The sequence below is a fragment of the Prosopis cineraria genome, unplaced genomic scaffold, assembly GCF_029017545.1.
Source record: "Prosopis cineraria cultivar Desert tree isolate PC_DT_omini unplaced genomic scaffold, ASM2901754v1 PC14, whole genome shotgun sequence".
NCBI classification, from domain to species: Eukaryota; Viridiplantae; Streptophyta; class Magnoliopsida; order Fabales; family Fabaceae; genus Prosopis; species Prosopis cineraria.
Window position 1 is genome coordinate 24,359,342 of NW_026555345.1, and position 143,558 is coordinate 24,502,899.

Consider the following 143,558-nt stretch of genomic DNA (forward strand, 5'->3'; position numbering starts at 1 on the left):
GAGAAGAAGATGATGATAGGAATAGCATTTGCGAGAAGCCGACAATATAGTTCTGCTTTTGAGGCCAACCCCTGTATTACTCATCATTCATTGTTATCTTTGTTGCTATTATTAGTATTGGCATTAGTGGTGTGAAGCATATAAAAATATATATATATATATATTAAATATAAAGTATTTTTTAAAAAATTCAATGTTAAAAAATATTTTTTTATTTTTAAAGTTTAATTATTTTTAAAATGTTCAATGAATTATTTTATATTTATTTTAAAATATTAATAAAATAAATATAAATAATTATTTTATTAAAAAATAAAATTTAATTAAAAATAATTTATAGTACTTTCAGAAGTGAGTGTGCGTTGCGTTCTCATTTCTCAGTCAATGGATGCGTGTTGACTCCGCAACCCTCACCATTCCCTTTTTTCACCCTTTCCTTTTTTAACCTATCTATCTCACCATGTGTTTCTCTTTTCTCCATTTCCCATATTTTATTATTTTATTTTTATATATTCTTTCCATTTAAAAATATAACAAATTTTAATTAAATATTATATATTTTTAAATTAATAATAATTTTTATATTTATTTTTATTAAATACTTTATAATAAATATAAAATTATTAATTAATAAAATATTTTAAAAAATAATAATTACATCTTAAAAAATTAAAAATATCTTACATTTTAACATTTAATTTTTTAAAAATTATCGAAATATTTCCTTAATTCTATTCATACATTTATTGAAATATTTTTCACGTCCTCTAGAAATATTATCATACCGTTCGATACTGTTCTCATTAACTTTTGTCATAACATTTTAATTATATTCTTATTATAAAATAGGAGGAAAATTGTGCATTAACCGTGAATTGGAAAGATTATTCTATTTTTTTGTTCAAAACATTGTAATACGGACAATTTTTTTTTTTAGCTTGCAAAACACCATATTAACGTAGAATTGGAGGGAGTAGTTTCGTTGAAAATGTTGGGAGAAGAAAAACGTGCATTGCTTTCGGTATTTTCAAATGATAACACCCTCGTTTAATATTATAAGCTATTTTTAATCAAATTATACATTCAATAAATTAGTTAAATTTCTTTAAAATTACATAATTTTTTTATAATTATTTTTATTTACTAGAGTGTCTCAATTAATTAACCTAATTAATTAATTACAGCTATAATCAAGTATATTTTTGGAAAAACATTACTTTCTCTGTCAAAAAATATAAAACATTTTTTATGAATTATATTTTAAAAAACATAAGGTATTTTTAATATTTTCAGATGTAATCATTATCTTTTTTTAAAGTATCATTAATAAATAAATTGTTTTATATTTATTTTAAAATGAAACATTTTATTAACTAAGGGTATATATGAAAATTGTAAAGTTAATTTGAAGATAGGTAACTACTTTATTAGAAAAAAAGATTTAATTAAAAATTTCTTACATTTTTAAATAAAAAAATTATTAATTATACTTTAAAAAAATTAAAATACTTCATATTTTTTTAATGGAGGGGGTAATGTTTTATGACCCCTTTGAACTTTGTATAAGATATAATCTCATATTTTAGACATCCTTAAACTTTGAGTTATCTTCAAAAATCTATATAATCTTTAAATTATGTCAAGCAAAATTTTATCAGGTGTTGTGTACTGTGAGGGAAACGACATATACAGATCAAACCCAATGCAAATTATCTACATAAATTTAAAAGTTGGGGGGATTCATGATCAAATTTAAAAAGTCAAATATCGCATAACCATTCATAAAACTCCAACAAGATTTGTGTAATTGAACTTGAAAAAACTGTAGGATGGGCTACAGGGAGAGAGAAGCTGGGAGAGCCCCCACTTGTTTGATTAGTGTCACATTAATGGTAACCTTGGAGAGATTCTAAGGTTGAAAGCCATAATTGAGAAGAAACAATGATCAAAGGGAATATAATTGCAACACTAATTACTAGCACATGCTTGCATGAAAGAGTTTTGATGAGCCATTTTCAAAGTGATTTTGTTTACCAAATCCATATCATTAATTTCTCTTTATAAATCAATGGTCAAGCAGGATTTGATATTGCTGGTAGACCTCAAACACCGAATAATGGAAATATTAACACATGGAACAATGCTAACCACTTTATTTGCTTCTGTAAAAAGGATTAGTTTCACACCAAACTATGCAAGTATCTATCACTCGGTCGGTGCTTTATTTCAGATTTCAAATCTAATTACACCTAATTATTATTTAACGGGTTTCCTTCTATTTTCCAACAATCATGATTTGAAAGTTTATAGGGCACACCATAATTAATATTTAAAATTGCAGTTCAGTTGGATAAATGCATCTCACAAATGCATAGCACTAACTTGCATGAATTATGAAATTAATTTGATACATGCATTTTCGGGTTGAATTTCTAAAATATAATTCTTGCAATAAAACATTTTAATTAATATAACTCCTGCCACAATAACATCTTTTCACCTCTTGTAATGGTTGCAAGTTTAAATCCCAAAATGGATATGAAGAGTGTGCATGTTTTCATTCTATAAGAAAGATACATATCACAAGACTTGTAGGCTTCCATGGCATGTCTATATATTTTTTTGAAGTGTGAATTTCAGCTGTGATTATGGTTTGTGGTTGAAATTCAAGGATTAATTTAGCCAACAAACGGTTTGATTTGATTCAATAAAAGAAGAATTGAAGAAGATCGAACCCTAGATATGTACTATATATATACATAATAAAGTATGTTGGCCCAAATGAAATAAGCCCTTTATACCCAAAAAGAGAAAAAAACTAACGAGAGACTTACGGTCTTATACTGAGTTGACTGAGCCGATGCATGGAGGCCTGGTGCGAAGGAGGGTTATTCTATTCCCCCATTTACATTATATTAACTTTTTTGTATTTTCCAAGTGAGGGTAAAATTGCTGGTTAAAAAAGAAAGTGAGGGTAAAACCAATGAACCCTGTAAAAATTATAAATATTTAAAAAGTTTGATGTCGAAATAAAGAGAATTTGACTTAGTGTGCTTTTTATTTTTCTTGTTTGAATTTGTCAACAAGTTGTTTCTGATCAAAGCCACACGTTTATGATTCATGTATAAATAAAAGCCTTGCATTTATGCATGGAATTTTTAATATAGAATACAAAATCTTTTGGTAGTTTTACTATTTTTATGTGTTTCTTTTTATATTCCTTCAACATTTTTCACACTTTTCAATATAATTTAAAGATTAAATAAATAAGCGTTACCTTTGAAAAAAAAACTAATTTAACCCCCTATTACTTTATTTTATAAAGATATCTAATTATGTTTAGTTTAAAGATCTGATGAATATGTTCAAAGAAGAACTGGACTGTGTCCGCATTTGGACTCCCTTCTGACGTGTTATGGGCTTTGGTGTTATGATCAGAAGTAACAGATATACTTGTTAACTATTTATATGGGCCGAGGCCCATACATGCTAACCCACATAACGTCCGCATATTTCTTTGTATTGGCCCACTTAAGCCCATTATCAAGTCCATTTCCATTAAACATCATTTTGCAATATTAATCAAAATAGTATATCTTACCCAAAAAAAAAAAAAGTAGATAATTGTATCATAAGTATCATTGCAAGGTTTGATTCCTGAAAATGTATATGAAAAGACATTATTTGAGATTCTAAAGACTCCCCTTTAATGCCGCTATGGGGGGATACTTTAGACCAAAAAAAAAAAAAAAGCTGCTCTCTAAAGACTCCACTTTGATGCAGGTCAACTAACAGGAAGTTTTTAACTCCAGAAAAACTAATATATCACTGTTTATTCATTATTTAGTTACTATTCATGTATTTCACTTTAATCCAAATTCAAATTATTTTTATTGTACATTCACTACTCATTTAAGTAAATATTTTTTCTCTTTCTTTTTTTTTTCCCCTCAAATGCATGACATTTTTCGAATTATTTTACTTTGCAATATATATATATATATATATATATATCTTGAGCATCTCCTTCGATAAACTTGAAATGGTTTTTCGTTAATAGGAAAATGGGGGTCGTTACAGCCAAACTGTACGAGGGAGGAAAAAACAAACGAAAGAAAACTAATAAATTTCACAAACCACCCTTCCTTCAAGAAAGAGGGGTTGATAATGAAAGCACCAACAAATATTTAATATAATTGCATATTTGAGATTTGAACTTGAGATTACTGATTAAATTGGTACAATCCTTTATCAATTGAGTTACTTGTTTATTGGTAAACATAAAATGTTATTAAATGTAACTATCATGCTTAAAAAATACAATTGAAAATAAAATTTTTTATAATCACAAGTTTAAAGGAAGAGTTCATTCAAAATAGTACATGTTTATCTTATAAAGCACATGCTTATCATGCAAAGCTCTTTGATGTGGAGCTTATAATAATGTACTACCATTGAAAAGTCAATATCTCGACAACTCATTCTATCCCACTTCATTCAAGTTTTGATTAGTTAAAATCTTTTGCAGGTAACTTTTTTTATAATACTTATCTCTCAATAAAAGACCTAATGTTATAAATAGAAATTTTAATAAAAAAAATTTATCCTAAAAGATTAACTTTTTAGGAGTTAAAACACCTCACACTTACCTTATGAGATTTCTGGATAACAAATTTTATATCAACCTATATATTTTGTCGCTTTTAAAGATAAAACACATGAGGATAAATTGTCTAATTTTCTGTAGCCATGGGGTTTCGCTGCCAAATTGAATTTCCTTCCGTCGACTACGATATCCAGAACCAAAGTCAGAGTTTTAAGCCCAACAAAAAATTGCATTCTTGACAGAAAAATTTAATTAAAAGTAATAAAATTAAATTTTAATAATTCACCTAAATCTAATTGCACCTAATTTAAATTGAATAATGAGAGAGCAGTAAATGATTTTTGCTTGGCGTTGAGGGTCCCAAGAACATGATAATCTTGAATGTACCAATTGGAGAGAAGTAATAGATATGAGCAATGAGTGGCACATGGAGTGGGAAATTGAAATCTGAAATGTAAACCACAGGAATCAGATTCTGAGGAATCCAGGTCAGCCTATGAAGTGGCAGAGAGGCGGCTTCATATCCGATTCTGCATGCCACGTGGCACCCCTCCCGTCCAATTACTACTTCCCAATCCTATCTTTCAAGATAAGACGAACCACCAGGCTTCACCTCCTCAACAAATTTACACTTCTTCCTCCCACATTCATCCCATCACATTCATCAACCATCGTTGTCCGGCAATCATGGCTTCCGCTTGTGCTTCCTCCGCCATCGCCTCTGCCGCAATCTCTACCCCGAGGCAAGTTCTCTTGTACCTCTTTTCTTGAAGATGCCGTCTCTGTCATGGACATTACTTTTCTCAAACATGTGGTACGCGTGTTTGGTTATGAGAATCATGTGAATGAATGATCTGTTGAATGCAGTTCCCAGAGGAATGGAAGCATCTTGGGAACGAGGACTTCGTTTCTGAGTGGGAGGAAGTTGAAGGTGAGCAAGTTTACAGTAGGAGGACGATCCGTGAGTAGTAGAGTGTGCGCTGCGGCGGCTGATCCTGACAGGCCTCTCTGGTTCCCAGGAAGCACCCCTCCTCCATGGCTCGACGGCAGCCTCCCCGGAGACTTTGGCTTTGATCCTCTCGGTCTTGGTAAGCCCTCTTTCAAATCGATTTCATGTCACTTATATCTCACATACATGTTGCTTTGCTTGAGGTTGCAAGATATAGTAGATATGCTATAGCACCAAGCACAGCATGTTGCCTAAAATTTAAGTCATTATGACCTAAATGATAGTATATCTATACCAAATCTCTTTGTTTTTATTTATCATCCCGTTGAGCCAAAGTGATTCTTGAATCCTGACTATTACTGTTATTGGACTTTCATATGGCTTGTTCAACAAGATCATGATAAAATCATATACGAAATTCTTTTCAACAAATTTTATACCATGTTTGGTAGGTAGAAAAATTTTTGCTAGGAAGAAAATAGGACATGCATCCATTTTCTTTCTAGTTACATCTCCTTTTTTCTTTATGGAAAAGTCAAGAGTGTACTGGATTGATTGTCATTGAATCAGTTTTATGTAGTAGTATGGCAATATTTACTTGTTTGGAAAGGAATTGACAGAAAGTGGATTTGGGTTGATGTGATAGGATCTGATCCAGAGAGCCTGAGATGGAACGTTCAAGCAGAGCTGGTGCATTGCAGATGGGCAATGCTGGGTGCTGCTGGGATTTTCATCCCAGAGTTCCTAACAAAGATTGGCATTCTCAACACTCCTTCTTGGTACTCTGCTGGAGAGCTGGAATACTTCACAGACACCACCACACTCTTCATCATTGAGCTTATTTTCATCGGATGGGCTGAGGGAAGAAGATGGGCGGACATCATCAAGCCTGGGAGCGTCAACACCGACCCTATCTTCCCCAACAACAAGCTCACAGGAACTGATGTTGGGTACCCGGGTGGGCTTTGGTTCGACCCACTGGGCTGGGGGAGTGGCTCACCTGAGAAAATAAAAGAGTTGAGAACAAAAGAGATTAAGAATGGAAGATTGGCCATGTTGGCTGTGATGGGTGCTTGGTTCCAGCACATTTACACTGGTACTGGTCCTATTGACAACCTCTTTGCCCACTTAGCAGACCCTGGCCATGCCACCGTTTTTGCTGTAAGTTCAACCAAACTGTTCTACATCTGACTTGTTCATAATTAATCTCTTCAAATTACTCTTTATGACCTGTTTAGAAAAAGCTCTGAGTTTTTGTTTGTTTGGCTGACATTATGTTTGGCTTTTGGCTGTGACAGGCTTTTTCGCCCAAGTGAGGAGGCTGGGAATATCTCAGGGGGGAGAAATACCGGTGAATGTGTGTTTTCATTGTAAAAGGGTTAATATGTTTGAAGTGAAGAGATTGTAATGTGTCTTTTTCTATGTGGTGCGCATAGTGATAGTCCAATCAATGTACAAATACTTATTTGGAGTTAGATGCCATGAATGTGAAAGTTCACGTAGCATTCACATTGATTTGCACAGTATAATACTATAAACCTTTTCACATTAGTTTTTCTTCCGTGGAAGAATCCTGGAAAAGTTATGGAAAGTGAGCACAATGGATGACGTTTATGCTTCAAATTCATAATATAAAACAACGGTTGGTGGTTGTAGGAGTCAAGGGCACTAGAATAACTGAATTTTAACCTAAAAATTAAAGAAAAATGCAGTGATCTTGAATATGTGAGGATAACTCATTCACATTAACCAGTCAACAATGGAGATGTTGGGGAGGAAGAGGAAAAGTCTCGAAAGAGACATTTTAAAATATTTTAAAATTTTGTTGAACATTTAAAACGTGCACAACATGGCTGTTTGAATTTTATGCAGAAGGGTCTGTCCTTTTCCTTTTTCGTGGGGAACAATCTAAAAAAGCAGCCACACAGAACTATGATTGAAATTTCATTATGTTAAATAGTTACTAGCAAGTATTTTTAATATTGGCCAAATATTGTTGTAAGTTTCAGAGAATTTTAGATATTGGAGAGATTCATAACTACGTAAATAACTGTTTAAACTTTGACGAGCTCTTGAAGAATTATAGAATTAGTAAGCACTGGCATGAAATTTAGCTAATCATGATTGAAAGGTTCCACAGTTGAAGGAATTTAGATTCATGTTTTATAATGAAATGTCATATTCCAATGAGATAAGCAACCTTTAAATAATAAAACATCTCCTTCATGAGACCGAATCGTGTAACGATATAATCATATCCTATAATGCACTGATGTTAACAGCTTTTTATTAGATCTGTTCGGTGGCAAGAAAATGTTGACCTTATTTTTATAAATCACAACTATTATTGAAAGGTAAAATCTTCACAGAAGTACTGAATGGCTAAAAGACACTTACTAATCTTAAAATTCATTCTTTTTCTTTCTAGCTGTAAATGTGAGGAATTCATTGGTGAATGATCTATAAATATTTAGACAAGTGTTCTTAAAGTTTATAAATATGTTTTGACTTTGGTGAACCTTGGGATTTAACTCACAAACTTTTGTTTTTATAAAAAATTGAAACGTTTAGTTTTGGTCAAAATAAATAATATGAAGTTACTTTGTCTTGAAGAAGAATATAAAAAAACCCATTTTTAAATGGTTCAAACGGCTTTGGTTCTATATTTCAAATTTTAGGGGGAAATATGCAGAATTGGATTTTGACGATACTTGAATTTGAGTTAAAAAAAATAATGTTTTACCTTTTAATAATTAGATCAAGTTAGATTGTTCAACTAGTTCAACCATCACGTGCTCTAGCAATGGCTTGGGTTCATGCTTTGAATTGTTTTATGATTGAATTGTTTTGAATAATTTTAAAATGGATATTGAATTAGAAACCAAAATAGAGCTTGAAACCATACCATACTTTTGAAAATTAAACTAAAATTATCTTCCCCAAAATACCTTGCTATATGAGTTTGGAGTTTACATATAGCTTGGATTTTACTTTCAATGTTTGAGTTGTTGTTATTTGAGCTCATTAAGTCATTGCAAAATTAGACTTTTTTATTATACATAAATTATTGATTAAGTTGTGAGATATTAATTAATTTATTTTCTGATAGATACATTATTGTATTGTTTTTAATTTAATTAGTGACATTTTCAATTCAATGTGGGTTCAATTCTTAAAATATTGTTAAATAGTGGTATAAGAAAAATAAAACCCTTTAAACTAAATAAATGTTAAAGCATACATACTCCACTCCTTAATATTACCTCATTTTCAAGTATAAGAGAAACAACCATATATTTCTTTGTTAAGCAAACTTACAAATTTCAAGAAACATTAATTACATTTTCCCCAGATTATCACTCATAAATAGATATAGATAATATCATAAAATTAGAGGAAAAAATAAACATTAATTATAAAAATATTTTAATTCAAATATTTCAATTTTATATATAATTATTAAGATTAACCAATTTTTTTTAAAATTGTGAGTTAATTGAAATTCTTTCACATTAAGAAACAAAAGGAGTATAAGATATAGTTAACAAACTTCCCATTTATTAAGAAATGCTAATTATAACTTTGCAATTGTAAAACAATTTGTAACTTTCAAATTTTATCCTCATTTATAATTAATAACAATAATAAATTATTATTTAGAAATTCAAATGATAAAAAATAAATAAGGAATAAAGTTGAAAAAATATTAATTACACTAATTTCACCTTACATTTAGGACCAAAAAAAGAAACACTTTTAAACTTGGCGTCATATTAAGGATTAGATAGTACATAAAATGGCACTTCCAAGCGTGCATTTGGAAGCCAGCTGATGACAGGCACAAGATTACATCACCAAAAGGGGAAAATTGAGTAAGAGAGCCATCCATTCACCCAATTTGCTTATTGTGGTTAACAGTACAAATCCACTCTCTATTCCTCCAATCCTTCATTTGGTCATTGCCCCAACTAATTATTAATTAAACAAAGTTAGCGTCCTCCAACATTCAAACAACACATGATTAATTTCTATCTATATTCCAATTTTCACCACTCAGGCTAACACTCACTTGATTAGCTTGCCGCATGAGAAACAGATAATATTATAATATTGAAAAACAGGTTAACTCAACTTGTTGAACCAAAAAATCAAAATGTTGTGTCTAATCATTCTTCAAGGTTTTGATCGTTAATACTTAAATTAGGACATTCAATGATCGATTTTCAGTGGTTTGGATGGTTTGGATAATATGTGCTTGGAAACAGGTTAAAACTTGTACCCAAAACCCAAGTTCCAAACCATGGTTATGCCTTTTCACAGCCCTGCCTTCAAACACGTCACAAATCAAACACAGCATTGATTCAAAAACCATGTTCTGAAATTGAAAAATTGAAAACCATTCGTTTCTTCAATTTCATCAGTTCCATAAAGAATCCCAAATCTTTGTCAGTGAAGTGAACAATTGATTACTTCCCGAAATAAACTCCACTAGAAGTTTTCTTAACCACGAATCTCCTTATAATAACCTAAACTAGAATGCTAACATAAAATCCCCAAAATCTATTTCAAATGCCATTTACTTTCTATAAAGTAATATTCTTCAACCATTTGGGGATTCCCAGCAAAAATTTTAAAAATACAAGAAAAAAACTATGATTTCAATCTATATATATATATATACCTAGAGAAAAGAGGGTGTGAGATTGATCTATCTAGGAATAATTACGGATCTGCCACGGCGAAATTTGGAATCGGACCGGCGAATCAGTGGGTGCCGCGGTTTGGCGGGCGAACGATGAGCTTTGAGGGTAAGGGCCGTCCGGTTCCGGAGCCGCCACAACTGCTGCACATCATGCGACCCGAACCGGAACAAGTGCGGCAGCCGACGTCGCCGTCGGACCAGCGAGAGCAGAGGCAGGAGACTTGGCCGGTCCCGTTGCAGGACGGGCAGCGCGTGAAGGGTCCGGCCATGGGCTTCTGGTCCATCACCGATTTGACCAGGACGGCTCCAGCCAGCACTCCCAGGCCCGTCACCAATTGGGTCGCTACCATCGGACCCATCTGCCCTGAAACACAGACTCTGGAGTTTGGAGAACACAGAAGATGAAGATGAATAAGAGAGTAATTGGGAACAAGATGATGAAGAAGAAGAAAGGTCTTGGGACTGCTGGGGTTAATATTGGTATTGGATTGTGATATTTAAAAGAGAAAATTAAAAAATAATAAAATAAAAGTGGTGGTGGAATTGTACACGTTGACGTGTTTCACTTTGATGGCTAATGCTAACAGGACTTGTTTGTTTGGAGCTTTGTGGGGGGAGAGAGATATATATATATATATGTTTGTTTGTTTGTTTTCCGTTTTTTTTTTTTCATATCTTACTCATCTCGTATATTCGGGATTTTTTTTATTTGAATTAAGTCTAAATGTGGTAGTTATTATCATATAAAAAAAATATGATTTGCATGATTATTTAAAAATTAATATTTTTGTTGCTAAATTATCTTAATATTTGAAAATGGAATAATCTTGCTAGGATTTTCATAATTTATTTTTGCCTTGGTCATGATAATGATAATTGATAGGGATAATGCATTCTTTGCTTGGAAGGCTGGATTTCTTTTAACCGTTGGAGATACTTCAAAGAGAAAGAAACCAAATCCCTAAAAAATATCTCATATTTGGAGATAAAGAGGTTATTTTGATAAATATGATATGGTCATGAAGTCATGATCCGATTTTTTCGTTTTCGCATAAAATTACAAATTTATCCTCCTCGTCTTGATTGTTGAGCCAAGGCCAAGGGTTATGTTTAGTTCTTTTGTTGAGATCTATAGTAAAAAATTATCGGAAAAATTGCGTCTAGATTCCACTCTACGAATAAATTTAAATGTTCCCTTCCCACGGCAAATTAAAAGCTTTCTAGAGCATTATTGTTTTTGGTCATTTTTAATAAAAAATGTTGACTTTACGTTCCATTCACACGAACCTTTTTGTATGATTAAATTAATTAATACTAATGAGTGAAAATAATGTTTCCAGTTTCCCACCCAATCTGCAGCTGTGCACCGATTCAATGAGATTAGATTAAATAAAAGCTATATTGCTGCCGAATTAACAGGCATCTTGGAAGGAATTAAATTTTGTTGCAACGTTAAGCTATTTACAGTTAATATCTATTCAGACAAAAAAAAAAAATCTGCTTGATTTCCTAAAAACTTTGGGAATGTTTGATTTCTATTCTCATTTTTTATTTTTAAAATTTGTTTTGCAATATACTTTTTAAAATTATTTTTTAAAATAAAATAAAATGAAAATTTTTTTGGTTATATTAATTTAAAATCTGTTTTAAAATTAAAAATTAAATTAATAATGACTGTTATAAACAGTTAATAATGGTGATTTATGATAAAAAATTTTAAAATAATTATAATTTTTAATAATAAAAATGAGAAAATTATAAGAATAAAATAAAAGCAACTTGAGGTTGTTTTTATTTTATTATTTTTAAAAATAAAAAATGAAAGCAGTTTTAAAAATAATTAAATCAAAAACATTTAACCAGACAAGTTTTAAAATTTTTCTGTTTTAAAAAATAAAAAATAATTTTAAAAAGTGGAAAACAAGCAAACCCAAATTTGTCGTTGATCCAACATGATTTCTCCTGGACTCACTCTTTCTTAGAATCTATTAAGAAGATTAGAAAATTCACCATGGAAGATTGGATTATCAATTTTGATCATATATTTAAATTTTGAAAAAATATATCGTTCTACTTACTAACTACATATTTATCAATAATATTAACTTAATGATCTTTGCTGAACCACCCATTAAGTGTAAAAATATTATGTGCTCTAATATAATATGATTGGATAATTTCTTCATTTCCTGCGGATTCCTTATGGTCATGTATTCAAAAAATAATAATAAAAGCTATATTATGTGATTTCTCCCCTCCTTCCATTTTGGTGAACAATAATGTTAATGAGACACATTTTTATGCATTTATTTTTTTAAGATTATTAGACGTATTATTTGTTAATGTCGGTAAATATTCTGGCAGTAGCCTGGACTCAAAGAACAAGATGTTTACACAATTTTGTCTTTTTTTTTTATTTGTTTTTGTTGATTTCTTAGGGCTCTAACTGGTCAAAAGAAAGACATTTTATCCATGACCAGTGAATATTATATGTTAATGTAAGTTTAATATGATCATAAATTAATTCCTTCAAGTTATGTTCATTATTTATTAGGCAATACTAAATCAAAATTAGAAGCTTTTCGTTTTGGTGGTTTCATGGTCATATGGACAAAAAATAGTTGGCGTCAAAGCAAGACCGTGGAAGCCACAAGGCAAGGCAAGTGAGGCAATTGCCTTATCTATATATTGTTATATATTTAATTGTACATAAAAAAAATAAAAAGTATTAATTGTTCTTTCTATTAAAAAATTCCAAACATTTTTTATATAACATTAATTATTGAGCTAAGTTCATTATCTACGTAACGAAAGAATTGTTAAATTCATAATACATTAGTTTATACTACATTAGTTTGCTTTAAAGTCCTCTCATAATCTCACTTTTCATTTTCTCCTTTTCTTATTTTAAAGCTTAAAAAATTGACAGATATTAGTATCAAGATCTTGTATAGTTTTAGACCATCAATACAGCACTTTTAAACCTTATTAAAATCTTGTTCATAATTTATATAATTATTATTAGTTTTTCACACTAATCATTCATATTATTAGTCTTAATTATATTTTTTTTGTTAAAAATGTATTGCCATCTCATATTAGTGTTAATATTCTATCTTAATAAATAAGATGGGGTAGAAGCACTTTACCAATATTAATTTTTATTTAACTATTAAATTAATTTAGTAATTTATTAGAATCTCTATATTACATAATTTTAATAAATAATTTTATAAAAAATGATGAGTGAATTTTTTTTTGAAGGGACAGTTACAGATGTTAGATTTTATAAATAATTTTATCTTAGATCTCAAAATATCTTCACACGGCCCTGCGTCAAAGGGATGTGGACAGGTAACTACAATGGCTCAAATCTTCGTGATGCGTAAAGAGAAAACGGGCAGAAAAGAAATGTGAGGACTGAGGAGTAGATTTCTTTTTTGACCGGAGAGAAAATCGAAGGTTTGAAAAGTTCACAAATGCGAATCGGACTTGAGTCAAATTGCCCCGGAAGATTCTACTTAATTTCAAAGCAATTGTTCACGCAGAAGAGTTGAACTCGTCTCACAACTAAATTGAGATCCTATCTCTTCCTATTTTTTTGCCCGTGGTAATTGAAGAGGTTATTGCCAGTGTAATAATATGTGTAATATTAGGGAGATCAAATATAGAATTAGAAAACCATTTCATCGGCAGTGGAGATGGCCGAGTTGGTCTAAGGCGCCAGATTAAGGTTCTGGTCCGAAAGGGCGTGGGTTCAAATCCCACTCTCCACATTCCTACAATTTTTATTTCCTCTTTGGTCCCTGTGTTTGAGTTTAGTTGGCACTTTGCACCCCGTGGACACAAATTGGGCATGAAATCGAAGGCCCATATATGCTTTAGGCCCAATTATATTGCAACGAAACGCTGGGAATGGTCATTTTGGGCCAAGCATGTGCGACCCGTCCTAATATTGTTCCCAGGAAAAATTGCTGCCTTTTATTGTAAGATATTTCAACCAAGTTAACACACAATAACCAATAACTACATGAATTTTCAATCAAAACTACGTATTTCTCATATTGTAATTTATAAAATTGCATATGTATTTCTTCTAATAAGAAATCTGATGTATATCTTAAAATGAAAAAACTACTGGAAATAGATAGCAATCAATATATATATATATATATATATCATGTAATTATAAATAAAATTGGAAAATTTATAAGCCTTGAAGCATGTGGTTCACCTCAAACTAAATGTTAATAGTATAAAGGGGGACCCAATTTAGTTTTGTTTGTTTAATTAGGAGAGTTGGGTTCTGATGGCTTGCTTGGACGAGGGCATGCCTCCAAATTTAAAAAGCACATATAGAAATACTTTTAAATTGCCACCAATAAGTTCTTGACATTGACAACGGGATTTGAATTAATGATCTTGTAAATTATTGGCCAAATCATTTGCAATTGACAAACACCATTTGAGAATTTAGTCATTTGCACATCTAATTGCCATGCAATGTGAATGAAAGAGAGTGAAATGTTTGATATAAATAAGTGAACTTCTGCAAAGGAACTTGTGCCAAAACCTTTCCTTCATGTATAAGGAAAATAGCAAATAAATATAATACTCAAATCCTTGTTCTTGTTGAAACTAGAGCTAGCCGTACTAGAGTAGATAACATGGTCAAGAAGCTTGGTTTTTCAAATTGGATTCACATTGAAGCCACTAGTTATGCTGGTGGTATTTGGATGCTTTGGAATAATGATGTGGAGAATGTTGATTATATCTACTCCACTATCCAACTTCTTCACTATAAAGTTTATCACCTTTTGAAGAAAACCTCTTATCTTCTTTCTTGTATCTATGGTGACCCTAATCCTTACTATAGTGAGCAATTATGGAATTCTATAAATGATCTTGCTAGTACTATTTCTGATCCTTAGCTTATTGTTGGTGACTTTAACTCATATCTCTCTTGTGGTGATAAGTGTGGAGGAAGTGGGTATAATTGGAGGTCTATGAAACTTTTTAAATAATGCATAAATTCCTCTAATCTCCTTGAACTCAACTTTACCAAAGATAGATTCACTTAAGGAGAGACTTGACTGGTCCTTCTATAACATTGAATGGAGACTTAAATTCAACCAAGCTAACACCTTTCATCTCCTTAAATATCACTCCAATCATCACCCAATCAGAATTCAACTTGAGAATACGGTTAACTTTAAAGTTCACAAAATACCTTTTAAATGCCATACTGCTTGGAGGATTGAAGAATCCTTTCAATCTATAGTTAAAGATTTTTGGATTGAGAAAGATAGGAAAGAAGGTGCCTCAAAGTTTGCTACCTCTGCTACTTCATTGAATAAAAAAATATAGGTAGTATTATAGCAAACAAGAAAAGGATTTTAAGAAGGCTTGAAGGAATTGATTGCAATAGAAACATTAAAGACAGGTATTTTTTAGAAAAATTGAAAAATCTCTTTGGGAAGATTATAATAAAATTCTTCTCTAAGTGGAGCTTCTTTGGTTCTAAAAATAAGTATGCAAATGGCTGAAATGGGGAGATAGGAATTCTAAGTTCTTTCATGTAATTGCTATCATCAGGAGGAAAAGAAACCAAATATTAACTCTTCGAGATGAAGATGGTACTTGGATTCAGGATCACTCTACTCTCAAGAATCAAGCTGCTTCCTATTTGAAAACCTATTTAGAGAGGATGCTCAGTCCAAACCTAAATTGACTACTGTAAGGAGTTTTTCTCCCTTAAACTCTTCTCAATTGCAGATAATTCATAGAGATGTTACTAAAGAAGAAACAAAAAATGGTATGTTTGATATTAGGGCTTTTCAAAGTTCTTGGTCCTGATAAAATAAATGTTGGCTTCATTCAATGTTATTGGAATGATCTTAAAGATAGTATTATTCAACTTGTTAAGAAGGTCTTTATAGATCCACTGTCATTAGTAAGATCAATGACACATTCATTACCCTTGTCTCAAAAAATGAAAGTCCGACTTGTATGAAGGACTTTCATTTGATATCTCTTTGCGATGTTAGTTATAAAATAATCAAAGATTATCTCCAACAGGTTGTGACAATGTATGAATCATTTGATTAGGGACAATCAGTGTAACTTCCTACAAGGATGATAAAGTAGTGGTAACATGATCATTGCTTAAGAGATCATTCGCTTTGTGAGAAATAAAGTTAGGAAAAAGGGGCTCTTGGATCTTAAAATTGATCTTGAAAAATCCTTTAATAGACTCTCTTAGGAATTTATTGACGATACTGTTCATATTATTAGGTTCAACAAGAAATTTAGGAAGCTTATCATGGCGACTATCTCAACCATTCATATTAGAGTTCTTTGAAATGATGAACCAACTAATGAATTCACTCCAACACATGGCATCAGATAAGGGGATCCTCTTTCACCTTATCTTTTTGTTCTTTGTATCAAAAGATTGAGTCATATTATACTTAATAGCATTGATAAAAAAAGATTAGAAGCCCATTAGCCTAACAACTAATGGACCTCTTATCTTACATCTATTTTTTATTAATGACTTATTTCTTTTTGCAGAAGCATCCCTCAAACAAGTAAGGATGATCTAACAGTGCCTTTTCAATTTTTACAAAGCTTCAGGGCAAAAAGTCAACAACACTAAATCTAAGCTTTTTTATTCCAAGAATGTTAATATCAATAGAGTCATTTAGATTAGCGAAGAATTAGGAATCCCCTTGACTAAAAACCTTGGAAAATACTTAAGGATTCTTATTATTCATGAAAGAGTTTCTAAATTCACCGTTGCTCCTCTTCTTGATAGAATTAACTCATGCCTTTCCAATTGGAAGAGTCGCTACTTTAACACCATTAAGAAATTTGTTCTTATAAAATTGGTTCTATCTTCTATTCCTAGCTATGCTATGCAAGCTATGCACTTACCTGATAATGTTTTGTTTGAAATAGAAGCACACTCTTGTAATTTCCTTTATGATTCTACTAATGATTCTAAAAAACCTCATCTCGTATCTTGGGACTATATCACTAAGGACATTAAACATGGAGGCCTTGGTTCTAAAAGGCTAAAAAATCAAAATAGGGCCTATATTATGAAACTCTGCTGGGGAATTATTACGAAGCTTAATTGTCGCTAGGTTCATGTTTTGCGTGATATATATAAATGCAATAAACTTATCATTCCCATGGTGTCTAAAACCAACTCTTATTCTATACGTGGTCTAGTATATATAAAGTTTATGATCAATTTATAACTCACATGGGTTGGAATGTTAGCAAGGGGGATCAAATATCATTTTGGTATGATAAATGTTGCCTCCTTCTAGAACTTCTTGTTAAGTATGCATCTCCTAATGCAAATTATTCCTCATGTGCTCTAATTTTTGCTTTGTGACATGTAGATAAAAGGTTACTCAATTATGTAAATATCTGCACCAGGATGTCATCAACCATATCACTATCGCTTAACCTCTAAATCCCAATGCAGATGATGATATTATATGTTGGAGGCCTTCTAATGATAGTAACTTCACCATTAAATTTGTTTACAAGACTATTGGTAACAATTGCAACAACAACGCTCTAAGATCTAGAAATGGCCAACTTATAAAAAAATTAAATCCTTCCTCTAAAAAGCAGCTTGGGATCATATGCAACCTAAATTCACATGCTCTTGTATCAGAACATGCCACTTTATGTGTAACTCTTTAGATTTAATCGTTCATATATTGAGAGATTACAGGAAATCTAAAGAGGTTTGGATAAAACAAGTTAAACAATATAAATTTAACACTTTCTTTTCTCTCCCTTTACAGGAATGGATAATTTAGAATATGGAGAATGATGCCGACAATGCATGTGCAAGGATGACTCGTTGATAGAGACTCTTTGCTCACGTGTGTTTGAACATATGAAAAGAAAGATGCAAAAATATATATTCTGAAGAAGACATTCATGACAAAGACATCACTTTCACTAGCATCCAGGATATACTCAATGATCAATACCTTCAATCCAAAATCACCTTCTTATCTTAGAAGGGTAATAGAACAAAAGTTAAATGGTCCTCCCCTGAAGAAGGATGGGTTATATTGGATACAGTTGGCTCTATCAACATTCATGGTGCAATTACTTGTGGCGGTCTCATCTGAAACAACCAAGGCAATCGGATTAAAGGCTTCTCCAAATACCTAGGATACCACCCAAGTATAGCACCTAAACTTAAGGGCATCTTAGAAGAATGTCTACTTTGACTCTAAAGAAGCTTTCTCGTTAATTCACAATGAGTTCTTTACTAACTACCCACTTTTTGCAACTATGAACAAAATCAGATATCTTATTATACGAGATTGAACAATCATGTTTGACTATGTCTTCAGGGAAGCAAATAATTGTGTGGATTGATTATCTCATCAAGCCCCTACTAACAATCTTCATATTCATATTTTTTATACCCTACCGCTTAATTGTAGTAATCTTTTGCACGCTAGTGTGATCATCTTGTTGGTTAGCACAATTTACCTATAGCCTTTGATTACAAAAGAGTGAAATTAAGCACAATAAAGAGGGTGTCGTGCCAAGTTAAAGAAGTGGATCCCAAAAACAAAACACAAGAAAAGTGAGAATATAAAGAGAGCAATGAAGAGTACATACATTATATAAGAGAAAGATGGCTACCCACATAATTGGAGTCTTCGGTAAGAGGAAGCTAGTACGAGGTGCACTCCCTACACGCACAAGGCCTCTCACTTGTCCTCTATTACTATTTACTTTGTTATTAAATTCATGAATGCAGCTGCAGCAAGAAGCCGGCCTTAGACTTCGGACATGAAATTGCAAGGCCAAGCTGGCGCCACACTGTTCACATGCCTCCCTCCCCTCTCAGGTGCTTCATTCTTTCTCATTACTATTCCCTCTTCCCTTCATTTTCCTTTCATGTCTGATTATCTCATCATTCACTTGCTCCCCTAATTACTTACTTAGGCTACTACTAGGACTGTGTTGAAGGAGTTTTGAAGCTTAAAGCAAAATTTCAGCCAAGCCTAGCATGTATATGCCTTCACAAAAAAAAAAAAAATCTATCCTCATATTACTTTTTAAGAAATCATATATTTCAGTTATGAAATATAATAATTCTAATAAAAGGTTAAATAATTTGATAGAAAGCGGTGAGAATTGTTGTTGATGAAGTGATTCCTCTCCATCTTATATATTGACATAGTATGTGAATACTAACACTAATATGGGATGACACTGTATGTTTTTAATAAAAAAATATATAATTAATAAGGACGATATCAATGGTTAATGAGAAGACTAATAATGATTATATAAATTATATAAATAAGCAAGATTGCAGAAGAAAGCTAGAGCAAGGTGATATGCAAATTAATACATCATGAATCTTGTTATTCTTTTTTTATGTCGATAATGGATCAACCCAATAATTAAAGTTATATTAAAAATGATTGAGTTTTTTTTATTAGAAAAACAATCAAAATTTTTCATTCTCTTTGATCTACAACAATGCAAGTATCAACGACACTACACATATATAGTAGAGGAGTATTAAGGAGTTTTCTTTTCTTTTTTTTTTTTTTTTGCGGTTGGCTTCTTGGCCTTGTGGTTTACATGGCCATGGCTACTACCTAGACAAAATGCCCCTCAATGCTCTATATTACTCTATATATATTGTCATTGAATTTCAAAAGAATGTATGTAATATGAAATTATTTCTTTGAAGGCTTTGAGTTTGTCAATTTTACTAAATTTTCAACATTATGTATCAATTCATGTAATATTTGGGATCCATGGAATTTGGATTTTGGATCTCAAAAGTATGTTATCTATAATGTTGCGTTTGGATATGTTGAAGTCTTTGGAAATATATGTTTTTATTATGATTTCTACTCCTTCTATTTAAAAATATATAAAATATTTTTTTAAAAATTAAATATTAAAAATATAAAGTATTTTTAATCTTTCGAGCTATAATCATTTTTTTTAAAAGTGCCCACATTAATAATAACTTTATATTTATTGTAGAGTATCTAAAGGGATAAATATAAAAAGATAAAGTTAGTTTAAAAGTAAGTAACTACTTTATTAGGAGTGAAATTCAGTTAAAAATATCTTATATTTTTTAACGAAAGAGGAAATATATAATTTCAATATATATATATATATATCTATTTATTTGAAATTCCACCAACTTCAACTCTTTCATTTTTTTTATATTCTTATTATTCATGCCTTTGTTATTTTCACCAATCCTTTCATCCCTCATTCTTCTTTTGATCTCACCAATTAAAAAATAGATGTAAGCTTGTCATTTCTAATATTTCATTTCTATTTCAAATTTCAACTCATCTTTTTTTTTATTTTTAAATTTTTTTACACCATCTGATAAAAAATTTTAAATATATGAATTTTAAATGTGAGATTTTATATATATAATTTTAAATCTAAAATTTAAAATTAAATCCATCCATCTAAACATTATTCAAAAGAAATGTAAAATACTTCTATTTTATTTTTATTTAAAAAACTCCATCCAAACCGCAATGGAAGTCATGCTTAATCTAAAATATAATACATTGTATAACTTTTATATATATTTTAATTATACCTCTAATTCATGTATTATTTTTTTCAAAAAAATAATATATTAAAATTTTAATTATTATTATCAAGACAACTTTTTAAAAATTTTTAATTATATAAAATATTTAATAAAAATATAATTGAGAAGATGTAATTTTTAAAAAAAATTAAAAATTTTAATAATATTTTTTAGAATCATGAATTAATTACTAATACCTTAAATTTCGGTGCGAATTCACTTTTTCAAGTACAAATGTTAGCACCACATGTTAGTTAAATCTTGAAATTTGCCAATAAATATATGTAAGCAAGCATTCACACGCTTTCACGAACGCCTGCCAAATTTCATGCCAATTCTAACTCCATGTCACAGCTACCACTCTCCTGTATATAAAGCTCTCATCAGTAATCTCCCAAACTTCTTTTTTTATTCAATACACATCATTTGCAATTTACTCAATTAACTGCACAAATTAAATAATAATTAATATTTACTTGTAAAATTATATTTGAAAATTTACTAAAAACTCACACTTCCACAGAATAAGGAATTCTCCCCTTGTTTCCTCTTCTTTTCCCTCCTTTTCTTAATCCTTACCCTTCATTAAATTTGTAAATAAAATGAATTCATTTGATAAAACAAAATTAATGATGGAGATTGAGAAAATGAGGGATAGGAGAGAAAAGAAAGAGACCCTTCTCCAGTGGCGATGGCCTTCAATGTATTATTTCTTTAAATATTTTGTAATATTATACATTTTCTCTCTCTAAAAATTTATATAAATTTTGTATTATGAATGTGTGTTTTTTTTTTTAAATTTTGGCTTATCTTATAATTAAATTCTACCTTTGCCTCTACGAGGTCATTCTTTATGCAAGCTAATGGTTTTCAAATTATTGATATACATGTAACAGCAACACACAGTGTTAAATAAATCTATTTTTAATTGTTTTTTAATTTTTTAATTTTTTATAAAATATCACACATAAAATGATTACTCTTACTAGATTTTTTTTAAATCTAGTAAGAGTAATCATTTTATAGACTTGACTTTAACATGAGTCTTGCACTATAATGATAGATTGATTAGCACTTTAGAAAAAAAAATCTTATATTTAATTATAATCACGTCATTATTGCAACTCATGATGAAATTATGACTGATAAAATTACACTGTTATCACCCATTATATCATTTGGGTTCTTTTTTTTTTTAGATTAATCTTTTTAATTATATAAGAATAAGATAAAATTCAATCATCACACAAAACAATGATTAAATTATTTAATTCATCGGGTGAAAAAATTATTAAAATTCAATGGTACACCTAAATGAATCACATCATCACTCAAATCGAAATTAAATTAGGTTAAGTCTAGGTCCTGGAATCAAACCCCAAAAAAAAAAAGTCTAAAGTCATGGGAGATAAATATTTATTAGAGGAAAACATATCAACATGTCCCTACATTTCGATTGCCTTTTTTTTTTCTTTATAATTTTATTCTGTTGTTTTTATACTCTTTAGTTTGATTCATCCACAATATTAATTCCTATAATTTTAATACAGTTAAGGTAAATCAAAAGTCTCAATCACTGAAAGATAAAAGGATTAATGGAATTAAAATTAACTCCTTCAGTTTCAATTCATGATCTTTGCATATATTTTTAAAACTATAACAATTACCGTTGTAGACAAATTAAATTAAAAGGACTGTGAACAGTAAAATAAAACTATTAAAACTAAAAATATAATATAATATAAATATAGGTAACTGCTGTTATATTTCTCATTCTAATAGTCATAGATAATGTTAGCAAAAGTGGGCCCAACACACGATGAAAGCATCGGGGGGATTAAGGGGCCACGTGTCAGGATGAAAAAAATCTGAGGAAGTGATGCTTTGGATCTGAGTAAAGGACAGGAGAAGTTCCCACCTCCCAGAGTGTGTCCAATCGGATCATAAATTAATTAATTATTAATATTAAAAATAACAGGTGGATATTTATTCATTATTATTTAATTTAATCCCACGAGAGTACTCCTAGTCCTAAATATTAAGACATTGAAACATTACAGGCCCTTGCAGCGAGACTGTCAAATCTGCCATATTCCCCCCCCCCCCCCTTCACTTTTCTCCCTCTCCCTTTCCCGGAAAATTCACATCAGATTCGATTCAATCGTCGATCTTTACTAATTCTCCTCGGGAATCCCTCGCCCTCCTCCTTTCAATCCGTGTCTTCTCATTGTAATGTTCCAGATTTTCAAGGTACGACTTTCCAATTTAGATAACTTATGTATCTTTTATCTTTTAAACATGGCTCTTCATGATTTCTGTTCCTCTGTCCCTCGATGTTTTCCTTCATCATAAGAAGATCTCTACTCTTGAATGGGTCTGTGTCTTTTGCTGCTGCTTCTTCTTCATGTAATTTCTGGTTTACTGATGAACTGCTGCAAAGTGGAAGCTTTTTTTTTTTTTTTTCCTGTCTCAGTACGGTCTGAATCATTGTTTTCAGAATTCCCAATATGGTAATTCCATTTCAGATTCCCCTGAACTCAGAGTAATGCTAATTTGGGATTTTTCCTAAAATGGATCCTGGTTTTATTCAATGTCTGTTTCAGAATTTTGGGGTTTTCCTAATTTCCTGGGGGAAAAAAAGCCTTCCTTGACTGGTAGTATTTCAGATTCTTCTTTTCAACTCTGAGCCGTAGGGAGGTATTTTCTCATTACATTTAAGGGGGGGAAAAGTCACCTTTTTAGGGAAATGGGCTGCATCATCTTTTCCTATTTATAAAAAAATAATAATTTATTATCAAACAGCAATAATAATAATAATAATAGTGTTATTATTACTAAAAATTGCTGCATTCTGCAAAAGAAGCTCGTGGAGGGTAATGATTCCTCCTACTATTTTCTGCAGAACTTGTCTCATGTGCCAAACATATCTTGAACAGCTCAAAAACTGTTCATGTTTTTGTCTTTCTGTTATGTGTGGTTAGTGCATGGACAAGAAGATATTTTTTTGTTTCTAGAACCACTGACTGATCCAAACTTTGTTGTTGTTGTTGATTTTGCAGTACTGGGACTGAGTCTGATTAATTAAGCTTCTTGCTTGATTCATAAAACAATGGAGGGAGACATGTTTTCTGGGATGAACAATAATGGGACACAGATGGATGGGAAGGTGCTGCAGACATTCAAGAAGAACTTTGTTCAAGTGCAGAACATCTTGGATCAGAACAGGCTTCTGATAAACGAGATAAACCAGAATCATGAGTCCAAGGTAGCAGACAACCTCAGCAGAAACGTGAGTCTGATCAAAGAGCTCAATAATAACATCAGGAAAGTGGTGGATCTGTATTCCGATCTCTCAACCTCTTTCTCCAAATCCATGGAAGTTTCTTCAGAGGGAGATTCAAGTGGTGCTGTAAAATCAGATGGCAAAGAAGTTGGCCACAAGAGGCTCAGGCCTACTTAGAGAATTAATATCAGAGCTTGTTATTGTGTTCTTAAATTTTGTAATTTTTTTCCCCAAGATATAGAACAAGATTAATTAGAATTAATTTGTAGTTGAAGCTGTGTTTTAGCTTGATTAATAGCTCATTACTGACTCAGATCTTAGATTTCAAATAAGAATGGCTTTTGCAGAATCCCTTTGTGTCACCGTAAGTTTCTATCACTGTGAATTTAATAGAAATGGATCACTTTTCTGCTGTAATAATTTCTGGTACTGTTACCTTGTTCAAAAGGAGTTAAGGAATGAATGGAATAATGTTTTCTTTTTTGTTTTTTTGCCTGGCTTTCATCATGTAAATATGTTATTGAATATACTACATTTTAATTTAATATTCAACTCCATGTGTTACTCAAAATTCTTACTTTAGGCAGGAAGTAAGAATGAGAAATTTTTGGATTCTTTTTTAGGAACATCGCACCTAGCATCTTAAAATAGAAAAAATTGCACTTAAAGCCTCATGTATTCTGAAATTATTTTACAAATTCAAAGGCCTTTTTTGTAAATATATTTCAAAAAGAAAAGATATAAGTGCCCTTAGTAAAAAAGAAAGAGCTTTAGATTTACTATTAATGGACAATTACTTGTTAAAATGTGAATATAATATTATGAATTTATGAACATATAGTTGTAGAAAACTGAACTTGCTATCAAGATAAAGCTTAATTCTAAATATATGAAGTTATAAATTATGGAATTTAACTCGTGTATAGATGAACATATACTTGAGAATATTTAAACTTTAAAATGTAAATTTATGAAGTTGGCTAAGATGTATTTATCAACTCTAAACAAAATTTTTACTACCAATTGTTAATATGTGAATATAAAGTTGCGAATATGTGAATATGTGATTGTAAAAATTTAAACTTGATATTATGATAAATCTTAGTTTTAAACATATATAAAGTCATAAATTATGAACTTTGACTTATGAATAGATGAACCTATACTTATAAATATTCAAACTTTAAGTTATAAATTTATGATTTGTGACTTGTCAACTTTAAATAAGAATTTCACCACTAATGAACAATTATTTATTAATATTTAATCCTAAAATTGTGAATATCTAAACATCTGATTATAAAAATATGAACTTTTATTTGTTCTATTTTCTCACGAAGGATAATTATATCTTTTCTCTCTAAAATATATTTGCAAAGAAAAAAAAAGCATTTGAGTCTGTAGAATAATTTCCGAATACATTAGACTATAAATGCAATTATTTCTCCTCTAAAGGTCCTAGGTGTGATTTTCCTTTCTTTTTTTTAGGATTTGGATTTTCAAGTTGGAAAATCTTGAATATTTTTTAAGCAGAAAGAGAGATAAAGAAAATATATCAACCAAAAATTTTATTCTTTGCATGACTTTTTTCCCCAAAAAATTGTTTAAAAATCAGTTGGAATTTGTGGATGAAAATAAATCGAAAATCAGTCTCAAACTCATCCTCTCAAATATCAATAACCAACAAATGTTGAGGATTTGATTAGCACGAGAGATTAATCTTGAGACAAAGGACCTGTTTTGGGAACACATTTATTAATGTTTTGTAACTTTTCAATTCTAATAATATTGGCTTGTTGAGAATATATATATATATATATATATAGTTAGATAGAAAGAGAGAGAAACACATGGACTTACAAACTGTATGCAACTTTATGGGGATGCCACTTTTCTGTTTTCACTCAAAACAGAAGATGCAGAAGACGGATTTATCCTTTAAAAATAAATTAAAAAAAGGAAAAAAAGATGCGCAAAACGACAATTAGAAGAAGCAAGTAGGGAAGCATCACCGAGGGACAAATCAAACATGATGAAGTAAAAGAAACGTGTGAAGTGGGAATCTACTTTATCCTTTCTTCCTTTTACTTTGTTCCTTTCATTTCCAGCAATTTATTGATTTCCTATCTTGAAAAGTTGCTCATCCTGTGGGGTGGACCCACAATTTGAGATTGATTAAAACATATATAAATTATAAAACTTCATCAATATTAGAAGGTTGGAAATAGAACATCTACATGATATTAAAAAAAAATTAAAAACTCGGGACGGTGATCGTTGCTAGTCGTAAGAGGATTTAAAGGTTAATTTGATTCGATTTTGAGAAAAACTAAACTGAACCAAACTAATTATTCACTGTAATTTAGAATCCATTTAATTTTTGGATAGTTTGATTTAGATTTGCATCAGGTTTAAATTTTTTTTAGATATTCTTCATAAACATTAATATATATTCATATTTATTGATAATTTTTTACTATTAATTAATTATTATTTGCAATGAAAACATCTCTTGAGTACAAAAGAATATTTTTTAACAATTAATTAACATATTTAACTATTAAAAATCAATATATTATATTTAAAACACTTGTTTATAAAATTTAAAAATTATTATAAATAATTATAAATAACATTTAGCTAATTGTAACATATTTTTACTTATGATTTATAAATAACTAAACTAGCCAAAGAGAAAAAATCTTAGAAAAATTTATAAAAATATATATAATAAATATAATAAAACTTGTTTTAGGTTAATTCAATTTTTATGAGCAAAAACTTAAATCAAACCAAACTAATTAGTTGTGCCCAAAAAAAAAAACCAAATCAAACCTCAATAATGATTGGTTTTGATTAGTTTATATCGATTTGATTCAGTTGGATATGATGCAATTAGTTTGTATTAGTTTTAAATATCCTTAGCTGGTCCCCCTTCCTTAACCCCTGATCCGGTCAGTGGTTAGTTGATTTATTAACAATGTTACCTTTTCATGAGTGAGATTTAGAATTTGAACTCGACATGTGACGTTAGTTGTAAATATTAAATTGATAATTACTTTTTTTTTAATAAAAATAGCTCATCCATCCACTCGCAACATAGTAATCCAACTTCTCTTCATTTTATTAATCTCAACACACTGCTCTCATCCCCTCCAATTCTGCCCAATCTCTTGAACCCATTATCATGACAGTCGCCAAACGTTTCTAATTAAGAAAAAGTCCATTAATCCAAGCATTGTCAAAAAAATTCACAATTGGCATCGCATTAATTTCCTTGTTTTCAAGCTGAGATGAATTTAGTACTCAGTAATCATTCCAATCACTTATTTTCTCCACTGTAACCATCTCCACTTACCTTAAAGATGTTGAATTTGTTCTGTTAGGTGACCCGTGAACACTGAAGACAGTGTCCTATTTTTCTTTCATTGAACGGTTTGGTCCCCAGATTTTTGTCTCTTTAATTATAAGTGTTATAGTGAAACTGAACTGCGTTTTGACAAAGTTATTTGGCCATCATTTGATTTTATTTTTTGAAATTGGTTAAGAGAATATAGGAATATAAAAATGATCAGAAGAATTATAACAATCGCGATTTTTTTGACAACTAATCCCTATCCACAGATATTAGAAAAATGATCCTTTGCTATAAGCGTGATGCATTAATTGCTAGGGCTTCAATATTGAGTAGAAGTTGGAATATTTGGATTTTGTCAAACTTGGGGCCTGAATTGGCATACATTGAATCAAACTTAATGCTGAAATACGTAGATGTCATCAGGAGGGCCTACAATGCCTCAAGGTTTTGGAGAGGGATATTGACATATTGTGAATGTGATGCTGCTGAGTTACAATTCAGCAGTAGAAGATCTCACTACTTATGCTGCAAGGGATGGATTTTACGTTACATACTTATCAAGCAATCATCTAATAATGTGACTTTACAGAGTAACTTGTGGGCTGATTTATGGAAGCTCACTCTAAAATGGGTTTTGGTTACACGCCCGTAGACTAGGGCGGTTTGGTTGATTAATCTCCTTCAGGAAATCATCAATTGGTAACAAAGATCATCATTCTGATTAACTTAATCTGGTGGAAGCCGAATCAAGCCATTCATGACAGGGAAGATGGTGGATACTCGTGAGCCGAGACATAACTAAACATCTCAAATCGATCTTGATACAGAAACGTACCTGGGTGAAGCAAAGCACAATATATCAAAACCCAAATTTTGCTTGTGCGTGTTTGAGACAAGCCTTGCTCGGGCCGTCAAATTTTCGTTCTTCAAAATGAGGGATTAATTGTTGTAATCTTTTTATTTATATATATAGTTTTATTTCAACCTTAAAAAAAGAAAAAACTCCACTAGGGGCACCATTTCCGCACTGGTCAACTTCTTCAACACCACACATTTAACTTAGCTTTGATTTGAAGTGTAAACTAAACAGATAACCCTCCTTATAATAAGATCATTCGCCCAAAACAACTCAACCATGAACACCACTTCCCAGTGTTGATTGTCCTGATATTTGAATCCAACATCCAAATTTATTTGTCCGACCAATCTTCTAGCATCAAATTACATCAATCCTTCCCACATCGATGACCATTTTGTAATGCAAATGCGAATAGAAGCTACTCAAGAATCCGAAGCAGGGGATTTAATTTTTTTTTTTTAAAATAGAAAACTCGGGACAAAAATAAACATTCATTGAAGAATGAAAAAGCTTGAAAAAATCACAGCACATGCTGGTAAAGAAAAGGAACAGAACCAGGTTATTCTGCTTAAAATCTAGCCACTATAGTATAACAAATTTCTCGATAGTTTAGAAAAACTCGAATGCGGACATCTATCTATAGAAACGGGAAACGAAGAGAAAATGACTAACTCAACAACTACAAAACTTGAATCAAGCGCTACACCAAAACAGTTCAAGCCACAGGCACGACAGGGACGTCCATATCGGCTGGCACAATAGTTGCCACAATATCAGCAGGCCGGATGTATTCTTCTTCATCCTTTGGTGGATGGATTGTGACAATATCAGGAAGAGGAGTTTTAGGACCATGCTTTCCCTTAGGGTCCCAATCAAGCATGATCTTGACCTTGATACCAAGAACCCCCTAAGAAACATTCAGCAAGTGTATAATTAGAAGAGCCAAGTTGAAGTAAAAGAAAACTACAAGGACATAGCCCAGAAACTAACCTGTCTGAGGAGCACATGTCTCACTGCAGAATCAATATAGTCCTTGACTGGCTGACCAGATGAAATCATATATCCATCCTTGAACTTCATGGATTTGGCACGCTGAGCCCGTAGTTTTCCACTTACAATGACCTGCTCACAAGTCAAATAGCAATTAGAAATTAAACCACTGGATAAAGTAAAACAGTGATGAGGGAAGGGTTCAAAGATGATACCTCACATCCCTTAGCTCCACTTTCCATAACAAATCTTAAAACACCATAGCATGCCCTGAAAGAAATCTTAAAACATTTAGAAGCCAACTTATGTAAATTCCGATGCTTCAGAAGCACAGTATTAGATCATCCAACATGAGCATGCACATTGCAAAATGCAATACAGGCTATAACAGAATTCGCCAGCACAATTAACAGCCAAAAGCAAGAGAGCACATTTTCAGATTAGCAGTGGTAGACAAATGTTCTTATTTGTGTAAGCGAAAAACATAAACTGAATAAAACAAGTGGGTCGTAAGACACCAATCTTGAAAGAACTCAAAGAACAAGGCCCCATGTTAGAACAATAAATAAAACCACATGATGCAACAAAAGATAATTATACTGAAAAACACAGCCAGGAAGGTACTAACAAAGAGAAGCAAGACAGAACATGTATCCTCCAATGTCACTACATGAACAATATACGACATCATGAGTTTTGATGGCATGGAGGACAAACTATGATTTAGTCATCTTCCGACACAAACTTGGAACAGAAGCACCAGCCTGCTTTATAGATGACCAAAGAAAACAAAATGCCAGAGCATGTCCATTAAGGGTGTTTTGTTTGGAGAGAACTGAAGGGTGTGACCGGTAGGTTGGTTCCCCTCCCCTCCAAAAGTGGGGGGATTTGGAAGGATAGGGTGCAACCAAAAATTATGACTAAATTAATCTTAGTAATTTTGTTCCTCCCAAGTTGCCCCTTCTCGCTTTAAAAAGAGAAAAGTAAAGATAATGCCTCGCCCCCACCCCAGATTCGACCTCCATGTTTTTACAGGTAATCTAATAAACATAACATAGAAGGTTTGGTCAGTGAATGTCTTCAAGCATAGGTCGAACCAAGAGAAATATCTTGTTGCATTTTATAACTTCTGCACAGACAATGGCCAGTCAGAATTATATTGAAAAACAGGCAAGGCTGGCAGGCACTAACCAAGACTAGCAAGATGGAAGAACATGTATCCCCCAAAGTTACAACATGAATAATATATGATGTCACGAGTTTTGATGGAATGGAGGACAACCTATAATTTCGTCATCTTCCGACACAAGCGTGGTACAGAAGCACCAGCCTGCTTTATAGATGACCAAACTTGTCCATTAAAGCATAAACGAATTATGTACGGATTGAGAAAAATAATGTACTTCAGAATATACGGTAGGCCTTACCAATTGGCTCACACTAAACTAGAAATTATGTACAAATATCTATAATTAATATACGGAGAAACAAAATGCTACGCAGTCATTTGATGGAAACAATCCAAAAACGTCATGCTTCGTATTCATTAATCCAATTACATTGATTGAAGCAAGAATGTACCTCCGTACAGCGAGACCACCAAGAAGCTTGTAGCGAAGAGACTCAGCCTGAGCAATAGCACAAAGACCCCTGTTGTTCACCTTCTCAGCATATAGCTCCACGCTGTTCTCCGGAAACTTAAATCTCTTCTGTACCACTGAGGTCAGTTCCCTGATTCTCCTCCCCTTCTCACCTGTATTTCCAGAACCAAATCATAAATCCTCCTTAAATATAAGCATTAATAATAATCATTAATAATTAATAAATTACACCAAAACCTCAAATAACACAATGCTGGAATAATATAACAACAGACCGAGCACATTCTGGGTTCGAGTGGCTCTGATAATGATCTCAGTGCGCATCGGAGTAACTCTAACTTCAACACCGGAGTATCCATCCTCAGCAAGCTCTCGGGTCAAAACCTCGTTCAGCTCGGCGAAGAAGACGCCATCGGCAACAAACTGCAAATCGACAATAAATAAGAAGAGTTGAACGGAAGCAGGAGTCATAGATTGAGGTTGAAACAAGCCTTTGGTACTGCAGTAGAGACCTTTCTCTTCTTGCTCATCTGAGTCGCCATTGTCGCAAGCGGAGGGTAGATGCAGAGCAAAGGATCTCGACGCCGCCCGAGGCTGGGGGTGTATTGAGTCTCTACGCAAAGTGCAAACCCTAATTCCGGGGAGAGGTTCCACGGGAAAATGATAGTCTTATATGTTTGAAGCGATCATCAATCCAACGGTGGAGGCGAGTTAAGGTTCAGTATTCAACGGATGATATTAACTGTAATATAATATAGTATTTAATTGGCTTCTGTGCTCTTAAGATTATTCATGGAATAGAAAGTAAAATGAAATTAAAAAACTAGTTTTTAATAAAAAGTGTCTTAAACTAGTTTTTAATAAAATTTTATATTTTAAACAAAACAATAAAAATATATAGGTATTGCTAAGTTTCATAATATAAATCTTCTAAAAAAAAATTTGAATTTATATATCATTTTAGAAGTAAAAATAAAAAATTATTATCATTTTTTATTGGGAACATTTCAGTGAGGGACCTTTAACCAAAGACAATGAAAAAAAGGATCCCTGAATTATTGAGATTTCACTAAAGGACTCGTACGGATTTTTATTTGAATTTGTAATTGAAATGATAAAATTATCTTCATTTAAATAAATAACATAAACAATTTGTTCATTCTCATACTATATTGGATCATATGTTTTGATGATTACAAAATCAAAAAAAGAGATATTTATTATGTATGCAGATATAAAGAATCATGGATGAAAACAAAACCTCAAGAGCATGAAGAATCAAAAAAGATCGAGAGCTTTAGAATAAGTCATTTAAATTCTCTTATATTTAATGTGAAAACTTTGAGAGTTTAATGAATTTTCATAATCATTAAAATGAATGCATCATATATTTCATTTATATGAATTAAGACTTATCTAAATATATTCAAGCTTGCAAATGATGTCTGTCTAGCGTGTTAAAAGTCATTATGGCTAATTTTAGTGTGGGTTGCAGAATCACGTGTGATTCTGCTTGGGCGCTCACAAGAATCAGCATGTTGAACACAATAATTGATAGATCATGCAAGAGTCAAGAAGTGATTCACGTGTGATTTGTCAATTCTGTTATGTGATGCCTTAAGCTTTACTTCTGTATGCAAAATCATGTGTGATAGTCACTTGTATCCAACAAGTTTGAGCTATTGTGTTTTACCACATTGTGTCAAAGACTATTTCACGTGTGAGAACTGATGGTGGCCGTGTATAATTTGGTCACTTACTAGACAATCACATATTACTATATTAAGTCTTAAGTCATCTCAAACTGAGTTCACTTTGTTCAAATGTATGATCCATGATTCATATATTCATATCTTTAAACCATGCATATTCTTGCCTTAGTTCATTACATTTTCACTTGTGAAATGTACCCAATCTAGTTTGAGCTTTACTGCTTACTATTTCATGCGTAAGTAAAGATGTGATCCATGGCTTTGGCATTCTGCCATCTATTTCATGCATGAAAGTAGAGAGGTTCCATACGAGTTCTATCACACATATCTATGCTTCACTTTCTATAAGTTATGTCATGTGTAAGAGTATAGTGGGTTCACACAAGATATATCACACAGAATTGATGTTGGCCTTCTACAAGCTAAACATGCATGAGAGCTGAAGGTTCACACACAAGTTCTAGTACACAGAACTGAGAGCATATTTACAAATGTTGAACCATGCATAAGAGATCATGAGGTTCACATATGCTTTGTCACATACACATATCTAGAATAAGTTGAAAGCAATTTCATACGTGATTCAACAGGTCACTCATAAGAAATTACTCTAACAAATAAAAACATTGTTTCAATGATCTTAACTACCAAAACTATATATGTGATATAATTTATGTCTGAACTAGAACTTTTGATTCTTGAGCGAATTTATTCTTATTTGAACATTCAAAAAGATTTCAAATATACTTTAACATCTTGCATTCATTCATTATTCTTAAAAAGAATTACAAAAAAACTCTTATAAATTTATAAGCTTTCAACTATAATTCTATATACTCTTTATGAGAGTTTTCTATGAAAGTTTATCCTCTACATTGGACATCTTGAAAAAATATTTTTCAAATGTTTATAATAACTTGCTTGATTGTAGCAAAGTTTGTTGATTGATTCAAGATAAGTCAAGTCTTGTGAGTTGTACTGTGATGGCAAGCACCCATTGAAGTTTGTGAATTTAGTTAAAAATCTCAAATATGATATTGAGACTGGATATAGGCTAAGTTTAGGGTTAAACTAGTATAAATTTTATGTGTCTCATCTTTTCCCTTCATATTAAAGCACTTCACTTCTTTTCAAAAGTTTTTAAATGTCACCCAATTCACTCCCTCTTAGGTGCTAGCATATCCTACAGACTGTATGTTGTTCATTTACTTACAAAATATTATTCATTTTCCTACTTCATTTGTTTATAATCCTGCTTTCACTTGATTTCATTCCAGGGTCATAAACAAGTGAAGTAGGAAAACAAATAACATTTCATAAATAAATGAACAATATACAATATGATAACGAACAAATCGTTTTATCATGAAACTAACATTTGTAGTGAAATCAAATGAAACTAGGGTTGTAAACAAGTAAAGTAAGAAAATAAATAACATTCTGTAAGTAAATAGACAATATACAATATGAGAATGAATAAATTATTTATATTGTTCATTTAAATGATGTCAATTTTATCATTTCTGTCACAAATTTGAATGAAAACCCATATGAGTCCTTTAGTGAAATTTCAAAAAATCAGGGTCCTTTTTTCATTATCTATGGTCAAGGGTCCCCACATGAAATTTTCCCTTTTTTTATTACATTTGAGTAATGTTAAAAATGTTTTAAAGTGAAATTGATAGGATATTAACTAGGCTCAAATATAAATATATCCTACACATTTTTAAAAAAGTCCAATTGATATCCCACAGTATTTAAAAACACAATATCACCCAATGTTGATCAAAATAGAACAATTCCATCTTGACTAACAAATTTAGACTTTGACTATTAAGTTTAATTGTCATATGCCACACAGCATATATTATAGAAATTTAAGAAGTAAAAAAAAAAAAAAACACACACACACACACACGCAGAGCTTTTAGTTCTTCAACCACATTCTACTTCCTCTTCCCATAACGATCTACTTCCTCTTATAATCTTCTCATCTTCAATCACTTCCTCTTCTCGCTTATAGCTTCACATTTTTCTACCCATATTTGAACTTCACACTTATGGCCTCTTCATCTTCTCTCTTCTTCTTTGAGACAGCGAGCCTTTTGGAGAAGAACACGAGCAACTGTGATGGCAATGGCAATGGCAATGGCAATAATGAGAATAGGTAATTAAGGAGGATGGACGTGAGTAGGGAAGAAGAACCCATTCTAATTTTATATTAAAAATTATTCCTTTCTTGATTTCTTGGATTTCGATCTAAGGATTTGCTTTTTCCTTTTGCAAATGTAGACTATGTTTTGATTTTTTAGGTTGCGCCTTTTGTTTTTGTAGTTGGAGATCTTGTTTCAATTTTAAGAATATACTTGGTTTGGGAGATGAGAGAGGAGAGATTTTGTTTTCCTCTCCTTGCTTGATTTTGTAAAAATGAAGGGGAGGGGACGAACTTTTTTTTTTTTTAAATTTACCCCTCCTCCCCTTCCAAATAGGGAGATGAGGAAAGTACTGGTATAATTTTATTGTATTGGACTAATATGTCCTTATTATAATTTGATAATTAAAAAATGTCCCTATCTTTTTATTTCTTTAGAGTTATGTGTCTTTCTATTCAGATTACATTCTTCCTAATAACTTGTGTCGTCATTTTTTTTCCTTCTTTTATTTTATTTTTGCTGTTCATGTATGGTTTTTCATGTTTTGTTAATAAACTTATTGCTTGCTCATACTTTTGATTTATAAATTTTGAATACATTATTGGCATTATATATATGTGCGTGTGAACTATATATAATTATACATTTATAGTTATATATTAAAAATATTCATAACTATATTTTATTAGGGAAAAACAGTTTTACTTGTATAAGAACAAAGATGTCTATATATATTTATTTTCTCTTTCCCTTCTGGACCAAGTAAGATATCATCATTTTCGTCCATTAAAACCCCTTCCTTCTCTTTTATTAAAATCCCTCATCTCTCCTCCCTTCTTCTTCCCTCGAACCTAACAAAACCTAAGGGTTTTGTTTCGTATGTGGCTTGCATGGAGAAGATCAAACAACATAATAGGAACAACATTAAAGTTTAGGTGAGAAGGCATTATCAGGCAGAAGAGTTGATTAGAGGACGCAAGCAATTCCATGGAGTGAAAGAGATGCTCTTGTTGGACCATTATGACACTAGCATCCAACGCTAGCGCTTTGCTTTAGCTTTCCATTCAAGTCTATCGGATCGGAGTAGTTGGGACTAGCCCCGCTGGGTTGATTTCAAGTTTGTTTTTCCTTGAACATTTGTTAGTTCAGATTGATGATCAGTTTTATTTTAGACTAAGATCTTGGTGGCTGTTTCCAACAATTAGTTCAGTATGACTATTTTCAAAATTCATAGCATGATTTTCGTTGATGGAGGAGGAGGAATGAAGATTGGGTTTAAGTTATGAAGTAAGAATCCATATATTGTGAGTGTTTCCATTTTTATTATATTTTTAATTTTTAAATATTCACATCTGATGTGGCAACTAATGTTGCAAGCCAAATTTCAATGTAATGGTCAAGCAATAAACTTAACGATCAACGTGGGCCTTATAAAATGGCAGACCAAAATTGTTCCATTTTAAAAAACATTGAGGATGACATTGCGTTTTTAAAAATTTTAAAATACTAATTGCTCTTTTTTGAAAACATTTAGGATAGATTTGCATTTTAACCCTATTAACTAATAATAATAATTTTATAAAACTTAAATATTTTGAATTTTATGGCTTCATGCAATATAATCCTATTTTATTTCTGTTAAGGCAACCATCCCATTGCATAGATATTTCATTTTTTTAAAAAAAAATACATGTGTGAGGCGCATTTTGTTTTCGGAACTTGGTTTCTCCTTTGCATTTTTTTTCTCTATTATGCTTTTACTGCACGTCTAATCATGCAGTTTAATACAAATTAATTTATTCTTTTAAAAGCTATCAAATTTATATCATTAAATTTAATTAAACGATCCATATTTGCATCGTTTTCTCTATTACCATGAAGGGAAGCAAACTCCTCGTTTTTGTTCATTCATTTTTTTTTCAATGTCTGTTTATGTTATTCAAATTCAAATTATGATAAAAATAGAACTTTATTTTAATTATTTGTAGAAAAGATATCATAATTTAGGTAAAGTAGAAAAAATATCATAATTATTTGTGGAAATATGATTTTATTTGTAGAACTATATTAAGGTAAAGTAGAAAAAAATATCATAATTATTTGTAGCAATATGTTTTTTTTCACATTATGTTTTTTTTTTCTTGGGATATTTCTGTGTTAAAAATAGCAAACAAAAAAAATATTTGTAAGTTGGAAGTTCTTTAATAGACATGCAATCATGTATGATGCCGGCGACGGATCTGCAAAGTAATGAATGGGGGACTACAGTGAAAATAAAACATTTAATTGGGGGAAAATTCTATTTTTAAAATTTTTACAAGCAAGCTTGATAATTTTTACCAAAGAAACATCCAATTGTGGTGCTTCTCCCCACAATCCGTTGAGTCAAATCTTTTCCTCTATAAAGATTTTCTCCTCTATAAGGGAGAGGAGAGGAGAGCACAGATCTAAATCATTAAATTATATTTAAAAATTTAAATTTAATAATTTTTAAAAATATAAATTTAATTTAATTGATTTAGATTTGTATTGAAAAGATAATAAAAAATTAAAAAAATGAGAGAAGTTCACCCTATATTCTATCGTCTCACCTGGAAAAAAAAGGAGGAATGACATTAAGGGCCTTAAAAACAGAGTTTATTTCACTTAGGGCTTAAATGATTTTGAAATTCCTCTGCAAGCCTTGAGGCCTCAAGTGCAATTTTTTTTCAGAGTGAAAATACTTTTTTACCCTTAATGGACAGAAATGAAATCCAACGCAGAGAAAGAATGACAGACACGGGGATGGGTATTCAGTTGGAGAATGGGAAGGCTTCTGATCTCTAATGAAGAGGAGTAACTTTCAAGGTGCGTAGATTTTAAAATCTCTCCATCTTAAGCAGTGCTTTGATGATTTCATAGTCTACGGTGGAGGTTTCCTAGTTTCTAACGGTGTTGCAGTAGAAATGAGCTAAGATTTCTACTGTTCTTGCTGTAAAAATGAGAGACATCCATTGTTGCTGCATAAATCATTTAAGGGTAGAAATAATTTAAGGTTTTCCATTACTGTATGTGAGTTACTGGTGAAGTGACAACAGAGATGATCTTCATTCATTTAATATGTAGTGGTTCATTTAATGAAAGCATTTAAAGGGGGTTTTACATGAGATAGTAGGGTGTATATGAGATGGACTTTTTGTTCTACAAAGTTAAATGTGATATTGTTAATTTAGAATTTTATTTGTGATTTTAAAGGTTGCTGAACCATTTTAGCCATGAAACTTTTAAAGTGGGTTAGTTGTTGCACTATGATGATGGTTGACTTATTTATATTGGAATTTTATATGTGAATTGAATGAAATATGATCCAATATGAAGAAAATCTTCTGCCAAAAATGTTGGAGTATTTGTTGTACAAAAATGAACTTTGAGCTGTTTTTTTTTTTGGACGTTGAGATGTGCATTATGTTAAGCGTAGTCTAATGATAAATTGAAATCACATAACGTTCAGGTGAGAATATATGAACTTCATATTGTACATAGTGGATATTATGTTGTGCCTTATTTGCTTACCTTGAGCATTCCTTTTGTTAAGCCTAGCCTAATAATAAATTGGAATAACATGGACTTTCAGGTGAGAATAAATGAACCTTATATTATGCATAGTAGATATTGTGTTATACATGATTTGCCTACTTGTGAAATTTGTTAAGGAAGCCTAAGCTACTGATATAAGCTAAAGGTTGCTGAACCACTAAGTTGGTTCAGGTGAGAATATATGAACTCTGTATTGTGCATAGTGAATATTATGTTGTGTCATATTTGCCTAACTTGAGCATTCCATTGAACTTAGCCTAATGATAAACTTGAATAACATGTACTTTTAGGTGAGAATATATGTACAATATCTATGATTGACCTGTTAATATTGAATTTTGACATGTGAATTGAATACAATATGACTCCCAATATGAAGAAAATTTGCTGTCAAAGACGTTGGAGTATTTGTTGTGTGAAAATGAACTTTGAGTTGTTTATGTTGAACTCTGTGTTATGTGAAATAAAAGTTGGGCTTTTATATGTGAACATTTACGTAGATTAATTTCTTCATTACAGGTTAATATAAGAGATAAAAAGTAGTTCTAGAGAAAAATTATTTTGTTTCTTCCACTGTGGTGGTGAATTTGTGAGGAATCCTGATAGTGGTATGAAGTGTGAGGGTGAAAATGTAATTGCAAGAACCATAACAAAAGGAATGAAATATACAAAGCTAAGATCATTTATATCTTCAGAAGTTCACCATGGTGATAATGGAAATGACGTAAAGTTTACTATTGAGATTGATTCAAGCATATTCATAGATCTCCTTGATGATGTTGGAGTTGAACAATTGTTTGAATACAATAGAAGAACTGCTCATGTGTATGTTGTTAGACGGGCTGCACTTGAAGATGATCCTGAAGAGTAAGTACTGACATTCATGTCATTTGGGTCAAAAAATGCATTGTCAAAAACACTGGATTATATAATATGCAAACATGAATATTTACTTGTTTATATTGAATAGTTAGTCGTTTAAAATATAAGTTATTAATATAAAGCACTAATAATGTAGTAACTTTTGTAAATGCAGGATAGACTGGTTTTTACCAGTTTTATATGGAAGTTCGCTATCTCCTCAGCATTAGGATATTGATTTAAAAGGCTTTAGCTTATGTAACTCTAGAAGAGGCATTCCAACAGAAAGTAGAGAAGATAATTTAGCTATCCAATGCATTTCTACCCCTATTCCAGAGATGAATGCTAGTAAGTGGAAGGATTTGCTTATTAGAGTATGATAAACTTTTGCTCATGATGTGGTGTTTAGGAAGGCATTATACAAGTATAGCCTAGCGCACAAGTTCAGATACAAGTTTCTGAAGAACAAACCAAGTCAAGTTATTGTGAAGTGTGCAGTTAAGAGATGTCCATGGTATATTAGAGCATACAAGTTAGATGAAAAAGATAATAGTTTCTTAAGTATAAGAACTTTTAAGGATCAACATCTTCATTTTGCACAAGACAATCTTGATATTGCCCATAAAAGCAGATCAACACTAACGTCATCCATAATAATTGATGAGCTGAGGGCTTCTATAGGCAAGTCTCCTAATGATATTAAACGAGACATCTATAGGGAGTATAGTTTGAAACTTTGATATTATCAAGCATATAAAGGTAAGGAGAAAGCTTTGGCTGAAATACATGGTCAACTGGATGAATCATATATGTTAATTCCTTGGATGTGTCAAAGGCTAATTGAAAGTGATCCGACCACAGTTGCAAAATGGATAGTTGGGCTGTGCAATAGATTTCAATATTTGTTCATTGCATATGGACATAGCATAAAAGGTTTCATGGAAGGTGCTCGACCCATACTATATATAGATGGGTCTTTCTTGAGTGGACCATATAAGGGAACTCTACTGTTAGCATGTGCATATGATGCAGATAATGAGATATTTTCTGTGGCATATGCCATAGTAGGTAGTGAGACAGTTGAGGAGTGGTCATGGTTTCTTCAAAATATTAAGAACATAACAGAATCGCAAGAGATAGCACTAGTGTCTAACAAACATAATTCAATCATTAGGGATGTACAAGTAATATATGATTGTGACAGGCATGCTTTCTGTTACTGTCATTTGAAAGAAAACTTTAGGTCAGAGTTTTTAAAAGTCATAAGAGGTAAGAGAAAGAATGGAGTGACAAAGGATGCAGCATTCAAGCTCCTAGATGCAATAGCTTATGTAAGACTCCCTAGTGAGTTTAATGTTGCAATGTCAAATATGATGAACTTTTACCCGGATTTATTGCAATGGCTTGAAACACACAGTAACATAGATAGATGGGCACTTAGCAAGTTTCCCCATAAGAGGTGGGATAACATAACGAACAACATTGCTGAGTCCTTTAATTCTTGGGTTGTCAAGGAAAGAAAATATAAAATTACTGTTTTTATGTATAAGCATAGGGAGAAATTAGTGAAGAAGTTACATAATAGTAAAATGGCACTGGAAAAATGGACAAATAGTGTTAGACCAAATGTGGAGACCAAGCTAAAGGAAAATATGTTAAGAGGTGATACATTGCAAGCTGATTTTTATGCACTGAACACTGTTAGGGTGAAAAAATTAAATGGAAATGTGCAAGTAAATCTTGAATTACGTGAATGCTCTTGCCTGGCATGGCAGATGTCTGAACTACCATGTCCTCATGCATGTGTTGCCATAAAGTTTTCACATGGCAATATATATCAATATGTTGAGGAATGGTACCATTTAAGTTGTCAAGAAAAAATCTATGGCAGTAATATGATTCCAATTGAGACTTTTGATATTCCAAAGCCTGATACAGCAACATTAACTAATAACTTATCACAAACTTTCTTACAGCCACCTTTAACCAGCCGTCTTCTTGGGAGGCCAAGAACAAGGAGGATAGAGTCTCAATTCCAAGATAAAAAGATTTATCATTGTTCAAGATGTGGGGAGGCCGAACACAGTCGTAAGACATACAAGAATCCTAACCTATCATGACAAGTAGTTACATTATACTTCTTTAGTGTGCTTAGGTAGCTATAATTATGTATATGGAAGCATTCCCAATTAATATTTTTTTGGGTAACTGGGAATGACATATATTTTTTGTCTGTATATAGAGAAGCAATTGTTAGATGTTTTGCATATAGTGGGTAACTTTTTATGCATGTCAAACTTGAAATATGATGTCAAATTTCATGTAACTAGTACTAACATGAAATTCTTATATGATGTAATTGTCATTATTAATATTAAAAGTGTATGGACTTTTCATTATCCATCCACGGACAACATCTTGTGTATACTGGGTTGTCTTTCATGTATGGTCTATGTAGTCATTTCAGCAACAGAATTTCTCAAAATGCATGGACTTTTCATTGTGCATACATGGCCATCGTATAGTTCATAGTGGGTGTTCTGCCGTGCATGGTTCTGCATAACCTGTCTCCAGGGTAGTGAATTACTGGAAATTCATAGATTTTTAGTTGTGCATGTATGGACATGGTGTTGTGCATAGTGGGTGTTCTACTGTGCATGGTCTGCATAACCTATCATTTTCTCCAGCGTAGTGAATTACTAAAAAATCATGGATTTTTGGTTGTGCATGCATAAACATGAGTTTGTGCATAGTGGGTGTTCTGCCGTGCATGGTCTGCATAACCTATCATTTTCTCCAGGGTAGTGAATTACTAAAAAATTATAGATTTTTAGTTGTGCATGCATGGACATGGTCTTATACATAGTGGGTGTTCTGCCGTGCATGGTCTGCATAACCTGTCATTTTCTCCAGGGTAGTGAATTACTAAAAAATAATATATTTTTAGTTGTGCATGCATGGACATGGTCTTATGCATAGTGAGTCTTCTACCGTGCATGGTCTGCATAACCTGTCATTTTCTCTTGGCTGGTAGTGAATTACAGGAAAATCATAAATTTTTAGTTGTGCATCCATAGACATGATCTTGTGCATAGTGGGTGTTCTGTCGTGCATGGCATGCATAGCCATTTCAGCCAATATGGTAACCAAATTAATTAACATTCATCGATTTTTAGTTGTGCATGTATGGACATTGTCTTGTGCATAGGGGATGTTTTGTCATGCATGGTTTGCATAGCCATTTAGCCAAATAAGGTAACTGAATTACTCATAACTCATGGATTTTTAGTTATGCATGCATGGACATCGTCTTGTGCATAGGGGGTGTTGTCCTGTACATAATAGAAAGGTTAAGACTGTAGCTTTCATTTTCTTTTCGTGCAAATATATATATAATTCTAATTACAAACAAAAACTATTTCTAAATTACAAAAAAAATCTTCGAATATGTAAACAATCCTTGTCAAAGAACCTAATTCTACAATTCTACAATCCTACATTTCTCTTTTTATGTGCCTATTTCTACAAGTGAAAGTTGACGTTCACAGATGACATTATTAGGATGCTTCACTAGCCAACATAAAATGTCACAACTTATGGCCGATAGTTCTTGTGTTGTGTATTTAGGCATGGTAAATGGAGGATGATCAACATTGACAATATTGTTCCAGAATTTAAGCCACATAATAAGATAAATTTCACAATCATCACTGCACAATGAAGGCATTAGAGTGAGATATGAATGAAGGCAATCGTGAAAAAGATTATAACGTTATACCAGCATAACTTACTTGTTCTCTTGCTTGAAGACCTGTGGATAGAGTATGTCATTATTGTACTCAACCTGAGATAATTCTGGCTTCACCTTGACCAAAATTAATCTGAAATGCTCCTTCTGTAAAGGTAAATGGTCAACCAACAAACACTAAAAGGGTGACAAATTCAAAAGCAAGTGTTCATAATTTAAAGCATATAATATTTGTACCCATCATTATTTGGCCCTTGTACACTAGATCATTCAGGCATTTTTTACCAACTTCCCTTTCCCTTTTCTTCCTACTTTTCTCATATCTTCCTCCTCAGCCTTTAATTGCTCATGATCAACCATAGAATTAATAATATAAAATTTCATTGTCCTTAGCTCCAAGACAAAGCAAAACCAATGGTTTCCAACAACCGTAGGCCCAAATATGAAATCACAGTCGCCTAAGTTATATCCTAAATGCTCGGGGATAATATGCTTTGCATTCTCATCTATATTCCACCGTGATGGATTCTTTGTCATCCTAGCCATGAATTCAGCATAAAAATATGACGCGTGACATGAGATGACTGCTCCTTCTAATCACCTACAAGAGTCTTGCTAACCATAGTAATTACCTACATGGACATATATAGACATTTAGTTATTCATTTACGAACATGCAGTTGTACATATATGGACTTCCATTGTTAAATACAGGTTTGAAATTTTTTTACCCGATTGCTTATCCATTGTGCTGGTCCAAGAGAACGTAGCTCACTCAGTGTAAGATAGTAGTCGTACATTTAGACAAATATCCTGCAGCATCCAACCAAAACAAATAGTTATGATGCTTTGTAGTAAGGAACATTTTTTTTCAATTTCTTATGGCAGTAATTTTTCACTTACTCTCTACCATCCTCTGTTGTACACCAATCTATACACAATCCATATAGCCGTTGCTTGTCACTAACTTTTCTCTTCTTCTGGGTAACAAGTGGCATCCACGGAGATTTAACAATAGCCTTCTCCTTCCTCTTAGATCTCCTTATTGGAAGTTTCCCTTTCTCTTCGGCAGCCACTTTGTGTTTAGATGCATCCATGTTTGATTTCTCTGCTTCTTTTACTACTTGATCTCTATCTTTCTCTTTATCCTCCCCACCTTCTTGTTTTTCAACTTTCGTGTTTTTTAGATCCTCCACTTCTACTTGTTCTTCTGTCTCTATGTCTGGATCATCCTCATCCTTATCATGTTCTCCCTCTTCATCGTCGTCCTTGTCATTCTTACCTACCTCATCTTCATCCTCTTCCTCTTTTTCTTTTATGACAACCCTCTTTGATGGCAACTCTAGCAACTCATTAGCCATGTAAGACATGACTCTCTCTTGTACTTCCTTCATTTCCTACAAAACATGAAATGTGCACTTATTCACAATAATATGTTCTTGTTTTACAATGAAATGTTCATAAATTAACATTGGCAAAACAGACCTTCTCCATGTAAGCCTTCACTTTTACGTACACATCTTTCGTGTCCTGCACATCAAAAGGTTCACTTGTTCTAAACTTAGGGTTCACTTACTTATAACTAAGGGATCTAAAAATACTATTGGGTTAAAAGTATACATACCTTGTCATGAAAGGCAGTAATTGGAGGTAATTGCGTTGAGGCACTAAGTTGGCATCACAGTGGGCTGGTGCTTTAGTGTACAACAGGCCATGGCAGCTCTGCTACTCAACCTTCACCATTTCATTAACCCTTTCTTCAATCCAATACCCTATTACTTCACTAGTTGGGGGTACAGCTTTGTTCAGAGGAAAATTTTGAAGGTAGAAAATCTGAAATATCAATTTAATGTAAGGATAGCTGTAACAACTAAGGTTTATGAGAATAGCAAAAATAACTTAGCTTACTAATAAGAAGTAGAGGCATCCTCCAATATATTTGATTCTCTCTGACTTTCCCTTCTTGACATGCTTCTTGTAGAGCTGAATCTCCTGATTCAACTCCTCCAACACAAAAGTAGCCCAATCAAAATCAAACCATGCATCATTCATACATGCCAACACCTTCAATGCCTTATCAGTAACTCAGGGACTTCCATCAGGACACAAAAGAGTTGCAAGTGTCAACAATAAAAAATAGAACTCAAACTTGTCATTCTCATCATTTAAAGTGATCTTGTTCTTCAAGTCATTTAATGACATTGATGTATAATCACTCTTCAATTCTGCTACCACCTCCTTGTTAACATTCAACTCTACTACCCTTGTAGCATTAGGTAGCCCCATAATAGCCTGTAGATCCCTTGCTCTCACTAATATCGTTTTCCCCCTTATTGTCATTTTCTAAGTTGGGGGATCATAAGATCGCATGATCTCATGGCACAACTCTCTTGGAATTTTTAAGCCTTCGATATCCAACAACTTAGAAAACCCAATTGCCTCAACTTCTCTTTTAAATGGCCATTTTCTTTTACAAACTCAGTAATTTCTTTAAATTTTACTGGAGAGCATCGAGTGTGGAAAGGAATGTCATATTTTTTTTGTGTTTTCACCTCTCTATTTTAAATCGCCTTCATTCTATACGGCTCCCTCTCCTCTATGCTCATTTCTTTCCATATCTCAGCTGTAGCCTCATTTGAATCACCAACCTTTTTGTACTTGCCTTTATTGATCTCCAAAAATTCTCTTCTAAAATCACGCCATCCCATAGTTGATATCGCCTTTTATGGTTTGTTGGAAGCCATTTTATGCTTAGTACCTACATAAATTAACCATGATTAGCAGAAGAGAAAATAATCAAGGATAGCAAAACAAATCAAGAAAAGTGGATTTACTAATAGTGACATAATTTCAGAACCAAAACAAAACAAGAAAAATATAAAGACAGATTCAGTCCTCATTCATGCATAACTACAAATCCATGAATGTTGAGTAATTCGGTTACCATATTGGCTGAAATGACTATGTAAACCATGCACGACAGAACACCCACTATGTATAAGACCATGTCCATGGATGCACAACTAAAAATCCATAATTTTCCAGAAATTCACTAGCTTGGAGAAAATGACAGGTTATGCAGACCATGCACGGCAAAAGACCTACTATGCACAAGACCATATCCATGCATGCACAACTAAAAATCCATAATTTTTCAGTAATTCACTACCCTGGAGAAAATGATAGGTTATGCAGACCATGTACAACAAAAAGCCCATTATGCACAAGACCATGTTCATGCATGCACAACTAAAAATCCATGAATGTTGAGTAATTCGGTTATCATATTAGTTGAAATGGCTACGCAGACCATGCACGATAGAACACCTACTATGCACAAGACCATGTCCATAGATGCACAACTAAAAATATAAAGACAGATTCAGTCCTCATTCATTGCTCATTTTATCACTTGTAACATTGCGCTTAGGTGAAGGGTTGTTTCACTTCTATTTGTAATTTGTAAAGGTGACAATGTTTAAATAACTTATGGATTTTTGTTCCTAGATACCCTAAATGAGAAGTCGAGCTTATTTTGTTCTACCATAGAGGGAATGGTTGAATTTTCTATGCTTGTATGATAACTATCGTGTAAATAGGGGGTTATTACAAATACATTACAATATACAGAGATATAAAAGTTTTGTTGCATTCTTGAGTGGTTAAGCCTATACAAAGGTATGTAAATTTTGACAATAAAATTTGTCTTTTAGCAAAAAGCATTGGAAGCAGCAATGAATGATATAAATAACTCATTTGGAAAGGCAAGCGTTACAAGATTAAGCAGTGCGAGAGGAGCTTTGGTGTATGTATTTTCTCAATATATTTTGTCTTGTACTCTTACGTACATTCTATGGGCAATCATATATGGTGCTTAAACTATATTGAAATGTGTGGCACTTTGTGATATCTATGATAGGAACTATTAGAACAAGCTTGTATAGGCATGTAGATACTCTAATTCTTCCATCAAATGATCCTACAGTTTTAAAATAATATAGTACCTATTTCACATACGCTTCGTACATAATTCACACATTCTTTTGTTCCTTCCAAATTTAAAGCCCCCTATCAAACAAAAAAGGACAACTCGAACCCGTATCCCTCCCCTAGCCACTTATTCTATCCACTTTCTTTTACTAGTGATGCATCAAATTTTTCAACATAAAAAGGATTAGAGCCAATACCATTCTCTTGCAGCATTTCATACAGATAATTATGGGAATGAAGCAATCTTTAAAACTGTTACATGGAGGAGTTATTTCATTTAGCCAGACACATTATTTACTTTAGACGGAGGGAAGGCAATCTGCTAACGGAACAAAACATGAAAAGGCAAAGTGAAAACTATCAAACTACCATATGCAGAGCAAAAAAATTACAAGTTTCAGACAAACAATAGAAGAAATTACCAAAGTCACAGACACCAGAGGGTTCAGATGCACAGCGACAGTGAGAGACTGGATTTGACGGTGTCACAATGAGAGCTTCAGATGACCAAACCAAGACTCCGACAGAATCTTAGGGTGAAGTTGTAGAAGCATTAGTGATGAACGGCACTGCCGATGAATGAATCAGGTCGACCGCGAGCAACAATGAAGAGAGCACGACGACATGCGAAATGACGAGCACTACTCGAGCAACCACAAACAAGCAATAAACAAGGAAATCAGAAGCTTTTTAAAGGGCGGTGAAATGAGAACATAAAGGAAATGAGAATAGAGAATTACCGTTAGTTTTTTCCTTTTCCAGAGTAAAGAGAACAAAGGAAAATAGGAAAATAGGGAGCAATGAGGACAAGGGTTCACGCATATTTTTTGATTCAAATCAGACAAGGAGCAAAAAAGTATTTTCGCTTTGAAAAAAATTGCACTTCAAGTCTTAGGGCCTGTAGAGCAATTTCAGATTCATTTAAGCCCTAAGTCAAATAAACTCTGTTTTTAAAGCCTTTAATGCCATTCCAAAAAAGATAAAAAAAAAAAAGATGGGGAACGATGTTCATTGGGATTGGATGACTGTGACAAGTATACGAGGGTATAGTTGTAATTAAAAAGGTCATATTTTGCCCATTACGGGAAGCCTGCCCTAAACACGTACTCGGTACTCTATCTGCCTTCGAAATCTCTGTTTCTTTGCTTCTGTTCTTCCTTTATATATATATATGCTCGCGCATTTTTCAGATTTTCATTTCGGGCCAAATTCGAACCATCGCCTGTGCGGAAATTCCTCATCCACGACGTAGTCAGCGGGACTTTCGTTCCAGTGCTTGGGGTGTCGGAGTATGCCGGTGAATCTAACGCCCAACGCGATCGCGGCGATTGTCGCCGGCGACGTGAACTCGAAGCCGCTTGTCCAGGTCCTGGACATCAAGTTGATTTCTAATAATACGCAGCAGGAGAGGTACCGGCTTCTGATTTCCGATTCCGCTTCCACTCAGCACGCTATGCTCGCGACTCAGCTCAACGACCGAGTTAGAACCGGACGAGTTAAGAAAGGTTCCGTTGTTCAGCTGATTGACTATGTTTGCAGTCAAATTCAGAACCGCAAGTCAGTATTTCGTTCCTATATCTAAATTTTGGCTTATTTTTGCCATTATGATTAATGTGAGATGAAGTTCATTTTTCAAAGCGATTACGATGAAACTAGAAGCTTATCTATATGTCATAATCCGTGTGGAAACATTATTTGTTTGTTGTTTGAAACTTAGAAACGTTAAGGGTTTGGTTTAAGTGTAATTAATAAGATTGCTCGTCGTTTTGAGAATTGGCACCGGCCGTTTGGTGTATAGCATATTGATATTGAATCTTCCTTCTGGAAGCAAAAGTTGACTTCATTTTGTTTATACAAAGAGGAAAAAGCGTACGAGAGTCCTATCTTGTTGGTGAAGATACATTTTCCAGGGAAGAAATCTTCTGCACTTTTACTTCCTGGACATGGACAATTATAGTTCAGTGTGACAACTTACACATTGATTTATACATCGTATCTGAGCTTTCCTTGTCAGCGCGCTTTATTTTACATGTTTTTTTCGCTTCTTTTATTGGGAGGAAAGAGAAAACATCAGATTGGCAGTAACCTCAGTTCATGTATGGGAGGCTTGAAGCTATACAACTTTGTAGCAGATTTGCTTACCCTACACATAGAATGTTCAAGATTTGCATTAATGCTGTAGTGTTCAGTACTGATTGCTTAATGAAACTTACCTATTCTACTCTAGCTTATAATTTCTATATATAGTAATCATACTTGTATCTGTTTGGCGTCATAGTGCTAGCTCTGGAGTAGATTCAAGTCATATGACGCTCTTATCTTTGTGCAGGATCATTGTAGTGCTCAACATGGAAACTATAATTCCAGATTGTGAGATTATCGGGAATTTAAACTCATTTGTGGAATCTGATTCAATAGCTCATAAAGCATTGTCTAGTAACAATATGCAGAACCCATCCAGGTTTAATAACAATAGTCTGTCTGCTCAAAATTCTAGTCATGATGGGCAGAATTTCAGGCCAACTGTTCAACCTCCATTCCAACCACCACCAGTTTACAAAAATCAAGGTGCAATTATGAAGAATGAAGCACCTGCACGAATAATTCCTATTGCTGCTTTAAATCCTTATCAAGGTCGGTGGGCTATCAAGGCAAGAGTAACTGCAAAAGGGGATCTCCGCCGCTATAATAATGCTCGAGGAGATGGAAAAGTTTTCTCTTTTGATCTCCTTGACTCTGATGGAGGTGAAATACGAGTAACTTGCTTCAATGCTATTGTTGATCGATTTTATGATGCAATTGAGGTTGGTAAAGTTTACTTGATATCCAAAGGTAGCTTAAAACCTGCGCAGAAGAACTTCAATCATTTGAAGAATGACTGGGAAATTTTTCTAGACTCTATTTCAACTGTGGAGCTTTGCCCAGATGAAGATGCTTCAATACCCAGACAACAGTTCTCCTTTAGGCCTATCAGTGACATTCAGAATGTTGACAGTAACTGCATACTTGATGTTATTGCGGTTGTGACATCAGTAAATCCCTCGGTTCCCATCTTGAGGAAGAATGGAATGGAAACTCAGAGACGAATTCTGAATGTAAAAGACATGTCTGGCAGGAGTGTTGAGCTAACCCTTTGGGGTGATTTCTGCAATAGGGAAGGTCAAAAGCTCCAAGAGATGGTTGATGGTGGTTTTTTCCCGGTTCTGGCAGTCAAATCTGGGAGGGTTAATGACTTTAGTGGAAAATCTATAGGAACAATTTCTTCCACCCAACTGTTCATTAATCCAGATTTTCCTGAGGCTCATAGATTAAGAGACTGGTTTGACCAAGGGGGGAAAGATTCAGCTTCTTTGTCCATTTCTAAGGACATTTCACCTGGAGGACTTAAGAACGAGATACGTAAAACTGTGTCTCAGATCAAGGATGAAGGCCTTGGCCGATCAGATAAGCCAGACTGGATAACGGTGAGGGCAACCATCTCTTACATCAAGGCAGATACATTCTGTTACACGGCTTGCCCACTGATGATTGGAGACCGACAGTGCAGCAAAAAAGTGACTAGGTCCGGAGCCACTAGGTGGAAATGCGATAGATGCAATCAAGAGTTTGAGGAGTGTGATTACCGCTACCTTCTTCAAGCCCAAATTATGGATCATACGGGAATAACTTGGGTCACAGCATTCCAAGAATCAGGCGAGGAAATCTTGGGTTGCTCAGCGAAGGAGCTGTACTTATTGAAGTATGAAGAGCAGGATGATGAGAAGTTTGAACGCATAATCCGTAGTAAACTCTACAACCAGTTTGTGTTTCGGCTGAAAGTGAAGGAGGAATTGTATGGTGATGAACAGAGGGTTAAGATTACCGTGGTTAAGGCAGATAAGGTGGATTATTCTTCAGAGAGTAGATACATGTTAGATTTGATTTCAAAATTTTGTAAGCAGTAATCGTGTTGGATTTCGAAGTTTCCTTAGGTTAAGATGAGTCATTGCTTTTACCGTATCATTTATATGCCCACTTTGTAAAACCTAGATGTACATTCCATTAATTCAATAGCATGTTTCCTATGTTTCCAGTTTGTGTAAGATGTCATCGTATTTAGTACAAATATGTTATGTAGTCTGATAGGCTGTGCGCTTCATGGAGAAATCAGTTATTGCCTACGGGTTGATCCATCAGTACTATTCTGCTACGCTGCAGAACATATTCACAGCAAAATAAAGGTAATATATATATATATATATACGTTGTGTCTGCATGTTTATTTCCTTTCATAGGCAGCCGCAAGCATGGTATTGAAGAATTGGAAAAAGTTTCAGCTCAGTAGAAGATGATGGGTGACATATTACAGACAACAGAGTTCATTACTGAATAACAATGCACATTGGACATACATATAACAAGACAAAAGTCTAAAAGGTGGATGGAGATGTATAATGCATCTTCCCCTCAGCTTCGCCTGACGGGATCGAAATTGGCAACACCGATGACGGCGCCAACAATGGCAGCAAGGACGACTCCACCGGCGGCGATGCTCAGCAAGAAGTTCTTGAGAGACGGCGTGACGGCGGCTTCAGCCACATCGGGGACCATCATGGAAGCCGTCAAAGCGGCGGCCGTGAGACCAGTGACGGCCTTCTCCTTAAGGGAGTTCCTCACTACAAACCTGGAATTGGGACTGGAGGCAGAGACCTTGTTTGAAGGTAGCAAAGGCAGTGGCCGGAAGAATGTGGAGGAGGGAGGCGCCGCCTTCTTCTGGGCTGCGCAAGCTGCTGGGACGGCCATGGAAACTACAGAAGTTGAAGCCATTGGTGAGTTACCACTGTGTGACTTGTGGTTGGTGCGGCAACGAGTGCTTGGAGGGTGAGTGAAATTTGTGTTGAAGAGGAAAGGGAAATGGAGTTGAGGTGTGTTTGTTTTGAAGAGGAGGTGGAGGAAGCATGGTGGCAATGTGTGGTGGAAATTTTTGGCATCTTTGATTCGTCCTACGTGGCGCCTTCTCCAATCGAAAATCCAAATCGAGAGAGATAAGGTTATCTTATCTGATGAGCCCCGTCATTCTTCAGTTCTTCTTCCTTCAACTTTTTCTTTTTTTATTTTTTTATTTTTGCTTGGGTCATGTACTCATATTGGCATCGTCCCGTTTGGGCCCCAATCTTTTCGATCCCAAATGAAATATATAAAAAAAAAAAAGGATTTTCAAGTTATCTAAACTTGGTCGAGCAATTGATCATATCTCCAAAATACAATTAAACTACCAACAAACAAGCGTGCCCCTCAGCTAGTTTGGGCCAGGAATTTCAAATTGGAGCTCTAAAACTCTTAAAAATAATAGATTACAAATTTCTCTTTCTAATATTTCTCTTCCATGTTTTCTTTTCACTTTTCACTCCATTCAAATTAATCTTAACTATATAGCTATCTTTAATACTCATAGAGATAGTTTGTCATTCTTGTGGTCCGACCTAATCAAGCGAGGTTTGAAGGACTTCAAATACGTGATGCGTATGGGGAAAAAAAAATAGTGAAACTAAATTTACACCTCAAGATGTATGAGATATTTTTGTAAACCGTACTACCTGTAACTTCATGCTTCATCTGAGAGCACATAATCTCGACACATCATTTAGGGAGTGTGCTTTTCACCTGAACATGTGGGTGTATCGGTCAATCAACTATTTGTGGTTGCGGCGTTCAGAATTTAGTTTGATAGGATAATATTTATAGATTTATTGATTTATTATTAATAGTAGATAATTTATTATATTAATCATTAAAAAAATATAAAGATCAATTTTCGGCAAAAAAAGATTTCAAATTTGATTTACAAAATATCCTCATTTGATCAGTTTAATTGAAAAAAAAAAGAAAGAGGAAAGTTGATGATATTTAATATTTATCCTCATTTCTTCGATGATCAACATTGAAGGATTAACTTGTGACTTCTTAAAAAACCCCTAAAAACCCACACGTTTACAAAACTGAATGGATAGTATATAATAATGATGATGATGGAACAAAGATCATCTCCGAACTGTAGAGGGTGCTTCTGGCCCCACATAACTGAGATGAACATCTAGAGGAAGAAGATGGTATTTAATATGAAGATCTTGGAAAATTTTCTTCAATTCCAACACTAGTTCTGATCTCCGGCTGCTCATCTCTCCATAGTTCCGGAAATTAATGGTGTGAGTCGCTTACAAGCCCATATTCATCTTGTTCACGTTCTCTATATCCTTCACCACCACACTGTGCCCAGCTCGCCAGTGCTGAGGCTTGCTCTCCAAATACCTAACAAAATTTCACACCAACTTTTTACTCTTTTAATGTGAAATCTATCTTAAATATAGCATTTAAATTCAGGTTAACCTGGTCAGTTAATAAACCAGTGAATCGTTGAATCAATTCCTTCACTGGTTCAATGAAATGCTTTACTGAAGATTGATTGAATCATGATTTGACTATGATTTTAATCATTAACTTGTGAACCAGTGTCTCGAGCAAGTTTGACAGAAGAAGCACCTTTTAAGATTAAAATGATGATTTAGAATTTGAGGTAATGCTGAGGATCATGCAGAGAAAGGGTGGAAGACACATACGCTTTGATTCTAGCTTTTAGAGCACCAATGGTCTCCATGGAAGTGGAAACATCAACAGCAAATTCAACTGAATCACTCATATCTGGGCTTCTGTAAAAGTTGCTGATTGGTTTGGTGGCTAGAACTGAATTCGGATAGAATATCTTCTCATTGTCATATCTCAAGAACACTGTCGTCAATATATTCATCTCTTCCACTATCATCTACCACACAAACATATTTGTCAGGTGTCAGCCAAGATCAGCTTTCTTACACACACGTATGTATGTTTGTTATTACCTGGACTCCATCGATAACACAGCGATCACCAACATCGAAAGGGTGCATTACGAAGACGAATATGATGGCTTCAAACAGAGTCTTGGCTGTGTTTCCAAACATGAACACACACAGCAAAAGCTGAGATGAAATGAAGAGAAGGATCTTTGTTGTTAAGAGACCCATTAAAAGAAGCCAAACTATGATGATTATTGCGAGCACAAGCACTGAGGCTAGCTTGTTCAGCTCATCAACAGCAGTTTTTGTGTCGTTTAAGGAATGCACCAGTGACTTGCGTTCCAAGTAAACTCTTACCTGACAACAACAAACACAAGTAAACAGAAGCCTATGTATTGATGTAATTTACTTTTTTTTTTTTTTTGGCAGAAAGATAGTGATTTACCAGCCACGGCTCCTTCAAGCAAAGTAAGCAAATTCTTCGCTTCCTCTTTCTTCATAACTCTCCAGAGATCTTCTTCTTCTATATACCTTTGTCAATGTCAGAGTTAAACCAGAGTGAGAATAAAATCGCATATAAGAAAACATCAGAGAGATTATTTTTTATCAAAGTAGGAACATATGAACTAACTCGTTTCCAGGCTTGGCTACATTGTTGAAAATTCTATAAGCTGCTGCTTTTGCTTCCCATTCACTGTTAATTTTCATATCTTTCTGCTCTCCTTCCTCTTCGTTAAAGCTTTCAAGTGTATCAGGTATGGTGGACAACCCAGAACTTTTTATCACATTAACTAGCCCTCTCATGGTCCAAGAAGAAACCTTTTCTTGCTTCATCTTCTTCAACTTGTCCACATCAATGACCTCTTGTTTCTCTCCTTTCTTCTCTTTGTTCAATGTCCTAAAACTCAGCTGACCAGTACTCGCACTTTTTCCCACCATTTCAGCCATTTCCATCGATGGAGGCCTAGAGAGAATCCGAAGAATGTATTGGTGAATGATTGATTCTTGAATCCTGTCAAAGAATCTGGTGCATTGGAAAGAAGAAGCTAGCAGCTTTATCAGTAAGAGTTTTTATCAGCCATATTGCTGATCCTATGAGGCAAGAAGCAAGTGCTCTTGTTATGTAATTCAGAACTTTTCTGGCTGTTCTGGTTCTTTTAACTCCATGATTGAACAGAAGAAACCATGTCAGAAGAACCAAAGCTAACCAAATAAAGGCCTGAACACTCTTCTTTAACCCGTAAACAAAATAAAGAACCTTCTTTTTGAATATGAAGTTCCTCTCAAACAAGAAAACCAGAATGTTGATGAACCACTCTGTGATAATCCTGCCACAGAGAATCACTAACACTAAAACGCACCATTTCCAGAGATTCAGACTCCAAATCACAGTATGGTTCAGCTTATGGATGGTCAAGCTCGATATGAAAGCAGCCATAATGCAAACAAAAGCACTCCATTCAATCAAAGCCATTAGTTTCAACTTCTTCTTACCTGATCTCTTGCTCACTTCAAGATCAGCAGTTCTGTACACGTCTTCATCTTCGTCTTCTTCGTCTTCTGATTCTATTCCAATCAATGGCGTTCGTGGGGTTACTGGAGCTGTACTTATATTTCTTCTTGGAGTAGTTGTTGCTGCAATTTTGTTCATAGGTGAAGCCACATTAGGAGAATTCCTACTTGATGATGAATCATAACCTGTCGTTTGAGTTTTTGCTTCGAGAAATTTTGGGTCTGTCTGATACGACGGCTCTGACAATCTGGATTTTCTGGATTTTGGCTTCTGGAATTCCGACCTTGACAGTGATCTTCGTTTGATTGTTGTCTCTGTCGGAACTTTTGGAGGCTTACTGGGTTTTGGGCTTACATTTCTTATCTCCGGCGGAGAATCCATCTGAGATTCTTTCTTCACGCACAAAGCTTCTTCCCTTTCTTGGATTTGCAGAACCACTTCGTTTTCTGAAATCTTCTTGTCTAACACTTCCTTTATAGTTTCCATTAAATTTCTAAATGTGAATCTTTCACTGGAAAAAGTTGAGAAGAATGAGGCATGCCCAGAATCACAAAGCAAATTGGGAAGGAAGCGTCTCTGTTTAACTAAACTTGAACAGGAGAAAAGCCCTGTTTGTTTCCTCAGAGAGAGCTTAGGAATGCAAGAAAATGTTTTCCTCGGAGAAGATTGAAACTTCGAGAAGAATGAAACATGCACAGAAAAACCCAAGCTGGGTTTTATCTGGAGAATCTAAATGTCGAACTTGGTGGAGTCATTTTATTAAGAAAATGTAGAAGTCATTACAATTTGTCCTCATCTAATTCAGCAGCTTCCTCACCCAACATTCCTGAGCTGCAACGTTCTGATCCACCACGTAACAAAATTTTCTCCAAGATAATAACATTTAATTAAGTAAAGATGAAATTCATCATCGCCATCCACCTCCACAATTATATATTACCTGGAGATCTGAGCACCAGTAACATATTCCATATTAATATTAGTAACATATAAATATATCCACACGACATGTTCCAATGATTAGTATGTTAATTCTAATTGATACCAGTTAATTCTAATTGATACCAGTAGTGAAGGCTTTAATAACACATGATTGAAATCAATTTTTATGTAATACTATAAAGCAATCTAGTTGGAAAATATTTAACATTATTTTTATTTATATGAAGTCCTTTGGACCAGCATGACCAAAAAAAAAATAGTCCTTTAGACCAGGAGCAATCCTGCATGTACTTGAGGGTAAACAGTTGCCCCCTCAATTTTGTGATTCTTAATGTAAATATGAACTAAGTTTTAATACTGATATGTTAATTTTAAACCCACTAATTGGAAGAGGAAAAAAAAAAAGATCAAGGTAAGAGGAAAAAAGAGGGAGATAAAGATGACAATCACCCTTGTTGGGGTGTGAAGTTTGTTAAAGGAAATATGAAATATTGTTGGATCTAAGACTTTAGATTTAAGATATTGAGAGGAGTGAAATTGATGATGAAATTGTTAAAATTTGTAACACGGTAGTAAGAGAGAATTGAGATTGTAGAACAATTTAATTATTTTGGGTGATATTTTTTATTGAAATTTTTATTTCAAACGGTTTAATTCTTATATTTTTTGTGGAACCATTTATTTTATTTTATTTTTACTTTTTTATGGATTTATACTAAAAACATTTATAGTTTTAAATGATTTTGAGCTTTATGTATTCCATTTGTTGTTTAATTTTTTTAACGAATCAAGTTGATATAGTGGTAGAAGTCTCATTATCGTTTAAATAAGTGGTTGAGAATTGGGATTAAAATATCAACTCTTGTACATGTAAAAAATTTAGTTCATATAGTTCTATTCATGAACTTAATATGTGGGGACAATTTTGCCATTAGTGGATTACTCCCCCTGATCCTATTTTTAGGGTGGAGAAAAAAAAAATTTTGATCCCATTTATAAGTCACATTATTAAATTTTTATCATAATTTTTTTTACCTTTCATTAATATTGGAAAGAGAGAATATATTATTGAAGTGTGGATATTTACTAGGAGGCAAAGTTAATAACCTATTAAATTTTAAAACAGGGTTAATAAGTTTTAAAATTTTTTTAATACTGATAAAATATGTTAAAATAATTTATAAATAAAATCAAAAAAATATATATCATTTGCATCAAATAAAAAAAAACAACGTGACATATAATTAAAAGCATTAAATTATAAATTATAAAGTAATGAATGATTTGGTGTATCATCAATTATCCACTTTTTAGGGGTGGGGTTGTGCAAGTGGGACATAGCATTTCATTATTCGGTCGTAATTAGGCAAAGGACAAGCAAAGGACAAGCCAATACACACATATTTATGCTGTAATATTCTTCAACCTTGTTCCTTTGGCCTTTTATTAATTGTCGTACTTCTTGCAAATTCATAGTATTTTTATTTAAAAAATAATAATAAAATATTTTTAAAATATATAAATAATAATTTAATCTCTTAAAATATTATAATTTTCATAAAGTTTTCAGAAATTTTTTTATCATTAATAAATTATATAAATTATCAAATTATCTTTGTTGAAAATAAATAATTTACAAATTTTATTTAAATATTCATAAATTTTCTTGTTATAGCGCGACAATGTAATAACAAATAAATAATTTAATATGTAAATATAAGAAGAAAAGTTGTGAATATTTAAACAAAACTTGTGAATTATTTATTTTCAACAAATATAATTTAGTAATTTATATAAATTTATTAATGATAAAAAAAATTTCTAAGGTTTCGAAAGAATTATGATATTTTAAAAAATCAAATGTCATTTATATATATGTCAGAGAGATTTTATTATCATTTTTTTTATTTTTATTCTCCTTGCACGTGATTTTGTTGTGACGTCCTTGGATATCTTTTTATAATTGGAAATCAACAATATTTTATGTTTGCAGATATTAATACACATTTTAATAACCATCACTTACTTTTGTCAAACTAAGCTCATAAGCTAATCACAAAATGGTTAAACATCGGATTTTATTCCCTCTGTTTTAAAACAAGTCTTGTTTAACATTACGTGTTGTGCACAGGCTATGAAATCTGTTATTGTAATAAGATAATATAAAAATAATTGATATATTTCATCAAAACCCTACAGCGACATAATTTGGTAGAGTACTAACAAATTGGCATTGAATTCAGATACCTAAATTTGGAGAACTTGTTATAAAATTGTTTGGTTGGTTGGGCGCATTAGTATCAGTGTTGAATGTTGAGCCGCCCTCACTAGTCAAACAGTCACACTCAAAATATAAATAATTTGGTACTCTCTTTGTTTGTTTTAAATTATAGAATATTTAAAAAAAATTCTATTTTAAAATATAAAATATTTTGAATAAATTAAAATTTTATTGAATGCACTAATTTTAATATTATTTTTTTATTTATAATTAATTTCTATCCTTTCTCTTTTTAATATATTAAATGTGATTATTTTTAAAAGTTTATATTTTTGTTTTGGAAAGATAATATTATTAGGTGTATTTAATGAGATTTACTAGCATGTAAGATTTTATCTAAAAGTATCTTATAATTTGAGATGGAAGGAGTATTTGTTAAAAAAAATTTTATTTTACTCCTTATAGTATTTATTTTAACCTAAATTTTTGTGCCTGTAAATTTGTAACATTTTTCTCACTCATTATAAATTAAAACTAAGTGTAAAAAAATAATATATACTTTCATAAGAATAAACATTTTATTGGCATGAAAATTATTGTTAAAAGATGCTTATATATTTTATACCAAAGAGAGTGAGTTGTTTTTATTATTTAAATTTTCTTTGGATAGAAATCTACAATGATAAAAGGGAATCAACCTTTAATTTTTTTTGAACTGTATAGTACTACTCTAATCTTATTTATAAAGTAGAGAGGGAAAAATTTTCTAATTCTATTTATAATATACATATCATTGTCAGTTTATCATAAGTTTCATCTTTTATCCCCATAAAATTTTAATAAGAGAAGTATTCCCTTCAATCTTTATTACAAGGTAAGTCTAATTATTTATAAAAATTAAGGAGAAGTGGTTGAGTTATTAATTTTGTAGGAAATAAATTTTCAATTTCATCTGTATTTAAATTGAAAATTTTAAAATTTGCATTACATTATCTCTTTTAATTAATAATTTTAAATAAGGGTAACATTTAAAAAACTCAACTAATACCCCATCGAGTGACTTTTATTAAGGACCACTAATTTCTTCTAAAAGATGCCTTATAATAAAAATAAGAGAGTATATTATTAAAAAAATATCTAGTAAAACCAAAGTTACAAACTTATTAAATTTTTATTAATTTTTAAGATTTTTCTAAGAAACAATCATTTTGATGAGTCCTTTATCATATACTCTCTTTGTTTCAAAATATAAATATTTCTCCTTTGCTAATATTAATTCAAAATATAGGCAACTTAGTACATGTAAAAAAAATTATTTTACCCCTTGTATTTATTAACTTAAATATTTTTTATAAATATATCTCTCACTCATTATAGAGTGTATTGATAATTAGGATTAGAAGTAAAAATGAAAAACATTATATACTTTCATAGAAATGAAACTTTATTGGTATGTAGATTTTTCTCAAATGGAGGAAGTACAAGTGATAACTTGCAACTTGTTTTGAGAATTAAGAAAATTTTAAAATTCATTAATTCTATTTAAAAAGTTGATAAGTTTTTAACTTTATCCTTATTATATATACTCCTTTTAATAAAAAATATTCTTTCACTAACATTAAACGGAGAATCAAAGAAAAAATTATGATAAAAAATTAATAATATGGGTTATAAATAGAATTAAAAGATAATACTGGCACCTAAACCAGGGAAAGTGAGTTAATGAATTTAGAAACATGTGTGGTTTGCAAATGGTAAAGCAAAAGCAAAATGGGAAAGAATTAATGTAGGGGTACCGAAGTGAGTGGCCAAAATTAAAGAGAAGCACTTGAAAACAAATAATATTGCAATAAATTAAATTAAAAGACCTCCATCCCAATGCTTATCTACATTTCTAGTCGCTCTCACCCTACCTTTCATTGTCTTTTCTTTCAACTATTCATTTTAAAATTCACTCAATTCTCTGCCACCACGCCTCTTAGATTAACTCGGTAACTCCCAATGAATAATTTAAACTTTAATACATTCTATCATCTAACTTGTAGACATAAGTTGATTTGGAATATAGTAACTATGTGCTAATTCACAACACAGTACTTCCCAACTTGTTCGGTTTAAAAAGATGGGAAAATCGGCATAATATTGAAAGGCTTAAATATTTGGGTATGAGGCCCTAATATGAAAATAAAGCTTGCAAGAGACCACACTTTTGAAGAGATAATATATATTTTAAGTGAAAATACCAAAATAACCTTTCCTTTTATACCCTCATATCCAATGTACAGGTCACTGAAGATAAACTTATGCAGATCAATGCAAAAAAGAGAGGGATATTTTGATATTTTTGTTAAAAAAACATATTGTCCCTCTAAGACCATGATGCCCTACAAGTTTTAATTCAACATTTGGAACTTATACCTAAATATTTGAATCTTATAACCAGTTTTGCCATAAAATAAAATCCCAATAGTTGCTGAGCCATGGCTTAAATTCCCACCATATCATTGCGTCGTCTTCCTACTCCTCCTCCTCCATATCAGACCAGAAATCAAAAACATGCCTCTCTTGTACTATGGGCTTGTAATTGTGGGAACAGCAGCCTTATTATTAGCAGTATACAACCTTATCATCATCAAACGTTGCGGCGGCCGCCGCCGCCACGTGCAATCATCGTCGTCGTCATCCTCATCATCATCACAGCCTTCAAATCGGGTGAGTGAAGCAGTGGCACCGATCAGTCAGAGTTATGATGGTCTGATATTCAACAGAAACTTGTTACTATCAAGCTTCAAGTACAAGAAAGAAGCAGCAGAAGGAGAGAGTGAGTGCCCAGTTTGTCTTTGTGGGTTTGAAGAAGGAGAAGAGGTGAGGAACTTGCCGAGATGCAAGCACAGCTTTCATGCACACTGCATAGACATGTGGCTCTTCTCTCACTTCGATTGCCCAATTTGTCGAACACCTGTCCTGCACTTTTGCCAGCTTTTTCCTCCTCCTCCGCCACCACGGCCGCCGGAGAGTTCTGGTGATGGCTTGCTCCGATCAGCCATTAATGGCGTCGCTGTTTGAGGGCTTGGTTACCTGGGGCCTGCTAAAATTGAATTGATAACCTTTTGAGAGCTTAATGGGTTTCATGTGGGGTCCAACTCTATCTCCATTTCTTTCGTCAGTTGGCAAACTGAGCAATTAAGCAGACCCAAATGAGGAAGATGACGGGTTTGGAGTGTCTGTTGTCTTGTCTGCTATTTTCTCTAATGCTCGAAATCATAGCCCTTCATTTTAACTCATTGGCCGATCATTAACTAAAATGAAGGGTTGAGATTTTAAATATTAACAAGCAGCAGGAACCCCAAATCCACGAAGAATTCGTGTGCATTGGATGCTATGCCCTGTGATTTTAGATATTAAGAAGCAACAGACACTTCAAATCCACGAAGAATTACACCCACAAGTGGGAGTCACAAACTTTGAGAGACAAGTTGTACGAAATTTTAAAGTTTGTATATAAATTGTATAATGCATATGACCAATTGTTACACACTTGGTCTCTTTTTTGTTTTGTGAGTGAATTGTGATTCATTACTCATAAAATTAGGTTTGGTGCCATGCGCGGCCTTTTTTTGTTGGCCACTAATTTATGCCAATGCCGCAGTGCATTGGATGCTTTAAATTTAAATTCTTTTGTCCCTTGAAGATACTAAGAGCGTATTGGAGATTCAATATGCATGATTAAGAATTGGTGGGATTATTGTTAATTTGAAAATTCTAAATAGTAAGAATGGGATGAAATGTTTAAACAAGTGAAACAATATAAAGTACATTCAGAAGTTGATCCCTAAAACATTTCCTTGACATCTCAGTGACTGGATTTATTTCTATATTTCAATTTTGAATTATTCCCTCAAAGTTTATTGATAATGTGTTGCTTTCTCTATTAGATTAAACTTTTTATTTTTTTTATTTGAATGACTAATTCAACATGCACATAGAACAAGTTACAAAATATATGAAATTTATTTGTATAAAGCAATAACTTGTTCAAAATAAAAATTATAAAAAAGACATGCCATTCAGGAATTAAATTAATAACAATGCATATCATAAAAAGTTATACTATTCACTCACAAGTTGTAAACTGTACAACTCTCTCCTTAAGTTATGTGATCTGTCCATTTTAATTCGTATCTAAATATAATAAAATCACAACTATCATAAAGTTATAAATAATATATGCTCACTTCAACTCAATGTAAAACAAGGAATCCAATCCATAATTATATCTATAAAACTTCTAAAAAGTTGCATTATTTAGAAGGTAAAAACAATGCACTCCCTCCATCTTAAATTATATAACACTTTTAAATAAAATTTTATATATTAATAACTCTCATTAAATATATTTAACAATCTTATTTTTTTAAAAATAAAAATGTAAACTTTCAAAAATATCCTTCATTAAATTGCCTCTCTCGCTTTTAGGGTGAGCTTTTTCTCTCCATACAAGAGAGTTTCTCTGCACTGTTTGGATGTTCTTTCCTTGGTCACAGCTAGGGTTTTGTAATGGCACTAAAGGTTTTTAGTGGGTTCTCTCTCCGATCACTGCTAAGTGACAGTGGATGGATCTTTAATGAAGGAAAAACAAGGGATTGATGGTGGTTCCAGCCAAAAGACCCAAAGGTTGTGGCAACCGTGAAGAAAGGGGCTGGGAATATTCTATCAATTATGGATGCTGAGGGTGGGCTCCCGCAAAGAGTGGAGATAGGAAAGGCGAAAGTGAACATTATGGATAATGTGAATCTGCTGTAGGAAGGTTTGACGATAGTGTTTTTTGTGAAGCTTGGTGGTTGTCTTGCAACCACCCGAAGGCCATGAGGTCTTTGTCTTGCTGCGACCACGGGTGTAGGGCTCTTTGGTTGAGCTTTTCTTCTGTTGGTTGCCTCATTTTGCTTTGTTTAGGATTTGGTTGTTTGTTTTATTTCTATATTGTGCTCTTTGTGTGTCTCTCTATCTTTATTTCTGCCTTTCTTTGTGGATCATTTTTTTCTATGGCTTGGTCTGGCTTAACTCTACTATGATCATCTTTTTTTGGAAGTTAATTTTAACTTTCAGGTCTCCTTTTCCTCTATTCTTAGAGGAATTGTTTGAGCTGCAATTTGTCATGCAGCATCGGTGTCAAAGAAGCTGGGCTCGACTGAACATGTCCTCAAACAACCACCTTCTACTTGCCATCTCTTAATGATCATATTGGACAAGATCTTTGCCTATCCTCAGATCTGCAAGGTTCTGGCTTCAGCTATTTGTTTGGCTTAGGTGTTGTGTTAGTTTGGGGTTCTTTGCCAATCTTGTCCTAGTTTGATCTTCTATTCTTGGCTTTGGTGATTGTATTTTGTTTCTATCTAATGAAATCATGCTTCAGGTAAAAAAAAAAAAAAAAAACCCCTTCATTTAATAACATTAAATTCACACCTAACTTGTATTAAAGAGAAAGAGAGAAAGGGTAATATTGAAATAAACCTATTTAATAAAATATTAATCCTCTCAAAATGTTCTATACCTTGGGACCACAAATATTTTCTAAAAATATTTTATAATTTAAGATGGATGGAGTATTTTATATTGGATCCGATACAATTGCATAAGACCCAATCTACTTATGTAGAAGCATTTTTTTGTTTTTTGGGTGAAGGAGGGAATATTTATTTAATATACTACCAATTAAGGAAAGAAAACCTCATGCTTATTTTTGCCCCTAAAAAACAAAGAACATCGAATGCCTAATGAGGGGTAGAACAAAACCTCATGCTTATATTACCATTTTTTGCCTCATGGTTCCCCTTTTGTAAGTTCCATATGAAAGTAGAAAGTAAATTATACAATTAAGATTCACTTTAGCCTTGTTTAGTATCATAAAAGAGTTTTTAATAAAATTAGAATTGAAATCAAAATAAAAAAAATATATTTTAAAAATATATTTAGTATGATGATAGAATACTATTATAATTTTAATAAATTTATTTATTTAAATTAAGAAAAGATCAAAGTGTCCATTTCAATTTTTTTTTTTTTAGAAAATATCATCCTTGCGATTGTGATGGTGCTTAACTGCCTGTATGATCTGCAAGGCGGTGCCGACGGACGAAGAGAAAATCATTTCTTTCATGAACAGAGACCAGAAAAACTGCAATCTAAAGCCATCATATGGTTGCCATATTCTTACACTTCTTTCAAGTTCATCAATTTCAACATCAGCGTTATCATCAAGTTTACATAACTTCAACCTTTTTCCATCAATCATTGCCCTTTCGCACAACCCAATGGCATGTAAGCTACCTCCGTAATCCTCCAGCCACCATCATGGAGACAATTTAGTTGGAATGGCTTGACTACTCCACTCTACCCGCTAATTACCATCGACAAAGCCATACTCAATGAGGTTGGCAACAGGATGGTTACAATTCGAACGATTGGGGCTGATGCTTCTTTAAACGAAACAAGAGAAGGCCAAGAAAATTTAGCAATTCATGAGTGGGAAGGCAGATCTGTTGGGTTGGAGCAAGATGATGCTGGTGAGGGTCAAAATATCCAAGAGAGGATTCCGTGGGAATTGAGCCAATTCAATGGTGGTTTTGTTGGAATCTGAATATGGCTTTTTTGTCGGAATCATGATTCTAGAGAATCCAGATATTACCATACCAAACATGCTAAAATTCAGATTCCATGTCCAATTCCCATTCCACATTTAGGATTCTCACACGCCAAACGTGGGCTCAAGTTGGTATGGATAAATAGAATTCAAGGATTCAAACCCTTCTAGTATAACACACACACACACAGACAAAGCGAATCCTACACAGTGCATGCAAAGGAATGGAGCGTAAAGTTTAATAATATTGTCCGTGATAGCAAAGCCTATGAAATATGCTGACAATAATTGGCTAAGAGTGTCAATAAAAAAATAATTGGCTAACGGCACCTAATACACCCAAAAAAATAAGAGTTGAGAGCAACAATTACTTACAGACCCTTTGAGAGATGTTCACATCAGCAAACCATTATCAATACATTTCAAAGCTGTTATGAGAGGCTGTCAGAGAAAAAACCAACAAGAACACATTCGTTCAAGAAGAGCCAAATAACCAGCATGGACACTGCAAAGGGTATCTCTGCCTCGGAGAAGGGAAAAAAGAACCAGGAGGGGTTGCGATAATCTAAGTCGTGGGCCGTGGGTGCGAGTGAGTGATGAAACACAGTTCAAACAATCAAACTTGCTTTATATACACCCAGAAAGGGAGAGAAGGGAGAAAAAGAAGCTCTCATGGCAGATACAGCTCGTATATATACCAAGGAAAGTGAAGATTACATTTTTCTCAAATTGTCCAACCTTGCCTGTAAATCACTATCTATCCCACCGTCATCATTCCCTGTAGCTTCAACTTGAGGCACCTTAGATTTTACTGCGGGAGTAGCAATTGCTGCTGATGGTGCGTTTACAAGCTGTGCATGAAATCAAAACTTGTTAGGGGCAATGTTATAAGTTATAGCGACAAATTATTTTTCTTTCAGTTTGTGAAAGAAGATGAAGAGTTGTTAATATACCTCCTGGTTTATGTCAATTCCAATCTCATCAAGAACCTGGTTCACCAGTTCTTCTGTTTCCTCTTCTTCCTCGTCCCCTTCCAGAGCATCATCTATGGCATCTCCCATGACCTCAGTCGTCAACTCCATTCTCTCATTCTGCCTTTCAAATTCTTGCATGATCTTTTGCAATGATGGCAAGTTCATTCGTCTGTTCATCTGCCCCATTGCCTTTGTCACACCTTTCATTGCCTCACCCATTGCATGTGTTGATTTCAGAGTCTGCACAGTTGTGTTACAGAAGATACCAAAATTTAGCACCCTATTTACGTAAACCCATGGGTTCTAATATGACAACCTGAAGCAGATCGGTCTATAGCCAATATGAAGTAAATAACCAAAGTAATCATGAAATGACGCATAAACATACTGGGCATATTTCTCAATGGGACCCACCTTCGACCTACTTGCTAGCCTATTTATCATCAGTTTGATATACATAAGAATCTCTCATGTTCAATGCATATGCTAATCACTTTGTTGCAGGAAAAAATGACTTTATCTTCAGAAATCAGAACAAATATAGCCTCTTATAATGATCACGTACAAGTCAGCTAGAACAAACCCGTTTGTAAGATTAACCAACTACAGCATTAAGTGCATACCTGAATTCTAAGTGATACACCCTGGAGTTGTGATTTAAGCTTATAAAACTTCTCAATTTGATGTCGAGTTCTGACAAGATCTTTGGCCATCACCCTTACAGCTCCCTGAAATTATATACAATATGAAATGGATTTAGTGAAACACGTTATACCCACTTTAACAAATAAATCAGGTGTTAACCTTTACAATTGATGAACAAAAATTCAGCATCATTAAATGTCAGATATCTGCTACAAAAGTGAGAATCGATTTGCTCGTTGATCCACATGCAAGAAACCAAACTAGATTACTAATTTAAATATGGCAACAAGAACAGTAAAACAGTCATTTGCAGTCAAACCACCAACTACAAAAATTTAATCCTTGAAATTCTTGCGAACTGTATTTCAGAAATCAGAGTAATGATGACCTCACCACAAGTGTCGATGGGCAAACTTGATGAAAATAGTAAAATATCAGATAAGCTGGCATAGTCTTAGAAGTCAGAATAAGAAAGCTCTGTGCTTCGAATTTGGTTTTGGGGGGCAGGGGGAATAGGAACCCATATTCAGGTGCAAAACTAGCCCTATATCAGAGGGGTGGCTTGTAGGCTTGAAATCGTAATTCTCAAGTTTGAAACTGTGAAGCCAGCAGATAGTATAATGCAGATGCTACTAGTTCTATAAAAACACCATACCATCTGGCCTTGTTTGGCAGTTTTCTTGATCTCCGCAATCAGTTTCTTCTCCTGTGATTGTAAACTTTGTCTCTCCCGTTCTATTTCTCTGATTGATTTGTCCAACATCCTCTTGTTTTCCCGCAAAAGCTCTGAAAATTACAAACTCACAGTCATGTACTTCAAAATCAATATCAAGCTGTTTGTAAAATTTAACGTAATCACCACTATGTCAATGGATGAATCTTAATATTCTGATTCCCACAACTAGAAAAAAGAACAAAATGAAAATGAAAATAAGATCCAGTCATGCGGCTCAGTTAAATCGAATAGATCATGCCTCAACGTTTGACTAAAGCAAAATCACTAGTTATTGAACTTTTTCATATGATCAAAACAAGGAGGGGATGCAAAAGTGGGGAAATAGCGGACAAAAAACCTAATTGACATGATGTGCATAACCCGAATAGATGAATCCCGTCGGAGAATTCATCAACTCGACATTCAATCCACACAAATTACATCAAATTCGGACGTTTATAATATGGACGCGTCAACAAACCTGCGGGAGTCTTTCTTTTCCCGAAGATGAAACTCATGGCGCTGGAATGGAAATACAAATCGATATGCTAGAAACTGAGATTTGAAATAGAATCAAATAGCTATAAGCAGGAAAACAAAGCGAGTATCCTCGAATCGTATATAATGCTTCTGAGCTTGAGTTTTTTATGTCTTCGTCGAAGAAGATGGTCCAGCTTTCTTACGCGGTAAACGTTCTACGAAGGAATCATCGTCGCCGTCATCAACGAACCCGTTCCTCTCTCCATCACACGTAGGTGACTTGTTTTGCCCTTGGGCTCTACTTTTCATTCTTGGGCCAATGTGCTGTTTGCATATTGCATGATGGGCCTACACGTTGGGCCTGACGTTTAAGTAATAAGGCCTTGAAAATAAGGACATCTATTTCATGATTTATTCCTGTCCCATGAGTGTTTTTTGAGCCTTTGAGGAGTGAGTGAGGATTGGAGTAATGTACAAGTATATTTTTGTGCACAAAAAAAATAAATATATTTTTAAAAAATAATTAAATAATATATAAATAAAAAAGGGTTGGGGGTGACACGTGGTGGTTGGATTGAGTGATAATGGGACGTTGCTTGTGCTTCTCCGCATGAAGTTGCTATTAATGCATACAGAAGGTGAGTGTATAATAAATATTGAAGTTGCACAAGTTGTGTTTGGTTGGTGAGGAACATAACCTCTTATACTCACTGGCACTGTGTTTTAAAAATGTCATTGTTGTGTTTCTGCATGTTTTAGCTTTGTCTTCCCACTATTTATTCTCTGCAAAATGCTCAGTATTCACTGTAAAATAATGTTCTTATGTTATTGCTTCTTCGTACGTACTTACTCTTGTGGTTTTGCTTCGTGCTTTTGATTATGTTCCTTGTTAGTTGTTACTCCACGCCTCATTCCAGAGTTTTTAATGTTATTTTTGTTCAATTATTGTGTTTAGGACCAGCTTGGTGGTTCGAATGATGAGATGGGATCTAGAAATAGGAAAGATCACTCTTGTATGAGTTTGTTTGGATCTGAGAGCCATAATGTTTTTGTCCCTTCAAAGTTCAAATATTACTTGTAATAATCTTGAGTATATAAATATGATTATGGTTAAAAATGGAGAGTGATTACTTAAAAATGAGAATAATTTAATTTGTTAAAAATTTATTTAATAAAAACTAGTTTAATGAAAGTTTAGTTGTTATAATAAATAATATTTTTATATAGTCAAGGTTTGAAAATGGGGGATAAATGATGAGCAAGAATAGTGATAAAAACAGTATCTTAACTCAAACTTTATTAAAAATCATTTCACTTTATCATAAATTAATTATTAAACATGATTTTATCTAAATGTGTCACTCTATGCATAAACTCAAATTGTTTTACACTTTGATAGTCGAACAATTATTAAAAAAAAAATAAAGGTAGGAATTCAAATTGAGAAAGTAATTATGAGTTTTGAAACGGGCAAGAAGTTGCGAAGTTGGAAAGTGGTATAATGATTTTAATTACAATGTTCCATGAAGTTAAAAGTTGGGGTGTGTTGTGTTTGTTTTTTAACTAAGTCACTCACTGAAGCCATGTGCTAAGCTGATGGAAAAGGCTATGCTTTTCTCTTTTAAAACTTTATCGTTGAGGCTGCCTTTCACTTTTCTCTTTTCAGTTTGTCTTGGTATCTCCTAACAAACCCTGCTATCCAAATAGGGATTACCCAATTTCACTATTATCACCTGTACTTTATTTCAATTCTATACTAACCATTTTTTAGGTATTATATATTCTTCTCCATTCTCAATCATTCACCTATTATTAATCTTACTTCAATTCTATGGGTTTGTATAAAAATCAAATCTTCAATAATTAAATTCATAACACAATTTTATATTGTTAAATATTCTTTTCAGTCTAAAATATAAGCATTTTTCCTATTTGATTTTGATTTAAAATATAAACAACTTATTACATGTAAAAAATTTATTTTCCATTTTACCTCTTTATTTAACAATCTAAATATTTGTGTAAATGTATCTCTTACTCGTCATAGAATGCATTAATAATTAAGAGTAAGGATAAAAAATAATATATATATTTTTATAAGAATGAAGATTTTATTGATATGCATAAATTTTTCAAAAAATGTTTATATTTTGAATTGGAGAGAGTCAATTTTAGAATTAGAAGGACTAAGGTAAGAGATTATGAAATATAGTTAAAATTACATGTTTCTTAATTCTACACAATGAAAAGTGATTGTTATGAATGAATTTAATCATTTAGTTGGTTTAAATGGATTTTTTGTTTTACTGAAATGTTCAATTTGTTTCAAATTGATTAAAATTTAATTAAAATTATTTTTCATCTTGCAAGCAAAAATTCAAAGTTAGGCCAAGCAGAATATTCTTCAAGCAGGTTCAGGGGCTTATCTGTTGGGAAAAAAAATTAGGAGCATAATAGAAAGGTTTTAAAAGGATTAATTAATTTAAGTTAGGTTTCAGGTGTCGAATTTTAGAAATTTATAACTTAATCACTCAATTTTATAAATTCATTGTGATAAATTTGTAACCTGTATTCCAAATTTTAATAGAGAAAATAAAATTTTTTATTCTTTAACCATGTTAAAATTTAAAAAATAAGTTATAAATTCATCATAACGTAGTTACAAAATTAAGAGATGAAATTGCAAATTTTTAAAGTGTAGCACTTAAACTTAACTTAAATTAATTGATCATTTTGAGGTTTATTTGTCATTTTTTTAAAAAAATTAGATGCTCATATGATTATTGTTGCATGTTTGTTATTTTTCTCAATTAAATCAGAACATACCGATTCTTTTTTTTCTATCTACTTTACAATATAACTAACTATGGTTATTCAACTTCAGTTGTTTTTTGTAAATTTATAATCTACTTAATTAGAAAAAATATACTAAATAAATAAATATATACTTTTAAGTACATAAATATTGTTTTACCTCTTTTTAGAGGGAAAAGAACAAAAAACAAAAATAATTGAATGAAATAATTCCACAAAGTGAGGAATGAAATAGAATGACATTGTCTTTGAAGGTTACAAGACTACAAACGAAGACCATTGGCAATGGCTTTATTAGTTTCTAAATCCGTAGTTTCATAAACCGGAAGCTCTTCTCGGTACCTTGCAGTTCCAACAAGATGATCCAGCTCGAACAAATCTGAACTCGAACAGCTCAAAGCATCGTCGTCTTCATCAACCTCATGTTCATTGTTACGACCATACAGCCCTCTGAAATGTAATTCACCACATGCTTGTTTTGTGTCTACTCTGTTTTCTTTAGCCATTACAGAGCAGCTCTTCAACTTCTTCATGGAAGGATTTCTCGGGAATTTCCGGACACTGTTTGGATTATTCTGGCACGGCTGAGAGTTTTCGTTCTCTCCTAGGATTACGCTAACTGGGTAAAATCTCACGCATCGCTTGGCACTTCCATTGCCGGACTTCTTGCCTTTTGGAGTTTTTCTCATGCAAGAGAATGAAGAAGCAGAGGAAGTGGATAAAGACGGAGATTTCGATTTTCTTTCGAGGCCGACATCTTCTACAGCCCCGACATAGCACATCTTGGCCTTCTTCACATTCCCAGAATTGAAGATGGAACCCAGGAAGCTAGCTATTCGACTCCCCGGTGAAATTGGCTGCTTCGCTTTCTTAGGCTTCTCATTTTTCTGGGTGATCCCCTCGGATCTGAGCTTTGGCCTCAGTTTTCTGAAGCTGGCCTCTGTATCTGAGAACGAAAATGCAGCACCACGAGAGCTACATTCCGATGAGCTTGAAGAAGACTTGAACAACAGAGAGCCTTGTTTCTCCATCCAATCCTCCATCATAACGGCTCGACGAAGATTCATCCTCACTTTCCCTGCCTTTTCCATGTAAACACTCTGCTTGAAATTGCTTTGTCTCGAGACGCCCAATTCAAGATCTTCACCAAGACCGAATTTTGGTTCGTCAATGGAGCGATAAATGGCGTCAAGAAGGCTGGAGGAGAAAGACGGAGTTCTTCTTCTCTGAGGGAAAGATTCCTCCTTGTACATGTTTTTCAGAGCACAGTTCAACAAAGAAGAAGCAGAAGAAGACAGAACTTATAAAGACGAAGGAAGAGAAGAGGACAGAGACGATTAGTTTAAGAGAGGGAAAGAGCTGTAATGTTGAGACAAAGAATGTCAAAAGCTGCGATGGAAATTAATAAATAATAATAAACAGAAGGCAAACGGGTCATGTGAGAAACAGAGAAAGCGGGTGAGATTTAGAAGGTGGTGTGTTACAGAGGTCACGTTGAGGTGTTGTTGAAATGTAAAGCTTTAGGTTAACAGGGAAGAGAAGAAATACGACAAAGAGAGAGACAGAGAGAGATTGCTTAGAGAAAAGGTAAAAGGTAATGATGATGAGGTGATATGACAGTGTTGGATTTTGAAGCGAGTGAGGGAATTTTCTTTCTGAGGAAAAAAGGAGAGAGGGAAAGTGACTTGCGCGCGTGCGGGTTATCTTTTCAGAACTCATCCACCTTCATGGCTGGTGCTGCTGCTTCAGCTTTATCAATGGCGATCTGAATGAATACAGTTATTAAATTCTGTTTCATGTTTACAGTTATTAAACAAGATTTAACAAATATCTTATCACGTGGTTTCACTTTTTTGGTCTGAATCTTGTTCCCTTCCCTTCTAAATGCTAGTACTTCGTTCAGCAAATTTAGTTCTGGGCTTTTTTCCAGTATAACAAAAAAACGGGTGCTTGTAAAGGATGGTGTTTCGATTTTTGCATGATGAACAGCATATTACAGTGTAAATTTGCATTTTGTTCATAAAGAATTTTTTTAGAAACGCGCAACACTTTAAATTATTAATTAAAATAAATTTATCATCAAAGAAATTAAAATAAAACATTTTTGTCTATGCTATTAAATTATCTAATGGTAAACATTAAAGTATTAATTAGCATTTTTTATCAGTCAACGTTAAAATTTTGACGGCAAGATAAAAATATTATATTTTAATTACTTTAAAGATAAAATTATTCTAACTAATAGTTTAAAATACTAGGCACTTTATTAATAATTTAAAATACTAGGCACTTCTCAAATAATATTTTAAAAATAAAAATATACATTTATCATATTTTAAATGTTGAAGATACTTGTTTTTAATTAAAGATGTGTAGATCTTTTATATACTTTTTATTTCGTGATAAATTGTTAATACATTAAAATTAAATTATCTTGATTTAAGAGTAAATTGACCTATGATCATAAAAAATACAGTTTTCATAAATTATGAATGAGGTTTTTAAATGTGACTCGACTCGTTCACAAAATTAATGAGAAATAGTTTTTTCTTTTATCCATATAACAAATATATTATTAAAATACTTTGCATAAATTAGTTCACAAATATATCTCCAATAACTAACTAAATAATTTTAATCCTTAATTAACTAAATCAATTCCTTACGTGTACGTCTATCATATTTCTCCCCTTTTCACAATTGATCTTTTCCTCTTTTAGTGGGCGAAGGAATCAAAGTGATATTCACGAATTGCATTTTTATTGTTCTAATAAGTGCATTTTTCTTCAAGAGACATTCCAAAATAAATAGTTCAATTATGTGCCTAGGCAAATGAGTCTCATTGCTAAGCTTCCTTGAGTGAAAATAAATATAAACCTAAAACTTCCATTAAAAAGAGGTATTTAATTATCTGTGATAAGTCAAGATACCAAAAATTTTTTAGGGACTATGTTTAATTTATTTGAGAAAATAATTATGTTTTTTTCATATTTCTAATCCATGATAGTATATCACTAATAAATTATATCAGTTAAAACTTATCAACACCATTTAATCTTGTAGATATGAAAATGCTCAATTTCATCATTTCTTATGATGAAAAATGATATTTACTAGTTTAGGTACTTGATTCTCTAATAAGCTAAGATATCTAGAATCTTTTATGGATTGTGTTTGATATATTTTAGGTAAATGATTATTTTTTTTTGTATTTTTGATCTACAATAATTTATCATAAAAACTTATCAACATTATTTAATTGTGTGGATATAGTGATGTTTAATCTTATCATTTTTTTTAAAGAGAGTCAAATGAAGCTCTCTCCCATCTTCAAGTATTTGAAAGAAAGTTTTTGTTTAATTTTTTTTTGGAAAGAAAGTCATATTATTTGTATAAAAGATAGTTTTATCATATAAAGATCAATTAAATATTAAAATGACTATAATGTAAAATATAACAAATGTTAAGTTGCTTATTGGGTTTGATTTTATAAAATGGGTTATATATGCAAAAACCCCTTGATTTAATTGAATAAAAGTTTATGAAGTATATAAGGTTAAATATTTAAGTCTTCTCCTTAATAAATTGCAAGTGCATGAAAAATTGGGTAAATTTATGTTTAATATCTACTGTATTTTGGTTTTATCATTCAAATTATTTTTATTTTTATTATTTTATCACACAAAATAAAAAATAGTGTCATTTATCGCACATTCACATTTTTTCTCTCTTTTCATTTTAAAACTTTGATGAACCTGAATGAAAGAACTTAGTGATAGGCATACAAAAGATTAGACATTAGTATTCTTTAACAGTTAATAAGTAATGCCACAACCTCCATACATCTTGCTAGTTTATACGATTGTTCCCCGAGTTGGATAATTTTCCCAGTAGGATAATGAGATGGGATAGTTTGATAAATTTGGGGAGATTTTAGTTAACGGTTGGGGGATTCAAAACTTACGGTATGTTTATTATGATGGATTAGATTAGCGAGATGGAATGATAATAATAGTATGTTTTAGCTGTAGACAAGAATAGGAACGATTATATACGCGCGCGCGTGTGTATAGAATAAAATATAATAAAAATAGAAAAAAGAGAGAAGGTAAATGATAAAATTGCCCCTGATGTTTTTTGACCGTGGGCTTGAATAAAATTGCTTTTAAAAGGCTAATCTGACTGGTGATACTTGTACCCAAATTTATTCCAATGATCTAACAATGGAATGATCAAAGGACAGTCAAAGGAAGAAGGAATAATGAGTGAAGAAATAAGTTTCATTTAAAATTTTAAATCAAACATGGCCATCTTGAATTCTTGATGATGCGACAATTTTTTACTTTCTATTTTCTACTTTTGCGTTAAACCAATTGGCCTAGAGAGAATGTGGTATTTCTATCGTCAAAAGAGAGAGAGAGAGAGAGAGAGAGAGAATGTGGCATTTCGGGCCTTGTCCTAGGCCCAAAGACACAGACAATCCAGGCCCAATGTGGACCGCCTTGAACAAACATCCCCCGACAACCCGAATGCCAATTAACCCAGTCCTTGCCCTTTTCTCCCCCTCAAAGAATGCCACTTATCTAAAATCCAGAAAAATAGGATGTACTCATTTATTGTTATTCTGCGTTGGTTGAGATTTCAGTCATGATTAATTATTAGAAAGGAATAGAATAGAATGGATTGAAAAAATTAACAAAAAAATGAACTAAATCATAATTCATTTTCATGATAAGTATAATAAAATTCATTAATAGATACTATAAATGTGAGAATCATTACACTTATCAAAAATTTTATGAGTCATGATTCCCAATTCCATGAACTAGATTACCCCTTCCCTTATGTGTGTGGTTCACTATTTTTTTTTTTGTCATCTCATTTTTACTTTTATTTTTTTAATTTATTCTATTTCTTTCTAGTAACTAAACATAAAAGAACACTCCTTGTTAAAGAGCAATGATAAGTTGATAACAACCGACGCATTCTCAATTGGAAAGTTTGAACACGATTGAAGAGATATCAGTTCATTTGAGTGCCGAAATGTTATCCTCAAAGAAATTTGAGAGAAGTGCAGTCGCGGTTAGATGAATGCCTGCACCCCTATGTGGAAACAAGAAGTAACAAGTACCCAATTTGATTTACCATAGAATTTACACCCACCCAACTATTATGAAGCATAATTGTTATATCTGAAGGAAATAATCGAAGGTAAATTTACCACTTACATCCAATAGAAAATTGAACCGATCACACAAATATACGTAGTGTGACTAGCTATTTATGTAGCCTAAAAATGCAGAGGTGCCAGTAACAGTGTAACACCTCTTGTGATATCCAATTACCTATAATGAGACTTTCTAGTATGGTAAAACAGGTATGAAACAATTCCATAAGCAACAACACCTCCATGCTCTTTGAAGTTTCCTCAATCTCACAAGTATTGTTCATGTACCCTAGCACGATTCTCCTCCCACCATAATCTAGCATGCACCTCCCCAAATCTTTCTCGGCTGCACCACACGTGAGAAAATGCTCGGAAATTAATTCTATATGGTTCTCCATCAAAATGAAACAAGTCTACAACAAAAAAATACACTGAAAACCAAGAGAAATAAATTTTTCTAGTGACCAGGTGAAGAACAATCTGAAACCTCAGACCTATAACAGAGATGAAAGGATTTGGGACAACTGTATCGCCAACTCTACAAGGCACGCGTCCAAGTAGATTAGTTTGCCGGAAAAGTAACCTATAACATCAGCATTATAACTTTTTTAAGTATTTAGAAGTCTATATTTAAGTCTTAAGGTTCTTCAACTGAACCAGCCAGAATCTAATGGTGGGTTCTTCTCCTTATGACATATCCTAATAATTTCTTCTATTTCTGATTCCTATCTTTTCCCAACAGTTGGAGGCAAACATACCTGAATCTGACTCGTCTTAGCTCCCTTTTACCACCTGGCAATGCTCTGATAGTTAGATAAACCCCAGGTTCATCCTGCTCGACCCATTCAGTGTCTTGGTCACTGGCATTGCTGATTGATATGTCCCCTGAAGGATCAGCCTCTCTGGAAGAGCTACTTCTCATAGAGGCGTCCATCGATGATGCTTCTGTCTTGGCCGTGCTTATGGTGGAGACTTTAGGGGTTGAGTTGAGACCACCCGATTCATGATGATGGCGGGATTGCATTGAACGATGGTCAAAAGAATCAGACGACGAGTATCCCGTTCCCATCCCTGTTGGACGATTTAGATTACGAGGTAATCGTTCTTTGGTTAGTGGAGGTGTCACAGGGATATCTTCTGCTGATTCCAGTTTTGAGAGCTGTCACAAACCCCAAACCAATAAAATAGACAAAATGAGAACAGCTTCCTTCAGCTGGCAATACTTTTTGGCCCTTGAAAAATAGAGAACGTTAACTGGAAACAATATAAAGATGCCTTGACCTCTTTACGAAGAGAAAAAATTAGTAATGTGAAAATGGCATAACTAGTTAACAAATGCATATAAACATTTACTTGTGTCGCCGTTGCTACTGTGCACAGTGCATTACAAACAAATGGAAGAAATGCTGAGCGATATATGCGCCTCAAGTCTGTGACCATTTATTTGTTTCAAGTAACATGTAGCTTGAAATTACTAGATAGTATTATCCCATGTCTAAAATATACATAAATCCAGAGTTTACCTCATCTTCAGATCTTGGTGGTGTTGGATGAGGGAAAGCATGGAGATTAAGCTTTTGAACGTTGTAAAGTTCCATGACCCTTTCATAGTTCTCTGCCCACCATCTTTGCGCTTGCCATTTGTTATACGTTTCCCGACTGTACATAGAAAATAAGCCAAAATTCCATTCACTACTAGTGCCTCTTCAGTCCTGAATCCTAATGTCATTTTATAACTTATAGCTAAAATATTGCACCGTGTTCAGTCCCAAAAAAAAAAAAAAAATTGCACCATGGCACAAAGCAGCTGCATTTTGGAAAAGCAAGAAAAGTAATAAACTGCTCCCCAACCTCCCCAAGGTTTGCATCTCCTAATTCTGTGCTTTCGAGTTTGTATGGTTGTGGGATAATTATTTCTTTCATTCTTTCATCACGTTAAGAATAAGAGTATTTGTGCCTTAATTACTTCCCCTATGGCACCATTTTTTTTTCTTTGCCAGCTCCCCCACCTCACCCGGTCAACCTTATCATTCATTATTTCATTTAAAATAAATAATTTACTTTTATATCTGGTGCTGCACCCTGGTAAGGCATTTGCTAAGCCTATTTCGGTTTTAGTTAGTCCAGCCTAATAAAAATTGAAAATGATCTCAAAATTTTTTTTAATTATAAATTCTTTAGATTTAACCCTTCAGAGACACAACACTTAACATAGTTGGACCCTGAAACTTCCCGAAATGCAAGCCGAAAATCTAACCCAATCTAATCGTATTAGCTTTTCGACCCGTTAGAAATCGTGTTGTCCAGGATGTGTCATCTTTATGTTTCCCATGTTGCATAAGTGGTTCTTTGGTTCTTTTGATGTTTATGGATCCTCTGAGGTCCATCAATTTTGCTGAAATTTACTTATTAAGAAATGTTTAAATATTTTAACAACAAATTTCATAGAAATTTATGGATCTTTAATCACAGAGGATTCATACATTCTTTTGATAGCTCCAAAACTTCAATTATGACTTTAATGTTTTAATTTATATTTATGTATTTTTTTTTGTTACATGTTACTTGTATTTTTATGTGTTATGCTTGAAATATTTTTAGGTTGGGTTTGAATGCGTGAATTTGAGTTAAAAATTTGAATTTGAAATCTCATATTTGAAATCTTACATTTAAAATTTATATATTTTAAATTCTTTGTTAAGATGATATAAAGAATTTTAAATTATAATATTAAAATCTTTTGTTTGGACATTAAATAAAATTTTAAATTTTATGTTTGAATTTCAAATCAACTTAAAGAATGTTAGTAGCCCAATCCTAATCAAAGTCGGTAGTTTGGACGGCCAGCTTTCACTAAGACCAGACTACTGGTGCCTATTGGGATCGAACGACATACTTTCACTAGGATTGTATTGTAGGCAAAGACTGAAACCCGATGATTGACTTCCACTGAGATCATACTGTCAACAGCGATCAGGGCTTAATTGCCAATACCAACCAGGAGAGGACGTCGTCGCCAATTGGGACTGAAGTTAGGTGATGATAGGGATCGAATGCCTAACTTCTAGTGAGATAAAACAATTAATGCTAACCGAGGCCAGATGATCGACTTCCATAGAGACTAAATCGCCTATGTTGATCGGGATTGAAAGGCTAACTTCTACCAACACCACACCACTATCACCCACCGGGACATGATTGTTGGTAACAAAACGGACAAGACTGTTGGCACTGATTGGGATTGAATAGTTATCTATTCAATCCCGGTCATCCCCTCCACTATGATCCCGTTCGGTGTCAGCGGTCCGGTCCAGGTAGAAGTTGTCCTTCTAATCCTAGTTGTCACCTGTACTCTAGTCTTGGTCACCATTAGTCTGATCTTAGTGGAAATTGATCGTCTGATCCCAACCATTGCCTGCACTTCAATCCCAAATGGTGTCGGCTGTCCGGTCCTAATGGAAGTCAGACGTCTAGTCTTGTTAAGCGCCTGCACTCAGGTCTTGGTCGGTGATGGCCGTTCGATCCTAACCAGCGTAAGTGGTCTAATCTCGATCTCATCGATTGTGTAGTATTGGTGGAAGTTGGTTATCCAATCCCGATTGTCTCCTATAATCTAATCGTAATCGACATCGAAGGTTCGGTCTTGGTCATCGAATGTGATGTGGTGTCGGTGGAAGTCAGTCATTTGGTCTTGATAGTTGCCTGCACTTTGGTCTCAATAAAAGTTGATCGTTTAGTCTCGGTCATTGCCTACACTCCGATCTTAGTTAGCACCGATCGTCCGATCTTGGTTGAAGTTAGCCATCTATTCTTGATCCATTGCCTGCACTCTTGTCCCAATCGGTGCCAATGGTTCAGTCTCGGTGAAAGTTGGTCGTTCAATCCTAGTCATCGCCTTCACTTCTGTCTTAGTCCATGACGACGGTGGTGGTCCAGTGCTTATGAAAGTTGGCCTTCCAGTCCTTGTTATCACTACACTCTAGTTTCGATTGGCGCCAGCCGTCCAATCTTAATCGAAGTAATCTATTCAATCTTGATAGCTCCCTATAGTTCAGTCCCGGTCGACACCGACAGTACGATGCTAGTGGAACTTGGCACTTTGTCCTAATCATTGCCTGCACTCCAATCTTGGTCAACACTAGCCGTTCAATCCAGGTCAACGTCGGCCATTCGATTCCAATTGTTGCCTGCACTTCTGTCTCGGTTGGCACTAGCTGTCCTTTCTTAATGAACGTCAACCATTTGATCTCAGTCTTCACCTGCACTTTGGCCCTAGTTGGTGCCAACATTATGGTCTTTGTTGGTAGGGGTGTTCACGGGATGAGACAAGATCAAAACAACCCCATCCCGTGTCCCATCTTAGAAAAAAGATTGGGACTAAATTTAATATCGTGTCCCATTCTGTCCCGAAAGTTATCCCGTCCTGTTAGGAGTCAGGACGGGATCGGGACATGATCGAGACGTCACGCCGTCCCGATAAATGAGATAATATCAGAGAAAGATTTAGATAATAATGTTTATTAAAATTTTAAATTATATAGTTTATTAAGTTTAAAATCAAAACAACACAAGTACATAAATCACAACAATTTAAAGTTAATTATTAAATTATATTAATTACAACTACATATTATAATAGCAAATATAAGTGATCTTTATACTATAAAAGTAGCAACAGATAAGTCAAGCACAATATCAAATCATTGTTTTTCTACTTTAGTGGAGATGTACTAAGCTAATTACTCTTTTGAAAATAAAGTGAGAAATACATTATAAATAAAAGTTATTAAATAGATAGATATAAGAATAAATTATATTAATATAATTAATATATTATAAAGAAAGATATCTCAATGTTTAATCTATGTCATTAAAATTACCAATATAAAAAAAACTTTAGCTTTAAATAAGAATTGCAAGTATTGAAATTATAATTGATATAATTAATATAAGTATAAATTATATTAATATTATTAATATATTTAAAATAAAAAAAATATATATAATATTTGGGAGGGGACGGGACGTCCCAATGGTAATCTTGTATCCCATCCCGTCCAGAACCCCTTTCCTATCCCATCCTATAAAATCCCATCTCGATTATTTTTAGACCAGGACAAGACCCGTCCCGATATGATTGGGACAATATCGGGCCAATGAAAACGAATTCAAGCTGAACACCCCTACTTGTTGGTGCTGACGGTCCAGCTCTAGTTGGTGCTGACAATCCAATCCATGTGTGCTGCCGTTGGTTTAGTCTCAATGGAAGTTTATCATCTAATCTCGGTTGGTGTCGACTGTCTAGTCTCAGTTGGAGGGTACAAGCCAATCCTGGTTGACGGTGGCAACGGTTTGGTCCTTGTCTCTACTAGCAATCTGGTCCTATTTGATGCTACCAATTGGCCGGTCAAATTACAAAGAGATTGATATAGGATTTGAAATAATAGGGGTTTAGAAAGGATTTCAAATTACAAGGAGATTGAAATAAAACTTGAATTTGAATTTGGGTCAAATCCAAATCTATACATTTTTAATTATCCAAACAATAAATTTGACTTAAATCTAAATTTAAATGCAAATCATCATGTATCCAAATATAACATTAAGAAGTTTTTTAACACTGTTGTCAATAATGGTGAGCCACTCAAGTGGGTACCTTTTGACAAAGTATGCTCAAGTGCATAATTGCAAATTTGTCGGTGCAAGGAATAAAGCAGTTCTAAGGCCAACATTTGACCTAGGCTTGGGGTTTGCCTGAGCAATCAAAACAAGGTGGGTCCAGAATTAATTAATATTAACCATATCACTAAACGCATCTAAACATGAAATGATTTCGATGATGAATAGGATTTAAATATGGCTAAAAATCGTCAATCTGTGTCCATATTGTAAGGGATTGCACCACAAGTGACCCAGTAGGACCAACAACAAATGCAAACTCTGTGAGCTTCAATTATACAATAAGTTAAAAGAAAAACAATAAAGATTTGGCAACAACTCTCTTTTAACCTATGTTTCTCAATCTCTGTTTGTGCCCACCAAGTAAGAGTTCACTTTTGTCATGTATAAAGTTTCTGAGTGGAAGATGATGACGGCATTCCCCAGCAAATTGCACATAAAAAGACAAATACTAAAATTAAAGCTTTTTGTACAATATAATCAACTAATTCTAGGCAGATTAAGTATAAAAATAGTAGCTAGCCACATACAACAATTATCAAGAGCAGAATCTATTTAAAAATTTGATTAAAAAATTTTACATTTGAAGTTTGAAGTAAAAATTAAGAAAGGTAAATCAAACAAATAAAATAATAGACATTTTTTCGTCATAGAAGTTTTAGAGATCTGTCTTTTTATTTCTTGGTTTAGTTTATACAAAAGTTTCTGTCATGACGAGAACACAAGACAAGGATTTCCTCCCACCAGACAACAAAGATCAGGTTAAGAGACGTAACAAAATCAATAATGGCCCACCACCGCTAAACAAGCCACAGTAAGCTCTCCTTTTGAACCTTCTTTTATTGCTTTATGGGAAGGGCGTGAAATTACAAGGGAATGGGGTCCCCTACTTAATCCTTTCATGCTTATGGAATAGGATTTGGACTTCGGATGCTATAGCAAAATGGCCATACTACTTTGTTTAAGGAAAAGAGAAAGTCTTAAAGAATTTTCACTTCGTAAAGAGATGTCAATTGACTCAATCCAATGATTTACATATTGATACATTACTAACTGTTTGTATTTTGATTATCTTGTGACATTACTCCAACAAAATGGGCTGTGAATGGCCAGGCGTAAATCATTACTTACACTACAGCATGATAAAGAAAAAAAATAATGTTTTTTCTAGAATTACTTTTAGATATTCCAATAAAAATGTAGACTTTATAATATTCTCATAATATTATAATATGTGTATAATTTTTATAAATAAGTATATTATTTTTAATAAATTATACATTCATCATGTTTCAATATTAATAATCATACATGATTGTTTTTTTGTTTCAGTATGAGTGTTTAAACATTTGACCATTACCCTAATTTTACCTGCCACAGGTAGCCCCAAGTGGCTACAAGTGATGTGATATTTTAAAATAAAGAATTTTATCTCGTCTATAATGACATCACATTACTTAATATGACAATCAACCATATATTGGCTTATAATAAAAAATACAGTTGAAGCCTTTTAGTTGTTAGTTTATATTTTTTTTCACTCATATCTTCTCTTCCCACTAATGTAGAGAGTATCCTATAAAAAGATATTTTATATTGGGTATAAAAAAAAAAGTTATTTTATACTAGTGATTTTGTTTTACTCCAAATCATGAACTCCCTTAATTTTTTAAACACTTTCATCTGCACATTAATGTTTTCTTAGACATTATATAAAGTCACACATCCAAGCACATTAACCTGTGACAACTGACAAGTGTTGGCGCATCGAGGTTTTATGGTGTAACAAAAGGTCAATAAATGTATGGTTTCCATTAAAACACCAAAACCTCAGTTCCACGTGGTTTTTTATGGTTTTCAACGGAACTAAACATGCCAAATTTAACATCTAAGAGGTGTTATTTCTCTGAATTTATTTATAAGTACTTTCAACATATTTTATTATAATTAATGAACATTTTAAAATTTATTAATCATGTCTAAAAATTCAATAAATTTTTAACTTCATTCTTATTAAATATATATACTTTAACTACATATGAGCTCTTTTTAACATTTAATGGAAGTTAAAAGAAAAAAAAATTGTGATGAAAATTTATTGATATAACTTATAAATAGGACTAAAAAAAATATTTTCTCTCTTCCCTATAAAAAAAGAGTGTGATAAAACAGATGATGATTAAAAATTAAAAAAACTTGCAAATTATAATTACAATTGTTTGACTATAAGTAATAAAAAAGAGCATCCTTTACATCTTTTATTAAGTTATTTAATAAGTATAATTCAGGAGCATTGTTTTTATTCGAAAACATCGAACAAAATATTGTTTAACCTATCATTTGCTTATTCAAAGAATTGCCTCTGTTTGATGATAAATATTGATATCAATATATAGTTCTTAATATTTTCTTGATTTTAATATTCTTTATCTATTTTTATAAAAAAAATTTACTATTAATATGCAATGACAATATATGTATTTATATTGGTTGGTCAACATTAAATATTATACATTTACACTAACAATCATACTGGAGTTATTTGAAGTTGATGGGGTTAAATAGGTTCACCCTCCTCAATGCGGTTAGATCTAGTCAGGATAACTCCTTAGGGGTCATGTCCTAAGGAAACAAGTCCATGATGAGCAGATGTAGGAATAATGGGAACAGATTTATTTTTTAAAATACTATGGTTTTAAAAAGTTAATTTGTTTTATCATTTCATACATCATACATTGAGTTTTTTAAGTGTTTTTCAGACATAATTAATGTTTTTTCTTAGATAAATTTAGTTTCGTATTTATACGAACCACTAATCCTAAATCAAGGATAACCTAAGAACTTGGCTGTCCATGTATCAGTAATGATGTGAGACAAATTGACAGTTCACCGGAGGAAAAGGCACTCATTGTCATTATCATCACATCACTATTTGCTTGATGCTGTAGGATCCAATTCCAAATGCCCACCTTGACCAAAACTGTCACGAACAGTCGCCGTCCGATCAAAACTCAAAACGGCACCTAAAGAAATAATACGACGCCCAGTGTCCCCGCAAGAGAAGTAATTGGAGGCGTACCTGAACCTGATTCGCTTCAAATCATTCCCTCCGCTCGGAAGTGATACAAAGGTGATTAATACGCCGGGCTCCACCTGCGCCACCCACTCCTTAGGTTCGTTCTCTTCGACGAACAGCACCACCGGCTCTACCCGCCGTCCGCTGGAAGAGTTCGGCGTTCCCTCCCCACTCGAAATCCCCTTCAGTCTCGCTTCCATCTCCTTCCCCCATGCCCTCGTCGTTGTCGAGCTTGAACTCGCTGTTCTCCGGTAGGACCATCGGAACCGATCCGACTCCACGTCTGACTCATTGCTTCCCCGGAATCGATTCTGTGTCTGTGGTCCGGTGCAGGGGGCGCAATGCTTGTAAGCTCCAGATGCCTTCAACGCCATATCCTTGAGCTAAACGAAACATGGAGATTTGAATTTGATACTTCAATCTGACGAAGCTTCTAATCGGAACTACAGAAGAAGAATTAGGTACCTGAGAAGTGAGGGATTTGGCACCTTGACTCTTTGCGGCGCTTGAGTTGGTAGAATCGGATTCATCGGGCTGATTCAGTGACTCATGCCCGAGTTTCTTCGGACGAGCTATGCACGTAAGCATTTCTGCTGCTCAATCAAGTTCGTCAATCCCTGCAAAATTTAACTCGTGGAAATAAAACTCAGATTTGAGTCTAGCCAATTACTATGGTTCCACATTGCGAAATCGTATGGAAGAAGTACCTCAAAATTGAAATAGAGCGAATTCTAAAAGCCGCAAGCCAGGACACCAATTGGAAGCCAAGATGAGGATGAAATTAAAGAGGATCAGGTGCTTGGATAATGAACTCGCGAAAATCGAGGCTCCAGGAGCAGGCGACACGAGCTTCAAACTTCAATTCCTAAAGCAAAGAATCTCTGGCAAAAAAAGAAAACATACTGCATATCAAAATAAAATTAAAAAAAAAAGTGGAGGGAGATCGACTTTTGAATAATTGGAGGCCAAGGAAAAGGCAAATGGAAAGGACAGAGGTACCATCTGGTCGGAGATCATGGCGGATTCTGATGGCAAATATGCTAAAATGCCTGGTGATGGCTTGAGACTGTAGTGTGAGAGCCTCGGTGAGCTGTTTCATTTTTCGTCTCAACGAACTGCGTGGCGTGTACTGTATTTCTTTTCCTTTTGTGTTACCCCTTACCGGAAGTTAACCGGTTATTGGACCTCCGCGAAGCTTTGGATGCTCGTTTGCCGAATGGTGAAGCAAGTGAAAGAGTAATTCTACCACTTATTGTGATTGGGCTTGGCCCATTGACTGTACCTATTGATCCAATTCAGGCCCAATACACCTCGGGTCTGAGCGGAGAGCCATCAATTAGGGTCGAGTCCATAAGGCCGTTCTTTTTAGGCCTGAAAAAATTGAAGGTCAGGCCCCTATTTTAGTTTTTGAAAAAGTAAATCAAATTTAAAAAGACTCGAAAATAAAAAGGCCAGCCCTTTAAGCCTTAATATATTTTTAAAAAAAACCATAAAAAACTAAAAAAGTAAAAAAAAAAAAAAGTAAGCAAGACGCGTACCACATAAGCAAATTTCTCAACACTTGTCCAAACTCCAAACATACACGATGCACACGACTAAATGAGTAAGCAAGATTAATTTCAAGTTCATCATATCCTACTTCAAATATGTATTTTATGCAAATATCAAAAATTCAAATGTTGCTTGATGTAAATAAGGTGAACGCTGATCTTGTCATTCAAGAGATAGCTACGAGAATGAAAGAGAAGTTTAACATGTATTGGACTGATTATAGTGTCATCCTTACACTTGGTGTGATTTTTGATCCACGATGAAAATTTAATATGATACAATATTTTTACTTAAAGATTGACCCCATTACTTGCCATGAGAAGGTTGCCGACATCAAGAGCAAGTTAAATTTTATTTTTCATGAATATTTAAATATGGGGACATTATCTACTGGTGTGGGAGGTGAATCAAGTTCTAAAACTTCAACTATTACAATAAAACGTGCGTCTCACACTGCAAATATTTCAACATCATTAGCGACCACTTTTGATTATACATTTGATGTAAATTTTAAATACTTTATCAATTAATATTGTTTTACTTTATTAGTATTTAAGTTATATTTTTTTAATTATTTGGAAATTATAATGCAGGATTATCAAGATATCTATATGAGTATAGATGATTTTTTTTGGACAAGTCTGAATTAGAGAATTATCTAGACGAACCAATACTTAAGCCTCATAACTGGAAAGATTTAGATGTATTGAATTGGTGGAGGAACAACCAACATCGATTTTCAATTCTTTCAAGGATGGCTGCAGATATTCTTAGTGTCCTAATCACTACTGTGGCTAGTGAATCAACTTTTAGTATTAGTTCACGTGTTTTGACAAAGTATTGGAGTTCTCTTCTTTCAGATAATGTTTAGGTTTGTCTTCTTCCAGATAATGTTGAAGCTATCATTTGTACTCGTTATTAGTTACATGGTTTTGAGTTGAAGGGCAACTTATTATTATTTACTTACTTTGAATATTTTTCATTTTTTAAATACCTTAAAATTATAATTTTGGTTTATTGTTTATTGCAAATAATGAGGATGAAGAAGGAAGATATGAAAAGCTTAATATATTTGCCATTCATGAGGATCCATAAGGAGAAGGATCAAATACTATTAATGTTGATGGTGATGAAAATCATCAAGATTTAGCTGATGATACTACCAACATGTAATTGATGTCAGAGTTGATTTTGGGATTTTTTTTATCAAACTTAAAATTTTTGTTGTGTGAATTAATGTTATTTTATTTTCTTAGACTTAATGTGATATGTAATAAATTTGTTAGGATTTTAAATATATTTTTTAAAATTTTTAAATTGAAAAATAAAAAAATAATTAGGGTCGAGGCTTCGAGGTTCAGCCCTTCAGCCTTGAGGGCTAGGGCCAGATTACTAAAAATAGAGCCCTGAGATATAATCAAGCTTAAAAGGGCCAACCCGTTTAGGCCTTGGCTAAGCCTTAAAGGGCCAGCCCTTTAGAATCGGGCTGGCTCTAATTGACACCTCTAAGCGAACCTAAGCTTAATTGATATGTCTAAGAAACTCAATTTTAATTGAAAAAGTAGAATCAATTTATCTTGAAATTGTAAATTCAAATCCTGAAATATGTGAATTAATAAATATATCAAAGACATCTTTGAAGTATTCATGAGTCTGTTGTTAATAATACCTTAAGGTCATGTTTGTTTATTAGAACGAAATTGAATGGATTGTTTTGAAAAAATAAAGATAAAAATAAGAGAGAAAATTAATCATTTAGCCCCTGTAGTTTTAATCCAGTTATAATTCAATCCTTAAATTTTGACTCGGTTGTAAATCAATCTCTGAACTTTGCATCTTGTAATTTAGTCTATGAAATTTTGACCTCTTAAATATTGGTCTTTAAATTTAAAAAAATAAAATTATTAAAAATATTTTAAAATTTATTACTAATATCTTAAATTACTAAGTCATTTTAATATTTATAAATATTAAAAGTTTAAAATATTTTTAATTTTTTAATTTTATTTTTAAAAAATATAGGAACCAATATTTAAGATGTTAAAATTTTAGAAACTAAATTATAAGACGCAAAGTTCGGGGACTGTTTTATAATCGAGTCAAAATTTCAGGGATTGAGTTATAACTGAGTCAAAATTACAAGGACTAAATGATTAGTTTTTTCAAAATAAGATAATCAAAAGAAATAGATAAAGTCATTCATAAAGGGGAGGAATAATTTAGTTCATGGGATTGAAAATCATGATTCATGAAATTTTTGAAGGGTGTGATGATTCTCACATTTTTTAATATATATTAATGAATTTTATTATGCTTAATATGGGGGGAATGGTGATTTAGTTTATTTTTGTCTCAATTTTTTTAATAATTTCTATTTTATTTTATTCTAGTAAGCAAATGCGACCTAAGTTTTTTAGGATGTTAGGTTATGGAATATAAAAAGTGTCTTAAAATTACTACTCCCTTCATTTGTTATTATAGAATACTCCTTCCTTTTTTATTTATAAAAAAAAAAACTGCATTATACAATTTAAGAAAATTACTTAACTATATTAATTGTGTCCGAAAATAAAAGAATTGGAGTATAATACCCTTCATTAATTGTACTAATCAAGCATTCATTAATTATTTCTTATGACTATAAATAATAAAATTATTGAGAATAATTTAAGAAGTTTGCAATAAATGTTTATTAAAAAATGTGATTTTATTTTAAAAGTGATATTTCTCCTATAAATAAAAAGAGAGGAAGTAATTCTTGACTAACTCATGCATAAAGACCAATGCAATTAGTCAATGTCCCTAAAACATTCTAATTTTTTCAAACAAATCATTCATTAGATACAGTTGTGTGTATGTGAATATTAAAACGAGGAGACAACATGGCTTGGTCATGTGTTGAGCAATAGCTTGACAGAGAGCTATATGGTTATAATTTTTTGGTAATAAATTACTGGTATTTGAAAATCATATTAGACACTGACTTTAAATTCTAAAGTTTAAACAAAAGGTAATTCCTTCAAAGGCAAATTCAAATGCATCCTTTTTATGAGGACTAGCATCTATTGATATGATTATTACAATTTATGCATATACTTTTGGATAGTGATGACTCATTAATAATTAATAAATATACAATATCCTGGAAACCTAGAGCCGACAACAATAAATGAAATTTCACGTGTTGATTAATATCCAAAGAAGCAGTGGGAGCAACATGATGGAAACTTGAGTGGCGTGCACTAAAGCATCAGAAACTGGACTAGGTGACGGAGATGGGGAAAATGCCCCAAACGGCATTACGGGATCTAAATTTATTGATGGCCAAGGCGACGCTGCATTGTAAGTCTGATTCGCTGCATAAAATTGATAATTACACTGTCAGTTCAGAAATTCTGAAACCTCTTGATGGTTTGCTTTTCATGGTCAGAAACTTACCGGGGCACCTCAGATAAGAAGATTCCGACACGCTGCAAAACGATCAACGCAGGCTCTAATATTGTTAGAAGTTCGTCTCCAAGACATACAATTTATAAAATTCATATTCCACGCGTCGTTTTGTCTTATATTCTTGCCATATGATATGCCAACGTGATTCAGAGGGGTTCCAATGCCCTACTTTTTAATATCATTTGCAATGCTGTGACTTCTTATTATATAAAATAAAAAATATTTTAATATTTTATTGTAATAAAATGAAGTTTTTTAATACTTTTTTACGATTTTTTAAATTGTGCAGTTTTGATTTAAAAAAATTATAAAAAATGCAAAACTACACTGTTTCATCACAGCAATATATCAAAATGTTTTTTTATTTTAATTTTAAGTACTCCCTTTGTTAAAAAATATAAAGCATTTTCTTAAGTTAGATATTAAATATATAAAATATTTTTAATTTTTTAATATATAATTAATGAGTTTTCTTTAAAAATATCCTTCATGAATAAACTACTTAACCCTTCACCTCTAAATAAGACACCTTGTTAAATAAAGACATATATGAAAAGATTGTGTTCATTTAAACACAATTAACTAACTCATTTTGTACATAATTTGATTAAAAATATCATATAATTTTTAAGATAAGAATTAGAATTCAATGATTAAAAGAAAAACAAGAGAAAAATAACTGAGAAGTCGAGATCGTGTAATAAATGAGAGGAGTGGTGCATTAGAGATCCCAAATTGGATATTGTATGTGAGCGTATTATTAAGAACGTACCTTCTTAGAATCTTACCACCTCTGTGGCCACGATAGACACACTGGGTGACATTGCAGCCAGATTTGAAATAAGTGACATGTTGGTCTCCAATTACAAGATTGGAATCTTTGCACTGTAAATTGAAGCAGGGAGCTTCCAGACCAGATGGATAACATTGCAGCCTGAATACGTTCCCCAAGAGAGATAGGGTTAATTAATCATGATTAAACAGAACTTGCAAACGTACACATAAATTTCTATGTTGTAATATTGTAATATATATATATATATATATATATATATGTATCACCTGAGATCGATGGGGCCACAAGAGCATTTGATGCAGTCTGTGGCAGTAAGAGCATATGAGCCATTTGGGACGATGAGACTCTCGTTGTACCAATTCAGGCTTGCTGATGAACAAGCTGCAAATATATGTGCAAACCACAGTACAAGCATACACCATGTATCATATATGAATATTGGTTCTTATCATCAACATCTATGTTACTTGTATTGTATATGTGCATTACTCTGACGAAAAATTAACCAAAAATTGGAATTTTGTCGCCCAATTATAAAGATTCCTGTGTTGCAGTTATTGATTATTTGTTGATTCTTTATGGTCTCAACAATCAAGTATCAGTTTATGGATTCCACTCATTTTCGTTGGAAAAATTTGAACCTCAATTGAATGATAAAATTGCTATTTTCTTTCATTTACTGAAGACACTCCACGTGTATTGATTTGAGTTTAAAATGAGTTATATTATTTATCATTGACTAAAGTATACTTTTAATCCTCTAATTTTATATAAGATTTTAATTTGATCCTTTAATTTTGTCAAGTATTTTTTTTAATCATCTAATCCTAATATCATTTGTTTGGAATGATTATTTTTTGTGTTAATCATTATTGTTTTGAAAAAACTAAACTTATCATGTTAACATTTGAAAATATTTTGTCAACATTTAAAAGTTTAATATAAAAATTTGTTAGGGTAAAACTAATAGTGTCAAAGTTAAAGAATTAAAAAAAACTTTATAAAATTAAAATATTAAAATAAAATGTTATGTAAAATTAAATGATTAAATATATGCTGTAACTTTTATCATTTATCTGTTGGCCAGATGAATGAAAATTGAACATGGACCCAATAATTTTGGGCCTCAGCATCCAGGCGAATTGACAAGGAGACTCGTAACTTGGGTCATGGGTGCGTTGGGCTTGGTGAGGCATCGATTACTGACCCAGAAAGTGGGCTTCAACCAAAAATGGACCAGGTGCCTTTTGACCAAGATGTCAACAATGACATGGAGGAATGGCCAAAAATTATTATTTTTTATAAACTGGCGAAAAATATTGTTTTTAATAAACGGCTGAAAAATATTTTAATATTTGATCAGCCATGAGCCCATGACAAGGAAAGGGCAAAGCCGAAGGCAGCGAGCATTAAATTAAATTCTAAAAAAAAAAACAGAGACAGAGAGAACGCAGCGAGCATTAAAAGCGAACAAAATAGTATGAATTACTGTTTCCAAACCCTGACCAATCTGAAAGATTTGACCGTTGCCTGTAGAAAAAAATATCTGATTGAACCGGCTTCCATTTTGACCCAGGGTAATTCTTGTAGGCCCAAAAGAAAACCCAAGAACCGGAGCCATTGAACCGTTTTGACTCATTTTTGATATATGTGCATATATTATTTTTATTTAATTATTATATTGTTGGTTAAACTATGAAACCTGATCCACGGATGTTTTTAATTTATTATTCCATTCGGTTCTTATAATAAAAAATAGGGAAAATAAATCAAGACTCATGCTGCAAAGAGGCCAGGTACCAACAAAATGAAGACAAAGTGCAAATATTACTGTACCAACCTGCAATGGGAATAGCTATTATATCTCCCGGTTCGACCGCGTCCTGACTCAGTCCATTGATTGCCTCCAAATCCGACACTGTCGTTTTCGAACCCGACGCTATACTCCTCAAGCTCTCCCCCTCGCTCACCGCATACGACATATACACCGTCGTTTCGCCATTCCTCACGTTATTGAAGCACGTGCACGGCAACGGAATCACCAACTTCCCTCCGTTCGTCAAACGATTCGTCGCATTGATGCTGTTCACGCTCGCTATCTGGTCCGCGCTCACCAGCCGGCCGATTCCCTCCGATATGTTCTCCAGTGTGTCCGATGCCTGCACGTTGTAGATTGTGGACATAGATCTCCGGATTCCGTCGACACAAGGGCACGAGATGGGGATCTTCACGATGGATTTGGATCTGATGATCTGATCGGCGAGTTTCTGTGACATCGGGAAGACGGAGTTGGCGGCGAGGATGTTGGAGACATTGACCTGAAAGCGCGAGGCGATTTCGGATAGCTTGGAGTCCCAGGGTAGGACGAAGGAGAGGAGGGAAAAGCAGGAGTCTGAGGAGACGCATGGTTCGATGATGGATTTGGTTTGGACGAGGCAGAGAACGCTGAAAAGCGCGAGGCCCAATGGAAACTGGGTATGGCTCTTCATCATGTTTGTTTGTTTGGCGAGAACGTGAAGGAAAAGAGGTCACGGTGAGTGTGTGATGATTGTTCTTAATTCGTAAGTAAATTTTGGGGAGACTGGATAGGTAGATGTGCACATGGAGATGGTGTTGAATTTTTGGAAGCTTGTGCAGACAGAATGTTTCTGGTTTGAAGAGACGATGAGTGATGATATAGCATGCAAGAATGGGATTCTGGTAGCGAGTAATTGCTAGCAACCTACCAGTCATTTAAGATGAGGTAGATTATAGAACCTGCATTTACATAAAGAATTTAAACCAGCCACATTACAAGACAAGGAACTGTAACTGTTGTTTATCAAGGACAAACAAATTAAAACTCCCACTTTGGCAATCATACACTAGACTGATTTTCAACTTGAACATTCATATATTTTCTCAGTCGAAAATTTTGAATTCAGTGAAGGCTAATATATTATTGACTGTATAGTTTTCATTTGCTAGATAAGATTAGATAATGGTCTGAAAATAATTGACTGTAGTTCATCAGGGGGGAAAAGGACAAAAACCCCATGTTAGAAATCATATAGTTGACTGATTTTCAAGATGAATGAATAAACTGGTTTTCAAGTTGGACATTCGTTGATTTCCTCAGTTGAAAAGTTTGATTTGCAGGCCTATACCATTTGTACGATTTTTCTTAGTCGCAGAGTTAAGATATATAACAATCTATTGAACAATTTTACATTCCAATTTAGATAAGAGGTCATATAGTATCTAGTCTGCATTTTTCACATTTGCAGACTTGAATGTAGAGAATGTATTTGGATAAAAAATAAAACGTATATGTATACCAAAAATAAACAATAAAAAGGTAAATGAGTGTAAGCACGTTATGTGAACTCCACACAATTATACTTTCTGGTGTTGAACTTATTCAAATATATTAATAAATAATTAGGCGAATTCCAATTTATATAATAATATGATTCAATATATATCTTAATATAAATGTGGTTAACAATTCAGAGTGTAAAATATGGAATTTTATTGAGATTTATGATGAAAAAGATTTAGTACAAAATTATATATATATATATATATATATATGAAATAATTAATGTCGAACCGTATCTCGAATAGTATTATTTTCAATAGAAGAATACATGTATCTAATTAAAAAAAATCAACATCAATATAAAATACAAAACCTATAATAAACTATTCTATTTATATATGTAAATAATACACATAGTTTCGCATTTCATGATCTTATTTAATAAAAGATAGCAATGATGGTTTAAGGCCAAAGGCACTGGGAAGATTTAGATGGTCCGGACGTAACACCTTTTAATTTATAACTATAATTATGTTTTATATTTATTGAAATAAAAATTTATTAATTTCTTTACTAAATATTTTATCATCAATTATAATAGTGCAAATTTAATTTGAATAGTTCAATTTAATTTTAAAATATTTATGTATTGACTATCTAGATGTATTTTGTACAGTCTAGATTTAATATTAAAATTTTTTATAATTTTTATATTTTTTTTTTGATAAATATAATATTAAAAATTTAAATATATAATCTTTTAACTATAGTTTTTTTTTACAAAATTACAAGTTAAAAGTTTTAAATTTGAAATGTATAGAATACATATAGATAATCAATACATAAAAATATAAAAATTTTAATATTAAATTGGATCCTCTAAATTAAATATAGACTAAATTAGTCATGAAAAGATTTATTAAAAATTTTTTATAACTTTTATTTTAAAAATATAATTATTTAAATCTGAACCATTTAAATTTTTAATTTAGATGGTTCAAATATCATCATCCTAGTGAGCACCATGGTAAAAGGGGAAAAAAGGAAATAAAAGACAAGGCAAGAGAATTAGAGAAATGAAACGGCAGAGCATTATCAAGCGTGAAGGAAAATCAGAGAAATAAGAAATGATCTACGTGAGCAAGGACGAAGCATGTGAAATCTGATCAATGTGTAGAGAATTACATTAGAAGTTAAGGTAAAGAATCACTAAATTTTGCATAATGAATTCTCACATAAGCCCTCGAGTTTGTGTCTGTGGTTGTTATTAGAAAGATGGTTCCCAATCGTGATGGGGCATTCGACGATGGTGTCGATGTTGGCATTGGTGATAGTGACAGTATTGGTGCTGGTGCGATATCAGAAGTCTGCATAAGTTGAGCATGGAGAAGTACTTTTCGTTAATAGATGATGCGGTGAAAATGGTTGAAGAAACTAAGAAAAGATTTGTGCATGAGGACTTAAAATTAGATAAAGGTGCAAAGTTAGATGATTCGAGTCAAAGAAAAGGATTAGGAAGTGAGGGGAATGACAAGCAAGTATTTGACAAGGACCATGAGTTTGAGAAAGAATTTGAGAAGTGGTTGAATCTTATCTAAGTTGGTATAAGAAGCATGAGAAACAATTGGAAAAGACTAATAGAAACGTAAAATATTCACTTGTTGACATTTAGAATCCAAAGATAAGTATAAGACAGAATCATTTGATTAATGAGGATAAGGATGAAGATGAAGATAGTAGAGCTAAAGAGGAGGCACTCAGAGGTGAGTCAACTAGTGAAGATAACACTAGTAAAGATAATGAATACTTTAGGCACTTAGGATTAGATGGAGACAGTCATAGTGAGGACAACAATAGTGAAGAGGAGGAAATGGGAGATGAGATGGGCCCAGGCAATGAAGATGGGCTTGCAGTTAAAGTCAGAGGGAGAATGCCCATAATTGGAGATGGTTTCTGCAATGGTTTTAGACCTCCCTTGAATTATGTAGAGGCCTTCTGCTAGTGAGGACTTGCGACCAAAAAAGGCTAGTAAATCTATTAACCAAACACCTCTTCTACTATCCACTCATGCACTCTCCCAACAAGACCAAACTAAGAGCAACCAAGGTACTCAATAGTCTATCAACCACAGGCCTCCCCTACCATCCACTCCTACAATTGACACCAATGTACCACTCTAGACACTTTACAACAGAGGAATTTATCGACTAAGGACTGAGGTTGGCATAGGATTCGATTTGATGAAGTCACAGGAAGGACAATTTATAATGTAAGTTTAATTTATAGCTTTGTAGTAATTGATTGACATTTCCTCATAGATTCTATACAATAACACACATTACAATTTACATATGCAGTCTAGAATGCCATCTAAGATGGTACTTGAAGAGGGCACAGTTGAGGAGTATATGCATTAAAATGCAGATCCAAAAATGAGGTTCCCAATCCCCAAAAAGAGTCATCTACAAAGAGAGAAGCAAACACTGGCCAATAGACTAATTAGGAGTGCATCAAGAGGTTTAGATACAAATATTGATCAACCCTCAAACTTCCATTCAAACCACCTGGTTTAAGATGATAGGGAAATCTTAGTGTTAGTGGCTCCCACCTTGAAAGTCAAAGGATAGACAGGAAAGATCAAAGAGAAAAGAGACTATCATTTAGTTTGTGTTAGGCCAACCTTTTAATTTGCCATAATTTCTTCTATGATTTGTATGTAGCCATTATGTATATGACAAACTTTAATGTTGGCACCATTATTTTGTATTTTGTATGGAGTCATCATCCATATTTTGTATGCTGCCATTCTAACGTGGCAAAGTGATTTAGCTGTGTTCTCATTATAGACTTGAGTATGTTATAACTTCATAACTATATTAATTAATGTTATTGTCTTATTAGCCAACCTTTAAAGGTTTATAGTTCATTATTACATTTTGATAGTAATTTATTAAAGTTCATTTTAGTTATTCAACCTTCATAGATACATAAAAAATACAAGTACATAAAAACATGACTAGATATGCCATCTTCAAAAATGCATAAAACACAATTTTTCTTACAAAATTCCAAAAATTCAATGGTCTCAAACAAAAGCATAAAGGGTTCATATGACTATTACAAAAATAAAATACATTTTCATAAAATATAATACATTTTCATAAACAAAGGAACAACTAAATATGACCCAAGGAACAACTATGACAATATTAAAATTTCTATTGCCATCTTTAGCTTCTTCATCTCATCCAACCCACGTATAATACCATCAATCTTTTCTTCCTTCTCTCTTTGTCCACACAGCCTTTTATTCTCTTCAATCAACCTCTCAATATGACCTAAAAGCACAAGAATAACCTGCTTCGACTTTTCCTCCATTTTATTGTCTAGCCATGAGAAAAAAATGACATCTACCCTGACATTCATCTTTGACACTCAGTGCCCAAACCACACAAACTTAAATCAAGAGAGATTAGTGCTAAGGCATATTTAGCTGTAGTTTTTACGCTCAAAAACCTTTTTCCAAGGTTGTTCTTAGTCCATAATGTCTACCTCGGTGCAATTTTTCCACAAAAGCAATACCTCAGTAGGCGTAGGTAGTTTATATATCCAGCTCCTCGACTCTTGAATGCGACCATCCTTTGACTGATACCCGACAAAGAACATGAAGAATCGCCCACCAAACTTGCTCATGACATTGTACTCATCGAGAAGTACTTCATACTTGATCTCAAATGGAGACAAATGCAAAAAATGGTCCATAGTTTGCTTCAATGTTTGTTCAACTTAAATACCTTGATACTCCTCGTTTCTTCTTTCTTCTTTTCCCAGACAAACTTGACTGCACAAACAATCAACACAATTTGACTAAACATCAGGGTAGCAATATAATGATTCTTTGATTTTAAGGGGTATAAATGACTTATAGTTAAATTTAAGGTCATTTGCAATCTTTCATATACACTTCAAGGACGTTTTTTATCTTTAACTATGTGCATGTGTGTGTACATACTTACATATGTGCGTGTGTGTTTGTGCATGCGCATTTTTATTTTTAAAATTTGTATTATTATCTCCTTAAGTAAAGTTTTATCTTTATTATTATTCTTTTTGTTCAAAAATATAAAATATTTTTAATCAAATCTCATCTTCTAATAAAACAATTACCTATCTTTAAACTAACAATATATTGCTATACATTTTTATTTAATAGGATGTTTCACTCTAAAATAAATATAAAGTAATTTATCTATGGCACTTAAAAAAATAATTATTATATTTTAAAATATTAAAAATATTTTATATTTTTAATATCTAAATCCGGCAATGTTATATAGTAGTGAATGCTGGGCTCTAACGGGACAGCAAAAGCATAAAATTGGAGTAGCAGAGATGAGAATGTTACGATGGATGTGCGGACATACACGTAAAGATAAAATTCGAAATGAGCACATACGTGAAAAAGTGAGGGTGGCACCTATTGAGGAAAAAATGGTAGAAAATCGGTTGAGATGGTTTGGGCATGTACAAAGAAGACCAAGGGAGGCACCAGTGAGAAGAGTGGAACATATAACTTTGAGTCCGATTAAGAGAGGTAGAGGAAGGCCTAAGAGAACACTCTTGGAAGTTGTTGAACGTGATCTCTTAATTAATAATATTTCTAAAAGCTTAATAAATGATAGAGCACAATGGCGTCTTGCAATCCATGTAGCCGACCCCACCTAGTGGGATAAAGGCTTGTTGTTGTTGTTGTTGTAATATTTAAATCCTTCAAACCAATATTTTTAAACGGAGGAGTGCTTTGAAAATCATTTTAAATTTTTATGATAATTTTGACTTTTAAAATATTATTTGCCCTAGTGGTGGACTCTTGACCAGCGGGGGAGCTCATCGCGGCTCTGAACGATCCACCGTGGAACTCATCGGGGAAGCCTGGGCCCTGAAGGAAGAGTGACTTTTCATTGCGAAAAAAAGGTACTGCAATACTATAGACTTTGAATGCATAGAATTGCTATCGGAGAACCTAGTAGTGTGATTCCTATGTTTCTGTAACCATTCGATAACATTAGAAGTTAACTTATCCTAATTCGGAGTCATCCTAATACTCCGGCGGGATGACGAATCCCAATCGCGGAAGGCCAAAACCGGAAATTTCAAGCATCAACCATTCGGCGAAGCGGAGGATGTTTTATCAATTGGAATCTTCGAGCACTCACATGAAGAAGCGGCGGCTGTTCCCGAAGTCGGAGCCTGTAACCCGGAACCCTGGGCATAATTGGAGCTCGTGCACTTTGAACCGATTGGAAGCCTTCCGTTCTTCATCTCGAGTTCGCAGGAAGAAAATGGCAAGAAAATCCATTGACGATGTGTCTTCTCGGAGATGGGTTTTTTCTTCCGAAGATCATTTTAACTATAAGGGTAAGGAATTAACGTAGCTTTTGGAAGAAAAAAATGGATAATAAGTGCGTGAATTCTGATTTCCTCTGAAACGTTGCCTGTGGATTTATGTTTATGTACTGCATTGAAAGGAAAGAGAGAAAACGGATGGCGGTGTGTGATTGACATTTTAAGATAAACACATGAGGGTGCGTGGCTATACATTGATGAGATGGTATCGGGTAGTGGGACTTGTTTATGTTGATCTCGTGATCTTTCTTCTCAACCCTTGCCTTCTCTTGCAGATAAGATTGTGGTTGTGTCTTACAATATCCTCGGTGTTGAAAATGCGTCAAAGCACCCGGATTTGTATTCTAATATTCCACATCGTTTTCTGGAGTGGGATCGGCGGAAATTACTTATTCGTGAGGAGATTTATAACTATAATGCTAGCATACTGTGTTTCCAGGTAGTTTATTAATTATTATGAACGTCTGTTATGCACAGCATGCAGTATGCGTTAGAATTTCAAAATCTCATTATCAAGATCTATGCTATTGTGGATGCATAATAGAGTAGGACTGATTCTTGTTTATCAAGGACTGCATTATCATAACCTTTTATATGACTGCAGGAGGTTGATCGCTTTGATAACTTGGATAATCTTCTCCAAAATGATGGCTTTAAAGGTGTTTACAAGGTATTATATGGCAGAGAGTTTGTGTCTGTGTAAACTTTCAGATCAATTTTTATGGTCCAAATAATCAGTTTATTAGCTCACATGGATTAGCATTATTAATCATCTTCAGGCTCGCACAGGGGAAGCATATGATGGGTGTGCTGTATTCTGGAAAGACAAATTGTGGGTTTCCATTACCCCCAAGTGATTAATGTTGCTAATAGTTTTTGCTTTTTCTACTAATTCGTTCTGTGTATGACATTTCCTACCATGTTTTCTCTCTCTGGTAAATATGATTGCCCACTATTTGTTAATGAGCGCTGGGCAGACTGGCGGTCTAAACATCCCTCTATGGGCTAATATGGGTGGAAGTGGAATTGAGTTCTACAGAATTTATTTTGGCATTCTTCTCATGTTATTTGTGCATCACATTCTTTTCCCCAAAAAAAAAAAAAAATGTATGGGCATCTAGACGAGGACGATCTTTGCTTCTCTATTGCTATTGTTTGCCCTCTCTGTCAGTTTGCTGAATCAAGCTAGGCTATATTTTGAAAGCAGATTTACCCTTTTGCATCAAGAAGACATAGAATTCCAACAATTTGGCCTTCGTAACAATGTTGCCCAGCTTTGCATTTTGGAGGTATTTAGGATTTGATATATTATTTTGGTTTCTCTTATCTCCGTTATGGGTTTGATCTATTCTTATTGACACATTATATGTGATCACATTGTTGCTCTGATATTACCAATATTTCCCATAACTTATTTCTCTGCTTCTAGTAGCGTACCTTAATTATGTCCTGGCAGTCCTTAGTGCAAGTGGTGTGCTGTCATTGATATATATATATATATATATATGTATGTATGTATGTATATCAGTTTGATGTGTTGCTTTAGTGCTGTGGTTTGTAGGATATGTGATGCAGAACCAAAAAAAAAATAATAATAATAAAAATAAAATATCTTCAATCTTCAAATCTTCTCAAATCTTTGGTTATTCTTTTTTTCCTTTCTTTCCTTCAATATGGTATTTATAAAAGTGGTGTAGATTCCGGATGTGGAAATCCTATTGCCTCTTTTTACCTATTCTGCATTTGATTAATTGTATGAAAATAGATTTAAAACTTAATAATAGGCATTTCTGCTAGGCTGGTCTATATTTGGTGAACATTTTCCCCCAGTTGTCCCCATAGTTTCTTTCTACTATCTTGTTTCCTGGTAGTGCTTTTTTTACCTACACTGTCCTGCTAATATTTTTTCTTATTGGCTGTTCTTTTATATGTTAAAGTTGGTTTTCTTATTTTTATTAATTTATTACTCTATATTTCCATTTTGGGCAGGTGAAGCGTGATAAACTAGAATCTGATGCATGCAGCCCAACAATATTGTGAGTTTTACATCTCTTAAATCAGTAGAACTCAGCATGCATGGTGAATGTAATCAGCAATATTCTGATATATTGTTTCACATATGTATTGCTTGGTGTAATTTTAGTTTAGTCACTTTGAGTGGTAATGATGGAGTGGGCCAAACCTTGCAGAGTGTTCACCAAATGCTGCATCTGATTTTTTAATGGAAAATCTTTCCTTAACAATAACTTACCTGCATGCACACGGACAGACATGGTGTCTTTTGTAAATGAAAGAGCCTTATTGAATCACTAAGTTTTTGTGTATTTTCTACTTGTTTATTGAACTTTCATTTGCATTTTGGACACCATTGACCAGAAATAGAAGATTTTTAGTCGGAAATATACATGTATTGTTCAACCCAAAACGAGGAGACATCAAGCTAGGCCAGGTACTTGTCTGATCTTCTCTGCCACCAGGGTTGCATTATATTTACATCTAGCTTGAAGGGATTTTATTTGTGGTTCTGATTCTTTCTATGTGAAAATCTTTTTTCCCCCTGGGCTGGGAGTGATTCTAATGATTTTTCATTCAAATTTTGACTGAATGTTTCCTTTGTTTTTAGAAGAAAATATTAGTAGTAGCCTGTAGTTAATTAAATTTCCTATTTATTTTATTGATCCTGCTAATTTCTATGTGACTTCATGATTTAGGTCAGGCTTTTTGTTGATAAAGCTTACAAGCTATCCCAAGAATGGGGCAACATTCCTGTTATTCTTGCTGGTGATTTAAATAGTGTTCCACAAGTAAGATTTTGCCTTTGTACCTTTTTGTTGAGAAACTTCAGATTTAAGGCTCTTTGCTATTAAGTAACAGGCTATTACTTGATCGCTAATATTCTTTTTCATGCCACACTATTAGAGTGCAATATATGAATTCCTGGCTTCTTCCAAGGTGAGTCCCAAATCTCCTGGTCATGGTATATTTTCAAGCGTCTAGGCAATAACCTTTTGTTTTAGCATTTGAAGAGAAATTTGTTCATATGAATAGCTTCCAATTAAGCCATCCATTATGCTTGCCAAAAAAATAAAAAATAAATAAAAATTAAGCAATCTGTTGTCTGTTGCGCCCTTTTCCCTTGGGGCTTGTGGGATGCTATGGCGTAAACACTAGTTGTATAGCCTTATTGAGTTTCTGTATACTGAAGCTATCGTCCCACTTGTTGCAGTTGGACATCCAATTATATAATCGCAGAAATATGTCAGGACAGCTTGAAGCCTCGTCCAATTGTAGAGTTTTCAGATCTCAAGTTGGTTATGAAGCCAGGTTGTTTTCAAATCCTTAAGAGTCCCGTTCTATTGAACTATTCCATGTGATGCAAAGCATGTCTTGACCTACGAACAGTCAGTAGATTCTTTTAGAAGTCGCATATCATTTGACTTCAGGACGTCTTTTTGTTTATATCAGTAATTATGCAGGCTTTATGCTTAACAGTAAGGTTTGGGGTCATTGTTTGTGGATGATGTGTGGGTATTATGTATTATTAATGATTCGGGTGTGTATCTGGTGCAGCATATCAATGTCTGTTTCAAGGCAATTGGTATATAGATGGAGTGAGGAAGAATTAGAACTTGCAACTGGTGCAGAAGGAGTCACTCATCTCCAGAGTCATCTAAAGCTCCACAGTGCATATGCCAGTATTCCAGTATGATGTTTTGATCTGCCAGTTATATTTCTCCATCTTGGCAAATTTGGCATGGCACTTGGCTGTCTTGGCTTCATTTCCATTTCAGCTCATACTGGTTGTTCTCGCATAAATCTTGTATACTTGCTGCTGACAGGGAAACAATAAAACGAGGGATGACATTGGGGAGCCCTTGGCAACATCATATCACTCCAAGTTCATGGGAACTGTTGATTATATCTGGTAGTTTTCTAGTTTCCCAGTGCGCACTCAGATTGTTTGCCTTTATAAGTCATGACTAATGATGTTATTCATTGGCAGGCACACAAAGGAATTAGTTCCTGTTAGAGTTCTCGAAACCTTGCCCATTGATATTCTAAGAGCAACTAAAGGACTTCCTAGTGAGGTACCGCACTTGAGCCCATTGATATCCATGTTGGATTCTCTGTGTCTATTCAATGACTGTTTTTGACCCTGCAGAAATGGGGAAGTGACCATCTTGCTCTTGTATGCGAGTTTGCTTTTGCAAACTACGAAGATGGGTCCTGATTGGCTTGGGTAAGTTAGCCATTCCAACATTGTGTTGGATGTACAAGCTTTGAGGTGATTGACAAGGCTCGAATTTATCGTTGCTGAAGATCTGCAAACTCCCTCTTACCATTCGGGTATGCTGCATGAAAGTCCTTTTGAAATTCATTTAACAAAATCGACACGGTGAGTGCCCAACGTATCCGCGGTTATGCGTTGCAGAGAAGAGTCGGTATATCTCAAGGTATTGCAAAGGTTCAGAGGCACTGGTGCCATTATACATTGCATCTCCTTGGATCATGTGGAAACAACTTTGAATTTGTACAAATTTATCCCATTTGATTTGACAAGTTAGGCTCATACGTTGTGTTAGCTTTCTTTCAAAGCAACATCATAAAAGATGTTGCCTGCTGTATGATAAAATGAAATTCTTGCGTATTTCTTATCTGAGTGACGGTATTTGCGAAAAATGGGAATTGAAGACGATAATGGCAAGGGAAAAGTGAAGTCGCTTTATCAAATAGGAAATGTGGATTTTTTTTTTATAAGATTTCAAACTTTAATTTATCATGATTATTTTTTTTTATTAGACTTTATTTAAGCTTTATCGGTAGACTCTTGCGAACATATCAGCACATGGCACGAGATTTTAAGAGAAGTAATCACATGGGCCCCAAATCACTCTTTTGCGAAAGTCAGAAAACAAACTCCAAATAAATAAAAGGATAAAGTCTATATTTAGTATTATAATTTTTGAAAAATTTTAATTTAATTGTTTAATTTTATAAACTATTTTTTTAATTTTCTAATCATAATGTTGTTAATTTTAAATAATTATTTTTTAGATGTTGGTAGAAATTTCTTTTGTTAATGAAACTAATTGTGTTAAAAGTTAAAAAATTTAAAAAATTTTATAAAATTAAGAGATTAAAATTAAATTTTATATGTAGTTAAAAATTAAATGTACATTTTAATTTAAATAAAATAACACAATAAAAGGATAAAACACAAAGCCAACTATAGGTCAAAGGAATGCACTTTTACTTTTTAAAAGTCAAATATATCAAATTAATTTCTCACAGATTTTTATACATGCATGACGTTGATGACCAAAAAAAAAAAAATAATAAGCTGACTTCCATATGTAGATAAAATTAAAAATTTATTTAAGGTAACCTCAAGCTTACATTAATGAACTGACGAAGGTAGAAAAAATTGAATTTAAAGGAGAAGGCTTTGGCAAAAACAAAAAAAATTAAAAGGAGAAAGCGTGATGCTTTTTCATGAGGAGAAGTACTGAGAACAATTTCTTTGTTTTGGCCAAACATACTGAGGACAATTTTGGATTCGTGTTTTAAGGGTACGACTAGAGATTTCAGTCTGGCAACTATAATCATGGTTAAATTTAACTCCAAAAAACGGCGCCGTATAAGGTTGTGCTTCGGCTGTGCCAGTAGGGGGGGGGGACAGAAAATATTTTCATTTGATTTGATCAAAATTAATAAAAAAATAATAATAAAATCTCTTTAAATTATATAAATAATAATATAATTTATTAAAATATCATAATTTTATTAAAGTTTATAGGAACTTCTTTGTTAATAAATTTTAAAGTAAAAAGATTATTTTACTCTTACTAAAAACAAGTCTCAATCACAACTTTTATTTAAAAAATAATAACTTTTGTTCTATGAATTGTAGTTGAATAAAAATTCACAATTTGTCATGTGTAATTTTTATTATTGAAAAACAAACTCTAATCACAACTTTTGCTTAAAGAACAATAACTTTTATTTCATTAATCGCAAGAGTTGAATAAAAAATCACAACTTGTCAAGTGTAATTTTTGTTATTGAAAAATAAGTTCTCAAAATAAAATCACAATTTTGTTTAAAGAATAATATTTTTATTCAAAAAATTACAAGAATTAAATAGGAAATTATCACTTGCATGTTAATAAGGGTAAAATGATCTTAGCAATTTAAAATTTATTAACATAAAAGTTTTTAGGGACTTCAATAAAATTATAGCATTTTAAAACTAAGATTGTTATTTATATAATTTGAAGAGATTTTATTATCATTTGTCCAAATTAATATGCCTTTATTATTATTATTTTTTGAATTGAAGGTCACGAATAAACCGTGCTAAGTAATAAGATGAGCCATGTCAGCATACAAAAGATTACAACAACTACGCAGTCGAGTATCAAAAATATGGACATATAAATTGTCGGTATAGGCTTGATGAGATAACTAATTGGCACATTTGTTTGCTTTCCTGAAAGTGTAGTCAAACATGATTGTTCAACCTCATATGGTGAGATCTATGATTTTATTGGTAGTTGCAGAGAATGGGTGATTAGTAGAAAACTCATTGTGGATTAGCGAGAGAACTTCTATAGAGTCAGAGTAGACATTAATTGATTAGTAGAGAACTCATTATGAATTAGCGAGAGAGCTTATGTATAGTCGGAGTAGACATTAACTTTATCAAACTTTTTATCCCACTAAATGTTTAAACCTTATAAGATGCCCATAAGCTTAGCTGCTGCACTTGGATACTACCAAGGTATTTGGAATATCCTTTAATCCAATTACCTTGGTTGTTTCGAATAAGATCTCCGCATTTAGCTGCACCGTGAATGTTAACGGAGCTATCAGTATCTAATCTAACCCATCCTTCTTCAAGGGTAAACCATCTAGCTATTACTCTATCGCCCTTCTGAGATAGGAAATTAATTTTAGTTTGAAGGTATTGATCTTTGAGAATATCTTAGATGTTGGTGAAAGTAATATCTTTGTTTTTGGTATCTTTTTCAGAATATATATTTTTGCACCTTTCTTTCCATATGTTCCAACACACATGGGCATAGAGTCTCTGCTGAAAGGTTTTTCTTACACATGCATTGCTTGCATCATTTTTCGTATTCCAAATTATCTAATCCTGTAGAGGGAGAGAAAAGAAAGTGTTAAGTTTAGATTGTTTAACTACTTTTGTCCAAACATCGTATGATTTTTTGCAATCTCTAAAATATGAATAGTAGAATTTAAAGAGTTACACCCAAAGGAGCATGTCCTAATACAAGGATTGCTCCCATTAGAACACGTGAATTTGGATTGAAGGTGATCTCAAGCCACTTTTCGAAAGATTTGATTTTCTTATAAGTTGGCCATTTCTAGATCTTAGATCACATCTTGAAGTTGTTGCTATCACAGTAATTTTCAATAGTCTTATACATAATTTTGATGGTAAAATTATCATCATTAGAAGGCTTCTAAGATAAAGTATCATCATCTGCATTGGGCTTTAAAATATGCCTTTATTTTGAAAGGCACACTAGTTTTTTTTACTACAATGAAGATTGGTACCTTTTTTTTTTTTTTATAAAAGAAGATTGGTACTTTTTTATTGAATGATAGGTCAACTATGAAGGAAAAAGAAGTAGGTTTTGTGGTAGCCTCGTTAAGGAACGTAAATATCTCCATAATATTAAACTATAGTACTACAATATACATTAGCATTGCATTTATTTCTTTTATTTTCATTCATTACTCGTTAATGTGTCACGATTCTCTCCAACATAGATTTTCCAATAAAATACTTTCACTATTTTCCACAATTAAGAAAAACTCTTTTATTCTTCAAGAGATTGATGGCTTAGTGGAGACATTGTTTGGGTTCTCTAACCCCAAACCCCAAAATCTAACATGCATGTTTGCTACGTTGAGAAGGTTGTGCCATGACATGCTTTTGGTTCTTCAAGGGACATTTTGGTTGTGGAATATTTTTTGGAACCAACACTAAACATGTAAAACAACCATTTAATTTTATCGTCTTCTTGCACGATTTATCTTGAGCATCAATTTAAGAAGGATTAAGATACATTTTTACTCTTGAACTTTTCTCAAGAAGCAATTTTACCTTTATACTCATAAGTGAAGCAATTTTATTTGTGAATTATTTTTTAGTCGCAAAAAAAAACCCTTTTGCAGGGTTACTATATCTTTTTGGAAAAATAATTTAGAGATAAAATTGCCTCACTTATCAATATAGGAGTAAAATTGTTTATCGAGAAAAATTTTAAAGATAAAAATACACCTTAATTCATTTTTTTAAAAAATTAAATATGTAAAAACATCTTAACATGAATTGCCCGTAACATAAGATTGAGACAAGATCATCAAGTGCTAGTATGTTAGCAGTCAGTGGGATAGACATTATTATACAAAGATGACATGATAAACACTGCATTTTAATAAGTTGAGTCACATGATTTACATCATATGTTAATATCTTATTTAATAGATATTTTATCATTAATACATTTGAGTTAAAATGCATAAAAACCTTTCTAAACTTTAAAACAGCTACGTATAACCCCTCATTTTTCAATATTTAAAATAACTTCCATAACCTTTGATTTTGTTTTCCAAAGCCCCTGCCATTAATTAATTATTATTTTATTAATACAGTGATTGCCATGTTATTTAATGCAATAGACATGGCACATGACATATAAAATACTTTTAATATTTTTAACACGTACAATTTAAGGAGGGGTAAATCTGTAATTTTTATTTTTAATACAAATGACAATCCTCTCATTTTTTTAATTAAGTGATATTATTCTCATTATTCACAGGTGATACAATTTAAGAAAAAAATTATAATTTTTTATCAATTAAAATAGTCTTTTTATATTAAACAAATAAAAAAATTGAGAAACTGATATTAATGAAAGCCATATAAATTTCGTTACCTGTTTTGTTTATTTTCTTCAAAGTCTTATTTATTTGTAGCTATTATTTTTCCTTTTGGATAAAGTTTTCAGTACTTGCTCAAATAAAAAGTATGTTCTGCTTTAGAATACGATAATTTTTTGTTATTGGTGATGTGTATTGATTTTGTTAAAAATAACTTGCAGAATATCCTAGTTTTTTATATTAAAGGATAAATTTTTATTTATATAATTCTTATCAGTGATAACTTTTAGATTTTGTTAATTTATTTAATACAAAATACTATTTTAATTGATAAAAAATAATAAAATTATAATTTTTCACTTAATTGTATTACCCGTAAACAATGAGAACAATAATGCTCAACAAAAAAATGAGAGCATTGTCATGTATGTTAAGAAAATTACAATTTTACCCTCCTTAAATTATGTTAAAAAATAATAAAAATATATTTTTCCATGTCATAAGCCATATGTATTGCATTAATATGACATGAAATAACTATATTAATAAAATAATAATTAATTAATTATTGGAGTTTTGAAAAATAAAAAAAAGATTAAAATATTAATTTTAAATATTAAATAAAAAAAGACGTCATATGCAACTCTCTTAATTTAAGAAAATTTTATATATTTTAACCTTATATTCGTTCTCTTCCCGCCTTTGTAAAAAGCAATCTTAACGCTCCGTAACTGCTTTCTGAAAAATGTGATTTTTATTACAATCTCAATAATGTAGTGGTGAATAGCTGGATTGTATTCAAGAAAATGTCGTGTTTCGTTTATTGATAGTTGGAGTCACATATTTCGATAGGAGCGGTTCACTTTCAAACAACAGATATCTCATAACCAAGCAGCCTTTTTCTCCCGCCTTCACAAAAAAAAGGAATCCCAATGTATCATAACCGATTCAGAAAACATTTTCCTCGCCAACTTAAGCAGAACAAAACAACAATATGGAAAATTGAAAAATGAAATGAATGAATGAATGAAGATAAGAAGCAAACAAAAAGCAAAAAGAACTGGCAATAAATATATCCTTCTTGTTTTGATGAAGTCTGGAAACAAAATTAGATGTACCAACGTACAATTGTATCAGCAAACAAAAAAAGAAAAATAAGCAGTTTCATCTCATAAACATATTCAAATCTGGAAAACATAGCTAATTCCCAAAACCTCCATTTCTATCAAAATCAAACAAGACAGAAACTTTCGTCGTCTTCATCATTGAGAGCTTCATCAATCCAACCTAACTCTGCATCACTAGATTCACTTTCAAAAGATGGAACAGTGCTGATTCCTGCTTCACCTTCTTCCTCCTTATCATCCTCGCAGATCAAACCCCCATTAACGTCAATGCTATTTTGTTGTTGTTGTTATAATTAATCACCAAATTATTATCAGATTCACCACCAAACGCCATTTCTCTATCCTCCAATGATGGCACAGTTGGCTCTTCTAACAAATGTTGAATGTATCCTTCTTCTTCTTCATGAGAATACTGTTCTGCATTCACAGTCTCTTTCACAGAACCGTCACTTTCACTGCTACTACCCATTGAAGATTGATTGCGGTTGTTGTTATTGTTAGTCTATTATTATTATTATTATTCTTATTAGAAGGGATGACGTTATCAAGCACGGAAGATGGAGAAGAGTTGGACGTCATCATCAAGATTTCGAACTCCGTCCTCTTATTCTCATAAGCCAAAGCGCTTCTTCGACGGTATTGTAGGTTCCGAGCCACATTCGGACCCTTCGAATCGGATCTCGGATCTCCGCCACGTAGGTCCCCCACTTACGACGTCGTACTCCTCTCGGCAAGCCTGACGATTTCCGATCCTCGGGCCCCGCCTGGTGCCGGCGACGGAAAAACTGGGACTCTTTTTGGTGTTTCCTCTGCCGCATGATTTGGTCGGAACAAGAATTTCCTTCACAAATCGCTTGGAGCCATGGCCAGGGTTTCACCTTCTTCTTCGCTGGAACAATCTGTAGCATCTGGGTCTGTGTATATAATTCGAACTTTTCTATCAAAGTTCCACGTCCTTGCTCTTCGTTCTCGCTGGGGCCTTTTCAGCTGAAATCGAAAACAACACTGAAGAGGAAGCAAATCAAATACTCAGAAAACGAAGAAAAAGAAGATCCGACAGGTACTTCTGATCATCAGTAACAATGAACCCATTGTTACACGGAGAATGGGTGGTGATAATGAGGAACGAAATAATGGAATGATTTTTCAGCGAGAGCGAGAGGGTTAAAAACAAGAAGCGATGTGATAGATAGGTGAGGAAATAATGAATGACAGTAAAACAGGAGAGTGCATGAACCGTTTGGATGATAATGTGATGAAAAACGTTGGGAGAGAGAGCGGTTTCTTTGGTGGTATCCCAGAATGTCAGAATGTCAACGAACAGAGACCAACAATGGCCGAAGCTGCCCAGTAAGTACACAGCTCACACTCTATATTTGCCGCGTAACTCTCTTTTCTCGAGAAACCCGAAGAAAAATATAAGGAAAGTGGAGAAATTGAAATTATCACGAATTAATATTTCAACATAAAAAACTGGCTGGCTGATATAAAAAGAAACCATGAAATATTTTTAATGAAATAACATTGATATGTATCACTGAAAAGGGTAAAAAAAAATTAAAAGAAAACACTGAGACGAGTGATCACATATGGATGATAATATTATACTCAATATAAGTGAATGTGTGAGTTTGAAAAAGAAATGCTGGTTGGTTGGTGAGTGCTTAGGTCAACGAGTGTCAACAAAAGAGAGGAATAGATTCTCAGTATTGGCCACATGGAAACACCTTGCTTTCTTTCTTTCTTTTCTTTCTTCTTCTTTGTATTTTTTTTTGGCCCTATGAAATCTTGCTTTCTATTATACAATATAATAGATTCTCACTCCATCGTACCAGCTATAGTTATTTTTTATTTATTTTTTTCTATTGTTATTGCTTTAAGCGTACTTGGATTTCTACAAAATGTCATGTTAAATTGTAGAAGGTGAAAGTTGATAACCTTAACTCTTTTAGCATTATGATTCTCACCAATTAATGAAACTATGATGCACGATCAATACAGTGGTCGAAAATCAAGAGACAGCATCAGGATGGTTTCTGGTGATTACTAGCTCTTCAGATGTGTTTGAAATGGATTGTGGAAACTTGGCTTCGACGTCCGTTTGTTGTCACCTCTCGAGTACTAGAAATTTCAATCTTTCGAAAAATTTCTTTTGCCAGTTTGCTCCACAGAGATCTGTATGCAAACAAGTACTATTGGTTAAGATATTTTAATTTTCCACTTTTTTCTCATTTCACTTCAATTTCTAGAGAAATACTTAGATAGATCAGGTGCATCATGTCATTTATAATCTTTCCAATTAAAATACTTCAAGTAAGTTAAATAAAATCTTGTGTGATATTTTTTTAAATTGATTTTATTTTTACAACATAATTCATATTTGATTTCTTACCTTTTTTTTCTCTACTATCATTAATATAAAAATTAATTTATATTTAATAATATCTAAATATCATGTTTTTATTGGACAGACTATAAATGACGTGGTGTGTCCAATCTATCTATGTATTTCTCCAATTTCTATTGTTTCTTCTTCTTTGTCGATTGTTTTTTTTATTCTATTATCACCAAGATATATTGAAATCTTTTTCCTTTTTATTTATATAACTGATCCTACATATATATATATATATATATAAATATATAATTTATATTACACCACCAAAATCTTGGTGATTTTAATGGTTATTTTTCAATGTAAAACAAACATACGTATTTTAATCTTTATTTTGATTTATTCGGGTTCTGGAGGATTTATTCTTGATATTGAACGAACATGTGGGTGTTTGCTGTTTTTTTTTTTTTGAAAAACATATCTGTAGGTCCTTACACTTTCAATCAATTTTGAACTAGGTCCCTGTGGCTTATTTTATTTTAATGGAGCCCTTATACTTTAACTAATTAAATTTTTTAATCCCTAAAAATTAAAATCCTTACAGTTTTCCTTTAAAAAAATTAAGAATTTTCATATTTTTATTAAATGATTATATGACTTCAGAAGTAATTACATAATTTTTATAACTCAAAATTTATATAATTAGGTTGTCTTCTAAATATTTTTTATACATGTAGAATTTTCATAAAAAATTATAATAAAAATATATAAATTGGATTAAATCAATTTTTATTTTCTCAATTTTTGCTAAAAGTATTATATTAAATTTTCTCCCAAACTCTAAAAGTATTTTTGTTTTGTAAAATTTAATACTAATTTATTATTAATTTTAACCTTTAGGGGTCAATATATATAATAAATAAATTATAAAATTTGATTAAAATAAAATAAACTGCAAGTACCTAATTTAAAATTGAATAAAATTGCAAGGATCTGTAAGTATATTTTTATTTTTTTATTTAAATTTTTTGGTAGGAGCAGAAAATTTTTGTGTTGGGCACTTTCACTTCACTGTTCAGTTCTTTTTTTTTTTTTCAATTGTCTTTTGTCATAGAAAACTAAACTTGATTGCAACAAAAACAAACATTTGTAGGGATTAAAATTATACATATACGTAAAAATTCTATTATTATGATCAACAGTCTTATCATAGCTTATGATAGTGTAGTTTTTCCTTTTTTTTTCATAACTAAGTGAAAGTTTAGGTGAATTAAATTTAAATGACATTCCATTGACATTTTTAAACCACAGCCTTACGTATATAAACCAAATTTTTATCAGTTGAAAAAACTTTATCGGCAATGATGCGACCATGTATGATACTTATTAGTTATTAGGATTTTTTTTGTTTAATTTTTGACCAAACAAAACTCATTTATAATTCCCTTTAGATTCTTTATAATTTTTTCTTGGATTAAAATAACAATTTTCTATTCATTTGTAAAAATTTGTTTTATGATGAGTAAAAATAAGATTAAAATTTAAAAATAGATAAAACAAGTGCAATATATTAGTGTGAAACTTTTAAATTACTGAATAATATATCTACTTACTCATTCCATTAAAAAATATAAGATATTTTTAGTTAAATTACATCCCTCAATAAGTTATTAAATTATCTTTAAATTGATACTATCTTTTAATATTTACCTTTAATAGCGTGTCTCATTTAAAGGTAAAATAGTTTATTTATTAAGAATTTTTTTTAAAAATTATTAATTATACTTTTAAAAACTAAAAATACCTTATAATTTTTAACATATAACTTTGAAAAAAATGCCTTTCTGATTCAGCTTAAGTATAGTTATATATATATATATATATATATTTAAAAATCCTCCATTCAATCCTTATTATAAGATTAAATTAAAATAATTAATGTTTTTTTCAATTTTACCGGTGTTTATTTATTGTCATATTTGAATTCTTAATTAATAATTTATTATAATTATTAATTATAAAAAAGGGTAAAATTGGAATGTCGCATCTTTTTTGCAACTCCCACGTTATATCAAACATTTGTTAATAAGCACAAATTAGTTAACTTTGCCTAATATTAAATATCGGATTTGGAGGAGTATAGGTTAACGAAATTCTTCAATTTATTAAAACTAACAAAATCAAGATTGAACAATTTTGCATGTAGATTAGGATGAAAAGTTTTAGGCCCGTGTCTGTCTGGCGATCAGCTTCGCTCCTCGCCGCACTGCATCTCAATAAGAAAACAAAATCTTGACTGTGAATTTCACCAAGCAATTCCAGCCTTCCATTGCCATTTCAATTTAATTTGTTTTTCATTCTTCTTCAACAACAATTGGGTTTTAATAAGAATAAGGGAAATTGTCTCAGTCTTCATCATGGTTGCTTCTTCATTTTCTAACAAGTTTATATACCTACAGTTATATATGTGTGTTTCTATTGCTCACTTGATTGCTAGTTTCAGACGTCTGTTTTTGTATTACATACGTATAGCTTCAGTTTAGTTTTATAACTTTGTTCTTGCTTCTCTGTGGCTTACACGTGTTGGCTGACTGGATTTGTTTTTAACTCCATTCTTGCTTCCAGGACTTCACAAAAGTCTTTTAGTCTTGTCTGATCTAATCTAACTCAAGATGGTTCTATTTTGTTCGATTCTTATAAACATTGGCCTTTCAAGACTAAAAAGATAAAAAAGATAAGATTATTTTTTTAGGTTATAGAAAACTGGACATCTGGATCACTTGGTCCAGTTTGATCCTATTAATTTATTTAATATAATTATAATTAATTTATTTTTAACAAATGGTTTAAGTGTAATTTATGCTAAGAAGATGATTGCATGAAAATTTGTTGAATTTATTTCTAAATTGTTATTGTTATTTTTTTTCTTGTTGAAAATTATTTTGTATTTATTGTGATTATAAGTGATCTTATTATCTTAGTTGAATTTATTATGTTGAAATTAAAAAAAAAAAGTTAAGTGAGTGCTGGACTAACAGGATCAGTTTTTCAATCCTATGGATCAAGTCTGATTCCATTAATTTTTGACTTATCATTAAATAAGATCAGACTACAGGTTGCTTAATCCAATTCTTTTTACTGAAGAGATCAGACTTTGAATTAAGTTGAAATTCAGTGTCATTTAGTTCTTTGTGGAGCCCTACTTGCTTTTTCTTAGTTGTATTTGTTTTATTTATAATTGGTTCACCTGTCACAGGCTTATACAATGAATATAAATTTGACTCCTAATTAACTTATTCTTGGGTTTGACAATATGGAATGTTCATGGCAATTTTGGAAAAATTTGGTTTGGCGTTCGAAAAGAAAAATCTCAAAAAAAAGTGTCATATTCATTTTTTTTTTTTGAGCAAAGTGTCATATTCATATTACTCGTTTGTTTTAGAGGAGTGCAAAAAACCTAAGGACATAAAAAATCTTAGACCAGAGACAAGAACGGATTGCAAAGCTAGAATGAAAATTTACTACAAAATGGAAAGTATAAAATTAGGGAAGTTTTCCTATCACCTGTTTCCATCATAAAATAACACAACACAAGCATTTGAATTAGAAAATACTAAAAATGTTGAGGTTAATAAAAAATCAACATTTAATTTGATGAGCGAATTTAAATGATAATCGAAGGCTGGGATTGCTTGGTGGAATTGATGGCACGGTCCAGAATTTGAGCTCAACGGAGACGTAGAGAAGATATGTCTCAGCGGAGCGAAGCCAATCCCGTCCTTGTTTGGGTGAGAGTGAGAGTAATGTACAAATTTTTTGGACCAAAAATAGTGCTGTACCATAATTATTGTGTGTCCATTTACAATTTTTCACCTCTTTTTGCATCCTATTATTTTTCGTCTTGAATTGGTTAATATAATGTGTTACTTGAAATAAACGCTATTTTAGTATTATGAATAAAATTTTTATATATAGATTAATTAGTGGTGGACACAAGACCCAGAGCTAGGAGGGACATAATTAAATAAAATTTAAAAATAATAAAAAATAATTTAATATTTATAAAGTAAATATTTAGTTTTGTAAAATAATATTAGGAAAGGAAAAATTAAAATGATATTTTCATAAAAATAATCTAAATTTAAATATAGTGAACTCAAAATTTAAAACATTTTAAATTTGAGTGAAATATAAAAGACTTAATTTTTTTTTAAAATCAAATATATTTTAGTTTGAGTTTAGTGGGTTCAAAACTATTAGAGTAATGGGGGCAAATTTTCAAAATTTTCATCTCTTTCTTGTTAATTTTTCCAAGTTGAGTGGGGGCACTTGCCCACCGTCAACTATGCTTAGGTCCACCAATGAGATTAACAATCACAATTTTTAGCTCAATCGTCGATATAGATCCATCGAAATTGAGAGCTTGAAATTTATTGTTATCGTCTTTTAATTTAATTTTTGAATTTTGAATACAACAGTAAAAAGTAATTATATTTAATCGTCAAACAAAATTATGCTTTTAATTCTGTTATGATAATAGACATAAATTACTAACTATTAGACTAATATATTGTACTGAATAAGTAGAGAAAACAGTTTTTCTTCATCATATATGATACATCATTAGTACAAATTATGGCTTTTACAGGAAATTTTTTACCTTAGTTAGGAGGCAAATGATGTAGAAAATTCAAGTGGTGACAATTAATAATTTTTGTCAGTATGGATTTATTTTAACTCATATCTTATTTTGCAAGAAACACAAGCAATATTTTGTTCTTTCAATAAAGAGCAGCGCTGTCATCTTATATACGGTCCATCATACTTGGAAAGGAAATGAAAAAGAAAATAAACTCATAAGTATACTTATACAAAACTATTCAACTTAATTTTTTTTTTCAAAATATATCAACTATTAATTTGGTAATTTTAAAAATGTATCAAAATGTGGTCTTGAAAAACCACAAACATAAGCTCAAGAATACTAGGTCGATTAAGCCAAAGATAAATAAACCTACACTTCATAAATATATTAAATTACTAAATTTTTTTATTGATTTATCATAATTTATTTTTATATAGAGCCATAGACAACTAATGAATACAAGCTTGTGTGAGATGTATGTAATAAGACACATGTTCAATATCATCACATTAAGGTAAATATATTTTTTAAATTTTTATTTTATTATGTTATTTGATATTAATTAAAAAATCTTTTTTTAAAATCATATTTCAAATGTTCGACAATGTGGATCCATCTCTCGAAAATAAAATTGAAAGCATCCATATACATTGGGCAAATCATTTTGTAGAGAGTTTTGTGAGTTATAAATAGTTTTAGACAATTTAATAAGTTTGCTAGTTCTAAACAAGTTTTGGATACTTTTATGGATAACGTTGATAGTTGATTGTAAAAATTTTGATTGTTTCAATTTTTTTACATAAATTATGTTAAATAGTTATTAGTTTTGGATAGTTAAACTAGATTGTGATGTGGCAAGAATTATCAATGAATTGTACTGTCTGGTTGTGGCAATTTTCATATACGTAAATGGATAATTAAAAAATATACAATTTTAAAAACCATAATTTTGGGACTTTGCATTTTGTTTGAGTTTTGCTATAAGTCTTTATATTTTTTTTATATTTCAAGTCCCTATAACTCTGCTCATAGAGAGACATGAAATATCAAAGAAAGTGTAGGGACCTGAAACACTAAAAAAATACAAAGATTTATAGTAAATTTTAAGAAAAGTACAATGACCTAAAGTTATATTTTTTTAACAAAAACAACCACGATTTTTTATATTAATTATAATTACAGCCAATGTAAAAACTATAGTTGTCTACATCAAGTATGGCCACAACCAATGTAAAAAACTTTTTAAATTGTTTGTAGCCATAACCAATATAAAAAGTACAATTTCTATATCAATTGCAAATAAAGTCAATATAAAAAGTACATTTTCTACATCGATAGAGCTCTAGAATTAATGTAGAAAGTGACATGTCACTTAATTTTTAAAATTTTAATGTAGTTTTTACATTGATTTTAGTCCTAATATGGAAAATAGACTTTTTAGATTAGTTATGTAGAAAGATACTAAATTTCTAAACCCCTTAAAAAATATCACCTCTTGAACTAATATAAAAAAAAAATTTTACCATCAGAAAAATCTTTTATGTTATAGTATGAACTCAAAAATTCATTTTTGATTTTTCACCTAAGCTTTTTCTTCGAGCTTAGAAGTATATTTGATCTTGGTAAGTTTTCGAAACTCAACTTCGCCAAACTTTCTCATATATATTTTTACATATAATGCAAGTACAGTAGCAAACTGTATCTACTTCATTAATTTGATTTTCAACTGAAAAAATTATACTCCCTTCGTTCTAAATTATAAGACATTTTTAGACCAAATGTCATATATCAATAAAACTCATTAAATACACTATTTTTTAAGATAAAAATATAAATTTTAAAAAATGCCCTTCATTTAGTACTCCATTGAAGAAATAATATTGAAAAGAAAGAATATATGAGAAGGGTAATATTAAAATATATTATTAATAAAACTTTATTTTTATTAAAATATCTTTTATTTTGAAATGGAGGGAGTATATTTTTCCTATCTTGTTGTTATCAATTCTATATCATTTATCACTGTGCATTTATTGCAATAATTGGAGATTGTGTATGTTATTATATTATATTAAACCATCTATATTTTACAAGGGACTATTCTGGTTAAACTATAATGATTAAATTATATAAATCAATATTCTATCATGGTGATATTACAGGTCAGAACTTATATGTTTTTCATTTTCACATGAAATTTAAGCAAAATACAATAGTATACAAACGAAATAATATTAATTTTGCTGAGCCAACTATATAAAGTTAATCACTCAATCTTTATTAATCCTGGAATTCCGGTTATTCTCAACTAAGCTCTTTCATGGTCCATTTATTTATTTAATGTAGCCAATATATGGCACATTTGAATTGACAAACACGGCTTGTGTCTCTGGAAACATGGTCTAATCTTTCTGGGAATATGACTGAAAATGAAATAAATATGAAATTTGATGTTATTCCAAAAGAACCCCAATAATTTGGAAACCTAATGCATATTACACCTTAATTTATTTTTGTTCTTCATCATGTTTTTATTTTTGGGCCAAACTTTTGCTCTTCATCAAATTACCAAACGTCTTGCTATATCCTGGCATGTACAGCTAATTTCTGAAACATCTTCATAATATTTAGATAATTGCCGTTTTCTCTTCTTGAGGTATTCAAACTAAATATAATATATTATTCCTTTCAACTCCAACTTTCTGTGACCTCGAAGTAAAATTAATGTGTATGTGTGTGTTACAATGACGAAATTAAGATTTCAACCCTGCATAATTCTAATTTTTATAACAAATATTTATATATATAAATTGAATCCAAATATTCTCATTCAATATAATTAACAGTATCAATGAGTCATTGAACTCAAGAGGGAACTTTTTTTTTTTAATCTTCGTTGAAAAGGAAAAGAATCCCAGAAAATAATTAAAAGACAGAGAGAGAGAGAGAAACATTAATTATCAGAAGCAAACTTGGAAGAAAATGTAACAATTTCGAACACATTTGATGAGAAAAACAAACTTTAACTAATTTTTATGATACGTGTAAACAGAAGTAGGTAATTGTGATTTATAATATTTTATATTTAAATTTTAAGGTCGTAGTTCAAATATTTACTCAAAATAAGAAGAAAATTAAAAATTAAATCTTACTCATTGATCAAAAGCAAAACCCACGCCATCCAAAATGCATTCCTCTTAAAACACAGTAAATAGTCAAGCTTGGTAAGATGATATCTAAAATCATTAATAAAGAAGGAAAACTATAACTTTTGATCTTTGAATTTCTCCTCAATTCTCGATCCAATCTCTCAACATTGATTCTAAAAAAAAAAAAAATAGTCCTCATACCTTTTTAACTTGAAACATTTCAAGTCTTATGATTTTTTATTTGGTGCAACTTAATCCCTATAAATCCTTAACTCAATGAATCATAAGAATTGAGTTATATCAAATTAAAGTTATGATATTGGGTCATAATTGAGATACAATTTAAAGATTAAAAGTTATATTATCTTAATAACAATCACTATACTGATGGTAAAAACAAATAAAGTTGCAGAAACAATTTGGGCGAATGGCCCTTGACCAAAAGTGTATCATCATGTAATTAATATATACAATCTGACTGATAAGGCCCGCTTAATGAGCCCATTCATCAACCCCACTGTAATAGATTCATAATCCATCACAAAAGAAATCAACCACCGAACAACAGCCCAATTAAATTATTTTTTATATTAATCTTCTACATATATCACTAAATTTCAACAATGTAATAATCAAATAGGATTATGGATCATTTTTACCTTTGAATTATATCTAAAAGTTCACAAATAACCTTAAATTTAATTATAGATCATTTACATTCCTTAACCTCAAAGATTTTTTTTTTTTTCACCATCACACCATTTCTTCCTTCCATTTTTACATTAGTTGGGCTTGTTTTTGTAAATTTTTAATATTTTTTATTATAAAATATTATTGATGGGCCTCACATTATGTTTTTAATCTTTTCCTTCTCTCTACTACCGCCTTCAATCTTCTTCATCATTTTCTTCTCATCTTTCTCTTGCCGTCCTCCTCATCCTTTGACAGGTCCAAGCACTGGGATGCCCTATAAGATCACAGCCATCATTAGAAACTTGTGCCACAACCTGAGCAAGAAGAAGCACAACTTCGAGGGATTGATGATGTGGATGAGGAGAAGACCTCATCTCTTATCATCGCCGTTGGCTCACTCCTCCTTCCTGACATGTTGAACTCAATAATCGAGTGAGATGACCGCGATGAAGTAAGGAAGAGGCTCTAAAAGTTTTAAGAGATTGATGACATTAATGAGGAGTTTAACGATGTGGCGACAACGAGTGAAGTGTTGAAGTAAGTGGAACATCCATGGCAGAACATCTTAAACGAGGTAGGCCACTTCATGAAGATGAACCCCCAAGACGATGAAATCTATAAGGATGTAAGAAAGAAGGGTCAGGATGTGATCTAGAATCGAAGAAAGAAACCTCCTATTGCTCCGACTTGCAAGACTAATCTAAACTCTATTTCTTTGAGAACTAGCTTGAAAACAAGATTGCTTTAGCTTCCGTGCACAAGAAGGAAAAGAGGAGCTTCTTACATAGGAGTCTTTGGGTTTATTAGAGGCGGTATAGATCCTTTTATTGCATGCACTCTTTCTTTGGTGTAACCGTAAAAGCAGTAGTCTTTGTTGGAGCCTCTATCGTCGATGTCATAGTCATTCTAACACTATTATTATAAAAATGTAGTTTCGCTTTATAGTTTTCAAAATTGTATGGTCAAGCTCAAAGAATAAATGGTTGGGGAAGAGAATGATATGAATCGAGAGGAGGAGGAGGGAAGAGGAGGTGACATGGAATGCAAAAAGGAAAGAGATCAGAGGGGAGAGGGAACCATGTAGACGTGAGGGAGGGAGGGGTGAGAGGGGAGGGGGAGAGAGAAGGAGAGGATAAAAAAAACATTTTTTTTAAAAAGTAACCGGCCCACAAGTAATATTTTAGAATAAAGAATATTAAAAATTTTTAAAAGTAAGCCCACTAACAAAGAAATGGACAGAAGAAATGATAGAGAAGAAATGATAGAGTGATGAAATAAAAAATCTTTTAAGTTGAGAAATATAAATAATTTATAGTTAAGTTTAGAATCATTTGTGAATTTTTTTGTATAGTTTAAGAGCAAAAATGACCCTTAACCCTAATTAAATATGTACTATTTTGTTATATTGGGCATGAATTTTTTTCCTTGTCAATGGGAACCAAAAATACCGATGCATGCAATACATTATGCAATCCATGTAAAGTGATTTAAGAGGATTTACGTATATCTTTAAAGTGATAAGATATATAGTATGTATTGGACCATGTTTATGGAATTATATGGACCAAAATAAACAATTTAAAATAGAATACTTAAGTATAAAATTTTAAATTATTAAGGGATAAGTTAAAAATCAAAATAATTATAACAACAAAGTTGTTTCAATTGAAAGTAAAGACAAGCATGATGATAGATTGACAGTTGTTTTAGTGGTTGGAACTTGGAATGAATAGATTGGTTGAAGTGGAAGAGAGAAATGTGAAAATTGAAAGGCCAAAAGGAAAAAGATAAAAAAAAAAAAAAAAACAAAAAGAAGAGTTATCCTTTCTTTTTTCCTATCATAGAGTGGGGCATTATTAAATGGTGGAATATTGAATGCCTTATCTTTTGTAAAAAAATTAATATGAAATTTGGATCCTAAACTAAAAATTTAAGGGTGATTTAAACCTTAAATTTATATTTGATACATTTTGAATCTCGAATAATTAAATTTAAAGTAATTTTACCTTACTGTTAATTTGTACTAAACATCTGTTTAGTGGTGGGCCTAAGAGAACTTTGTCTCTCTCTCTCTGTGCATGGAACCTCTCCCTTCCCTTTCTCTCCTCATCTTTCTCTCTACAATTCACATCACGTTCTCCCTCACCTCCTTTCCTCTCTCTCAGTTCCTGTCACTTCCTCCACGCACCTCCTCATCTCATTCGCGTATGCAATTCCTCTATTGTCATCCTTCATCCTCACCCCTATTCAAGGACAGGCAGAATGTGTACCTAGTCATGGAGATCTGCACTGGAGGTAAGCTATTTCATCACGGCATCATCAAAGGCAATTATTTCAAGAAATGGGCCACGACACTATGTCGCCAGATCGTCACAACATTTCATGTCTTCTATTTCATAGGAGCCATGCATTAGGACTTAAAGCCTGAGATTTTTTGATGGCTAGCCGGCACTATAATGCCTCCATCAAGGCCACCAATTTTGGAGCGAAACACATGGTTAAGTAATGTAGTGTTAACAAAAAGGAAATGATGCTGGGGAGGACTATACCGAGGAACAAAGCAAGGCATCCTTTAGCAGTACTCTCCTTCACAAGATGTTTTTTAATTTCGATGTCTTCAATAATGCTAATTGCTCCCCATTTCTTTAGAAAAGAAATAAACAAAATAAGGTCATCACAACAAGAAGATGAGAGGAGGTTGGAGGGGTTGAGTGTGAACCCCACACAATGCTCATGCTTTAACTTCCCAACATGAATGCATGATGACCCTCACTATAAAATAGGGGTGAGGATGAAGGATGACGACGATGGAATTGCAGGCATAGATAAGATAAAGAGGTGCGTGGAGGAGGTGACGGGGAATGGAGAGAAAGGGAAGGAGGTGAGGAAGAATATGATGTGAATTGCAAAGAGAAAAAGGAGGGAGACATTCAAAGGAGAGAGCACACAAAGGGTGGGAGAGTTCTCATGGGCCCACCACTAAACCGTCATTTAGTACAAATTAACGGTGAGAGTGAGATTAGCTCAAGTTTAATTGTTCAAGATTCAAGATGTATCAATATAAGTTCAAAATTAAAATTACCCCTAGACCTATAATTCAGTGTCTAGATTGCATATTAATCTTTTGCAAAATATAAATCTCTCCACCTTCTCTCATCACAATAATTATATTGAATAGACATAAGTTTTTTTAAAAGTTTTTTTTATACATACACATGGTGATTATAAATATTTACTCTCTCAATCCTAATTTGTAAGATATTTTCAAAGATAGTTTGGTGTTTCAAAATGTAAGAAACTTTAATAAAGTAAGGTTTTATTAATGATGATTATTCTAATATTGTCCCTCATTATTTCATTCCCTAAACAAATTTATTTCTCCTTTCTTATATTAATGAACGGTATTTTAAAAAATTTATAAGAAATTAAGATTGTAAATTATATTTAATAAATTTTATTAATATCAACAAAATGTCTAATTGTAAATTGAAAGAGAAAGAGTATCTACTGTAAAAGGAAGAGTATCTCCTGTATAAGTCTCTTTCTACATGTATGTGTGTATATCACATAAGGAGTGTATAATTTGCAAACTATTGTGCATATATACATTTAACATAATATTTTTTAAAATAATGACTAGTTGTGAAAGGAGGAGGACTGGCTAATGATGACGGTGTCAAAATTTATATTAAGTTTATATTATATATGTCTGTTTTAAATATTGACCCTTCATGACCCATGTTGGCTACACTGGTAATAACTGATATAAACAATCTTTGGGTAACACTTAAGCATTTTAAAAGTTGATAATATATAAACTATAGTAGTTTCATCCCTGAAGGTGCATTTTTTAATAAGTCAAAGAAAAAAAATACTCGAAATAACATTGTGAGAGGAAAAATATTTTGAGTCACAAAAATAATCTTCCTTTTATGATACATACATATGATATTCCAAAAAAATATGGAAAATTCATAAAAAATAAAAAATAAAATTAATTCGTTGATCTTTTGATCTTATTTATAAATCATTTTCAACATATTCACTGTAATTAAGAAAATTTCAAAACTCATTAATCTATCTAAAAATTTGATAAATTCTCAACTTAATTCCTATTAAATATATATATTTTAACAATATATTTTTTCTCTCCAACATTCAATGGAGGATAAAAAAAATTTATAAAAAATTTAATAATAAACTTATAAATAGAATCAACAAAAAATATTCTCTCCTGCTTCGTAAATATTAAATAATACCAAAGGTAGTGTTCGAGAAAAGGGAAAATAAAGAAATGAGAAAATCAACGTGGATATGTACAATCATTATCAGATAAACTGCACGTTTCATTTCAGGGAGAATGATATAAACACCTCTAAATATACAAATTGTACAAATAACAATTAAGTACCGCAAAATGTGTTAATTATTTTCTAGTTCTTGGAGACTTGTCTATCAATTAATTTAAATGTGAAAATATTTTTTTACCCTTCTAGAAGAAATTTTTCATTGAAGAGTTCAACATTTGATCAGAGGCAGAGATGTTAACGTCTTAATTCTAATGGAAACATAGTTAATGGTTTGAAGGAAGATGAGACTATGAGAAAGTTGGGTTTCAACCACTGGATATGTGTGGAATCTACAAGTCATGCAGGTGGGATTTGGCTACTTTGGAAGCATGAGAAAGTTACAATTCAGTATGTCACCTCTACCACCCAATTACTACACATTGTCGTATCTATTAAAAATGATAATGCCTTTTTGGCTGTCATGTGTTTATGCAGAACCGAATCATGTGCTGAGAAAAAATTTGTGGTTGGACTTAATAAATTGAGTAATAACCATCATGAGTCTTGGTTAGTGATTGGTGATTCCAACACCTATCTATCTGTATGTGGATGATAAAAAAAGGGGCTTTGCACATAACCTGTTATCTAGGAAACAATTTGGTAACTGCATTCAAAAATTGAAACTTACAGAGATGGATTATGTTGTGGATCGTTTTTCCTAGGAAAGAAGTCTGACGAAGGAGAGAATTGATTGATTTTTCACTAATGATCATTGGAATTCTCTTCTGCCTTTTGCGAATGTCCATCATTTGAGCCATTTTGGATTTGACCACCATCCTCTCTTTGTTAAAATTGATTTAGGCGTTAACATTAGATGTAGTAACCCCTTTCAAATGTCAAGCTGCTTGGATGTTGAAGGAAGGTTTGACGGTCTTGTCAAAAACGCCTAGACCTCGAATAACTGGAATGTGAATGTGGAAAGATTGACTACTGCAGCTATAGACTGGAACAGGAATAAAGTAGGGAATATTCCAGCTATAAAGAAGTCACTGCTCAATCGAATAACAAGAATTAAGAGAGTTAGAAGTAAACAAGGCAACCGGTATATTATGCAAACTAAGGAGTTATGGAAAGAATACAACAAAGTTTTAGCTCAAGAAGAGCTAATTTGGTTTCAAAAATTAAGATGTAATTGGCTCCAATGGGGAGATAAGAATAGCATATTCTTTTATGCTTTTATTGCTAAGAAAAGGAAGAAAAACTGAATTGATCGTTTGAAGAATTAAAATGATGATTGGATCTTTGATCAATCTGAACTCAAAAGAAATGTTGTTGAGTATTACCGAGGGCTCTTCACTAGCAATAGTGAATCTCTTATGCTTGTGACTTCGAGGCGCACCTTTCCTAGGCTGGATGAGAGTGGCTTAAAATGTTGATGGCTAATGTTAGTAAGGAAGAATTAAGGAAGCAATGTTTGATATGGGGGTTTTCAAAGCTCTAGGACCAAACAGCATTCAGGCTTTCTTCTTTCAAGAATATTAGCAGGTGTTAGGGGATTCGATATCTGATATGGTTAAGAATATATTCCGGGATCCTACCAGTCACTAAGTTGAATGGTACTCACTAGCGTTAATACCAAAGCTAGAGAGACCTAAGCAAATGAAAGTTTTTAGACCCATTTCTTTTTGTAACGTAAGTTATAAGACTGTTTCTAAAGTTCTCAGCAAAGATTGAAAGGAGTTATGGATAAGCATGTGGGTCAATACCAATGCAATTTCATAACTAGAAAACAAAGCAGTGATAAAGTCATCATTGCATAGGAAGTTATCCACGCCATGTAAATCAAGTGTGGATCAAAGTGCTCTATGGTGGTGAAATTTGACTTGGAGAAGAAGGCCTATGACAAGCTTGAATGGCCTTTTATCTATGACACACTAAGACAAGTAGGTCTCTCTAAAAGTTTTTTTGTTTTTTGAGCATGCCCTACGTTGGTACTACCTCAATTCAAGTTCTTTGAAATGGAGAGGTTATGGACTCTTTTAGGCCGTCAAGGGGCATAACACAAGGGTACCCTATTTCTTCATATATTTTCACTCTATGCATGGAAAGATTGAATCACATCATCCTTGATGCGGAATAATAAAAAAAAAAAAATGGATCCCTACAAAGCTTTGTAGTGATGAACCTCCAATTTCCTACCTATTCTTGCTAGTGATCTTATTCTTTTTGGTGAAGCCTCCTCTAGCCAAGTGGAAGTGATGATAGATTGTATGAATCAATTTTGTGCAGCTTCTTGGTAGAGTATGAACAAGTCTAAAACTAAAATGTGTTGTTTTGACAACACCTATTTTCTAGGCGTATGATCTGAGTAGGAAAATTGGAGTCAGCTTAATGGGAGATCTTGGGAATATTTAGGAATTCCTATCATCCACTAGCAAGCATCATATGTCATCTTTATTTTAATTCTAGAAAACACTTAAAGACATATTTGTAGTTAGAAGGGAAAATTCCTCAATAGAGCAAGTAGAGCCATCTTGATTAAAGTTATTTTATCTACTTTGCCCTCTTACCATTTGTAAATGATGCTTCTTCCTAAGAAAATTCTTAATGAGGTGAAGAAGTAAAGCAGGAACTTCTCTTGGAGTCATGATAATATTAGACATGGCATGCATCTTATGGCATGGGACCAAATTACTAGATGCAAAGCTAATGGTGGTTGGGATATTAAATTTAAGAAACAAACTGATGTGTTTTGCCATGATACTTTGTCGAAAAACCCTAATGAACACTAATGCCTTATGGGTAAAGTCATGAGAAACTAAGTACAAATGTGGTTTAAGGCTCATTCCCAAGATTAAGGGAAAACAAAGCTCGTCACTTAATTGGAAGAGTATATGTTTACATCTGGGAGAAATTCAAGAAAGGTTGTTAGCAAGAAAATTGATAATGGGGCTACCATGTCTTTCTGGTTTGATAACTAGTCTAAGATGAACACTCTACTTATTGATCTTATTCCTAGTTATGAAAGCTTCATAGATAAGGAGGAGTTATGGTAGATTACCGAAATAAGCATGGTGACTAGGATAGATCTAAACTAAATTTTTGGTTTGATAAACAAGTTGTTAAGCATCTAACTCGAGCACACCCATCCCACGAGGAGAGAGGAGAGGATTGTTTTTACTAGAAGCCATACTGGATGGTTCTTTTACTATTAACTCAACCTACAAGTTTCTTTTTACAAGAATTCACCAGCAATAAGATAACATTTGGAAGCTCCTTAGGATGTCATATGTAACTAAAAAAATTAAGTCTTTCATGTGGCTGTTCACACATGGAAGAGCACATACAATGGATCTCAAAGCCAGAAGGGGAATCCAAACTAATGACTGATAAATGACAATAATATATATTTTTATCCTTTTAATTTAGACTTTTAAATATTTATTTCAGATTAATTGAGTTTAATTAAATATTATTTGATTTTATTAGCTAATATTCAACTTTAAATTTTAACTATCTAAATCTTTAATTTTAAAATATAAATAATATTTTTAATATTTTTACACATCTGTTATTTAATTTTATCTTGTTTGTACAGATTTTCTAAATTCAATTTGAAAGATATTGATAGAAAAAATTTTGAAAAAAAATATGGGTATGCTTGTAGATCAAATCAATAATTAAATCTTTAAAAATTTATTTATATTTATTTTAGAATTTTTAGTGTAGTTTTTAATTAGGGTTATTTAGGATAGTTTAATTTTTTTATAAATTATTAAATTTTATTAAAAAAAAAGAAAGAGAGACGCAGCAGTACAGAAACACGTCACTTTTGTATATAAAAGGAAGAGCAGAGGAACGAACCATTTTTTACGAGGGATTGAGACGCGGCAAAATTGAAGAGGATCACATGCGAGGTGTGCGATAGCTCCTTCATCTTTTTCTCTCGTAATTTACTTAAAATGATGGTTTCTCGGTTTCTTGTGCGGTGTTGTTTCGTTTTTACTTTTATAAAAGACTAATTTTTTTAACGTGATCAATCACAAATTATGATCTCAAATTTTAATCAGAATTTTTGATATTTAAAAAAAATTTTAATTTTATTTTAATTTGCTTTTCTTCTCTCTGGCTCTAAATTTTATGCTTATTATGCTATTATTGATTAGAATAGTTTTGTTGCATGATTTTTGGGTTATAAATTTTATTCGAGGTTTTACTTGTTATAATTAATTGATATAGCATTTTAAGAGTAATTTGGTCTATCTTAGGTGATTATTCTTAATTTATTATTGGTGTGACTAGCTTAGAATAATTGTTAGGTTATGGGTTAAGAGATATTTCAATTAATCTATAACTTAATTTTTTGTTTAATTCTTGAATGATAATTTGAAAAATATATAATGAAATCAGAATAATAAAGTTAAATAAAATTAATTTATTTTGTGGATAAAAAAGATTAAATTTAAGTGATTGAGTTGTGATTGATTGCGCTACTTGTGTTTAATAATTTTTTCAATTGAATTTATTTTTATTTATTTAATTTTAATTTAGTTTTTTAATTAATTCCATCATAAAAAAAATCCCCCCATTATTTACCTTTTCATAATCATAATTTAAATAGTTAATTCATTGACTTTTAAAATAATAACTTAAGTTGCGCTTTACTGCAAAATCTAATTTTTATTAATTTTAATATTATTTGATAGTAATGTCTATGGCTCTTGTCCGATCCGATATAATACCAAGACAGATCCCATACGTTGCCACAGGACTACACAAATGCTACACACGGGTTGTTTTCTGTTATTAGGAATGATATGCAAACGGACTTTTTTCTCATTATAAGGAACAGATTAGGTCAAATGGAACCTTTCACACAAAGCAGGCTTATAATCACACAAAGAAAGTTCCCTGGGCTATCTTATTTGGTTGCATCTCCTAGGACATTTGGGTGACTCGTTGCAAACTAGTTTTTGGATTTGAAAGTGAAGGGTATAATCATAATGGCATGTCTAGTCTCTTTAGAGCAACCATTGATGAGGAACTTAACAATAAATGTTCTTTATATTCTCCTCACACTGATAGTTTTGTTTTAGACAAACTTTGAGGAAGAGGGTTTCACAAAGCTATTTGTTGATGGTTCTATGGGTCAAGCCAGTAAGAATGGCTGTGGCGGAGTTTTACGTGATGCTTATAACAAGTGGATTTGTGGTTTCAGCTATAAGCTTGTTGCGATTCCCCTTGTTGTTGCGGAAGTCATTACTCATTAGTATCATTCAGGGTTTGATATTATGCTAAGAACGTGGCTTACATAATATTGTTGTTTTCTCTGATTGTCTTGAAGCCATTAATTTAATTGTTAGAGGATGTGATTTTAATTATCTTTTTAGAGATATAACTGAGGAGGCTAAAGCCTTCCTTCTTAAGGATGGTCATATTTTATTTAATCATGTTAACCACAAACAGAATGGTGATGCAAACTCTTTAGCGAGGTTCTCTCACACTATGGAGACTTTTTTTGCTCCTTTGACCATCATTCACTTACAGGTCACAAAATAGAAGATAGTGAAAGAGGATAGTGTTTTAGTTTGTAAGGTATCTGTGTACCTTTTTTGAGTTTCATTAATGAATTTCCAGTATTATTCCCAAAAAAAAATTGCACAGAACAACTTGTAATTTGTTATTATGTTTTAATCATTTTTCTAAAAAAATTAGTCATTTTTCAACAGAAAGTAGCAATTCATTTTTAATTGTTGAACTCTACTAATAAAAAAATTTTGCACAAAATAACTTGTAATTTGTTATTCCATTCTAGTTTATTCTCCAAGAAAATAGTCACTTGTTAAAGAAAGTAGTGATTATAATTTGCGCAAAGCACCTTATAATTTATTTTTCCATTCTAATCATTTCCTTTAAAGAAAACTAGTCATTTCTCATAGCAAAGTAGTAACTGATTTTTAGTTACTAAATTATTTTAATTTTAAAATAGGAGAAAATATGTCATTTTAAAAAAATGTCAACCAAATTCTCAAAGACTATAAAATAATTATCATATTTCACTATATCTAATTGTTATTTACATATTTTGGGATGTTTCTCTGTCATTTTCCATTCATTATTCCATGGTTTTATAATTATTAAACATATAAAAATCAGAAGACATCTTTTTTCATATTGCTCACAAATACTTTTTTATTTAAAATAATTCTGTTTTAGATACATGTGCTGGCTAAGAATTCGAACCTCGCATCGTCCCCTTGTTACATCTTTAGTTATGATGTCATATCAACCTTTTAAGTGGGCCATCACTTTTACATTCTTTTTTTGTTATTTTTTTTTTTGGTTTGGTAATAAAAATAGGCAACTATATCTAGGTGGTGCTGAGTATGCCTCAGCGGCTTGCTTTGTAGCTGGGTCCTTCACGATTGACTAACGTTATATTCTAAAGCTTACTCGCTACGTAACTTACGCTATCTTTTCTCTTGGCCGACTTCAAATCTTATTCCTATTTTCCTCCCGAAAATAGTTCTTTCATTTAAGAAATTAAATTTAAAAAAAAAATGTTACACCTCCATTGGAGAGAGGTACGGCCGTACGGTTTACTTGCGTGATTTTTACGATTCAAAAGAGATTAGTCCTTTTGACGGTCAGTTAGGAAATATCCGTAGTTAAACGATGCACGTGGCATGCAAATAAAAATAGAAAATATTTAGATGAATAGAATGAACCATATTATTTATAATCTATTTAATTAAAATACTTAAAATAATTTAAATAAAATGTGTATTTGATTTTCTATCTTTTCTCTTTCTACTATCACTAATATCAAAATTAATTTTTATTTAATATTAAGTGTCATATTTTAATTGGATAGATCATAATGTTATGATACATCTGATTTACCTGAAAAATTTTCATTAAAGTATATAAAAAATTAATATAATTTGAACACATTTTAATATAAGTCTATAATTTTTTTTCTTTACTCCATGTCTCTCTAGTTTATTCTATTTACAATATTACACTTTTTATTTTTTAATATGCCTAAAAGAACAAGAACAATGAGATGATATTGACAATGTTAAATATGTTAACACATAACTAATGCCATTAATATCTGCTCGGTGGAATTATAATTTATCAAATTAACAGCGTTATCCACCCTATTTTGTTTCATGTTTCGGGTTTCATTCTATTGAAGCATAGTTTAATCTCAGCATAAGGATTAATGACGTAGTCACATGTCACCATATTGAACATCGTTAATACCATCTCATCATTCTTTTAGACATATTAAAAAAAATAAAGAGCTTAATGATGAGATAAACCGGGGAACCTAAAACAACAAAAGAAAACTATAAAACCTATACCAAAATACATTAAAACTATTATAAGGATTAATAATTATGTTTACTCCAAAAGTATATATAAAAGACAATCAAATAAAACTTAAGTTTAGATTTTTGTTTAAATTTTGGAAAACTGGGATCGAACCCGTAATAATCTCCTTGTGTTGGAGTACTGTGGAATTGCAATAAAATTCCAGTATTCCACGTGCAATTAGTCTAAATTTGTTTTCAATATCAATATTAAATAGACGTAACAAATTGTGTGAAATATTACAAATCACACTTCACAAGAGTGAAAGTTTGAATTTTGTTATGTTTTTTCCAGTAATATTTTCGGTTTTAGTGTTAGGTTAGTTGTGGTTTGATTATTTCAATTGAAAGAAAAAACTGATTATGAAAAAAAAATAATTAACAGACTGTGGTCATGTTTAGATAATATTTTCTAATATTGATTTTGCAAAATTAATTTACCAATTGGAGGAAAAATTAGCTCCAATAAAATGGAGTTTAGAAAAACTGCAAGTGTTTAGATGACTTTTTTTCAAAATCATATTTCAGAACACATGATTATAATTAATTTTAGTGAAATATTCAAACATTGCCTTTCCTTCCTGAATTGAATTATCGTCTCCCTGAAACGCAATTGATCAAAAGTTGTTGAGTTTTAAATTTATGGAATTAAAAAAAGTAAAGGGAAAATATAGAAGAAAGAATTAGAGAGAGGGTTTAAAGAAAGTTGACTATGGTGGGTTAGACTAAGACGAAGAGAGAGTCATAATAAAGTCTAATAGGAATCATCGAGGAAGCTTACCCCTCTCTCTCTCTCTCTCTCTCTCTCTCTCTCTATGTGTCTTTGGTGATATGTCTTCCCCCACTTCTCTTTGTTTCTTCCTCCACCACCGACCCTTCTCACGCGCCTTTTCACCCCACTTTCCTCAACTCTTCTGTCTCCGTTTTATCTTATTTAAGAGGTTAAATATTTAAAAATATTAAATATTTTTAACTTTTTAAAATATAATTATTACTTTTTTAAAACTATTCTATTAAATATATCACTTTATTTTTTTAAATATCCTATTAAATAAAAATAAATATAAAAAATTATAATTATTTTAAAGACAAGTAATTATTTTATTAGAGTGAGATCCGATTAAAAATACATTATATTTTTTTAATAGAGGGACTAGCTTAAAAGTTATCTCATGTCTTAAAATATATAATATTTTTTATGTTAAATTATAAGATATTTTTCAAAAATTTAATTTATTAAAATAGAGGTATTTTTAAAATTTTATATTTTTATCTTGAAAATATAAAGTTATAAAATATATTTAATAAATTTTATTGATATATGTGATTTTATTTACAAATATTTCATAATTCGTGACGGATGGGATATTTTATAATGATAATTATTTTGATATTATTTTTTATTATTTTATTTCTTAAATAAATTTTATCATCTCTTTTATTGGTTGAAGATGTTTTTTAAAGTTTGTAGAAAAATTAGGATTAGAAACAAATAAATTTTGTGTAAAAGTGAGTATGCACGCGCGTTGTGCACCGTCCATTGAAAAAACTAGAGGCAAGCTTTTTTTAATAAATCACTATTAAATTTGTTAGTATTATTATTAAATAAATGAGAATATTTCTAAAAATGAAGTTATCTGTATGACATTTTTATCCTTTTCCATTGATCTTGATTGTAGGTGGTGGTAATACAAAAGAGATTGAATAAAACGTAACTTTATTATTTATTAGTTAAAAATAATTTGACTCGTCTTAAAGTAATATAATTTATAATAAAATTCTGATTGAAGTCAAACTATTTTAAAAATTAAAATTTATTTTCAAATTCATAAAAAAATTATTATTTTTGTTAAAATTACTGTACATTTTTTTCAGAAATTATAAACTAACTTTTCTAGTAGGCTACAAAAAATGTTTTAGATTGTTGCTATTTCTAGTTTCTAGATAAAAAGTGTACTTTTTTTTTTTTAACCATACAATAGTTTTAACTTACAAAACTTTTTTCTTAAGGACACTTCTGTGGAGATTTTTTTTTTCTTATTGTTTTTTATTTCAAGCTATGACCTTCGAATATTCAATCAAGAAGAAGAAAGACTAGTTGACTTTGAAACTTTAAAAAAAAAAAAAAGAATTGAAAACATTCAAAACGCCAGAAATCATGAAATGAATGCACCAAAATATTTAAAAACTAGCATCAAACTCCATAAATTAGCGGAAGAATTCAGTTTTTTTTCCCCTAATGATATATGAGTGGAGTTCAGAAAAAATATACTTACGATTACAGACACAGTTACCCAAATAAATTAAAAGTCATGTTGGAGATTTTTTTAAAAAAATTGTCCACCATTATTATTTTTCTTAACTATTTTAATATATTAACTGAGTTGGATAATTTATTAGAGAAAAAACGTTACATGCAGCTTAAAATATGAGCTACTCTTTTACATGATAGAAGTTTATTTATGATTATTACTGACATGTACAAAACTCTGACTATACTCTAGGTTTTAGTTTTCCTTGTTCATACTCCATATATATATATAAGAAATTTTTTAAAATTTTTTTTATCCTTAAATATAAAATATTGTTAGCATATTTTTTAATGAATGAACCATTATACCCTTATTAAATTAAAAAGAGAAAAATATAAGTACTCTCATTAATTCATTTCAAAAAAATTATTTTTTATTTATAATAATTAATAATAAAATTAAAATATTATTATGTTTTTAACTAACTAACTAATTTTTATTAATTTATATAATTTAATTAAAAATATTTTATATATAAAGACGAAGGAGTAAGTGATTAATGGTATGGTTAGACATTTATTTGGTAATAGCCTAATAGATGTATTCTGATGTAAAGTCCAATTAATACGGAAATGCTTTTGGCCAAATTAATGCGGAAAAGTTGAATATTCTTCACGGGTGTGTTGTTTTCTGTTTTGTTTCTTGGAAAAATGTTTGAACACTGTTAAATACGAGGATTTTCGGGTGCCACTTCCTGGTAATTTGGGACCCAGGGAATTGAAATTCACCTAAGACGTCATTTTCGTTCCTTGTCATTCCTTTTCTCCATCTCAATTTATAAAATAAATTTACATAAAATTAAATATATCAATAAAATTTATTAAACATACTTTATAATTTTATTTTTTAAAATAAAATATAAATTTTTAAAAATATGTTTCATTCAATATAACCTTAAATGTTTAAAAAGACAGAGAGAGTAATAAGAAGGAAAAGGTAATGTTAAAAAAATTTTATTTAATAAAATTTTATTTTATCAAATTATCTTATACTTTAAAACGCAAATCACCTTTCAAATTTTTTTTATAATTTTGGATGGAAGAAGCACTCTATACTTAATTATATTGCAATAAGTATTTGATTTGATATTGACAACATTTATGACATTTATTTTCTTATTTGAACATTTTGTTAACTAAAATTTTTTTTTATTTTTCATTTTATTATATTAATTATGTATAAACTTAAAACGTGGGAAAATTTTGAATATCTTAGTTTTGTTAATAATATAAAAATTTAATTTAAAAAATTCTAGTAATTGTATCAAATAAAATAAATTGTTCGTGTTACTTTATAAATTTGGTACAGGATGCTTGGAACTTATATGTAGTTCCTATTCAATATTTCAATCTAAAAAAATAGGTCAGGACTTAAAGGTCTGTCAAAAACTTATAAAAGTCAAGCATGAGTGATAAAAATGTAATTTTCACATTTCATATATCTTTGAAAAAAAATTACATTTATAAATCAAGTAAATTATTTAATTGTAATTTAATCAAAGTGAATAGAGATAAAACTTAACCATGTCAATTAAGAGTGTTCAAAATCAATTCAAACTTATCACATCATATTAAATTGAACCAATCAAAACTGATTATAAATGAGGCTTGATTTAATTTTTTTTTTTTTGATAAAATCAGTAGGTTTTTGCTTCTGAAAATTTGAAACAGACTGGACCAAACTTTATTATATTCATTTTTATAAATTTGTTTAATTTTGTTTATCTTTCTCAAGTTTAATTATTTGTAAATCATTAACAAAATATATTACAATTAATTAAATTTCATATAAAATTATTTATGATAATTTTTTCAATTTTATTATCAAGTGTTTTGATAGTTAAATATGTTAATTAATTGTCAAGAAATTATTTTGTGCTAACAAGATTTTTTTATTATAAATAATAATTACTCCCTTCATTAAAAAATGTGAGATATTTTTAATCGAATCTCACTTTCAATGAATTAATTACTTACTTTTAAATTAACTTTATTTTTTTATATTTACCCTTATTAAATACCCCACAATAAATATAAAGTCATTTATCAATAAGGGCATTTAAAAAAAAATAATTACATCTCAAAAGACTAAATATATTTTATATTTTTTAATATTCAACTTCTTAAAAAATATTTTATATTTTTAAATGGAGAAAATAATAATTAAAAATTTTTAATAAACGTGAATATATATTTTTAACCACAAATAAAGTGTATTTTGATTTAAAAAAATACTTTTAAGTACCAAGTTTTTTTCTTTTGAATAATTAGATTAATTAACTTTATAAACACCCACCATTTTACTCAAGTAGACAAAAACCACATTTATTGGGCGCGTGTCGTGTTCTTCGGGCGGGGCAGCGAGGGAGGACCCTGGAATCGTATAATGACGCTGACGCAATCACACAGACGTCATGGTGCGAATCGTAATACGTCGTCCATTGCTGTTTGTTCAACCAAGCCCTCCAGAATCCAACGGCTCAATGTGATCACACGCGCTGCACCATCACATCATCAGCACTCGATTCTTCTCGTTCACACCTCAATAGAATGATCATGACGAAGGGGAGGAAAAATTCTCTGATTTTATTTATAAATTATTCTTTATATATTTAATTAAAATTAAAAAAATTACAAACTTATTAATTCTTTTTAAAAATTTTATAATTTTTTAACTTTATCCTTATTAAATATACATATCTTAATAACATATTTTTTTAATATTTAATGGAAGATAAATGAAAAATTTTATTATAAAAATTTAATAAAATAATTTATAAATAAGATAAAAAATATTATATTTCTATTCTATAAACAAGACAGAGTAGTAGGCTCTTCATGTCGCTCGGGGTACAACTTTAACAGGTTTATTCAAAATCTTTTTTTCTTTTTAAAATGAATTTATAAATAAACCTACCAAATCAATCTTCATCTTAGGGTCCCAAGTTTATTTATTTTTACTTTTTTTGGGTCAGGTCTCAAGTTCATACTTACTTAACTGTTCTTTGTTCTTTGAGAATAAAAAGTCTTACAAATGGTATTTACCTTATTGTCCCTTCCCCAGGCAAAAGCACGTGTCAAGGCACTCTCTCGCTCATTCCTGCAAAACCTTATATGCAAGTTGAAATATTGGGATCGATCAATTTATTGTCTTCACGCAAGAAACACAGTGGGGGAGAGAGAGAGAGTACCATTTTCACTCCAAATAATTTATACACTTCCGTTGGAATTTGTGGCTCTGATTGATTCACCTGTGTTATGGAAGTGGAGAAGAGGAAGAAGAGGGTGATCAGAGAGGAGGCGGAGGAGGAAAAGAGTGAGAGATTGAAGAAGCTGAAGGAAGAGGAAGGTCATGCTGGCGGTGGAGGCGGCGGCGCGGAGCCGGTGCCATCGGAGGAGGAGGTGGAGGAGTTTTTTGCCATACTGAGGAGGATGAAGGTGGCCGTGAAGTACTTTGATGAGAGAGGAAGGCCTGGGAGGGAGGCGTTAGAGCAGGCGGAGATCACGGTGGATGAAGGAGATAACGCCGATGATGCCGGAGGCGACGGCGAGGACGCGCTGCCATTGATGAAGAAGAAGGAGAACGAGGCGGACGAGGTGGTGGTGACAGTAAATAATGAAATCTTAGATTTGAACGCCGTGGCTCCCGAGGCCGACGAGAGCGACGGCGCGTAGGTTTGGTCCCCGGCAGTGCGCTCACGTTCCGTCCTAACACATCAATTCGAGATGTTGGTTCCAAGTCCCTTGTTTAATCCGAACAAGGAAGATATTGGATAGCTGGATCTCGTTTGGTTTTCTCCCCTTTTTAACTTTATTTCTCTCTTCTTTTCCTTAGGATTTGATTAACTGCTCTGAAATTTGGAACTCGTAATATTGCGAAACTTTATCAATCCCTCCGGTTTTTTTTTTTTTTCGTTTTGTAAACAAAAATTAAGAATAATTTCTACATGCTTGTTGACAACTTCTCTTGTAAAAATATCAGTCTAGTTTTGTATAGCGTGATTGTTTGTGTGAAGAAGAATTTCTCTCTTTCAAGATGTTGTTACATAATTTGTTAGAAAGTATTCCTCCTATCCTAATATAATAGGGCACCTTATAGAAGAATAATTTTTTAATTATATTTATTTTTTTAATTGATAAATTAAAATTTTACTTCTCATTATCAAAACATTTATATATTGTGTTAAATGAGAGTATTTGAAGAATTATAAATATCAAATTTTTTTGATTAAAATGTCAGTTATCTTGAAGTAGCATAGCGTAGTCTTTTTATCTTTGAACTCGTTATCTAATTTTATGTTATATATTGTCAAGCAAAAACTGGTTACCGTCATGAGCTTGGGATCTCTTGATTTTTCTTCAAGCGGAATTAAATTGATCAACAAAATTAGGTAGAACTTTCTTCACATACTTCTTTCTGGTCGCATATGGACATAGAGCTGTACAGATGACTAGATAAGATTGAATTTTGACCTAACTTAAAATTTAATTTCTTTCATAAAAAAATTAGGTTAGGTAACTGATAATTTGATTTGGTTCAATTACAATATGAAGATTAATAGGATCGAATTTAATTTATAAAACTAAAAATTTTTATAATTTTATTTTTTAAAATATAAAAATTAATATTTAAGAGGTTAAAACTTTAGAGATTAAATTGTAAAAGGTAAAGTTTAAAAATTAATTTATAACTAAGTCAAAATTTTAGGAGTTGAGTTATAACAGGTCAAGGTTGAGTAACTAAATTATAATTGGATTAAAACTATAAGAATCAAATGATTAATTTTGTTTTAGCTATTTTTTTCCCTCTATGAAAGGCAACAATTAATTTCATCCTGATAAATTTAATTAAAATAATAAAATACTTATAATCATAAGAAATGCATGACAATCTTTAACAACAACGTTAAAATTCAAATTTATAACTTTAATAACAACAATAACATTCAACAAACTTCAAAAATATGTTTGATCTATATTATAACAATAATTTAGCAGCAAGCTAAATTAAAACTATATTAAATAGAATAATAAAATGTGAATAAAGGAATGACTCTGTTCAAATTTTAAACTATTCAAATATATTAAAAATAGTTAAAATTATATTCAAATAGTTTAATAGGATCAAATCGGATCAAGTGGTCCGAGAGCTCAGTCTTTTGCCCAATCCAACCTAAGAAATTAGTCTAGTATTTTTAGTCTCTTTGATCTTTCAGACCAATCTTTTTATTGGATCTGACTGGTTTGAGTTTGTTCGTTTTGGATAGTAGTACAATCGGACTTTCGCACAATCCTGTATGGACATATTCTCTTCTCTCTTGTCCCTTGTCTCTCTCTCTCTATTTTTTTTTTGGTAGAAGGCCACGGGGTTAACCCATGTAGACAGACAATCTAACTCTTATCAACATAAAAAAATACTCATACAATTAGAGAGTGGATTATCAAAAATATAAACATTTAAATTATTGATAGATGTTAAATGAGCCATCCAATCAAAACATTTATTAGTTTCTCTAAAAATGTGGTCAAAAGTGATCGTCCAATCCCTCATAGTAAGTTCTCTGATGTTGTTGATAGCTATAGCAAGAGGATGATTAGCGGAGAAGAGCGTGAGCACTCATGTAGAGTTTGTGTAGACATGAACTTTGCTAAACTTCATTGCCTAACAAATGTTAAGATCTTCTAAGATGCCCATAAGTTCAGCCGTCATACTTGGTTAGTAACCATTGTATTTGGTAAAGCTTTTGATCCAGTTTCCTTGATCATTTCAAATGAGACCTCCACAAGAAGCTACACCTTGATTGTTAACAGAGCCATCTGTATCAAGTATGACTCAACCTTTTTCAAGAGAACACTATTTTGCTTTAAATCTATCACTTTGTTAGGTCAAGAAGTTGATTCTACATTGAAGGTATTGATCACTGTGAATGTCTTGGATGCTAGTGAATGCAATATTTCTGTCAGGAATGTTTTCCTCATAGTAGATTTATTTGCATCTTTCTTTCCAGATGTTTCAATACACATGTGCAAAAAGTCTCTGCTAAGAAACATTCCTTACTTTAGCATTACCTGTATCTTTTCTCACATTCTAAATTATCCAACCCTGCAAGTGGAGAGAAAAGAAATTGTTTAATCAGATTGTTTGACTAATTTTAGCCATACCTCTCTAGCTTTCTTGCAATCTCTAAAGATATGAATAGTTAAGTCAGGAGAGTTACAACTAAAGGGGCAGTTCTTAAGGCAGGGATTATCTTCATTAGAACAAGTGAATTTAGATTGGAGTCGATCCCAAGCCGCTTTTCAAAGAAAGGATTTGATTTTCTCATAAGTTAGCCATTTTTAAATCCTAAACCAAATTTCAAAGTTGTTGATGTCACTATGATTATCAATAGCCTTGTAAGCATATTTGATAATAAAGTTGTCATCATGTAAAGGTCTCCAATATATGACATCATCATCTGCATTAGGGTTTAGTGGTTGCGCAATAATGATATGATTAATGATTTCAGGTTGAAAATATCTACGTAATTGATCAATCTTTCAATTTCCATTGATGGAATAGAAATCCAAAACTCTAGCATGAAAAACAGAGTCAGTATTGGAAGACGCATACTTGACAAGGGGTTCAGGAAAGGGGCACTATTTGTCATACCATAAAGATATTTGATCTCCCTTTCCTACCTTCCATCCCACATGAAAAATAAATTGGTCCTAGACTTTGCAAATGCTGGACCATGTGTATGAGTAAGAATTGGTTCTATAAACAATGAGAATAGTTGGATTATTACATTTATATTTGTCATGAAGAACACAAACCCAAAGACAATTGGGTTTTTTTATAATTCCCCAATAAAGTTTTATAATGTAAACCTTGTTTTGACTTTTAAGATTTTTGAAACCAAGACCTCCAAGATTTTTGCTTTTGATGATATTGCTCCAAGATAAGAGGTGTGGTTTTTAGCTTCATTAGTTGAGTCCCAAAGGAAGCTACAGGTGTGTAACTCCATTTATCCAAAGCATTATCAAGTAATAGCATGGTCTGCATGGCATAGCTAGGAATCATAGATAGAACGGACTTTATAAGAATAAATTTTCCAACTATGTTAAGATAACGACTTTTTCAGTTGGACAGGCGAGAATTGATTTTATCAAGTAGAGGAGCAAAAGTGAGTTTAGAGACTCTCTCATGAATAATTAGAATCCCTAAATATTTGCCAAGGTTTTCAGTTAGAGGGATTCCTAATTTTTCATTAATTTGAATGGCTCTATTAATGTTGACATTTTTTGAGTAGAATAGTTTTGATTTGACATTATTAACTTTCTATTTTGAACCTTCACAAAAATCGAACAAACTTTTTGTCCCTTATCTCTTGTAGTATATGGCATTTTAGACATGTATTTACCCACGGGAAGAAAAAATAGTGGACTAATATGATGAAAATGAAACTTTTGATATTCTTCTAATCTTATTTATAAGACAGAAAAAGAAGATTAATTTTAATAAACTATTTTTTATGTCATCTTTACCTTTTTGACATCATTGAATACTAAAAAAATTATTAAAAATAATTATTTTTATCATTATTAGGGATAGATGTGAAAAATTATTAAATTTTAAGATAAAATTAATGAGTTTAAGATTTTTATTTATTCTAATAATACATGTTGAAAGAGTTTAAGAATTAATCATCAATTGGGTGACCTGATAGGCTCAGCCTCACTTGAAAAACTAGAGTGGTCTTAGTGACATAGTCAGGTTAGACCTTGAATTTAGTTAAAACCTGATCTTACTTAACCCTGTGTATATATTATTATAACTTTTTATTAACATTAATTAATTTGATGAGATTGTTTTTTCTTCATAGATCATATCTAGTAAATTATTTTATTGTTATTATAAAACTTTTAAGAAGTCAGTATATTATTTTTATTTAAACTTTTAATTTGATTTTGTAACTTAATAATATGTAAGAACAATGTGTGTTGTTGAGTTTTTAAATTTTGCAAATATTACCTTTGACCATGATATTATTTTTTAAGGAAATATTATAGATGGATATGATTTAATATATAAAATTTATTTTATTTTATTTTATAATTTGTTTGATATTTTTTTAATACAAAACCAAAACCCAACATTTTTACACCGGTTTGATAAGATCTTAGTCTCAGTACATAAGGACTAAGCACTGGGTTAATAACTAATCCAGTCTTACCCGATCTTTGTGCACCTCTATTAAAAATGATTTATAAATTTAGAGGAAGTATTTCAAATTTACCTATTTAGTTTTAGAAGTTTAATTTTAACCAATTAAATTCCTAAAATTTTAAGACTACATACAGCCAGTCTTTTTAATTGGAAGGGAAAATAACATCATAAAGACTAGTAATTGTTAATAGTTGTGAAACTTTTAAAAAATTCATTAAAAATTAATTTTAAAATTAAATTAATAATTGGGACAAATTCAAGCAATCAAAAATTTTATCATTCCGCCACTTTATTTTTGAAAAACATCATAAATATTTCAATTATATTCTTATTAATTAAAAGAATAGTACAACATCATAATGTCTTGTTTTTTTTATGGCCACATCATAATGTCCTGGCTCCAGTTAAAGAAAGCTATTAAAATTATGGACTTGACTTTTCTTTATTTCATCATTCATCCACCTATTCTTCACTGTACATCAATCATTAGTTTAAAATTTGAACGGTTGGCATTTAATATTTAAAAAAATTATTGTTTAAATATAAAAACTACTAAAACATGATCTGAACAGTTAAGAAATGTACGGATAAAAATTGAAAAAAAATATATTTTATAAATGTTAAATTTAAACCATTCAAAATTTAATCTGATTATCACACCTTTTGTTAAAAAATATAAGATATTTTTAAAAAAAATTACATGTTTAAAAATATAAGGCATTTTTAATCTTTTGATGTAGTATTATTACTTTTTTTTTAAAGTGTACTTATTGATGAATGGCTTTATATTTATTGTAGGGTGTTTAAGAAGAGTAAGTATGAAAAGATATGATTAGTTTAAAAGTAGGTAACTATTTTATTGAGGTAAAATTTAATTAAAAATACCTTATATTTTTTAGGGGCTTTAGCAAATTTAGCCAACATTATATGACTAAATAAAATTAATAACCCATCTTTTCTTAAATTAAGACAATGATCGTTTTTTAATTTATCTTTGATACAAAAGACAAAACTACTCTCAAACATCACAATATCCTGATTCTCCTTTTTCACATTGGTTTTGCTTTCACCCACCCGAAGATGTGGAGATGACACTGCACTCTCAGTCACGACAGTGAAGAAACTAACAGTAGACAATGAAATAGCTCACATTGATGGATAAATGGAGTTAGAAGTTCAGTCAGGAGACCACTAGAATGTGAGGAGAGGCAAACTGGAAGCTACAAATTCAAGTTAAAAAATCATGAATGCGAGATGAGAAAGTTTGAAATTGCAGCTTCTACACAAAGCCACACTAAAGCT

The 143,558-nt window shown here is 32.0% G+C and overlaps 15 protein-coding genes, 1 non-coding gene and 1 pseudogene across 21 annotated transcripts; 7 read left to right on the plus strand and 10 right to left on the minus strand.

The window, feature by feature from the left end:
• Positions 1-5,189: 5,189 nt before the first annotated feature.
• LOC129292610 (chlorophyll a-b binding protein, chloroplastic) lies at positions 5,190-7,106 on the plus strand. The gene is made up of 4 exons (XM_054930185.1): positions 5,190-5,349; positions 5,474-5,694; positions 6,202-6,716; positions 6,854-7,106. The coding sequence occupies exons 1-4, from the start codon at positions 5,294-5,296 to the stop codon at positions 6,869-6,871; spliced, it is 810 nt and encodes a 269-aa protein (XP_054786160.1). The 5' UTR covers positions 5,190-5,293; the 3' UTR covers positions 6,872-7,106.
• Positions 7,107-9,928: 2,822 nt separating this feature from the next.
• On the minus strand, positions 9,929-10,734 carry LOC129293460 (uncharacterized). Its single transcript, XM_054931448.1, has one exon. It carries the CDS (start codon positions 10,614-10,616, stop codon positions 10,320-10,322), a length of 297 nt encoding a protein of 98 aa, XP_054787423.1. The 5' UTR covers positions 10,617-10,734; the 3' UTR covers positions 9,929-10,319.
• Positions 10,735-13,952: 3,218 nt separating this feature from the next.
• TRNAL-AAG (transfer RNA leucine (anticodon AAG)) lies at positions 13,953-14,033 on the plus strand. The gene has a single exon. It is a non-coding gene; the product is annotated as a tRNA-Leu (tRNA).
• An 8,942-nt stretch (positions 14,034-22,975) lies between these two features.
• On the plus strand, positions 22,976-24,522 carry LOC129293570 (protein ELF4-LIKE 3). The gene is made up of 2 exons (XM_054931602.1): positions 22,976-23,140; positions 23,950-24,522. The coding sequence occupies exon 2, from the start codon at positions 24,000-24,002 to the stop codon at positions 24,348-24,350; it is 351 nt and encodes a 116-aa protein (XP_054787577.1). The 5' UTR covers positions 22,976-23,140; positions 23,950-23,999; the 3' UTR covers positions 24,351-24,522.
• Positions 24,523-28,865: 4,343 nt separating this feature from the next.
• Positions 28,866-31,654, minus strand: LOC129292580 (40S ribosomal protein S3-3-like). The gene is made up of 6 exons (XM_054930152.1): positions 31,494-31,654; positions 31,257-31,404; positions 30,962-31,133; positions 29,596-29,650; positions 29,381-29,512; positions 28,866-29,297 (listed from the first exon to the last, which is right to left on the minus strand). The coding sequence occupies exons 1-6, from the start codon at positions 31,521-31,523 to the stop codon at positions 29,106-29,108; spliced, it is 729 nt and encodes a 242-aa protein (XP_054786127.1). The 5' UTR covers positions 31,524-31,654; the 3' UTR covers positions 28,866-29,105.
• Positions 31,655-39,032: 7,378 nt separating this feature from the next.
• Positions 39,033-41,403, plus strand: LOC129292388 (uncharacterized). Its single transcript, XM_054929950.1, has 3 exons — positions 39,033-39,289; positions 39,693-39,797; positions 40,119-41,403. The coding sequence occupies exons 1-3, from the start codon at positions 39,033-39,035 to the stop codon at positions 41,401-41,403; spliced, it is 1,647 nt and encodes a 548-aa protein (XP_054785925.1).
• Positions 41,404-42,791: 1,388 nt separating this feature from the next.
• LOC129292389 (uncharacterized) lies at positions 42,792-45,739 on the minus strand. The gene is made up of 7 exons (XM_054929951.1): positions 45,602-45,739; positions 44,766-44,864; positions 44,517-44,561; positions 43,935-44,428; positions 43,317-43,569; positions 43,075-43,208; positions 42,792-42,993 (listed from the first exon to the last, which is right to left on the minus strand). The coding sequence occupies exons 1-7, from the start codon at positions 45,737-45,739 to the stop codon at positions 42,792-42,794; spliced, it is 1,365 nt and encodes a 454-aa protein (XP_054785926.1).
• Positions 45,740-48,128: 2,389 nt separating this feature from the next.
• Positions 48,129-51,096, plus strand: LOC129292959 (replication protein A 70 kDa DNA-binding subunit A). The gene is made up of 2 exons (XM_054930711.1): positions 48,129-48,578; positions 49,351-51,096. Exons 1-2 carry the CDS (start codon positions 48,313-48,315, stop codon positions 50,963-50,965), a joined length of 1,881 nt encoding a protein of 626 aa, XP_054786686.1. The 5' UTR covers positions 48,129-48,312; the 3' UTR covers positions 50,966-51,096.
• Positions 51,097-51,313: 217 nt separating this feature from the next.
• On the minus strand, positions 51,314-51,929 carry LOC129292960 (uncharacterized). Its single transcript, XM_054930712.1, has one exon. The coding sequence runs from the start codon at positions 51,825-51,827 to the stop codon at positions 51,468-51,470; it is 360 nt and encodes a 119-aa protein (XP_054786687.1). The 5' UTR covers positions 51,828-51,929; the 3' UTR covers positions 51,314-51,467.
• A 978-nt stretch (positions 51,930-52,907) lies between these two features.
• Positions 52,908-56,074, minus strand: LOC129292390 (mechanosensitive ion channel protein 10-like; annotated as a pseudogene).
• A 4,905-nt stretch (positions 56,075-60,979) lies between these two features.
• On the plus strand, positions 60,980-62,097 carry LOC129293532 (E3 ubiquitin-protein ligase EL5-like). Its single transcript, XM_054931542.1, has one exon. It carries the CDS (start codon positions 61,066-61,068, stop codon positions 61,573-61,575), a length of 510 nt encoding a protein of 169 aa, XP_054787517.1. The 5' UTR covers positions 60,980-61,065; the 3' UTR covers positions 61,576-62,097.
• Positions 62,098-65,448: 3,351 nt separating this feature from the next.
• LOC129292259 (vacuolar protein sorting-associated protein 2 homolog 1-like) lies at positions 65,449-68,214 on the minus strand. Its single transcript, XM_054929828.1, has 5 exons — positions 67,965-68,214; positions 67,424-67,554; positions 66,747-66,851; positions 66,103-66,363; positions 65,449-66,000 (listed from the first exon to the last, which is right to left on the minus strand). Exons 1-5 carry the CDS (start codon positions 67,999-68,001, stop codon positions 65,863-65,865), a joined length of 672 nt encoding a protein of 223 aa, XP_054785803.1. The 5' UTR covers positions 68,002-68,214; the 3' UTR covers positions 65,449-65,862.
• A 2,746-nt stretch (positions 68,215-70,960) lies between these two features.
• Positions 70,961-72,282, minus strand: LOC129293941 (protein BIG GRAIN 1-like C). Its single transcript, XM_054932081.1, has one exon. It carries the CDS (start codon positions 72,028-72,030, stop codon positions 71,041-71,043), a length of 990 nt encoding a protein of 329 aa, XP_054788056.1. The 5' UTR covers positions 72,031-72,282; the 3' UTR covers positions 70,961-71,040.
• Positions 72,283-75,947: 3,665 nt separating this feature from the next.
• On the minus strand, positions 75,948-85,804 carry LOC129292635 (protein Brevis radix-like 4). Of its 2 annotated transcripts, none has more exons than XM_054930223.1 (7): positions 85,699-85,804; positions 85,407-85,580; positions 85,165-85,316; positions 84,709-85,082; positions 77,468-77,603; positions 76,703-77,103; positions 75,948-76,290 (listed from the first exon to the last, which is right to left on the minus strand). In XM_054930223.1, exons 3-7 carry the CDS (start codon positions 85,285-85,287, stop codon positions 76,212-76,214), a joined length of 1,113 nt encoding a protein of 370 aa, XP_054786198.1. In that variant the 5' UTR covers positions 85,288-85,316; positions 85,407-85,580; positions 85,699-85,804; the 3' UTR covers positions 75,948-76,211. The 2 variants fall into 2 exon arrangements, with proteins under 2 accessions (XP_054786198.1, XP_054786197.1); XM_054930222.1 differs by having other exon boundaries at positions 84,703-85,082.
• A 3,539-nt stretch (positions 85,805-89,343) lies between these two features.
• On the minus strand, positions 89,344-93,206 carry LOC129293699 (lysM domain-containing GPI-anchored protein 1-like). Its single transcript, XM_054931782.1, has 5 exons — positions 92,337-93,206; positions 90,763-90,877; positions 90,473-90,634; positions 89,689-89,720; positions 89,344-89,606 (listed from the first exon to the last, which is right to left on the minus strand). Exons 1-5 carry the CDS (start codon positions 92,986-92,988, stop codon positions 89,428-89,430), a joined length of 1,140 nt encoding a protein of 379 aa, XP_054787757.1. The 5' UTR covers positions 92,989-93,206; the 3' UTR covers positions 89,344-89,427.
• Positions 93,207-98,649: 5,443 nt separating this feature from the next.
• LOC129293251 (carbon catabolite repressor protein 4 homolog 5-like) lies at positions 98,650-103,883 on the plus strand. Of its 5 annotated transcripts, XM_054931111.1 has the most exons (15): positions 98,662-98,771; positions 98,867-99,215; positions 99,479-99,642; positions 99,808-99,873; positions 99,983-100,035; positions 100,408-100,492; positions 101,193-101,239; positions 101,580-101,652; positions 101,915-102,007; positions 102,123-102,155; positions 102,430-102,527; positions 102,774-102,906; positions 103,043-103,128; positions 103,207-103,291; positions 103,366-103,883. In XM_054931111.1, the coding sequence occupies exons 2-15, from the start codon at positions 98,912-98,914 to the stop codon at positions 103,432-103,434; spliced, it is 1,389 nt and encodes a 462-aa protein (XP_054787086.1). In that variant the 5' UTR covers positions 98,662-98,771; positions 98,867-98,911; the 3' UTR covers positions 103,435-103,883. The 5 variants fall into 5 exon arrangements, 4 of the variants coding, with proteins under 4 accessions (XP_054787088.1, XP_054787087.1, XP_054787086.1 ...); XM_054931112.1 differs by having other exon boundaries at positions 98,651-99,215; positions 100,411-100,492; XR_008589125.1 differs by lacking the exon at positions 103,366-103,883 and having other exon boundaries at positions 98,650-99,215; positions 102,774-102,927.
• Positions 103,884-109,827: 5,944 nt separating this feature from the next.
• LOC129292391 (dehydration-responsive element-binding protein 2C-like) lies at positions 109,828-110,338 on the minus strand. Its single transcript, XM_054929953.1, has 2 exons — positions 110,311-110,338; positions 109,828-110,225 (listed from the first exon to the last, which is right to left on the minus strand). The coding sequence occupies exons 1-2, from the start codon at positions 110,336-110,338 to the stop codon at positions 109,828-109,830; spliced, it is 426 nt and encodes a 141-aa protein (XP_054785928.1).
• Positions 110,339-143,558: the final 33,220 nt, after the last annotated feature.

Excerpts from the sequence above, each read along its gene's own strand:
- LOC129292610 (XM_054930185.1), top strand. The coding sequence starts at position 5,294 with ATGGCTTCCGCTTGTGCTTCCTCCGCCATCGCCTCTGCCGCAATCTCT. Across the intron at positions 5,350-5,473 it reads GCCGCAATCTCTACCCCGAG|TTCCCAGAGGAATGGAAGCA; the intron begins GCAAGTTCTCTT and ends TGTTGAATGCAG. Across the intron at positions 5,695-6,201 it reads CTTTGATCCTCTCGGTCTTG|GATCTGATCCAGAGAGCCTG; the intron begins GTAAGCCCTCTT and ends TTGATGTGATAG.
- LOC129293460 (XM_054931448.1), bottom strand. The coding sequence starts at position 10,616 with ATGGGTCCGATGGTAGCGACCCAATTGGTGACGGGCCTGGGAGTGCTG.
- LOC129293570 (XM_054931602.1), top strand. The coding sequence starts at position 24,000 with ATGGAGGGAGACATGTTTTCTGGGATGAACAATAATGGGACACAGATG.
- LOC129292580 (XM_054930152.1), bottom strand. The coding sequence starts at position 31,523 with ATGGCGACTCAGATGAGCAAGAAGAGAAAG. Across the intron at positions 29,513-29,595 it reads GTGGAGCTAAGGGATGTGAG|GTCATTGTAAGTGGAAAACT; the intron begins GTATCATCTTTG and ends ACTTGTGAGCAG. Across the intron at positions 29,298-29,380 it reads GACATGTGCTCCTCAGACAG|GGGGTTCTTGGTATCAAGGT; the intron begins GTTAGTTTCTGG and ends AATGTTTCTTAG.
- LOC129292388 (XM_054929950.1), top strand. The coding sequence starts at position 39,033 with ATGAAGTGTGAGGGTGAAAATGTAATTGCAAGAACCATAACAAAAGGA. Across the intron at positions 39,290-39,692 it reads CTTGAAGATGATCCTGAAGA|GAAGGCATTATACAAGTATA; the intron begins GTAAGTACTGAC and ends TGTGGTGTTTAG. Across the intron at positions 39,798-40,118 it reads GCAGTTAAGAGATGTCCATG|GCTAATTGAAAGTGATCCGA; the intron begins GTATATTAGAGC and ends GATGTGTCAAAG.
- LOC129292389 (XM_054929951.1), bottom strand. The coding sequence starts at position 45,739 with ATGGGATGGCGTGATTTTAGAAGAGAATTTTTGGAGATCAATAAAGGC. Across the intron at positions 44,562-44,765 it reads GGGTTAATGAAATGGTGAAG|GACACGAAAGATGTGTACGT; the intron begins GTTGAGTAGCAG and ends TTTGATGTGCAG. Across the intron at positions 43,570-43,934 it reads ACAACAGAGGATGGTAGAGA|GATGACAAAGAATCCATCAC; the intron begins GTAAGTGAAAAA and ends ATTCATGGCTAG.
- LOC129292959 (XM_054930711.1), top strand. The coding sequence starts at position 48,313 with ATGCCGGTGAATCTAACGCCCAACGCGATCGCGGCGATTGTCGCCGGC. Across the intron at positions 48,579-49,350 it reads AGTCAAATTCAGAACCGCAA|GATCATTGTAGTGCTCAACA; the intron begins GTCAGTATTTCG and ends ATCTTTGTGCAG.
- LOC129292960 (XM_054930712.1), bottom strand. The coding sequence starts at position 51,827 with ATGGCTTCAACTTCTGTAGTTTCCATGGCCGTCCCAGCAGCTTGCGCA.
- LOC129293532 (XM_054931542.1), top strand. The coding sequence starts at position 61,066 with ATGCCTCTCTTGTACTATGGGCTTGTAATTGTGGGAACAGCAGCCTTA.
- LOC129292259 (XM_054929828.1), bottom strand. The coding sequence starts at position 68,001 with ATGAGTTTCATCTTCGGGAAAAGAAAGACTCCCGCAG. Across the intron at positions 66,852-67,423 it reads CTGCCAAACAAGGCCAGATG|GGAGCTGTAAGGGTGATGGC; the intron begins GTATGGTGTTTT and ends ATATAATTTCAG. Across the intron at positions 66,001-66,102 it reads GAATTGACATAAACCAGGAG|CTTGTAAACGCACCATCAGC; the intron begins GTATATTAACAA and ends TTTCATGCACAG.
- LOC129293941 (XM_054932081.1), bottom strand. The coding sequence starts at position 72,030 with ATGTACAAGGAGGAATCTTTCCCTCAGAGAAGAAGAACTCCGTCTTTC.
- LOC129292635 (XM_054930222.1), bottom strand. The coding sequence starts at position 85,287 with ATGCTTACGTGCATAGCTCGTCCGAAGAAACTCGGGCATGAGTCACTG. Across the intron at positions 85,083-85,164 it reads CCAAATCCCTCACTTCTCAG|CTCAAGGATATGGCGTTGAA; the intron begins GTACCTAATTCT and ends TGTTTCGTTTAG. Across the intron at positions 77,104-77,467 it reads CACCAAGATCTGAAGATGAG|CTCTCAAAACTGGAATCAGC; the intron begins GTAAACTCTGGA and ends GGTTTGTGACAG.
- LOC129293699 (XM_054931782.1), bottom strand. The coding sequence starts at position 92,988 with ATGATGAAGAGCCATACCCAGTTTCCATTGGGCCTCGCGCTTTTCAGC. Across the intron at positions 90,635-90,762 it reads TGTGGCCCCATCGATCTCAG|GCTGCAATGTTATCCATCTG; the intron begins GTGATACATATA and ends GAACGTATTCAG. Across the intron at positions 89,607-89,688 it reads TTCTTATCTGAGGTGCCCCG|CGAATCAGACTTACAATGCA; the intron begins GTAAGTTTCTGA and ends AATTTTATGCAG.
- LOC129293251 (XM_054931111.1), top strand. The coding sequence starts at position 98,912 with ATGACGAATCCCAATCGCGGAAGGCCAAAACCGGAAATTTCAAGCATC. Across the intron at positions 99,216-99,478 it reads AGATCATTTTAACTATAAGG|ATAAGATTGTGGTTGTGTCT; the intron begins GTAAGGAATTAA and ends CTTCTCTTGCAG. Across the intron at positions 100,036-100,407 it reads GTATTCTGGAAAGACAAATT|CAGATTTACCCTTTTGCATC; the intron begins GTGGGTTTCCAT and ends ATATTTTGAAAG.
- LOC129292391 (XM_054929953.1), bottom strand. The coding sequence starts at position 110,338 with ATGGGTTCATTGTTACTGATGATCAGAA. Across the intron at positions 110,226-110,310 it reads ATTGTTACTGATGATCAGAA|GCCCCAGCGAGAACGAAGAG; the intron begins GTACCTGTCGGA and ends TCAGCTGAAAAG.